This window comes from Pinus tabuliformis, chromosome 9, assembly GCF_031772625.1.
Source record: "Pinus tabuliformis cultivar Carrire ecotype Pingquan chromosome 9, CPIR1, whole genome shotgun sequence".
Taxonomy (NCBI): Eukaryota; Viridiplantae; Streptophyta; class Pinopsida; order Pinales; family Pinaceae; genus Pinus; species Pinus tabuliformis.
In genome coordinates this window covers 1970144093-1970288271 of record NC_142307.1, presented here as the reverse complement: position 1 = coordinate 1970288271, position 144179 = coordinate 1970144093, and the positions used below count along the sequence as shown (strand labels likewise).

At 38.7% G+C, this 144179-nt stretch overlaps 2 protein-coding genes across 4 annotated transcripts; one reads left to right on the top strand and one right to left on the bottom strand.

The window, feature by feature from the left end:
• Window positions 1-11249: 11249 nt before the first annotated feature.
• On the bottom strand, window positions 11250-12578 carry LOC149156892 (F-box/kelch-repeat protein At3g61590-like). The gene has a single exon (XM_089444904.1). It carries the CDS (start codon window positions 12576-12578, stop codon window positions 11250-11252), a length of 1329 nt encoding a protein of 442 aa, XP_089301030.1.
• A 45541-nt stretch (window positions 12579-58119) lies between these two features.
• On the top strand, window positions 58120-132130 carry LOC149156891 (S-adenosyl-L-methionine-dependent methyltransferases superfamily protein). Of its 3 annotated transcripts, none has more exons than XM_089438753.1 (6): window positions 58120-58676; window positions 58800-58962; window positions 101985-102085; window positions 130428-130941; window positions 131089-131336; window positions 131582-132130. In XM_089438753.1, the coding sequence occupies exons 4-6, from the start codon at window positions 130493-130495 to the stop codon at window positions 131860-131862; spliced, it is 978 nt and encodes a 325-aa protein (XP_089294879.1). In that variant the 5' UTR covers window positions 58120-58676; window positions 58800-58962; window positions 101985-102085; window positions 130428-130492; the 3' UTR covers window positions 131863-132130. The 3 variants fall into 3 exon arrangements, with proteins under 3 accessions (XP_089294879.1, XP_089294878.1, XP_089294877.1); XM_089438752.1 differs by having other exon boundaries at window positions 101974-102085; XM_089438751.1 differs by lacking the exon at window positions 101985-102085 and having other exon boundaries at window positions 58121-58676.
• The last annotated feature ends 12049 nt before the right edge of the window (window positions 132131-144179 follow it).

The following is a 144179-nucleotide window of genomic DNA, read 5'->3' as shown; positions in this document are numbered from 1 at the left end:
GTTCCACTAGTGTGTGTAGTGTGTGTAGGAACTATATTATTTAATACATAATCAAGCTCTGCCAATTATATTAATGAGAGAGACCTAGCACTCCTCAATGCTCATTGTGCACCTTAACATGCTTTGGAATAGTACACTAACATTCCTTGGCACCTCACATGTCTTGGAACATCTTTGTACCTGGAATATCTTTATACCTAGAACATCTTTCCATGAGTAGGACGCCCAAGCACATGTTGGCATGTCCTAGCATAGCATAGCACTCCCCTATCATGTGTTGGCATGCCTTGTAATCCCTGGCATGCCTTGGAACACCTTGGCATAATATTGCATTGACAAACATTAGTACTTGGCACAAATTGACACTTGGCATGTATTGGAACATATTATTAGTGTGCCTAGCATGCAACTTCTGAAAAATATAATGTCCCGACTTATTAACCCTCTTATGTGTTCATTTCCTTGCATTTTAGCTTGGTTATTCCCTTTGTTGTCTTGAAACTCCTTGATGCATATTGGCATACTCTGGCACCCTGCATATCCTAGCATGTGTTAGAGCCTGGCATGCCTTGTCACTATTTGGCACATGTTAGCACACCCTGAAACTACCTAGCACACTCTAGCACTTCTTAACATTCCCTGGTATTCCCAAGCATGCCTTACCCGTGCTTAGCATACCTTCTCACTCCCTCCTTGGCATGAGAGCTAGCACTCATTGACACTCCCCGACACACCCTCATATATTCATTCACTTCCATGAATTTTGACCTAGTGCTCCCTTGTATTGTCCTAGTACTCCATAACACTCCTCAGCATGCATTGGCACTCTCTAGCACGCCTTAGCACTCTTCGATATGCTCTGCCACTTCATATCATGCATCACACTCCTTGACGCACATTGGCACTTGGCAAGTCTTAGCATGTTTGGAATGCATTGAGATGATTTGGTATGCTTTGGCATGATTTAATATTAAAGTTATTTGAGATCAATTATTGGAAACTAGATGAGAAGAAACGGAGGAAGATTTGACACTTAGAATGCATTGACACTTGTCACTTGGCACCCAGTGTTGGCGTGCATGGAAAAGGTAAATTGATGACTTATTAACCCTATTATGTTCTCATTTCCTTGTAGTTTAACTTGTTCCCCCCTTTTGTTGCCTTGACAATCTGTGTCATGCATTGTCACACCCTTGTACATCTTGGCATGCCTTAGCACTTGGCACATCTTAGCTTGTTTGACATGTCTTCATACTATCTAGCACATATTAGCATGCCCTAGCATTCCATAACACACCTTGGTAGCCATGACCTCACAACTAGCATTACATTTTTCCATGACTTGGGAACCTTTCATTCACTAGAACACCTTGGCACTCCCTAGTTGGCATGCCCTCTGTTATCCTCCAAAATGTCCCAAGTTGATGAGGAGATCGACAAAGGTAACCACAGACCAAGATTTTAGTTTGGTAGCTAGCCCTACCAAACCAGAGAGGGCTCTCTCTATGAAATCATAGCCAAGAGATGACTGGAATGTAAAGTATTTTAGGCTAGATAGCTAGGCTCAGGTGGGTTTTGGAAAATTTAGGGTTTTCTTGTTGGATAAGGGAAAAAAACCAAGTAGCTAGGTCAAAGGATCAAAGGGTTACAAAAGATATAAAGGAGAAAGGTAGCATTACTTTTGTGATGGATATTAGGGTTTGTCGATGTAGTGTAGTGTTTAGAAGAAGAAAAAGGTCTTAATGAGCATGAAACATGAATTCATTAAGCAAGAAAGAAAGTAAAACATAATGATTTTTCCATCAAAACAAATCTTTATGCAAAGAATTTTGTTTATAAACTGTAAGGAAAACCATTGAAGAATTGATGAATGGAAAGAGAAGATGAATATCTTTCATATAAAGCTATAACAGAGAAAAAATAACATCACAAACTTATTGCACATGAATTCCTAGATAATAGCTACAAACTGTGTCCTTTGATTTCCAGAAAATATCCAAGTACAAGCTACAATAGTTCTCTCCTCTGAAATCCAACCCGTTCTATCACTCAGAAACTGATACATAAAGACAAAAACAAAATATTCCCACTCTCAGGGGTCGAATCCATGACTCTAGGAACTTTTCCATGAGGTGTTCTAACCAAACCTTAATGTCTAGGGAAGTTAAAAGCAACTTCTACAACTAACTTTGACTCCAACCTCTCTCATAATTGAGGTCAAATTTACATCAAAATAGATTAAAAAGGCTAACCACCCATTATTTACATTTAATTTTACCCCTCACATTCATCTACTTCACCCTTTTGACTTTTACCAAAGTCAAACTAGGAATTACAAAAAATTGCACAGTGAACATTTTACAAAAAACTCAAAAATTTCCAGGTGTGTAGCAAGCTATTGGAGTCTATTTTTGAGTGTCTTATGGAAGTCAAAATCCAGATCGGAAGCCTTTTCTAGAAATATGAAAGAGCTTAGATGTCCTCAGAGTATTTGTGCCCTCAAAATGACCCATTTGTGGCTGAGATATGACCATTCTCCCAAGGTGTCACCAAGTACGCAACGAAATGGAAAAAGAGGGGCAAAAAGGTGACTTTGCCTCTGTTTTGCAAATTTCTAAAAAGCTGAGCCCCAAAATAGGAAAGTAGGAAAATGGGTTTTGAGAGGGGGTCATAATCGTTCCGAAAATTTCGAGTTTCCATCATTTTGAGCCCTGAGGAAGAAGTGAAGTGTGATCTCGCTGCACTCCTAGACAGAAAATTGCCAAAAAATGCAAGTGTGTACCAAAACACAATTTTTTCTCCAAATCCTCCCAAAATTTATGCAGAGATGCCTGATGAGGTATGTTATCCAATCATGGAAGCATCAATAAGAAAATCTAACTTACCCTTCTCCTCTTGGTTGATTAGGGTTTCCTTGAGTTTTTCCTTCAACTGCTTGATTTGATCTTGGCAACATGATTCCTTGTGTAATAATGGATGGCCATTTTCTTTTGAAAATTGTTATCCCTGTTGTCCTTTTCAAGGAGCTTCTCAAGGTGGCAATTGAGTTTCTCAAGCCAAAACTCACTGTCCTCCTTTATTTCCATGGCAATCCTCTCTTCAAAGGTCAATTCTTCCATTGGTGGATTTTGTTCTCTTTCCATCAGAAGTGCCTTCCTAAGACCTATTGTCCTTGGTCTCTTCCTTGACACATGTCCTTCATGCTGCTTAGTGTCCTCATGGTCCACCATTGCCTTGCCTTTCATCTCTTGTTTCCTGGTTTTGAATTTCTATTTCTCCATGACTAGTTGTTTTGCCTTATATATAAGTTGATTGTTTTCTTGCTCAAGGAATGAAATGATGAATTTGTCCCTTTCCAAATTGTCTGTGAGCTCCATGATCTGATAATCCTTCTCTTTGATGACTTGTTGCAGGGTTTGATGCTCATCATGTGCCTCTAAGTCAACTAGGTCAAAGTCATGCTCAATGGGCTCCTCATCATGCAAAGAAGCCTCATGATGTGATGGTGATCCATGTTCTGCTGATGTAGTAGGATTGGCCCCTTCCTCAATTTGAGGAGCAAACACAAGGCTTCTACCTCTCTGATATGTCTTGGTCACCTCAGGCCTAGGTGCCTTGGAAACCTCATCATGTTTTCTTGATGACCCCACCTCCATGGGTTGTACTGACATGGTTTGGTGCTAGCTTGGTGAAGTGGTTATATGCATTTTCAAGGCTGCCTCAATGAAGGTGTCCCATGTCATGTTCTTATCTTTCAACTAATGGAGTACTATAACCTTTATCAGGCTATGGTGAAAGAGGTTGGGATAATCCACTTTTCCTTTCAATTGCACCCTTTCAGACATTTTGGTTAGGCTTCTATACAAGTAGCTGGACAAATTTATAGACTTGGTAGCTGTAAAGTGCATGAGTAGTCTTATGTGGTATTGATGTAGCCTATAAAATCTGCCCTCACGTGTGAAGAACTTCATGAAAGCCTTCATCAATGGTGCATATCTCTCCAACAAGTATCTAAATGGGAAAACATGGGAGTAAGCTCCTTTGTATTGTGATTTCAAGTAGGGTTTGTACTCTTCTAGGTCTAGGTTCATGCCTTTGCGCCAATTTTCACCATGGTTTGGTATGCCTGTAGCTTGAGAGATGGCATCCACTGAAAACATGAAATCAGTCCCTGCAATGGTGATCTTGTCTTCCTTCAAGGTGACGTCAAATATACCTGTGAGATGCTCATGGTAACCTACTTCCTGCACTCTTTGAAAAAACCCTAAACAATTGACATCTTCAAAGCATTTCATGACAAATGGGGAGGAGGTGATTTCATTGCAATTAGAGAGCTCAAACCCCAGTATCTTTCCCAAGCATTTTGACCTAGTTCTCCCTTGTGTTCCCCTGACTCTCTCTAACTCTCCTCACCATCCATTGACATTATCTGTCATGTGTTAGCACACCTTTTCATTCCTTGGCATGCCCTGGCATTCGTTAGCTATCATGACCTCACAACTACGCTTTCTTGTTTTTAGACTTGGTCGGAACCCAATCAAGTCCTACCCTGACTACAACAACTTAACCAAGTTATAGATACTACAACTAGACTATGCCTTATTCACCTAAGAACTTCCTATAACACATCTTAGGTTACTCATGTCCAATCTGAACTCATCTGACTTAACAAGTTACCAATTCAAGGTTCACGTCCAACCATGGGCATAAAACAACTAAGAAACATGATTTACATCTTGAAATGCCATAACACATGGCACATCTAACAATCCGTTAGCCCTATGTGACTTGTGTTAGCATCCCCTACATTTCTTGGCATGGTTTGCACACCCTAGCACTATTTGAGATGCCCTAACACTCTAGCATGCCTTGGCACTGCCTAGCATATAACCTTGTCACTCCCTCCTTAAAACACTTGTAACTCATTGAAACTACCTATCACACACTCTTATCTCTTCATTTCCATGCATTTTGAACTAGTTCTCCCTTGTGTTTTTGTGGCACTCCCTAACATTCGCTGGCACACATTGACACACCCTGGCACATGGCACATCTTGGTATGTGGCCTTGGCACTCTAGCATTCCTTAGCACTGCCTAACATATCTTGTCGCTTCCTCCTTCACACACCTATAACTCACTAACACTCCCTGTCACACACTCTTATTCATTCATTTCCATTTATTTGAAACTAGTGATCCCTTTTGTTTCCTTGGCACTCCATAACACTCCCTGGCATGCATTGGTACACCCTAGCACTTGCAACATCTTGGCATGTTTCCCTGGCGTCTAACATGCCTTAACACTTCCTGCCATACCTTGTTACGACCTCAACACACTTGTATCTCACTGACACTTCCTGTCACAAACTCTTATTTGTTCATTTGCATGCACTAATTTGACCTAGTGCTCCCTTGTGTTTCCCTGGCACTCCCTAACACGTCCTAGCGCATGTTGACACAACCTGTCATCTGGAACATCTTGGCTGCATGTCGCCCTAGCAATCTAGCATGACTTAGCACAACCTAGCATACCATGTCACTCTCTCCTTAGAATAATTGGAACTCGCTAACACTCCCTTTCACACACTCTTATTCATTCATTTCCATGCATTTTGACCTAGTGCTCCCTTATGTTTCTCTAGCACTCTCTAACACTCCTTAGTACGCATTGGCACACCTTAGTGCTTGTCACATCTTGGTATGCTTCCCTAGCACTCCATCATGCCTTGGAAATCATGCATAGCATACCTTGTCACTCCCTCCTTAGCACACCTGGAATTCGCTAACTGTAATGTTCCAAACTAGGAAAATTAGTGTTATGCAAAGCGAACAACAAAAATAACACCATAAAATTAAATCAAACCATCATACCACAAAATTATCTGGCATGTGTTAGCATGCCTTTTCATTACTTAGCACGCCCTGGCACTCCTTAGCTGTCATGCCCTCACAACTACCCTTACATTTTTTGCAACATGGGAACCCAAAAAAATCCTACCTCAACTATAACAACAACTTAACTATAACAACATCTAGACCAAGTTACAGTTACTACAACTAAACTATGTCGTGTTTACCTAATAACTTCCTATAACTCATCTTAGGCTACTCATGTATAATTTCAACTTATCCAACTTAACAAGTTACGAAGACAAGGCTCACATCCAACTGTGGTCGTAAAACTAAACAACAAATTTTACATCTTGACATTCCATAACATCTGGCACACCTAATAATCCCTTGGCACTATGTAGCATGTGTTAGCACGCCCTGCATTTCCTGGCATACTTTGGCATTCCCTAGCACTCACTGACACTTATCACACCTCGTACTTGCTAGCTAACACTCTCTGTCACACTCTTATTCATTCATTTCCATGCATTTGAAACTACTCCTCCCTTGTGTTTCCCTGGAACTTGGCCCTAACACTCCCTAGCATGTGTTGGCGCCACACCCTGGCACCTGGAACTTCTTGGCATGCCTTAGCACTTCTTGGAACCCAACCAAGTCATTGAATGGTTTAACATCTTGATGATCCCTGTCCTATTGACCACAACTTTTGTATTCATTATTGCTTTCATCACAACACCTCCAGTAGATATTGATGGTGTTCATGAGCCTATTTCTAGTTGTGATAAGGGGATTAGGAGCTCCCTTATCACAACCCATAACCCCTAGTGTGTTTAATCCCTTAGCCGGGGGGGCCAAGGGTGTAGTTGTAGGGGCATTGGGACCAAATTTGGGGGTTCATAACATTAGGAAAAGTGGAATGGCGTGACCAAAAAGATTGTGGGGAGGTAGGTTATCGTGTATTGAACGGGGCAAGGGGACACAAGGGTAGCATGGATGCTCGAAATTAGAGCTAAAAGCACGGTTTACTAAGATCTATAATCCTAGCATTAGACAATGAGAAGGGGGCTTAGGACTTAATTTCATAGGGTCTAGGGGACCTAGAGGGAAGGTAGCAAGAGAAATTGATAGGGGAACCCCCAATAGTGGTGATAAGGGGATTAGGAGTCCAATTATCACAAACATAAGTCCTTACCCTTTATATATTTGTATTTGATGATGTCCTGCTAGATCCCTTGTCCAGTCAAAGCTCTCCAAGTAGATTTGATCAATAATGACTTACCCAAAATCTTTGAATCCAAGAAACCCCACCCTCCATAGTCCTTTGGAATGGTTAGTGCCTCCCATTTGCATAGCTGGAATTATGAGTCCCCGCCCAATCTAGACAAGAACAAACTTTTTATTATAGCTTTGATCTTAGATTGTATGGTAGAAATAAATATGCCCAGTAAACAGTTATTTGTTGAAGAACAACTTGAATGAGAATGTGTCGACCACCTAATAACAACCACCTATTTTCCATAAATTGAACCTCTTCTTGTATTTATCAATAATCCAATTCCAATCTAATTTCTTATAGTTATTTAACTTTAATCTAAAACCCAAATAAAATAAACCTTCATATAAATAATATAATATAAATTCTAAACATAAACCTTAACAAGTCAAGATATTCATTAATCTCAAATGTTAAACGATTATGTCACCAAATACAAGTCAGGATATGCACTAATCTCAAATGTTAAACGATTATGTCACCAAATACAAGTCACGATATGCACTCATCTCAAATGCTAAACCATTATGTCACCAAATAGTAGATAAGGATGTTAAAAATAGGTAAGTAGACCTTGTAAAATATTCACACAAAAAAGAGTTATATGTCACCAAATAGTAGACAAGGATGTTTATAATACTCACCATTAATAAGGAATACGTGAGTAGACATGGTAAAATATTCATATAAAAACAAGTAATTTTTAATTTTATTTTTAAAGATGTTTGAGCATGTTACACATACCAATACATATAAGACAATGTGTGGGCTCACTTTGCACGTGTTGTATCATTCTCTAATCAATTAATAGTTTATTGATATAAATATTATTATGTAAATATCATCCAAACTATATTACGCCACCATCATTATGTAATCAATTAAAAGTTTATTAATATAAATATTATTATATAAAAACCATTGCTATCTTGTAAGATTTCAGAATTATTTTTGGTGAGACAAAATCTCCTTTTAGCCATCTGCAATATGCTACTTCCTCTTCCTGAACAAATTTACCACTCAACTCTCCATCAACAAATTTATTTTAATCCGCTCTCTAGATGATAGATGACTTTATTTATAGGAAATTTTAAAAATACCATCATATTTTTTCACTCTCGGTATTTAATTCGTTTCGTTCTATGATGGCATGACTTGACTTTATAGGAAAATTTAAAAATAAGTTAGCTATTTAATAACTAAATAACTAACAGGGAGTTGTCTTCATCAGTGTTTTCAATAAAATGGGTGTAGATTATATGGCATTTGCCATGCCATATATAGTGAAATAATTAGATTATTAGCTGTACTTAGTTTCATTGGTTGTTTTAAAAATTATTAAAAAAATCAAATATATAAATATTAATTATAATTTAATTTTAAAATTATAGTTAACTGAAATATTAAAGGGCTACATGAGTTTTGTTATTTTAAATTTTACAATCTAATTTCTTTTTTATTTAAATCTCCTATTTTTAGGAAAAACATAACACATATTAATTAATTATATATATATATATAATTTTAAATAAAATTAATATATAACATATCATTAAAATAATATATATAATATAAATTTAAAATAAATTAAGTTTATACAAAATCCATAACTTTATTAACTAAAAAAATTAATTTAATTTGTTCCATAAATATGTCTTTATTTTTAAAAATAATTACATAAAAATAATATATTATCATTTTACTATTTTATACCTTAATTGAAGAACGTGTTAACACATCCTTTCAATGAGTGCATGGAAGAGCAATGGCTATGATATGGTAGCGCAATGAAGCAAGAATAGGGAGGAGTCGGCTTTAAGTTTTAACAACAAAGTTTAAAAAAAATAATTAGATATGGTAAAGATATAGTTCTACCAAACTTATATATATAATCTTATTTTTCAAAATTAAACATTATAAGTTGTATTGGTTAATGTTAAAGTAATTATGGTCAATCGGAAAACCTATTGGTAGAGTCCTGCCTTCACGGTGAATAATAATGATTTTGTAAACATATTTAAAGCTAATTAATAAACACATAACAACTTAATACTTACAACAAACTTACAACATAACAAGATATTTGACCATAGATATTCATCGCTCTCACTTTGTGATGGATATTATTAACTTGTAAATAGGCTTTGTTACAATACCATGGCTTATCAATACCACATGCCCAAAAACGAAACTCATTTCACAATCAAAATATTTTATAAATATTTTATTTTAATTTTATTTTATAACATTTTTTAATTAATTCTAAAATAAAAAAATGTATACTTTTGAAATATATCTAAACCATGTACCCTCACTACCAATAAAAATATTTTGTGAATATTCAGTAGAGATCAAATCAATTTTTTTAATAAAATGGAGAATGAGAAAAAAATTTATATATAGAGATGTGAAATTTATATAATACTTACAATATAACAAGATACTTAACCATAGATATTCACCCCTACTTTACCATGGATATTATTAGTTTATAAATAGGCTTTCTAAACCCTCTACCTTCACTATTACTAAAAATATTAGTGGATATTCCATAGTGATTTAAATCAACTCCACCCTAGAAGATCAAAAGTATCTCTCTCTTTTAACTAGCTCAAAGAATAAAATTAATATAGCCAAAATTAGAACGAACTTTCATGAGCTCCATAGTGAAAGGAGTCGTTGGGCAGTTCCTAAAACACCATGGATGGAAAGGATTTGCCATCTTTGTGAGAATATGAACATCGATTATGAAAATCACTTTTTCTTAGAGTGCCGGTGTACAACCACATTAGATCTCAGTTTCATAATCTTTGTTGCAATATTTACATTCCTAGCCTCTAGAGGCTTCTCTCCAAGCTTTTTAAGCATAGGAACAAACTCTTAAATCAATTAAATAATTTGTTTCTTTAGGTCCTATACACCAAAGTTTAGATCTCAATTTCATAATCTTTCTTTGTTGCAACACTGACATTCCTAGCCACTTTCATATTTCTTCTTCCTTAATTTTCAAATTGTTATTAGAACCATTGGCTCTGGGTTAACTCCGTTAAGGGAGGGCCCTCATATTTGTGATAGGGATGAAAGAAATATTTGTGTTTAACTCCCTTAAGGGAGACCCTGATATTCGTGATAGTTAGATATCCAGTTAGATATCCGTGATAGTGATGAGAGAATTATTTGTGTTATTTGTCTTCTGATTAAATTAGAGAAGGTGTGTTAAAATAAATTAGCATGTGTAATTTATGGTAGTCATTTGGGATATTTATGATAGTGATGAAAGAATTATTTGTGTTATTTGTTTTGCGATTAAATTAAAATAAATTAGTGTATGTAGTTTATGGTGGTCATTTGCCGTAGAGTGTGGGAAGTAGACTTGTGTGGAGCTACAACAGTCCAACAATTGTGATGATCAACAAAGATGTGAAGTAGACATGAAGATCATATTTATTCTTCCTTAATTTTCAAACTGAAAGGTCTAACATTCTTAAGCAAAATGTTTGATATACTTACAAACCATACTTATTTGTATTAAATCAAATTCAATTTACTTATTAACAATAACCTTAACCTTAATTGATACCCAACACTTAATGCTAACATTTTTTTTAAATTTAAATACCAATGCATATAAGAAGTTAGAAATACGATGCGTCTCCTCACACACTTATTACATTATTTCTTAATGAATTCATAAAAATATTATGATGTAAAAACATAATAACTATATAACTGTATTGGTATTTTGTAAGATTTTAAAACTGTTTTTACAAGGATAAAATCTCCTTTTTCTTATTCTTCATCACTGTAACCTGTGTAATGTCACTAATAAAGGTTAAGACAACATTTCAGTATTCACGAAGTTCAAAATAATAATAAAAAGCTTCAGCGTGTTCACTTCTAACCAAAGAACATAGAAAGAAAAATAAAATACTTTTAATATTAATCCATTGACATTCAGAAATTGGTTTTATACCAGTAGCATTCGTCTTCTCTACCATATTTATTCTATATTCCTATTCTCTTAGCACCCAGGGGATGATCCTCTCTCAACTGAAAGACCAGTATTTAAAACACTGAACAGTATTTATGATAATAAGCACGTCCTTGTGGAACTGTGGAAGACCTAGTGTGGTCCTTGTACTACATTCTCCAGAGACGGCTCAAAAGCACACTCCCTTACGCAACTTGATACCCTGATCAGCGGGCAAATGTTGAGTATGCCGATTTCATGTGGAGGCAGCAGCTTTGTAGACAGCAAATGCCAGGAGCGCGTACGCGTATCAAATGCAATACTCCACGACAACGCATTCTGGGGGCGTATATATAGCAGATGCTTATATCCTACAGCAACAACGTTTGCAGGAAAAAACCCTAGAATGGGAGACGGTGGCGGTCCTAGCATCACAACCACCCTTCCCCCAATTACTTCCTCCCTTTCAACTACTCCCTTGCTACTCAGACTTTTCAAATATATAAATAAAGCATAGGGCATGGTTCCCAACATTATCCACTTCCTTAATTTATTGTCCAACTCCCATATCCTCACTCCTCTAGCTCCGTTTGGATTTCCAGCAGCAGACACAAGCAGAGGGCGAGGGTTTCGCTCACAGCACACCAGCCTTGGATTCAATAAATTACTTGGCACTTTAGCCTCAATCTTCACAAACCCTAAATCCCCTTTCTCGTCATCAAAAAGCAGCGCAAATAGTTGGCGTCTGTTGGGGTTGCGGCCGTGGGTTTGGTACAGCAAAATAAATAAAGACGCACCATTCTCGCTGTTGCAGGGAAGAACGCCCGCTCCCATCATCTCCCGCCAGTTGAAGGGCTGGCAAATTTGCGAGTGCACAGCCCATGTCCACGAACAAGAATCGAATTCTTCAACAACCAGGCGGGTAAAGAGCCCTGATCTATTCGGACAGAGCCCTGAAACCACGAAAACTTTGTAGTGCCCAGTCTTCCTGCAGTAGTACATTCTCACCGTTACATTAGGAGAAGCAGCAGGATCAAAGCTGGATGGAGGTGATGGCAGCCCAGCCAAGCTCTTAGTAAGTGGATTGCACACATACAGAACCACCCTTTCCATGCGCCTCTCGTGCATCACGCAGGCGAGGCAGCCTGCAAAATCGACAACCCTGAATGGTCCGTCACCGGGCAGGAAAGAAAGATCGAAAGAACGCCATTTCTGAGCGTCCACATCGTAAGCTTTGAATTCACGGTTCTTGCTGCTCGAGTCGGAATTACAGACCGCTAATAACTGCAACTTATTAAACCTGAGCTGCCCGTTTTCTCGGAAGGCCCGGGTTGTGATGATTTCATTCCATTCTTTGCAGACCGTTGCGAGCCTGAACATGTCGGGCACAGGTAGAAAGGAAATCACCCGCTCCAACACATCCCGTGGACATTCCATTAATCTCATCACTTTTCCGGGCTTTGCAGGAAGACTTGCAGCCATCTCTGATATGCCACTCTACAATCGCCGAACAATTTTACAACTCTACACTCCCCCAAGAAATTTATTGCGCATGCTCTCCACAATGAAAAGATATTTTAATCCGTTCTAGATGATAAATGACAATGACAGATGGATTTTATTTTATAGTAAAATTTAAGGACAGTTTAACATAAGTTAGTTATTTAATAATTAAATTATAGAAAATTAAAAAAAAAATAGTATAAGATTATTTATTACTTTAGAGTTAGAGAAGACGATAAATTTAGAAAGGATTGTAAATGTAGAAAGCAATCTGCACTTAAACTAGAAAGGATTGTAAATGTAGAAAGCAATCTGCGGTTAAACTAGACGACGTAAATTGTATAGATTATCACGTCTTTGCAATGAGGATATATCTTACTAAAATGGTTATATTATCTAGATGCAAGGCCCTTTAACACTATTAGTATGTTTTTTTAGGAGGATATATCTTACTAAAATGGTTATATTATCTAGATGCAAGGCCCTTTAACACTATTAGTATGTTTTTTTAGATCGGTGAAGGATTTTATTGACTCTAAAAATACGAAAAGGGTATATATTATCTCTTGTTCTTGTGGTACCTCTATATTGGTAAAACTGGTTGATTCATTAATCAAAGGATTAGTGAGCAGGCATTTGAAGGATTGTATTGACTCTAAAAATATGAAAAGGGTATATATTATCTCTTGTTCCTATGGGACCCCTATATTGGTAAAACTGGTTGATCCATTAATCAAAGGATTAGTGAGCACGCAGTTGACATTAAGCATAGGAGAGCAAAGTCTTCCGCTTTACTGAACATGTGGAAAAAACCAATCATTATGTTTGTATTGAGGAGGCTAGTGTTATTGCTAGAGTTTCACAGTTCCATCATCGGAAATTTAGGGAAGCTCTTGAGATTGAAAAGAGGTCGAGCAATCTCAATAGAGAGGATGGCTGGAAAATCAGTTAAGTGTTGGGTCCCAGCACTCTCTTCCTAGTCGCTTTTCTGCCCCCTTCCCCCCTCGCCCTCTCCTCGTTTCTTGGCTCATCTAATTTGTTGAACTGTTAGATTATTATAATATTACTTTAAGTTAGCATATTCAATTAGCTTTTCTCATTAATTAAAATATTTTAATTCTTTCCACCCCTTGGCTTATTTTAATTTTTTATACTATTAGTACCTTTTATAACTAACTACGATCCTAATTAAATTAATTTATCTTATTATATATATATATATATATATATAATTATGAATTTAATTTTTATAAGGTAGTTTAATGCTCTGGATATATTCATATATACAATTAATTTAAATCTGGATAATTTAAATTTATTTATTTATTTATTTATTTTATTTAACAATTAGATATTCCATTTAACTTAATATTATTTTCTCGTTCTAATATTTATATTTTTATGTATTTATTAAATTAATACCTTTTAACTAACTATTACCTTAACGACCTATTAAAAATTAATTTATATATATATTTAAAGGTAAGGTCACTTAATTCCATTTAATTTACTAAATAATTTCTAATATATTTATTAAATAATACGTTTTTAACTAACTATTAACTTAACAACTAATTAAAATTACGTTATATATCTATATCTATATATATATATATATATATATATATATATATATATTTAAAGGCATGGTCACCTAATATAACTAACTTCCATTAAATTAAATAATTTTGTCCTTGGTCCAAAAGTCAAATTTAGTTGTTGGTAAAGTTAGCTATTGGAGGGTCTGCTCAAACTATTCAACATGCAAAGCTGGATCTGTTTCTTCAACTTGTCCTGACAATGAACCACACTGGTTGGTTCGAAGTGGACAAATGATATTTCATGTATTGAACCACACTGGTTGATTCGAAATGGACAAATGATATTTCATGTATTTTATGCAAAAAAAAATCTCTTGTACGCATATTATTATCTTACTATTTTATAATAAAATTTAAAATAACTATAGTTATCACCTCCTTCCAACGAGTGCATGTAAACTCAATGGCTATGGTAATGTTAGCCAAATTTAGAAGTACAAGTCTTAACACGTCCTTCCGAAAAGTGTATGTAAACACAACGGTTATGAAAATATGTTTTGGTTTAAATATTGTTAAATTGAATTACGAAATAAAAGTTTAATGTTTCAGTGAAATAAAAGTTTTTAATTTAAATAAATTTAACAAAGAATATCTAAAAATTATATTTTGGAAAATAAAAATAAAAATTTTGAGAACTATTGAGTTGTGAATATTTTTATTTTTATTTATTTTTTAAATTAGAGAAATCAGTAAAGGGAGGATAGATCGAATCAATGGATTGTCATTATATTTCTCCATCCAATTTTGGAAGAATGCAAAAGGACAGGGCATCCCTTTCTTATTTGGATCTATGTAGATCAAAGTAAACATAAAAAAGAATTCACATTCCCACCCTTTGTTAATTTATTTAGATTTACGTAGGATCAAAATAGGAGGGGGTGAACTGGAAATAAGAGAAAGTTCATGTTCTTATTAAGTAAAAGGTCTACATAAGGTAAGTAGAATTAGCAATATCATGTAAATATGAGATATAAGAAAGAACCCTAAAATGTAAATAAGGTTAGAAAGACAAGCTAATTAGTTTATTAGAAAAAAAGTGACAAAGACATAAAACATCAACTTAAATTTAATACTCTTTAAGAATAAATAATAATAAAATATTTAACCTTACAATCATAAAATGTTTTATTTTTAATAAAATTATATATGTTTGTATTTGTATGGATAACCTAGATGCAAGGCTAGTCTATGTATAATGGAATATTCAATGTGATTCTTTACTCCTCTTAGTTTGAGTGAAAAGAAACTAGCTCCTATTCTTCGTATGACTTATGGAGAAAATAGTTGGTTGTTTCTCTTGATTTCCATCAAAAAAAAATCCCCATATGATAAAAAGTGACGACATTATACTGTAACATCCATGGTTAAAAATACATGTGAAAATCTATAAGACCACGATGATGGGACCAAGATGAATGGTGGGAAAAACATCCTCGTGGGTGTTAATTTAGGTTATTATCACTAAAGAAAAATTGTAAAGGCAACGACAGTCTTTGGAAAGGCAGGAGGCATTTATTGGCATTTTATTTATGAAAATAATGGAAATTAGGAGAAAATAAAGGTGAAAGGTCACAGGTTGGATGTGAGGAGGAAAATGAAGGAAAATAATGGAAAGTGAGGAAAATAGAGGCCTCATTGATAAAAAGGCTTCTGAGGATCAGTGAGTAGGCTTGGTCAGAGAAGCTTGGTCAATTCAGTTTTGGAGCTATCTCTATTTATTATCTTTCTCTCATACTCTTGGACATTTAGAGTTTTCTTGGAGCACTCTTGGAGAGAGTGGCATGCTTGGAGTTTGGGAGCAAGAAGGCAATGGAAGAGAAGGAAAGTGCAAGAGGACATCGGGATCAACAAGTACAACGGTTTTTGCTTCCAGATACCAAGTTGCATGCATGTTTTCCTCACTAGTTTTGGCATGCATGTGGTTTCTTGGTTATGATCTATCATTGGCATGGAGAATTGCCTGGATTGACAGTGGATTTGCCTAGCATTGCCATTTTTTGGATAGCTATGGTGTTTTGGGTTCATTTCTTTGTTTTTCTGGTTGCTTCTCATGTTTCCTTTAGCTTGGGTTGAGTTATTAGTTCCTGGAGCCTTGGTTGAACAAACACTCTAGAAGCCTTGCAATGAATTGGGTTGAGTTACTAGTCTTGGAGCCTTGGTTGGACAAACGCTCTATAAGCTCTATAACAGCTTGGGTTGAGTTATTATACCTGGAGCCTTTATTGGAAAAACGCTTTGGAGCCCTTGGTGGGTTGAGTTACTAGTCCGAGAGCCTTGGTTGGAAAAATGCTCTGAAGCCCGACAACAGTTGTGGGTTGAGTTACTAGTCCTTGAGCCTTGGTTGGACAAACACTCTAGAGCCCAACAGCATCTGTGAGTTGAGTTACTATTCCTGGAAGCCGAGTTAGAGCAAACGCTTTGGAGCCCTGGAAGTCTTGGGTAGAGACCAATCTAATGATGGTTTTGTGATGTCCGACCGTGAGGTGGAATCATTGTTTGAAGGGTTGAGGTGGTTGGCCTATGGAAGCCCTAGAATGTTTTGGATTGATGTGTTCTACGAGATCCCACATTTATGCTTTGAATATGGCACGGGGGTGAATGGATGAAGAGAGATTTGGCTCAACCATTCTACGGTCAGGTGGAACGTGGAAGCCTCATCCTGTTTTCAGATTTTGCATCACCAATATGAGGTTATTTCTCCTTGTATTTCTATGAGTATTATAATGGTTTATATGTGGATCATATGGTTGTGATTTCATTGGTATTTATGTTGCAATTATGTTGGTTATATATATGTTTTATGAGAAAAGCTATGTATGGCTCTCATCATGTTTTTTACTGGTAAATGAATGAACAATGTATCTATGACCTAATGGATGAATGGCAATTGATATGTTGAGGCATTAATGCTTCTTACCGATTCTCAACTAAGTATGAGACCCCTATGCTCATATCTGTTATTTACACCTATAGGGGTCCATTCAAGGTCTTATTCAAGTAATGTAGGGGTCCATTCATGGAATACAGGGGTCCATTCAAGGTCTTATTCAAGTAATTGCACTTGTATTGTCATTTCCTTGTTATTTTACTATTCTGAAGATGTCATTCAATTATGGGCAATGACCTGGGCTTTGGGCTTGAAAAAGTGGCTCAGATCCCGGGGATTTTGGCACAACACTATGCAAAATAGTCCTTGGATATTGGCTTGCAGGCCTGTGAGAGCGTCTAGAGGTCCCTCGACATTAGCATGCCCATAGCATGAGAGCGTCCAGAGGTCAAATGGTCCAAAAGCTCAGTGGGACCGAGGGGCTGGTTGGAAGAAAGGTCAGATTGATTCTTGAGGGTCATAATGTTGATGTTGAATGTTTGTATGGTGTGTTTCTATTGGTTCCACTTCCTTAATATGACTTAGGAGGTCGAATCATATCATAGTGGCCTCTCATCGCATGTCTACCTCGGCTAGCTGGTTGCTTGGGTAGACGTGGGAGGAGGGTGTTACAGACTGGTATCATAGCATGGTTCACCCCTCAAACTGGATGGGTTGTGTGTTGGTCATGCATTCATGTTGATTACATATGTGTTCCTTATGCTTGTAGTCCATGTTCTTGTTGCATTTGCATGGTGTTGATCATGGTTGTAGTGAGGTCGCCATGCAGAAGTTGATGATGATGTTGTTGGGATGTTTTAGTCATGAATGCATGTCAATTGTATATGCATTTGTTACACATGTCAGTGTTTATATCTTGTTATGCATGCATTGTCATGGTGAAGGTTTCTGTGCATGAGGTCATTGTATGCGATTAGGTCATCATGGTATTGTTGGTTGTTATGATATTGATGTGATGGTTGAGATAGAGAAGGCGATGCAGATCATCAAAGTGAAATTGCGGCATTGGACCTCGAGGTAAGAGAAGATCGTCATACAGGTATTGTATGTTTGGCATGCAGGTATGTTAGTTAATGGATTGTTATATGCATTAAGGTTATCTACATTAGGTTTATGTACATGTATATTGATGTTATGATTACATACATGATAGATTCTAGTTGATTAGTATAGTCATATGAACATGTGTTGGATATTCATGAATGATAGTAACATATGGTTGTATGCATTGCTATTTGTGCTTCATGTTAGATAACTTCATGATTATGTTATATGTTGTTGATGAGTATGTTATAGGTTAGCTTGTTGTTGTTATATGATAGTTAACTTGATCATTAGGATGTATGTTTTTGATGAGCATGATGTAACAGCCCTCGTGAAAATTCCATGTAATAAAGACACACATTTGAATGTTTTGGGCATTTAAAGAATTCTTTGTTGGAAGGGGAATTTTGTTTTTACTTAAAAAGTGTAAGATAATATAAGGAGTGGAGAAAAAATAAGAAAAAGGTGAAATTATTTTTTTAATGTTTGTTATTAATATGCATCAAGGAACTTTTGTTTGTGGATTTTTTTTAAATCTTGTTAAATATTGTAAAAAATATATATTAAAAAAAGGTAGAGGATAATTTCAAAAAAATCAACAATATTTTATGGTAATGATAATGCTAGATTGTTTTCAAGGAATTATTTAAGTGTTTTAATAATTATTACAAAAAAGAGTACATTAGAGATAAGAAAAAAGGTAAATTTGTAATTTTATCTTGTCTCCATTATTAATGGAAAGTGATTGAGCTTATCCAAAAGGGTCAAAATACAAAGATGAATATTGGTAAATATCCAGAGATTATTTGAATGACTCGAGGGTTTTATTAAAATATTCACAGAGTCGTAGCATTTTTTTTTTCCATAAATATTTAATGATTCTTATCTATTATCATTGTAGGTTTTAACCTCGTACAGAAATTACCTACATACGAATTCTAAACCACATAAAATAAACAATGCGAGAGCATAACACATAAAACACATATACATAGGGATTTTCCCCTGGATCCCAAAACCGGGACTACCAACTTGATTTTTCATTATTTTCCTTTCAATGTTACAAAACATATTTATATATGCCGAAGCATCCAATACCATGGACCAAAAACCATCGCGTCCAAAACCATGGACCGAAAACCATCACGTCCAAAACCATGTGTGAAAATCATGTACAAAACCATAGGCAGGTCCGCCCAACCTAACATAGGGTCCAAAACCATAGGTAGGTCAAAAAACAAAACCATAGGTAGTTTCGCCCAGACCCCATACAATGGGGTTACATACACCCCTCAAACCCCTTGTGACTCCCCCCTCTACGTAATTGACACAACAAAGGGGGGGATCTGCCCCCCTTCTAACCCCCCGGTTAACTATGTAGGCTAGTCATGGAAAGAATACAACACAACCCAACAATCACCTCTTATTTTCGCTAGTAAAAATTATGAATTTTGGGCTATTAAAAGGATAACCATATTACAAATTGTTGGAGTCTTGATAATACTAAGAGGAGAGGGGGGTGAATCAATATTGTGCACTATCGATCAACTTAAATCATCAATACCTTTTTCTTACACAATGATTGAATCATCAATTGATTAGAACAACACAGTGTATAAGCAGCGAGTAACATAACATAGTCACGACCATGTAAGCAACATATCAACACATATAATATGAGAGAAACAACATATGAAAGAAACCATTAGCACATGAAGACACAAGGTGTAAGGTGGAAAACGTTTCAGGAGAAAAACCACCATCTTCTTTTGCTCTACTTCTTATTATTATTTTCAAAATATTTTTTTACATAATCATTGGCCACCACAAGTGTGCACACTAGAAAAATCTAATCACGCAACAAACACTCACTCCAAGCCATTACTTATTAGAAGCCACCAATTCCTAAACTTTGCAAACCACCATATGCTAGGAAAGAGCACTACTCTTTCCTACCCTTCTTTTTCTCCACTTTTCTCCAACCATTGAAGTTGGGAGTGAAAGATATAATAGCCATTTGATTTTTTGTTACATTTACAAGGATTTCTTTATCAGACCCTGAACTCTCTGATGCATGAATTCTTTTAGTGTCACTTGCCTCTCTTTCAGATGTAGTCTTTTCAATCTGTTGTTGGAGATATGATTCTGATGTTACTTTGGATGATTGATCCATCAAAACTACCTGCTCCACCCTTCTCTTCTCTATGATTTCTTGAGAGTTCTGATCAACAATATTTGTAGCATTCACTGGGTTTTCTTCCTCCTCTACTGTGGAATTATGGGAATCTAAGAATTGTCATCCTTTTGGCTTTTGGTCTTGTCTCTTTTTTCTTTTGGGATCTTTTTTGGCCTGAGGACACAAATTTTGTAAGTGTCTAATTTGAAGGCAAATACGACATCTAAATGTCATATTTTCAAAGTATAGAGACTGGGACCACTACATATTATTATGAATTAAGATAATATGATTTGGTAAACCTTTACTGAGGTCTACTTCTACACATATCTTGGAAAAAGTGAAGATTTCTTTTGTCACTCTATCTAAGTCCACCTTTAAGAACTTCCCCAAAGAATTGTCGATTCCCTCTAACACTTTGTGATGCAAAAAATGCAAAGGGAGATTATGTAATCTAACCCACACCAAAATTTTGGATACCACCATGGAATTAGCGTCAAAATAGGGGAACCATGGGATCATGAATAGGCCCGCACTACCCCAAAACCAAGGTCCCTCATTTAAAACAAAATCTAGATATTTTGTTGTATCAAATTTTACAATAAAATAACCTCTAAAGCATAGATGAATATCGCAGTTTTCAGTCCAAGTGGAGAAAATCCATTGATATAGGTCCTCTGTCTTGGGCTAGAAATCATTAAATTTGCATATGATTTCTCTTGAATCGAATTCATAATAGAGTTCATTGACCTCTAAAAGATCGATTGTAAATGTTGGCACCTTATTCATTTCTTCTACAATAAAGGGCACAGGGACAATGGAAATTCGCACAGGTTTATTATGTGCTTCATCCCTTCCTTTTACAACATCCTTGAAAGAAACTAGACCTTTTGTGTTACTGGAAGGCCCTCCCGCTCCTGAAATTCCACCCGCAATCTCATATTTATAATAATGGTTGAATTATGGGTTATATCATATTCTGGCAAGCAAAATTTGCCTTATAGAATCTTTCCTTCATGGATCAAGCTCTGAAGAGCTGCCAGATAACACAAGTAATTATGAACTTCCTTTTTTAGATCATTTACTATAGTTGCAGCGCAAAATTCAACAAGAAATGATTTTCCATATGGGAACCTTGCAAAAATTTGAAAGGGTGTCGTTAGAGTTTGATCTAGCTCCAGACTTGACCAAAAACTTTGTGGATCTATTTTTCCAATCTGTTGCACATCTCAATCTATAAACACAAATGGTATTGGGAGTCGTGGGGTTGAGATAGGCCATGCTTCCCAAATCCTGAAGATTTGGTGGACACGCAAAGGGCCACGACTCCTGAGGGTATAAATTTTTCAATCCTTCACCTCAAAGCTGACAAAGGATTCATGTAAGTGCCATATAATTGAGGATTTTCCAGGAAATCTCCATGATCTGAAATAATATATAAAAATCTTCTTCGGAATTGGGTAAATAAACTTGTTTGAATCTATGCATGTCTAGATCTAAAAGTGCGATAGAAAAAACTAGATATGGCATGGCCCGAAAGGAGCCCTTCCTCCGATGAAAAATCTTGATAGCAAAGTTACCTTCTAGGCGACAAGATGATGACCCTAACTTATGCCAAGAACATTTAAAAATAGCAGAGACCACCTTGATCACGCAATAGGCGCTTCGATCTCCTGGACATCGAGTCTGAAGATTGACAACGCTGACAAGACTGTACATGGATGGAGAAACCGTAGCAATCTTCACCTCTGAACTCAAATACACAGAGCCTCCATTAAAAAATCTAAAGATATCTCTTTTGATTTGACCTCTAAAATATTTTTTGTCCTTTACTCAACTACAAATATTCATGTATTTCCCCTTAAAGTTTGTGAGATATATCTATTTCATATTATATTTATATATACACCATCCATGTTTTGATTTGTGACATAAATAATAGGAAACATCTCAAAACTAGTTTCCTTTATTAGCTCACTATAGCACCACACATATTTCTCTTTGCAGATAGTTTAATGATGTTTTGATAAATAGTTCATATTGGCACAAAATATTCCATTCTTCCTATCATATTCACTATTCCAACATGTTGTTCAAACACTTCTTCTTTTGCAAATAAAATTCTTGAATTTTCCACAATGATGTTTAAACATTATCAATGTTTTGAATCCAAAAGAGGATCCACCTTAGGGATAATGATTAAAATAAAGGGGAACCATGGAGAATGTATAAATACAAAAAAAAAAACACATGAGCGAGAGAGTTCTCCGTGATTAAATCCTTAAATTTAAAAGAATGAAATCCATAATGCAAAGATCTTAGTATAATATTAATAATACTATAATATTGATAATTAATATATATGGAGGATCCTCTTTTCAATACTAAACTTTGACAATGTTCAAACACCATTGTGGAAAATCTAAGCACTTTATTTGCAAAAACATACCACATGGACCTAAAATTTACCAACACTTCTTCTTGTTACATGCATGGATAGTTCCATGCCCCATCTTATATATTCTTCCTTGTGTGCGTATGCAAAGCACTCTAATGTTTATGTGAGATATGATTTTAAATAGTCCTTTATTTTGTTGATTATATATCCATGCTCATGAAATTAATGGTTGCATGACATATTTTATTAATCTCACTTTACATTATGATTTATTTAACATAGGTTCTCAAAGTTGTCGAAAGTGGCAATCCAAAAGAACAAATGTGTCATGGAGGGAAAACAAAAAAAAAGAATTATATTTTCCATGCACTTTGATGTGGAATATGAGGAGTTAAATCAATTGACTCAGATTAGCCACTTACAACTCAGAGGTCCTTCTCCCCCCCTCCTACTCCACATGATTCACTAAATGCGCCTCTTCCACATCCTAGTATCATAGAAATCCGAGAAACTCATGTATCTCAACAATAACCAGTACCGAATGATGGTTTGGAGACCAACCTTGTCAAGCTTGCATCTAGATTTACATGTTGTCCTACTATTTCTCATCACTCGATTTTCCCTATGAGAATTGGTCCTTAGGTACCTTCTATGTTATCTCATGCAACTTCTTTCTAAGCTCAATAGCCCCATGATTCACTGCTCCTCTTACATTGGGAAAATTTCATATGCAATCCATGTTTGTACATTCTCCCTCTAAGGCCACTTCATCACATACACATACTGACATTACGACAACATAACGAGGGGGAAGGAGAGAAATCCCCTTCCAAGACATGCATATGAAGCTACAAGGAGAAAAAGGAAAGAGGTGAAAAGACCATTCTACATGGTTAGCCCTAGAAAACCTCTCAAGCTAACATGAGTTATTTATTTGACATGATGAGATTTTACTCTGTTTTACTTGGAAATGTTTCGAACTATGATATTATCATGTTTTTGGGGTAACATATTGTTTTTTATTATGATACATATTTTGATGTCATTATTGTTAATGGGACAATGATTATTTCACATAATTGTTTACGTATAATGTGGGATATTGGGATGCTTCATATACATGATTTCTATGGTGATGGTATTCTTGATGATGTCATATTTATATATGTTTTGTTACATGGGAGTTACAAGGTTAATGAAAATATTTCATGGACATGATTAGGGACCCCACCTACTAATATAAATTTAATTAATTGAAAATACCCCTTCTAAATGTGTTCTACCAAATTAAAGAAGAAAAGGAGTTCAACATAATACAAACAATAGTTATAAAACAAATTTTCCCTCCAATTACCCATTGAGAATATAAAACCAAACAGAAAGCACAGTAAGGGGGGTGGAAAATAATAATGATGAGAGGTATGCATAATTTTTAATTTCGTCATTTTTCCTTTGATTAATTTATTCTAAAGTGTGAGAGCTTACATGTTTTGATGACAACAAAAATACTTCAAGGAGTGATAAGAAGAAAGTGGGCTCACCAATTTCTAGTCTTTTAATTAAGGTTTTTGTTTATTTCTTACATTATTTTTTGTTGTTAAAACGTCTAATATTTGTTATATTAGTGCTAACTGATGCACTTTTGCAACAACAAAAAAAAAAAATTTGATCCAATCTTATCGAAATATTCCAAGTTACACAACACTTTGTCTTACTTATTTTTTGGCATTTTGAGTGTCTATGTATGAATCATTTTGAATCCTACACATTTTAGAATTGATTTCTAGGCTAGATTCTAACAAGAATAAACCAAAATAATACGATGTACTCATTTTTATTAATAAAATCAGTAGATGACAATCTATATTTTTCTAAAATATTTCTCCAAAAAAATTCAGACACACATGAATTGGAATGTTTCGTCTAACATCTAGCGGAATAATCTACAAAGACGCAATGATTGGTACAACCATTATAGCACATTCTCAATAAGATAAGCACTAAAATAACTGAAATAGTTCAACTACCTTAGTACTAATGAAAGAAAACATGAATCATAAACATTTACAGAATAGTCTTATAAACATCCATAATCTAAGTATGAAAAGTGTTGGCTATCAGGTTTCAAATATAAAGTAAAATTCCCAAGATGGATGAATACAACGAACATCACTTGCTCCAATAGTGGAGTGTTGGAGCCACTTCTTGCTCCCCAAAGTACTAACTTATCTCTCTTATGCCTTATGGGAGAAGCCAAGGTTAAAATTCCTTTACATGAAAAATGAGAATCTATTTATAACTTGAGGAGTGATTTTTCATATCTTCATGACTTGACTTTCTAACTTCTAGTGACCTTTGGACTTATACAACCTTTGAAGTTCCAAATGACTTTTGGAATTACATATGACTTTGGTATTACATGTCCTTTGGACTTCCATGATTCTTGAGTTCACACATGACTCTTGTACATCTACTTGCTTGTCTTTTACAATGATTACAATATTACATCTTAACTTCCACATCATCATATGATGAAACCAAACACGTTACTATCTTGGACGACTGGGACTCATAGTGGCTGATGACATGGATTTTCTTCAGTGGTGACATAGTTTCCATTATATATGTTATTTGTTCTTCTTCTAATCATAATGCTTCCACCGTCCAAAGGGTCTTCAATATTGGATTTTTTAGGGTGCTTCGATCATCAAGTTTAGGGTGTGTTCTTAGTTCTTTTCATGCTTCCTTTGTTTATCCTCTTTACCCAACCTTCCTCGTGTATGTTTTCCATGAGGTCCCTGGAATACCTATTTCTGCAATCACTCATGATGAGTAGCTATCAGTCTGAAAAATCTCCTACCCTACCATGTTTTATGCATATTTTCATGTTCATGCCTTTTTGGTGTGCTTAAAATGGTCAACAAAGCTGCAAGGCATAAGGGTGCACTCTGAAAGGATGAAGGACTAGGGAGGAGGAACTTTGAGACTTCAGCATGTGCTCATGCACCCAAAGGAAGAAAGCAGTTAAGGCAAGGTGCATGTCGCAAGTTCGAAGGACGAAGGGGAAGGCTTCGGGCTTCCTAAGAGAAATATGAGCTCAAGGGAGAGAGGGAGGGCACAGGGTGCACTCCCGAAGGCTAAAGGTTGAGGCTTCGTGCCTTCAGGGTGCGCTAATGCGCTCAAGAGGCCTCAGGAAGGGAGAAAGGTGCACTCTTGAAGGCTGAAGTTTGGGGCTTCGTGCCTTAGGGGTGTGGTATGCGCTTAGACAGTCCAAGAGGGTGCATGGTTCATAGGGGAAGGTTGAAGGATTGAGCTTCGCGGCTTCAGGGTACGTTAGTGCACTCAAATAGAGCACACTTCTTCGAATTGAAGAAGTGCGCTCTAGGAAGACTTAGTCATTTTTGGAGGGTGCAGTTTGGAACAAGGAAGGGAATTCGTGCTTTTGGAGTGTACCCGGCTCTCAAGGAGGGCACAGGCCACACTTCTGAAGAGCGAAGTGTCTCTCATCAAGGCTTTGGAGTGCGCTCATGCACTGTTGGCCATAATGGGATCATTTTTCAACCGAAATTTATCTAAGTCTAGATTTTGATAAATTCTTTCGAATTAATCACATCATGAGTTTTTGATCGACGTTTCGAACCATCTAATGTGGTTCATCACCAGGACAAAGGTGAAAAAATCAGTCAATCAGAATGTTTAAATAGCAAGGATGCATCTGTTCCAGAGTTAGCAGTTACGAAATAACTGTTATGAATTAGCCGTTAAAATAATATTGAATAAATTTATTATTATTTTATTATGTTTTATTTTAATTTATTAATATTCTAATTAAAATAATATTGAATTCAAAATTAGTTAGATTAATTTGATAATATAATAAGAACTGAATATTTGTAAATATATAATTAAAAATAAGTTTAATATGGTTATTATTAAAAATGAATAATATTCAACAATTATATTTAAATATTATTATATTAAAAGATTGGATAATATTTTAATAGGGAGGTCAAAGAGGATATAAACTGCAATATAACAATAAAAATAATCAATTATTAATAATTATATTTATTAAAAAAAATTATGAAAAGAGGGCGGCGATCCAACTTCTACTTAACGGCTAATTCATAACGGTTATTTCGTAACGGCTAAGTCTCGAACAGATGCATCCTTGCTATTTAAAAATTCAGACTGACTGATTTTTTCACCTTTGTCCTAATGATGAACCACATTAGATGGTTCGAAATGTCGACCAAAAACTCATGATGTAATTAATCCGAAAGAATTTATCAAAATCAGTATGAATCACAAAAGTCTAAAATCGAGCACTAAGTCTGGATTACTGGTCAAGGGGTGAGCAAGATGAGTTTTGGACATAAAACCATGTGCGACACATACAAACTCATGGAGAAAACTTATACATACTTGATCAATAATGAATATACATCAAAAAGCCACTTTATGCACACTACCCAAATACAAACAATGAAGTGGGTGTTGACTATGACTTGAAAGTGTTGTTTCACAACAACAAAGGTGTTATGACCATGAAATTCATATAGAGATGTTCTAATCAATACGACGACACTTGAAAACACTCAAGAATACATAAGACATATGAAACAACACAAAAAGACACTTAACGACCAAGGCGACATGTGATACAACCATGAAGTAGGGTCCAAAATTAGAATGTAGTGAAATTTTGAAAGGTGTTGTAGCAGCGGCAACACCACCATATCCCCCTAAATGAATTTATTGTAAATGTAGCTGATCTATAATTAAAATATATTTTAATCTATTCTACATGAATTTATTTATAGGAAATTTTAAAAATAACATAGTATAATTTGAGTGTAAATACTTAATTTGTTTTATGATTATATAATTTTATTTATAAGAAATTTAAAATATAAGATAATTTAGCTATTTAATAAACAAATTATAGAAAATTCTAAATAAAGTATAAGATGATTTTACTACTTTAAAGATAAATTTAGAAAGTAGTGTAAGTTTAAAGTTGATAACAATTTTAGAAAACTTGGTAGAGTTAAAGTCGACAATAAATTTAGAAAACAGTATAAAGTTAAAATTGTCACCAAATTTAGAAAACAAGGTAGAGTCTACATGATTTTATTTATGGAAAAATTTAAAAATAGCATAATTTAATTGATTATTAATTTATAATTCATTTTCAAAATTTAAAAACCGTGTAAGATAGTTTTGCTATTTATTTAAATCAAAATTTAAAAACCGTGTAAGATAGTTTTGCTATTTAATAACTAAATTATAGAAAATTCTAAAAATAACATAAACTCATATTACCACTTTATAGTTCTACTAGACTAGACAACAAATTTAGAAAGAAAATAAATTCATAAAGCAATGTAGATTTAAAGTTGACAACAAATTTAGAAAGTATGCTCACAACAAATAGAAAGCAGCGTACAATTGAATTTGACAACAAATTTAGAAAGCAGTGTAGAGTCTACATGACTTTATTTATAGAAAATTTTAAAAATAACATAATATAATTTGTAAATATTTAATTTGTTCTATGATCCTATAACTTTATTTATAGGAAATATTAAAAATAGTGTAAGATAATTTATTTATTTAAATGCTAAGTTTAAAAGGTTTATATATTTTATTTCTTTTCAATTTGAATATATATATATATATATATATTAATTTAAAAAATTACTTGTTTCACATAAATATTTTATCATGTCTTTTACCTATTCATTATTAATTGTGAGTATTATCAATATAGTAAAAACGAGCATATATTTTATTTTTTAATTATATGAGAACACATAATCATCGACATGACTTGACATTCTATTTGTATACTACTTGGTGACACAATCATTTTACATTTGAGATTAGGGAATACCTTTGGTTGATATTTTATGTAGTTAAACACTAGGTGACTTTTTATGTTTTATGTTTGGTCTGACCCCTCAATATTATCAACCATGTATGTATTATTTTTTTATACTTCATTCTTTCTATGGTTATCTCTCGACGCTTCTCAAAAACTTTGAGTTAATGTATGTAATGGCGTAAGGTTCTTGAAACAATTGGCTCATCCTTCATCGTTGATCTACCACCATTTGATCCAACAATACAAACTATGGGAGGTCAGTTAGGATAACCAAATGCCTCAACCGTCAGGGTTCATTCGTGTTATGAAACCAGCTCACAAAAAGATAGAAAAGATAGATGAACGCCTTAGAAATAAGCCTCTTCGAGGGGGAAACCTCCTTTACATTACACAAATGAACAATTCTTGGATGATACAAATGACAAGACCTCCTTTCTGTATATAGGAGTCTAAGGGGTCATAATATAATCAGAGTCGGCATAACAATAATAATGTAAGGGCACAATAATAACAATAGTGGGCTTCTATGGGGCACAATAAAAAAAATATTGGGACTACATGGGCACAACAATATAATAAGGGGCTTGTACTAATAATAATAAGGGGTTACACTAGTAGTATAGGGACCTAACAGGCCCCTCTCCTTCAAAAAGTGTTGTCCTCAATGGTTGAGTAGTTCTTGATGCTTCTGTATAAAATTCTCATCCTTCCATGTGGAACCTTCAGCAGGTAAGTTCTTCCACTTCATGAGATACTCTGAAATTGATCGATTTCGTAGCTGTCGACTTATCGATTCTGTGAATGCTTCAGGTTCCAATATGATTTTTCCTTCCTTGTCAAGTTCTAGCAATATTGTTGGAACTGGGATCTTTGACAACTTTTGAATGAGTTCCCACCCTGCTTCACCATTCTTCCATTCATCCCTTGCTTTGTTTATCAAATTTGGTCAAATAATTATACCAACCTCTACCATTTTTGCAACCATATGTTCAATTTCACTCCTTTGGGCATATGGATATCTATAAGGCCTGATGTTTGGAGGAACACTTCTTGGAATCAAATGAATAGCATGATCATGATCACAAATATGTGGGAGACCTTTGGGAGTCTCAAATACCTTGGAATGATTGTCCAAGATTTTTTGGAGATCTGGAGAAATAGATGATTTCGATGTGGGAACCATTAGCAAACATAATTGTGCAATTACGCCTCGTTGTTCTTTCTTTAGAAGCTTTGTCATTTCGTTAGAGCTAATTATCTTTCTTGGTTTCCCTGTGATACCCCTTAATTCAACTTCCTTTCCTTCCGAAGAAAATTTCATGAAAAGTTCTTGAAAATTAAAAGTTATTGTACCCAAGGATTGTAGCCATTGGACTCCTAGTACAACGTCAGTACCACCCATTGGAACGGAAATCATTGCGCTATTCAATACCTATTCTCCCATGGATAGCTTCATATTATGGTACTTTCTAGAGCAATTTATGGTTCCTCCACTTAAAACCATCTCTTGACACTCTAGTGCTGGATATAGGAAGCAATTCAATTCCTTGGCTATCTTACAATGAATAAAATTATGGGTACTAACCGAAACAATCAACACTATTACCTCTTTCTTATTGATATGTCCTTCTATCTTTATAGTTTGAATGGTAATTCCGACCAATGCATTACATGATATGGTCGGATTCATTTCTTCTTTCTTTGGGGTTGGTTCCTGGTGAGTACCCTTTTCTTTTGATGTTTCTTGATACTTTTCTTCCTGATATTTCACTGCTTGAACCTTCTTATTCTTCTTGATATGTCCTTCTATCTTGAGAGTTTGAGGAGTGGTAATTCCTGCCATTGCAATACAAGATATGGTCGGATTCATTTTTTCTTTCTCTAGGGTTGGTTCTCATTGTATATCCTCTTCTTTTGATGTTTCTTGATCCTTTTCATCATTAGGAGGCCTTTCTTGTAGCAGCTTTGTCCCACCTTCCTTCAAACCTTCCATGTCTTTCTTCAAATCTTCCATGCCTTTCTTCCAATATGCTTTCATACCATTGATATTAGCTTCCATGGCAGAGATAAAACTATTTATCTGTTTCTTCTCTAGAGTATTATTTACCCTTATATTCAAATTTTGAAAGTCCTCAATGTGCTCTGTCATTGAACCCTTTTGTTTGAGATTTATCAATGGGCTAAATAAGGTGTTGCTCTTGGTACTTCATAATGTGCTATCATTTCCTCCGTGAAAATTGACCACGTGACAAGTGGTTTAAGAGAACAAAGCCCTTTATACCATAAAAATTGATTCGGTTCTAAATAATTAGATGCAATACATACCTTTTGTAACAATGGTACACCATGTAGATCAAAATATCTCTCCATCTGTAGTATCTAATTTATCGGATCCTTGCCATCAAACTTCCTCCTCTCATTTTTTTCTTGATTTTAGGAGCTCGATATTGAAACAATTTTAACTCTATAATTTTGAATCTTTAAGTTCTGAAATTTCGGCCTGTAATATCCCTCTGAGTCCTCTTTCTAACTCCGCAATTCTGATCGCAATTGGATTCTCGAAGAAAGATTTATTCCCAATCTCCCATGATGACCTAATTATAGACTAGTTCAGTAGAGTGAACTTGTACGACGTTCCACGTGTCACTGTTTTAACCTTAGGTTCTGAAAATTATACCCAAACAAAATACAATCTGTCCTCTTTTTGTAACTTCTTATGAAATTTCAATCTAATGCTCAGAGAGAAAGTTATGATGATTTTCCCAAGGTCACCTATTTAGAATGTAATTTGGGAGTCTGCAAAAACCCTAACTTCCTCAGATCATATATCCAAAAATATAGCGAGCTAAGATCTGAAATTTGGATCAAAGGTTCAGACCAATTTCTTCTCAAATGGGTTTCTTTCTTAGCTTCTGAAACTTTGTAGCGAAAATTCCACGATGACTTGTTTTAGATGAAATTCTGTAGCTTGCAAGAACCCTACATTCCTCATATCATATCTCAGAAAATATAGCGAGACAAGATCTGAAATTCATACCCGAGGTTCAGAATGATCGCTTCTCAAATGGGTTTTTTTAGCTTCTGAAACTTCGCAGCAAAAACGTTATAGTGAAAATGCCACGATGACCTGTTTGGAACAGCGAAACCCTACAATCCAAAGCTCTGATACCAAATGTTATGAAACTAGCTCACAAAAAGATATAAAAGATAGATGAACGCCTTAGAAATAAGCCTCTTCGAGGGGGAAACCTCCTTTACATTGCACAAATGAACAATTCTTGGATGATACAAATGACAAGACCTCCTTTCTATATATAGGAGTCTAAGGGGTCATAATATAATTAGAGCCGACATTACAAAAATAATATAAGGGCACAATAATAACAATAGTGGGCTTCTATGGGGCACAATAATAACAATATGGGGACTACATGGGCACAACAATATAATAAGGGGGTTGAACGATAACAATAAGGGGTTACACTAGTAGTATAGGGACCTAATAGTTCACCAATCTGTCGCCTTATTACTGACTGTCCAGTCTGTATCGCTCCAAGAATTCTAGGGTTTGAAAGTTTCTCTTAGCAACATGTATTCTCCACCTCTGGAACAATCAATGAGCTCTCTTATTTTCCTTGTATTATTTTGTATACTTCTGTGTAGATAGTTTCACATTCCTGTGTGTCTTGTATAGGAAGTGACCAGCATCATGGCTCTCTCTTCACCAATGACTAGTCTCAGCGGCGAACACCTAGGTAATTACTATGATACCTTTACCTCATTCTTCTTTTGGTATAGCTACATACTTATTTTGTGCTAACAGTCAAAGGTTGTCCATTTCAAGTTCAGGAATCAACACCAGAATGTCAATTATTTCATCAGGTATTAGCCCTCACATTTCCTATAAATTCATTACATTTTTCATGGGTTGTTCTTTTAGAATTAGCTAACTTCGTCACTCATTGTCGTATAAGTAGGGTTTCATGGGTTCTTTCTAAAGTTCACAAATATTTTGTGGAGGCTCACACCAAGTTCATAGAATAACTCTTCGTCGTTCTTTTGCTCTCCAAGTTCCAATAATTCTCATACTTGATTCACGCGAGGTATTTCTCCATGTTTCTTTACATTGCTTAAGGGTTTAAGGGTATGTTATGATGAAATACTATAAGGGATTTCCCTCCATCCACGGAGGCCCTAAACAACTATAAATTATTTTAAGATTTAAGATTCATGATATGTAAATTATTTTGTCCTCGAACATGGTACTATTTTCCTTTATGTATTATGTAAATACAACAAGCTTTCGTTCCGCTGGCTTCCAAGGATTTTGCTATGTATTGTATTTAAACTTTTTGGTTAATGGTTGTCTTTACCATGGCCATTAGAGTAATACATATTTGTTTAAAATAGTTGTGCTAAATGTTTTTGTTAGCCATATGTATATATATTTTCCTAGTTCTAAATAGTCATAAAAGATATTGATTGTCTTATGGGTAAATTGTAGGGTTGTTGTTCTATTAATTGGCTTTATAACAACTCTGAAATGTATTATAGTTACTATAATTTTTCTTGCAATATTCTCGTCATATTTCTTGGATTTATTTAAAATTATGTTCACATCATTGAATCGGGTTGAGAATTGACTTGTTCCACAAGAAATGTGCTCTTGTGGTTTACTTATATTATAGTAATTCTTGTTATTTCTTTTTTCTTAATTTTTTAATTTTATTTGTTGTGCCTGGCGGAGAGCAGGACCCTTTCACTCGGGACCTTCTCACTGCCCATGAGGTATCCTAACTAGAGTGTATTATGTCCAACTTTGGACAGTTCCATGCCAAACCCCTAGGTTGTCGAACTGGAACCTAACCAGAGTCGTAACCCTGCACATATTTATTAGTTGTTATTATCATCAATTTAGGTTGGGAACTTATGTTGCGGTTGTGACTATCAGTTTGTGTTAGTGGGATTATCTGCCTATCCAAGGTTATTCCCAGTATCACAATTATCCTCAGTTGTTCATAAATATGAACCCCATTACACTTTTATTGGTCAACACATACACATGATCATTATTGTGTAACCAAGCTCGAACCCTTAAGAGGGAATTCTCCACAGTTGAAGTCAGGGAAAGACCTTTTAATTTTAATTAATAAGAAGGGTACGAACTGTTTGGAAATTTAATAACACAGCATTCCAAAAACATATTATGTTTAACAACAATATTATTATTCAGAACATCTACAATTTGATATTCCTCTAATACATACACAATAATTTTTCTATAACATTTTCAGTAGATTTCCTACAGTAGTTTCAGTAATGCTTTACATTCTTTTCAGATATTCGAACCTGCTTGGAAGAAGATATAAATACTTACTTATGTAGCCTAGACTTGTCCAGCAAATCAACCAGGAAAATATCTCTCCACCCTTCCAACAAGAACAGAAATCACGTCCAATTCTCCCCCCGAGATCTTAACCTTACAAAACATAATCTGATAGGGACCACTTTAGGGTCAATTCATAGGAATCAAGGTCCAAACCAGCCTAGAACTCACAGGCTTCTATCTGTATTAGAGTTTTCACTGGCTCAAGTCCAGCTCAAGAAATATTGGGTCAAAAGCGCTCCTGAAGTTTAGGACCCAAAAAACTGCAAAAAATAGTAAATGCTGCAATAAATGAGGAAACAGATGAAACCGACTGGAGGTCTAGGTGGATAGGTGGGTAGACACAAATATCCACCTAGATCATTCCTCCCTCCTTAGGAAGCAATGTTCCCCATTGCGTGTAGAGCCTCCATGAGGTGAGGAAATTTCTGTTGAACCTGGTCCCTAGTGAACCATTTTCCCTGGTGAAGGAGTTGGCATGCTTTAACAACTTGATATAGTTGGATCCTCTATTGGTGAGTGTTCTTGATTTGCATGTCCATGATCTGATCAGTTGTGGCTTGTTCCATGTATTCTCGGTTTAGCTATGTTGGTGTGAGTTGTTCTGCAATGTCAGATGTGTCCAGCAATAGTGGAAAGTATGGTCAACGACTATCTACATTGAACATTGGGTGCAGACCAAGGAACAATGGAAAGTTGAGATCGAAGGCATTGTCCCCTATAGCCTTGGTGATGGTGTATGGCTCATATCGGAGTGGGTGAAGTGTGCGGTGGGGTCCAGTGAGGCACTCCTTATGCAAATGTAGCCAAATTTTGTCACCCACCTAGAACGTGTGTGGCACCTGATGTTGATCATGGCATTGCTTGTACTTGGCATTGGCTCTATCCAATATATCATGGACCTGATGGTGGATGTGTTGAATGCACTCAATGAAGTTATCAGCCTTGTCAGCTTCAGACTAGACGTGAGTCGAATCTACCTGAGTAGCTGCAAATGGTATGGCCACATCAATGGGACATAATGGCTGAAATCCCAGCCCTACCTGAAATGGGTTGTGACCCATTAAGCTATGGAGAGCGTTATTGTAGTTGTGCTAGACATAGGGGAGGCTTTCATCCCAAGTGCGTGATGCTTCGATTTGTACATGTGCAGAGTGTATGATCATCTTATTGATGACCTCTGTTTGGCCATTAATTTAGGGGTGGAAAGTCATGGAATTAGTAATTTTGGTTTCTAGAATCGACCATAGACTTGACCAAAATGCACTTAGGAATCTGTTATCCTGATATGAGACAATAGAATGTGTGATCCCAAAGTGTATCCACACTCGCTCAAAGAAGAGCTTAGCAGTGGCCTCTATTGTGATACTTTTCTTGCAGACGACCATAATGGTCATCTTAGAGAATCTATTGACGACCACAAAAACGCAGTCGTTTTCGTGCTTAGTAGAAGGAAAGCCCGACATGTAATCCATGGACATGGATTCCCAAGTTTGAATAAGAGTAGGTAGAGGAGTATATAGGCCTTTTTTTCTTGACGTTTGGTTTGGCAATGACACAGGCAATGCAGGATCTAATGTACTTCCCAAAATCCTGACAAAGGTTTGGCCAATAAAAATACATATGCAGTACTACCGTTGTTTTCTCTACTCTGAAATGTCCAGTGACCTGACTGTAGTGTGCCTCCTAAATCATCTTGGCACACTCACTTGAAGGAACACAAATGTGTCCCAGGTGGCATAAAAATGCATCTTGGAGGCGAAAATTTTGAACTTTCTTACCTTCCTAGAGTGTCTGGTATGTGTTGTCAAATTTTGGATCACTCTTGTAAAGATGCGGCCTACCCAAAGTCTCGTGCCCATAGGAGTTGAGCACATTGATCAGCACCATGACTAGTGGTTAGCTGAGGCAATCTGAAACATTATTGTTGTTTCCCTTCTTGTACTTAATGTTCAAATGGAACTGTTGCAATTATGTAAATTCCCTTATGTTTGTATGAACGGCAGGGGTTAGTGGTTTGTGGATGACCGTTTCCTTCCCCAAAATGTAATGCTTCCATTGACGGCAGGTTTGCATAATGGAATACATTTCTTTGTCATAAGTTTTTGACTATGTCTAAAAGTGTCCCATTGTGGCAAGCCACCGGATGCCCCTGCTGAGTAAGAACTGGACCAATGGCATAGTCAAAGGCATCTATCTCAATCTCAAATGGTTGTTATAGGTCCGGTAATGTGAGAATTGGTACGAAGTAGAGGTGATGATTCAACTCAGAAAACGTCTTATGTTGGGTTTCAGACCAAAAGAACTTTGATTTCGCTCTGCCCTTGGTGACCTGACTTAAAGGCCAAGTGATATGAGAGAAATTGGAAAGACCCAAAAATTTGCGAAGCTCTATTAAAGTGGTTGGGGCTAACCAATCCAAAATGACTTGTATCTTGGCTAGGTCCACATGCACACCCTGATCGTCAATGATGTACCCCAGATATTGAACCTGGGTCAAGCCAAAAGTGAATTTCTCTAAATTGGCACACAGCTTGTGTTTTCATTGGGTTTGGAGGACTTGTTGAATATGGTGGAGGTGCTCTTCCCAACTCTGGATGAAGATCAATATGTCATCTAAATACGCCACTATGAATGCATTGGTGAAGGGTCATAAGATATTGTCCATCAATCTCATGAAGGTTACGAGGGCATTCATCAACCTGAAATGCATGACCAACCATTCGAAAAGGCCCTCCTTGGATTTGAAGGCAGTATTCCACACATTAGAGGGTTCGATAGGCACCTGGTGATAACTAGAATTCAAGTCAATCTTACTGAAATATTTGGCTCTCTTGAGCTGGTCCAGAAGGTCATCAATCTGTGGGATTGAGTACCTATTCTGAAAAATGATCTTGTTGAGCACCCGATAGTCAATACAGAGTCTCCAGGTCCCATCCTTCTTCTGTGCCAATACAATCAAGCTCCCATAGGGTGATGAGCTTGGCCTGATGTTCCCTTTTTGTAACAACTCCTGAATCTACCTCTTAATCTCATCATTATCCATAATAGAGCATCGATAGATCAGTCCATTGGGTAGTGGTGCACCCAGGGTCAAATCGATGGAGTGGTTGACCTGACAATGCATAGGTACCCCCGCAGGTGAGGCACAAATGTCCCTGTATTCCTCCATGACCTTGTCCATCTACTGTTGCTATGTGAAGGAGCCCTATCTGGAAGTCATGGCTATAATATTCTTCTTGCCCTGAGGGTGAATCGCAACGATAAAAAATTTCATGGTCTGTGAAATGATCTTACTACATTGTTTTGCAAAGATTAAAGAGGTGGTGGTAGGTGAGGCTACCTCTAATATCCTATACAATGTATTTCCCAAAGTAATAATCATAGAGTGAGTTCTAGACTCATATACAACATGTTGCTTCCACAAGTATGGTTGTCCTAATAATACATCACAAACTTCAAGAGGAGAAACATCACACAGTACCTCATCCGTGAAGGGCTTGATGTTGTAGGGAAGGAGACACTATTGGCTGACGCGGAGATCTCGTCCTTGGTGAAGCCACCCGATGGTGTATGGTTGCGGATGTGTTGTAGTTGGTAGGCCCAGCCAATTCATGACCTCTACTGAAATGAGGTTCTTTTATCTCCCGCTATCAAAAATAAACTACAGCGGAGAACCCTTCACCCACATCTGTGAGTGGAAGAGGCATTCCCCCTCCTCTGGATCTTCAGGCTCATTTTTCTGGATCTTGGTGGTGGCCACATGATCCAGATTTAAACAGGAACGCAACAAATTATAGAGATAATCATAAACACAAATATGCAGCAGAAATAATACTTCATTTCATTAATGTAAAATACAGAAATATGCTTACAAACAGAAATGGAAATAAACCAGCTAGGGCGATGGTAGCTTATCTATGAGAAGAGATGTGGCGGCTACATGCCTCTGAATTGTGTTACAATGAGGCTCGAAGGCCTATTTATTGTTGAGAAACAATGGAAAACCCTAACCATCCAAAAACCTAACCCTAGGAGATGAAACACCAAATTGTGGGCCTCGTTTTGGGTAAGTTGGTACATCAACTTCCCAGGTCATAACTTTGGCACCCGATCTCCTTTTGATGCGTACAATAGCTCGTTAGAAAGATCTATATGAGCACTACAACTTTGGGAAGAGAAACATGGTCCGTGGACCCATGTTCCTCCCAGATTTCCCAAAAAAAACGTCGTTTAGGGCCTCAAAACGACTCCATAAGTTCAAGACCCGAAAATCTGCTAAAAATAGTAAATTGTGCTACAATTACGGAAACTGAAAAACTGAAAGAGATAGTTGTGGGGGTCCAAGTGGGATAGGTGGGTGGCCACCAACATCCACCTGGATCACCATAGTGGAAATGGGCTTTGCGTCAATGATCTACTTCCTTTGTAATCCCCCTTGTTGGTTTCTGACTCAGAGTCAGAACATGCGTCTGATTCAGAAGACTTCAGCTCAGTCACTAGTGATTGTTTGTCTCAACAATCACTTGTGTTATAAGTGGAGCTCTTATGGAACACACACCATTTTCTTGTGTCCTTCTTTGTCTTCGTGGTGTTTTTCTTTGCTTGTTGCTTCGACGGGTTGTCCTGGGTTGCTCCGCCTTGGATTTTTCCTTTGGTATGCGGTTTGGGGGTTCCTTTCCCTTGCCTCATATTCGCATATCCAAAGTATCACTTCTTTTTTTTTTAATTTTTCTCAATCTTGACAGTGTAACGGTACGTCGTGTGATGAGCCTCATCATTGGGTAACTTTATGGACCTTGATACACCTCCAAGCTTATTTAAATCAACTCTTCTCATAATTCCTTACATATTTTGATTATATTTTGCTTAATGAGATGAGTAAAAGTGAGATGTTATGTCTAGTGGACTAATGTGCATTGATTGCAGGTTTTTGAGAGAAAATCATGGCAATTTTGGCTAATTAAGGGCAGAAACTCGAATGAGACAAGGAGGAGAGATTATAGGAGATAGATCCTCCTCATTTAATCCTCACTCATTTGAATATTCCTCCATTACATCACACTAGCTCGGATTTGCAAGAACTGAGTCATGAAGATCAAAAGGCAGCCAAGCCAGTGACAGTTAAAGAGCCAGTTCATCTTGAGTTTGGGATCTGAGCCTCCCTAGATTTAAGGAATTCATTGGAGACTTCAATTATATAAATAAAGAGGCCTAGAGCCTCATTAGGATTCAGATTTTTGATGTAAAAGCACTAGGCATTTTCAAGTTCAATACTTGTGGAAGACATTGTTATGTAATTTTCTGATATGATAATGAGAATGAGCATTTTCTTGATCCAGCACTAAGTTGACTCAAAGGGCTGAAGCTCTTGGGTTAGGGCCCAACCTTAGCAGTAAAGGCTCCTCTCCTTGTATTGATATGCTTAGTTGATTTCATATATTAATGGTTGAATTATCTTTAGCATTATTTCGTTGCAAGTAGTTGTGGATTTGATTAGTTTGCTTCCATTTGTGCATTGCTTTAGCAGTAACTTAGGGAGAGAAAGGAAGATCAAAAATTTGATAGTAGGTAGCTTTGGCCTCAATCCTCCCTTTAGGGACCATGGTTTGAGGAAAGAACTCCTATGTAACCCCAAAAAGATAGAGTTCTGATTTCTCATGGAATTTAGGGTTTTGTGCTACTTAAGCCAACATTTTACCAGTTTTCAAGAAGAGGATTCAATTTTCATTTTTGATCTCTTTAGCCTTATATTAGATCTCATTGTGTTTCACATTATTCTAAAAGTTTTTCCATGCATGAAATAGGCAACTAGATAATGAAAATTTGTTTTCTTAGTTGATTGAGAATCTTTCTTGTTTGACATGATTTATGGATAAATGCCAGTGATTGATGCAATGTAGGTGTTTCAACAGTGCAGGGGGATTTCATGACCAACAACCCATCTTAACCTCATCCATTCACGATTATCACTTTTTCCACTAAGTCCCTCACCAAATTTATCATTCCCTAAGAACATTCCTCCAAGCTTGTTGAGCAAATCCAACCATCTCACAAACTCTATTTTGAGCTCTGAAGGAGTCCTAGCCACTCCCTTGCCTCATTTCTCCCACCATTCACCTTCTGTAAGCCCTACACCACCTTCCAAATCAGTCCTCTTGCTCTTAGCGAGATCATGTAGGAGCATTAGGACATCCTGTAGGAGGCACTAAGACATCTTGTAGGTCGACCTGTAGTGGCATGTTTTGAGGTTGAATTGTGGAAAAAGCACCAAGAAAGATAGGAGAAGACCCCTACTTTCCTTCCAAGCCATCTAACCATTCACCATCATCCCTAATCCACTTGCCACATCACCAAAAGGATTTAGCATTCACATTTTCAAACAAAAAAAGACAAAGAGGAAAAAAGAGTTATTGTGTTCACTTACATGGACATCAGTAGAATGTTTGGTTATTTCATATTGCATGCCTAGGATGGTAAGGTTACACACATGTTAACTGAGCATTCTTTCAAAGCAAAGCCTCTTAGCAGTAGTTAGATGAATGGTGTGTTTAAGCATTTGATCTCAGTTTTTCCTTACTATAGTAGACAAGATTTCAGTTAGTGTAAATTTCCATTTTCCTCATTGTTAATCAAGCTTCTTCTGAATCAATAGAAGGTTGGTTTGAGAAACCATAGTGTTCTATCACTAGCTTAGCAGTGACAAAGAGCGGACCCATCGCATCTACTTGTGTATACAACACTGTCACCTCCAAGTTTGTACAAACCCTGGGTTGATAAACTAAAGTTGGTATCCCCATAAGTTACAATATTCTTGCTGCAATACTGGTGCTCATCACTCTTTGGCACCGTTGTTGGGGATCGAACCTAGGTCACCCCTTTCCTGAAAGATTGACTCATCCAATCTAGCCTACCCCAGAAGAGAATGAACTTCTAGGTGAATTGAAAAATCTGTGTGTCAAAATTCCACTTCTCCAAGCCATCAAGGATGTACCTATTTACAACAAGTTGATTAAAGAGAAGTGTTTCAAACATCCAGGGATGAGAAAAAGAGACACCCCTACCATTAATGTCATTGGACAGTTGTCCGACTTAATGCTGGGATAAGTAATTTGCCCAAAATATTTGGACCCTGAAAGCCCTTTAGTAGATGTGCATATCAATGGCACCATTATCCCACACACTTTGATTGATCTTGGGGTTGTCATTAACGTAATGACTAAGGACACCATGCTCAAGCTCAATCTCTAGGGTTCATTAAGAAAGACCACAACATTCTTTCAACTTGCAGACCGTTCCACAGTAACCCCTGAGGGGATTGTTGAGGATGTGATGGCCTCCATTCACTCTTGGGAGTACCCTGTAGACTTCCTAGTTCCCCATCATAAGGCCCTGCTTAATGGTTATCCTCTCATACTTGGGAAGCCTTGGTTAGCCACTGTCGATGCCTACATCAGCGGTAGGGCTGGAAATATGACTATAAAAATGGGGCATCTGTCTAAGCAGTTAATCTTGTACCCTCCTACTAAGCTTGGAGGTAAGTTATTAGCAAATCATGGCAACTTTGGCTAATTAAGGGCAGAAAATCGAATGAGACAAGGAGGAGAGATTGTAGGAGATAGATCCTCCTCATTTAATCCTCACTCATTCAAATATTCTTCCATCAAATCAGACTAGTTTGGAGTTTCAAGCAGCTGAGTCATGAAGATTAAAAGGCAGCCGAGCCATGTTGAAATGTGGCAACAAGAATATTCCAATTTTAATTTTTCCTTGAATTAAAATTGTGAATCAAAATCGAATTTAGTCTTACCAGCTACTTGGAAATAATTAATTAATTCATTATGGATTAATTAGTTGGAGAAATTCAAGTTAGAAGTCTTTTTGAAGTCATGCAAGAGTTATCCCTTAAATTAAGGAGATAAGATTGAGTTATATTTGAGTTGTAATTAGTTAGCTTAGTTTACTGAGTTAAGTACAGTTAAATTAGTTCCAAAATGTTTGAGGAACTAATAGAGAGTTATCAGTCAGTTGATGCATGCATGCATCCAACTAGTGCTACTCTAGATAACTGAATATTCCCTCATCAGAAACTCATGCATGTTTATTATGAGAAAGGCCCAATTGAGATTAATGTCAAGGACAATGTACTATTAGTTTCTTGTGTTTTCCTATAAAGAAAACTCATGCATGCAGAAGGAATATGATTCCTTGAGGATTGTGCAGTTCTGACAGTGTGTGAGAGCAGTGTTACACTTGGTAACAGGAGATCATCCACAAGGAACAACGCAAGGAAATAGGAGCTTGGAGGGCAGAGAGGAAGGCTGAGGAGAAGCCAAGTTTTCCTATGAGCATCTGTGAGGATTGTACTGAGAGCTGGCTAGTTGTGAGAGCTAAGGCTTTGTATAATTCTGATGTATTTCCACCTTGTATGATAATACAGATAGTGGGGTTTTTAGCTGAGGCTTTCCCCGAAGTATTTTCATGTGTATTGTGTATTGATTCTTCTTCTTCTGGTTATATGTGTTCAGCTCGATCTTTAAGCTTCCACAAACTTTGATAGTAGAAGTAGGTTATAGTATTCTTCTTTGATTTATATTGCATTATCGGGTTAACCTACAATAGATTTTCTACAATGGTCTCAGAGGTAGATCTGTAGAGAAATTTCTACAAGCCAGTGACAATTAAAGAGCCAGTTCATCTTGAGTTTGGGAGCCGAGCCTCCCTAGATTTAAGGAAGTCGTTGGAGACTTCAGTTGTATAAATAAAGAGGCCTAGAGCCTCATTAGGATTCAAATTTTTGATGTAAAAGCACTAGGCATTTTCGAGTTCAAGACTTGTGGAAGACATTGTTATGTAATTTTCTAATATGATAATGAGAATGAGCATTTCCTTGATCCGCACTGAGTTGACTCAGAGGGCTAAAGCTCTTGGGTTAGGGCCCAACCCTAGTAGCAAAGGCTCCTCTCCTTGTATTGATATGCTTAGTTGATTTCATAGATTAATGGTTGAATTGTCTTTAGCATTATTTCATTGCAAGTAGTTGTGGATTTGATTAGTTTGCTTCCATTTGTGCATTGCTTTAGCAGTAGCTTAGGAAGATAAAGGAATATCAAAAAGATGATAGTAGGTAGCTTTGGCCTCACTCCTCCCTTCAGGGACCATGGTTTGAGGAAAGAACTCCTATGCAGCCCCAAAAAGACAGAATTTTGATTTCTCATGGAATTTAGGGTTTTCTGCTACTTAGGCCAACATTTTACTAGTTTTCAAGAATAGGATTCAATTGTCATTTCTGATGTCTTCAGCCTTGTATTAGATCTCATAATGTTTCACATTATTCTGCAATTTTTTCCATGCATGAAATAAGCAACTAGATAATGAAAATTTGTTTTCTTAGTTCATTGAGAATATTTCTTGTTTGGCATGATTTATGGATAAATGCTAGTGATTGATGCAGTGCAGGAGTTTCAGCAGTGCAGGGGGATTTCATGACCAGAAACCCCATCTTAACCTCATCCATCCATGATTATCACTTTTTCCACTAACTCCCTCATCAAATTCATCATTCCTTAAGAACATTCCTCCAAGCTTATTGAGCAAATCCAACCATCTCACAAACTTTGTTTTGAGCTCTGAAGGAATCCTAGCCACTCCCTTGCCTCATTTCTCCCACCATTCACCTACCCTAAGCCCTACACCACTTTCCAAATCACTCCTCTTTCTCTTGGCCAGATCTTGTAGGAATTCATGGGATCCTGTAGGAGCATTAGGACATCTTGTAGGAGGCATTAGGACATCATGTAGGTGTTGGGTGTGGAGCCTGATTATCTTCTTTATTCAGAGGTATCACCACATTGGACCCTAGTTCGTAATGTGGCAGCAACATCGCCCGTAATATTTGCGCTGCAAGAGGGGTCTAGAGGGGGTGACAATGATCTTTAGGAGCCCCCCCCTGGTGGGGGATCAAGGGAAAAGCCCCCAAAGCTAAAAATAGATGTAAAATTGCCTTGTAAAATATTGTAATTTCATATTCAATCTGGGCCGTTCATTAGGAGGAGATATGACGGTAGAAGTTATGTTTAATTTAGGGTTTTTTGCCCTAGAAAACATTCGTTGCTATATATGGGGGAATTGTATTGTGTCTATGTAGACCTATATTCCGAGTGAGAAAGAGAGAGGAGATTGTGTGAGAGCAAAGAGGGAATTACAGCAGATATGTTGTAGGTTGTATCTCTTCAGTTTTCTGGATAATATAAAAGGAAGGACTGGCTATTTCCCGTGGACGTAGCCCAAATTGGGTGAACCACGTATATCTATGTCTCTCTTGTTTTATGTGTTTTCTGTGTTGATATTTCTGCAATGTATTTTATGTGTTCCATTGCTATGTAATATATACTTTTCTAACAACTGGTATCAAAGCCAAAGATCTATTTGGTTGATAAACTTGCAGGAGAGAAGGGTTCCTGGTTTGAGTGGGAGTAATGGCGAAAGATGTTAGGTTTAGGGTCGAAAAATTTAACGGCCAAAACTACCAACTATGGAAGATGCAGATGGAAGATTATTTGTACCAGAAAGATCTATACCAACCATTGAGTGGAAAGACAAAGAAGCCAACGAGTATGACAGACACAGAATGGGATATTCTCGACAGAAAGGCACTTGGAACAATACAGTTGTGCCTAGCGGCGTCAGTAGCCTTTAATATTTCAAAGGAAACGACAACAGAGGGTTTAATGTCGACATTGGAAAAACTATATGAAAAACCCTCGGCCTCAAATAAGGTATTTCTTATGAAGCGTTTATTCAATATGAAGATGTTAGAAGGTGGATCTGTTGCTGATCATTTAAATGAATTTAATACAGTTACTAGTCAGTTAAGTTTTGTAGGGGTAACTTTTGATGATGAAGTTAGGGCTCTTTTATTTCTATGCACATTGCCAAAAAGTTGGATTGGTTTAGTTATGGCCATTAGTAACTCCCTCTCTAGATCTAGTACTTTAAAGTTTGATCATGTTGTCAGTGCAATCCTTAGTGAGGAAATGCGACAAAAAAGCTCCGGTGAGACATCAGGTAATGCTTTGATTGCAGAGACTAGGGGAAGAAAAATGAAAAGAGGAAAGAGCCCGGGATATCACAGTAAGTCAAGGAAAGGCAAATCCAAGTCCATATCAGGTATAGTGTGTTAGAGATGTGGGAAGAAAGGACACCTGGAGAAAGACATCAAGTCTTGGAAGGGAAAAGAAGGAGACGTGCAACAAGAAAACAATCATGAAGTGAATGTGACATGTGATTTTTTACAAGATGCTTTGATTCTTTCATTAGAAAATATTATTGATGCCTGGGTGGTAGATTCAGGGGCCTCATTCCATGCCACACCTGATAGGAAACATTTTCATGATTATGTTCAAGGAGATTTTGGACAGGTTCGATTGGGTGATGATAAACCCTGTAAAATCATTGGAATGGGTACATTTTTCATAAAACAACAGAATGGAAATCAATGGCTATTGAAGGAGGTAAGGCATGTTTCAGATCTGAAGAAAAATCTTATTTCAACAGGGCAGTTGGGAGGTGAAGGTTGTGTAACAACTTTTACAGATAAAACCTGGAAGGACACTAAAGGATCCCTAGTAATAGAAAAAGGAGAAAAGGTTAGTACATTGTATTTATGCAATGGTATCTTAATTCTATTAATGCTTTAACCTGTACAAGAGAAGATACAGCATTGTGGCATCATAGGCTTGGGCACATGAGTGAGAAAGGGATGTAGATTCTTCACTCAAGAAATTTGTTGCCAGGTTTGAAGCATGTTGATTTAAAATTCTGTGAGAATTGTGTTTATGGAAAATAGAAGAGAGTCAGATTTCTCAGAGTTGGGAAATAAAAGAAGAGTGAAAAATTAGAGCTTGTGCATACATATGTATGGGGACCTGCTCAGGTATCATCTCTCGGTGGCTCTCATTATTATGTTATTTTTATTGATGATGCAACCAGAAAGACCTAGATTTATTGTATTCAAAATAAATATGATGTATTTGATACTTTCAAGAAATGGAAAGCTTTGGTTAAAAATGAGACAGGAAAAAGGTTGAAGTGTCTCATATTAGAAAATGGAGGTGAATATTGCAACAAAGAGTTCGATAGGTATTGTTTAGAGAATTGAATTCACAGAGAGAAGACAGTTTCAGGAACACCACAAGAAAATGGTGTATCAGAAAGGATGAACATGACAATCATGGAGCGTGCAAGGTGCATGAGATTGCATTTACAATTTTGGGTAGATGTTGTAGAAATTGTTGTTTATATAATAAACAAAGGGCCTTCAAGTTTCTTGGATGGTGGCATTCCAGAGGAGGCATGGATAGGTAAAAAGGTAAACTACTCATTTTTAAAGACTTTTGGTTGTGAAGCCTTTGTCCACATTAATAAAGAAAATAGAACAAAGCTTGAGGCAAAATCAAAGAAATGTACCTTTATTGGATATGGTGCTAATGATTTTGGTTATCGCTTTTATGATTATGAAAAAACACAAAATCATTAGGAGCAGAGATGTGATATTCAATGAAAAGGTTTTGTATAAAGATCAGCTGCAGGAAAAGAAACAAGAAAAAGAAAACAGAGAATACATAGTGCTTGATCAGATTACAGAAAAAGTGAAGGCGCTTGAAAATCATAATAATCAACAACCAGAACAACAACAAACACAACAGCAAAGCACCTCAAATGCCTGAAAGTGGTGTTAGAAGATCTACCAGGATAAGTAGACCCCCTGAACGATACTCTCCTTCATTATATTATGTATTGTTGACTGATTCTGGTGAACCAGAATGTTATGAAGAAGCAGTGCAGGTAGAAACCAGGAAGAAGTGGGAGCAATCCATGAAAGAAGAGATGGAATCCTTGGCACATAACCAAACTTGGGACTTATTCAGGTTTCCTACAGGTAAAACAACATTGCAGAATAAATGGGTTTACAGGTTGAAGGAAGAAGATGGAGGTAGAAAAAGGTATAAAGCTAGACTTGTGGTGAAGGGGTTTGCATAGAAAAAGGGTATAGACTTTGATGAGATATTTTCTCCTGTTGTTAAAATGACTTCAATCAGAACTATTTTAAGTCTAGTAGCAACTGAAGATTTGCATCTTGAGCAGTTAGATGTAAAGACAACCTTTCTCCATGGGGATTTGGAGGAAGAGATATATATGCAGCAGCCACAAGGATATGAGGTAAAAGGGAAGGAGAAACTAGTGTGCAGGTTGAATAAGAGCTTGTATGGCTTAAAACAGGCTCCAAGGTAGTGGTATCTAAAATTTGATAGGTTTATGTCTGAACAAGGTTATACTAGATGTCACTCTAATCATTGTGTTTATCTCAAAAGGAAAAATGATGGCAACTATATTATATTGTTATTGTATGTAGATGACATGCTTGTTGCAGGTTCTAACATGCAGGAAATAAATGTGCTCAAAAGAAAATTGGCGAACTCATTTGCAATGAAGGATTTGGGTGCTGCAAAACAAATCCTTGGTATGAGAATAACTAGAGACAGGAAGAATCGAAAATTAACATTGTCTCAGAGTGAGTACATAAAAAAGGTGTTGAAAAGATTTAATATGCAAAATGCAAAACCAGTTAGTATACCTTTGTCTAGCCATTTCAAATTAAGTAAGGAGGTGTGTCCCAAGACTTAGGAAGAAATGGCTTATATGTCTAAAGTTCCATATGCATCAATAGTTGGAAGCTTAATGTATGCAATGGTCTGCACAAGGCCTGATATTGCACATGCAGTGGGAGTTGTAAGCAGGTACATGAACAATCTAGGAAAAGAACATTGGATGGCAGTGAAGTGGATTCTCAGGTATTTGAGAGGTACTACAAATCAAGCATTATGCTTTGGTGGTTCAAACATTTCTCTATAGGGGTATGTTGATGCAGATATGGCGGGTGATAGAGATAATAGGAGGAGGACAACAAGGTATGTGTTTACTGTAGGTGGAACAATTGTCAGTTGGGTTTCAAAACTGCAAAGTGTTGTTGCACTCTCAACAATGGAAGCAGAGTATGCTGCTGCTACAAAGGCTAGTAAAAAAATGATTTGGTTACAAAGGTTTATGGATGAAGTGGGCAAGAAGCAGGAGTTGGGTAGGTTGTAAAGTGATAGCCAGAGTGCCATACATCTTGCAAAGAACTCTGCATTTCATTCCAAGACTAAACATATATAGCTCAAGTACCATTTCATATGGTCAGTGTTGGAAGATGGACAGTTGAAGCTGGAAAATATACACACTAGCCATAATCCTACAGATTTGTTAACAAAAGTTGTAACCAGGGAGAAACTAAGATTCTTCTAAGTTTCAATTGGTCTTAAAGTATGATGAAGAAGATGAGAAATAAACAGGCCCAAAGTGGAGTCATTGTCCATCAAATGAAGCAACGGTGGAGTTTCTATAATCAATCTACAAGTGGGAGATTGTTGGGTGTGGAGCTTGATTATCTTCTTTATTTAGAGGTATCACCGCATTAGACCCCAGTTCTTAATGTGGTGGCAATGCTGCCCATAATATTTGCGCTACAAGTGGGGTCCAGGGGGGGGCGACAACGATATTTAGGAGCCCCCCCCCGGGCAGGGGATCAGGGGCAACGCCCCCGAAGCTAAAAATAGATGTAAAATTGCCTTGTAAAATGTTGTAATTTCATAGTCGATTTGGGCTATTCATTAGGCAGAGATTTGACGGTAGAAGTTATGTTTAATTTAGGGTTTTTTTTCCCTAGAAGGCATCCCCTCACTATATATGATGGAATTGTATTACGTCTATGTAGATCTGTATTCTGAGTGAGAAAGAGAGATGAGATTGTGTGAGAGTGAAGATGGAATTACAGTGGATCTGTTGTAGGTTGTATCTCTTCAGTTTGTTGGATAATATAAAAGGAAGGACTGGTTGTTTCCTGTGGACATAACCCAAATTTGGTGAAACACGTATATCTGTGTCTCTCTTGTTTTATGTGTTTATATTTATGCAATATATTTTATGTGTTCCATTGCTCTGTAATATATAATTTTCTAATAGTAGGTCGACCTGTAGTGGCTAGTTTTGAGGCCGAATTGTGGAAAAAGCGTCTAGGAAGATAAGAAAGGACCCCTACTTTCCTCCCAAGCCATCTGACCATTCACCATCATCCCTAATCCACTTGCCACATCACCAAAAGGATTTAACATTCACATTTTCACACACAAAAAAAAACAAAAAGGAAAAAAGAGTTATTGTGTTCACTTACATGCACAACAATAGAATGTTTGGTTATTTCAGATTGCGTGCCTAGGATGGTAGGGTTACACAAATGTTAACTTAGCATTCTTTTAAAGCAAAGCCTCTTAGTAGTAGTTAGATGAATGGTATGTTTAAGCATTTGATCTCAGTTTTTCCTTACTATAGTAGACAAGATTTCAGTTAACGTAAATTTCCATTTTCCTCATTGGTAATCAAGCTTCTTTTGAATCAATAGAAGGTTGGTTTAAGAAACCATAATGGTCTACCGCCAACTTAGCATTGAAAAAGAGTGGACCCATCACATCTACTTGTGTATACAACACTGTCACCTCCAAGTTTGTACAAACCTTGGGTTGATAAAGTAAAGTTGGTAGCCCCAGGAGTTGCAACATTCTTGCTGCAATACAGGTGCTCATCATCGTGCCGAGTGAGGAGATGTCCAGGAACTCCATCTCATCCTATATCTACATGTGTATACAATTGCAATACTTGAGTACCAAATTTTTCTTAGAATCCTTGATACCCAACTTTGTGCGAAGGGTATGAAAAGCATTGGTAAACTCTAGCATGTCTTGGTCCCTTCCTTGCCGCAACATGGTCCACTTTATGTATTTATCCTCATAGCTCCCTAAAGGGTAGTACTGCTCCTTGAAGGCATCCTGGAACGAATTCCAAGTGGGTGTAGACGTAAATAGTGAGGGTGAAATTTCATCATTCTTCTCACAATAGGTTTCCCACCTGTCCTTGATGTGGGGGCCGGCTTTGAGAAGTGCGAAATTAATCTTTTCTTGGCCAAAAAAATCATAAATAGAAAATATCCTTCTAACAGATTTAACAATTTATTTACGGTGTTCGCATCTATCTGACCTTAAAATATGGGGATGTCAAAGTTAAATTGTACCTTAAAGGGTGTGGTGCTTCCTAAGTGGCTGCTGGAAGAAGATGTGTCACCTTTGGGTAGTTGCTAAAGGATCTGGGAAAATTTTTCCATCATTGCGTTCCTCTGTCACTCGAGGGCTTCTTCGAGCAAGATTTTGAAAGGATCTCCTGCCCCCTTGTCTTTCTTCTCTTCCTCCATGAGAGGCCGTCGAGATTTGAGAGGCTGGTATTGCAAAGGTTCGACCAGTTCGAGCCCTAACTCCTTATATCTCGACCTCGTCGGGGACATGAAAAGAAAAACAGAGAAAGAGTAGACTGCTATGATACCATTGATTTGAACTTAAAAATGAATGCCACAAATTACATATATAACCATAAATACAGAGATGCAGCAAAAATAACACTTCAATTCATTAATATCATATACTAAATATGATTACAAACATAATGGAAATAAACTAGCTAGAGCCATGGTAGCTTATCTCTGAGAAGAGATGTGGTGGCAACATGCCTCTAAACTATGTTACAATGAGGCTCAAGGGCCCATTTATTATTGAACAATAATGGAAAATCCTAAACAACCAAAGCCCTAATCCCAAGAGATGGAAAACTAAAAGTTTGTGGGCCCTATTGGTGTTAATTGTGCAACCAACTTCCCAGGGTCATAACTTGGTCATATTATCTCCATTTGGCACATACGATACCTTGTTCGAAATATCTCTCCTAGTGCTACATGATTTGTGACATGCCCATGCCAACAACCATGGGCCTGCTATGAACCTCAAAAAAACATCGTTTAGTGGGTCAAAACTGCTTCGGAAGTTCATGACCTGAAAAATTGCTAAAAATAGTAAATGTTGCAATAAACAAGGGAACAAATGAAATCGACTAGAGGTCTAGGTGGAATAGGCAAGTGGCCACAAATATCCACTTGGATCACTTCGAAACCGTGATTTTTTTTACTATCAATGGAATGATGTAAATTATTGGACCATGATATTGATCATCCCTTTAACTAGTCATGGAAGCCATATTCTTCAGTGGAGTAATAATGTGCCATCATTTGACAGCTAATTTAAACCAATCAATATGTTTTGGTCTAATGTCTATAGGAAACACATACACATTTTTATGTATATGTTAATTTTAATGGGTTTACAACACATATATGTGTAACGATATGATCGTTAGGCTAGGTCTTGGCTTAGGTGTACAAATGAGTCGAAAGGGGAGATATTAATATAGGTTTATCAAAAGGAAATATAGCTATATAGGTTGGTCGAAAGGAAATATAATCATATAGGAAAAGGGTGTATAGGGGATTCAATTAGGATATTTTATGTATGATTAAGGATAGGGAAATATATTTTCTTTTAAACAAAAGGGGTAGTTGGAAATAATTAAATGGTTAATCCTTGAGAATTTCCATAAAAATGTAAGGCTCAAATTTTCAAGTAAGCATTGTAAATCATCCAATATTTTAGGTATACATGTGATATTTACAAAACAAACCTTAGACTTCTTGCTTAAAAATAAAAACCAAGAGATTGAAAAGAAGACACTTGGTGGTTGGCGGAGTTGCAATAAGATTGTAGTTGTGTTGATTCTTATGCTCATACTACTGAAATAAATCCCATAATATGTCCTAAAAAGAAAAAGTATCCTTCATATCATCATGCGTCGTCTTAAAAATAAGTATGCATACTTGTAGAAGATATTTATTTGCATGTCTTTTTTTTTTCTAACTTGGTTTTCTAATGCGATTATGTGTTGGGGGTGCTCAAGACTAAGTTTTCACCGCCAAATATTTTTTATTTTTTACCTTTTTTTTTCTCGAGACATAGGACTAACAACTATGGATTTGTAGACAAGGGTGGTCTATCCATCCTTTCTACAATTTGAAGATCATTTTTTTGCTTCAATTGTTCAATGAATTCCTTCTTAGATTTAGGTTTCTGGTATAGTCTTAGTTGATGTCCATTGGCCATCAACAGAATTCATGCATCATCAATTGTACATAATCTCACTGATCCATTGTCAAATACAATCTCAATCTCATAAGGCCCTAACCACCACGTTTAAAATTTCCCTTTGAAATATTTATTCCTTGAGTCGAATAAAAGGGCCCACTCACCCTCTTTGAATTATTTCTTTTTAATGAACTTGTCATGCCATTTTTCTTGTTGTTGTTGAACAATAGTCATTTGTTGAACAACTTCTTGGCACATCTCATCAAGTTCATTTAACTGGTCCAACTGATGCTTTTTGGCTTTGAGAGGTCCATTCTAGCTTCCAAGGAAATCCTTAATGTTTTTACTTCAAATTCAATAGGAAGGACAACTTTCTTTCCATACACTAACTCATAAGGTGTAAATCTGGTGGCATCTTTACAAGTAACCTTGTAATCCCACAAGGCCTCTAGAAGATTTTCAGCCCAATCTTTATGATGTTGTTGAATTGTCTTGGTTAGGATAGCTTCCAAAACCTTATTCATGACTTCCACCTACCCATTTACTTGAGGATGGTATGGAGTGGACATTTGATGCTTTATCTTGAATTTTTCGGTAATGGATTGTATTAATTTAGAGATGAATTGAGTACCTTGGTTAGTGACAATTTCACGAGGTACCCCAAATCGAACAAAAAATTCTTCATACAAAAATTCAACTACTTCATGTTATGTTTCTTTTGGAAAGGCCTTAGCTTCAACCCACTTTGTTATGTAATCTGTAGATACTAAAATGTATGCCTTCTGTCTTGATGGTGGGTTGATAGGCCCCACAAAGTCAAGAGCCCATTTTCCATAGGGCTCAATCAGGACTTGGGGTTACAATGGCGTCTCATCTATTTGTGTTGGTTTCCCAATCTCTAAACACTTACCACAACTTAAAACCTATTTTTTTCATCCTCGAAGATTGTGGCCCAATAATAACCTTATCGTAAAAAATTATTTGTAGTTCTTTTATCGGTGAAATGACCTCCACAATGTTCATCATGACATGCCTTCAAGATGTCTTAAATTTCATCTTCCTAATGCATCATCGAATCACATGATCTAGTCCAATATTAAATAAGTATCCTCGTATCCAAGAGCACATGGCACTGTTCTTGATGACCTTTTATCATTCTCTAGGTGAAAAAATTTGTGGAAGTTTTCCTGTAGCCAAATAATTAGCAATATTTGCGAACCAAGGTATATTACATAGATGTTCATTTGGAAATTCATCTTCTACAGGAATAGATTAATTAGTACGGTGAATTCTTGACAAGAAATTTTCAATGAAATTCTCCTTTCCAAGTTTATCAACAATGGTAATATCAAATTCCTAGAGAAGGAGAAACCATCTAGTGACTCTGGCATGTGTAACTAGTTTATTCATAAGATAATGAATGGAAGACTGATCAGCATGTACAAAAACGGGGTATCCTGTAATATAATGTCGAAATTTATTTATGAAATGAACCATAGCAAGCAATTCTGTCGAAGTTAAATTTTTTCTGACATAATAAATGGCATAAGGTTTCTCTTCTTCCTTTTGACCTAGTACAACTCCAATGGTTGTGTTTGAGGCATCACTATGTATGTGAAAAGGCAAAGACGAATTAGGGCCTCAGAGAATTGGAGCAAAAGACAGCTTTTTCTTTAAGGTATCAAAGGCTAATTGACATCGATCATCCCATTGGAATTCAATAGTTTTTGTTAAGAAGAAAATAATGGGGAAGCCATCTTTGTGAAGTTGTCTATAAATCTTATGTATTACCCTACATAGCCATAGAAGCTACAAACTCCCTTTTGGTTAGTTGGAGTGGGTATTTTAAGAATTACTTCGATCTTAGCAAGATCTACTCGAATCCCTTTAAATGAAAGGTGGTTCCCAAATACAATTACTTATGTAAAAAAATCTTACACTTTTCATTTTTAAGGGAAAGGTTCTTTTCTTGGAATCATATCATTACTTTCTCAAGATTATTTAAGGCTTCATCAAAGGTTTCCCCATACACCATAAAGTCATCCATATATACTTCAACACAATCATTTGTTAAATCAGAGAAGATTCCAAGAACGACTCATTGAAATGTTGTTGGAGCATTGCATAGACCAAAGGGAACTACTTGGTAAGAAAAAGTCCCCCATGGATATGTAAAGTTTGTTTTCTATTGATATTTAATGGCAACTTGTATTTGGTTATATCCACTAAACCCATCAAGAAAAGAGAAAAAAATTATTTCCTACCAAGGTGTAAAGGACTTGGTCAATAAAGGGAAGAGGAAATTAATCTTTCGAGGTAGCTTTATTTAATTCTTCATAATCAAGACTCTCCATTTACCATTTTCCTTTGGAACAATTACTAAGGGAGAAACCCATTTACTATTAGAAATAGGGTAAATAAAACTTGCACTCAAAAGTTTTTGCAATTCTTCTTTCACTATGTCTTTGATTTTTGGGTTCCTTCTCTGCCCGGGTTGCCTGATAGGTCAGGAATCCTCCTTTATATAAATATGGTGTGTACACAGATTAGGAGAAATCCCCTTCATGTTGGTATAATCCCATGCAAAAGCTTTACTATTCTTTTTAAGCATTTCCATTAATAGCTCTTGCTGAGATGGTTCCAATCCAACATTAATGTTCAAGACCTTTCCAGGGTAAATTTCAATAATTTTAGTTTGATTTTCTAAGGCATTAGGAAAAACTATTGATTTTGTTTGCTGGGTTAGCTCGATGGGTGAACATTTTTCCTCGATTCTCTTTCTTAGAATCATATTAATTGATGGATTGTTGTTGATGTGTGGATGTGTTAAAAAGGTGCAGATTACATCATCCTCATCATGTTCTTTAAAAATTGGGACTTTATTAATGGTTAGAAGAGGTTGAGTAGCCTCTTCATCACTTTTCTTTGAACCATAAAGGACACTTTGTGTCCATAGAAGGTTTTCTTGGAGCATAAAGGGAAAGTCTCTTAATAGAATTTCCATGGGAAATGGTCATGTCCCCAAATCACAACTGATGTAAGCATCTGTGGTGGCCAACCAAGGCCTCCTGAGAATAAATGGATAACCCCCAAGGTTTGCCTTGGGTTGGAGGATCATGAAGTCAACTGGATATTCCCATGAATATATTGAGACCACAATATCTTCCAACACCCCTTCTGGTTTTACCATGGATCTATCAACCATCTAGAGAATAGTTGGGGTGGGTCAAAGGCTAGGTATCCATAATTTATCTAAGGTTTCTTTAGTCATCACATTAATATCCACCCCTAAATATATCAAAGTGTTATATATAGGGATATTTTTTTATATATATAGCAACAATGGGAGTTCCTGGATCACCATATTTTGCTCTGAAGACCTTGCCCAACATTAAGTCAACCAGTTTCCCAACTACTTGCATTATTTTGGGATCTTTTTTCTTTCTTCCTAGTTTTCTCAAACAAAGTTCCCAAACAACGTTTTCATAAATAGGAACATCCTTGATAGCTTAGAACAATGGAATTTTAACACAAACATTCCTTAATTCCCCCAAAAAGTCAAATTCTAGTTGAGTAGGGGGGTTTTCAAGACATAACCTCTCTCGATAAGGAAAGGATTCAGACTCATTTTCAGTAGTTTGTTCATGATCAAAAGAAGGCAATATTAGTTCGGGTAGGTTATCTTCTTCATCTTTCTCTTGGATAATGGGAGAAATTTGATTTGGATAACTTTCCCATATCGTAAGTGAATGTCTTCACAGTCCACAACTAAAAGGGAGTAGTTAGGAAAAGGTGATAGTTCAGTATTATAGGTGGGTTGAATAATATTAACTATTATTTGGATTTGCAATAGGTTGGGCAGGAAACTAAGGTCTTGGTTGAGTTTGAGTGTATTTACTTGAAGGAAATTGAAGTTTTTGTGGATGTGATTTGGGGGCATCACGTTCCCAAAGGATGAAGTTCCTCTCCATCTAGAGTTCCACTCTTTCCCTTGCACCTGAGGGTGCCATTAAGGCCATGGCATAGGAGGATACCATACAAAAAGGAAAGTAAATTGTTGAGAAGGATTAGAAGGCATAAATGTTCAAGGTGGCGAGGGTTTCTGTTGGGTCACAAAACAAATTTGTTCAGTCTCCCCATCTGCCTCTTGAAACTTTTCTTTATGTCCAGGCAAAGAAGGACATTCCTAAGTGGAATGCTTTTGTTCAAAAATTCCACATGCTTCTACATTATTCATAGGAAATTCTATAAGTGTATGCTTTTTCTAACATTTTGAACAAAATATAGCCAAGGCTAGTTTAGCTTCCTCCTTATTCCTTTTGACTTGTAGAGTATCCACTTTTGAACTGAGTGTACTTAAAATTACGGTTTTAAAATTATCTAAAATATTTCCCAGTTCAACTTTAATCATCCATGTTCCACCATATCTACTGATTCGTGATAAAATATCTTGAGTATTCTTCTCGTATTTTTCATTTCCTCTAGAGTATCGTTTACATAATTCATAGATTTCCCCATATGTTAATTGAGAAACATCTCCTGCACCCATCAAATTCAAGGTCTCCAAATAGTCCTCTTGTATCCCTTTAAGAAAGAGGATTCATAAAGTTTTAGGATCTAAGGAGCTTTGCTTAGTCCTTTGTAAAGTATATTGGAATCTTTCCACAGTCTTCTAGACTCTCGTCCTCTGACTGAGACATCTTAAAAATTTCTTCCTTAATGTCCCTAACTTTGCAATAATCTTGGTATTTACTTAAAAATTTCTTTTTCATATCATCCCAAGATCGGATAGTGTTTCCTCCTAGTCCCATAAACCATCGAAGGGATGCATCTTTCAAGGTGGCAGGAAGTTTTTTTTTTAATTTTTGAGCATCTATTGAATAATCATAACTTTGGCTAAGCACATCAAACTCAAATAAAAATGCATCGGGATCCTCTTTAGATAGGCCATGAAAATTTGGAAGAGCAAAGGGAGAAATATTTTTCATTTATACTGCAACATCAGGATCTTGAATGGGAAATTAAAAAGTAATTGGTTTCTATTGTTTAGGTCCATTAACTTCTTCATCTCCCATATTTTATTCTTGTGTATTTTAGGAGTTTAAATTTTATTAGATCCTGAGGAACTCTCGAATTCCTCTTCAAAAGGGGTTTCTTCCCTTTTTGATATTTCTCCTCCTCTTAATGGTTGTCCCACTGGAACAATAAATTTTATTGGAATCCTTTTTGGGCTTGTCAACACTTTATCAGGAGTTGTTCGCGCCATACCACGTGTTGGGGTTTCAGAATTTTTTTATTTTTCCTACCTATGGTGTTTTAAATGCATTTAACATGATATAATACAAAGGAAAATGGTACATAGGTTACTAAAAGGAATAACTCCTTTGGTCACTTCTAGCCTTAATATCCTTTGGATTATTTATGCAAAATGTCTTGACTCCTTAAGTGCTTCCTTGGAAACAATGCCAAAAATGACAAGTGTTTTATATTGATGTTTTAATATTGTAAATCATACAATTTCTTTTAATTGTCAACCAGGTCAGTAAACTTATGAGGGCTCAGTAAACTTATGAGGGCTCGGTGCAATATACACAGAAGACAAAAAATTTCACTTATTAAATGACTTATTCTTTGTGCATGAAAGTTGGTTGTTTCACTCAAAATGGCCTTACTTCTTAACCTTAGACTTAATGGCTCTTCAATTACCCAACAATATCCCAAAAAAATAAGCTTAAAATAATCCCTAAATTACAAAAATAGTATAAAAATGTTTTAGTTACCAATTCCATAACACTTGATATATTATGACTTATTTAAAATGAAACCACCACCCATCCTTTACAAAACCAAGTATTTCAAACTATCAAACATATAAACTAAATCTCACATGACAAAAGGAAATAATCAACACTTGAATTTCATGTAATCATACATAAGGGTTAAAAATAGTTACCTTGATTTTTTTTAAATGTAAAATTATAGGGTTATACCATGTTCTTTCAAGCTCTTGCAAAAAGGTGTGCGTACTCTATTTATGAAAATAAGCACCTAATTGTGGAACCCTGGAAGGCCTAGTTTGGTTGGTTCAGAGACCACATTCTCCAGAGACGCTCGAAAACACACTCCCTTATGCAACTCGATAAAGTGATCACTGGGGAAATCCTGGTTCTAGTGATTTGCGGAGGCAGCGCCAACCACGATTTCGGGAAAATGGCCTAAGGGACATAGTGGCAGCTTTTCCAGCAGCAGAACCGTCATTCCCCCAATTAATCGCTTCCTAACTTGTTCCTTGAGGCTACTCAAATATTTAAAAAAATCATTCGGCATGGCTGCCAGCATTCTCCACTCGCTTAATTTACTGTCCAACTCCCATATCCCCACTCCTCTAGCTCCATAATTTACATCTCCGACAGCAGACACAAGCAGAGGGCGAGAACTTCCTTCACAGCACACCAGCTTTGGATTCAATAAATTACTTGGCAACGCAGCCTCAACCTTCACAAGTCCTAAATCGCCTTTATCTCCATCAAAAAGCAGCCTAAATACTTGGCCTCTGTGGCGGTTGTGGCTGAAGGATTTGTACAGGTGAGACTTCTTTACATGCTCGTATTTTTAAGTAGAAATCAAAACATAACGAGGGTTTTCCATTTACTAGCTCTCCAACTTTAAATCAAGGGTTTTACGTGTACTAACCGATGCACTCTCCAGGCTATAACCTCTTCGACTCCGAATGTCGTAGTTTTTAGTTCAGACACGCGTGTCGGTAATCGTAGGTGAAGCAACAGATTCAAATTCACCAGAACGGGATCAAACTGGTCGTATCCAAGACACGGGTCTTTTACTTGCAAATCAATTCCAAACACGCGCTGAGGTACTTCGTTATTTTAGAATGTAGTTTAATATATTTAGTTTTTTTTTTATTACATATAACAGAGGCGGTGTTTTTTTTTATAATTCTAACCAAGACACAAGAAATTTCATTAATCCTCATCAGTGACAAAGATCCTTGTCTATCCATCCTCCAATTTGAGGCAATGTTGGTGTTTGGCACATAGCTTACCTCCATTATTGGTTAAGTTGAGCTTCCCAACTCGGCATACATCATCTTTGCTTTCCGGTGTGATTTGTCTCTTCCAATGAATGCATGAACCATATTCCTGATATCAATCTAGCTACATCGTGGACAATATTTAACCATAACTTACAATATTGTATTAAGAAAAAACCTACTCCTGAACATGCAACATTACATCGGTGCTACAAAAAGTCCAGATTGCAGGCTATCAAAATGCCTGATTCCGTAACACAGTTTTAACAACAAAATAGCTATACTATAAGTTATAGAAGGATGGATTTAGCAATAAAGTCTCAGTGGCAGACAAAATTGGATTTTTGTGCAGTGCTCTCATGGGACGACTGAGTGGGTGGTATAATGGGATGTTATTCCCTCCACCTGGTTTCAAATCTCTGGGGGACATCTTTGGCCTATTATTATAAGTCTCAAGGAGTAGGCTCCCCCAACTTTGTGGAGTCTCGGTCTTTGCTAAGTCATAAATTCCTGGTATATTTGGTTTACGGGCTGTTGGATATACTCTTGGTGTTATTGTGGCAGCTTCTAGGTTTGAAACTTTGATCTTGGGCTTTGCCCAAATTACTTCAACGAGTTACCAATTCACCATAGTTAAAAAAAGGAAAAAGAAAAAAAGGGATTTTCATTCAGACCTAGAGCTAATTTGGATGATGTTCTTCTTCTTGAAAGTCCTTAGGCTCCATAATTGGAGAAACTACATTCAAATCAAGGATGAGAATTCCAAAAGAACTAACATAATTAACTATAGAAAAGGATTATAGGGTACCATGAGCATTGGCTTGCTGCAATTCCTCAATTTGACTTCTAAGATCGATGATCTTGTCTTTACCCTCTAGATCTCTCTGCTCAACAAGGATATCCATGCTAGAGGTAATGTCAAACACCAAATGATTGTATTTTATATGCAACTGTAACATAGCCTCTTGAAGGTCCTTAATTTCTTGTGTCAAAAGAGAAGAGTTATTTCCAATCACACTAACTATGAAAGATAGCCAGCTTGGAACCCACATAGGAAGATGCCCCAAGAGATCCACCACAAGCTAAATGGCTAGAGCCCACAACCAACACCGAGAGCAGATGAGAACTGCCGAAGTTGTACGAGACCCAAAGCTATGCATGCAGACATTAATGACCCAAACAATACCCACAAACCACACATGTAGAAGAACCTAGCCGTTTTTGTCTTCAAAAGGAGAACATAAGGGATTCCAAGTAATGACCATAGACCAGCATGCCAAAGAACACTAAACCCGCAAACCATTTGCCGCACACAAGGAAAGAGACCAACAATCTATAGCTTCATTGTCAACCCATGGATGTTTTGACGGTTGAAAGATGTTAATTGAAGTTAGAGATGGAAGGGTTCTGCCAAATTTAGAAGTGTGCTAAATTTGGCAGTGGAACCCACAAATGAAGCTAAGGTGCAATTATACTTTCACTTAATTTTGACTTAGGAAAATTCTAATTTTCTTATAGTCAAAAATAGTAAATCGATCTTAGTAGTCTGACTTGAATTAATGACTTGAGTTAATGGGCTAGTTCGACTTGAGTTAATGGGTCAGTTTCACAATTTTATACTCAATTCATTGTCTCCCTAACTGACGAATTAGTCGGAGTTAGGGAGATAGTCTCGGGCAGAAACCTTGTCAGTTTTGCACTAATGGGCTTTCCCAAGTCATGGGAAAACTTCACCGATGTAGTGAGTGGTAGAGAAAAGCTTCCAGATTGGAAGCGGTTATGGAGTGATTGCTTGCAAGAGGAGATCCGAATGTAGTTTTAACCCCGTACAAAAATTACCTGCATACGAATTCTAAAACACAGAAAATAAACAATGCGAGAGCATAACACATAAAACACATATACACAAAGATTTTCCCCTAGATCCCAAAACCGGGACTACTAACTTGATTTTTCATTATGTTCCTTTTAATGTTACAATACATATTTATACATGCCGAAACATCCAATACCTAGACCGAAAACCATCGCGTCCAAAACCATGTGCGAAAATCATGCACAAAACCATAGGTAGGTCCGCCCAACCTAACATAGGGTCCAAAACCAAAATTTTCCGGGGCGGACCCCATAGAGTGGGGTTACTTGCACCCCTCAAACCCCTCGTGACTCCCCCCGCTACGCAATTGACGCAACGAAGGGGGGCTCCGCCCCCCTTCTAACCCCTCGGTTAACTACGTGGGCTAGTTGTGGAAAGAATATAACACAACCCAACATTCTCCCACTTGTTGTTTTCTTTCCACAGGGGGGCACAAGAGAGCTTAGTCATTTATCTAGCCCTGCAACGCCCATTATTTCTCTACACCAAGAGAACTTTTCAGAGTTCACAGATTTTGTCAATGCATCTGCAGTATTATTCAAAGTGTCCACCTTTACCAGCATCATCCTTTTGTCTTCTATCATATCCCTCACAAAGTGATACTGAACATCAATGTGCTTTGTCTTTGAATGATATGCAGGGTTCTTTGCCAAGGAAATTGCACTTTGGCTGTCACAGTCTATCCTTATAGCTCCCTGTACTAACTCCATACTTGAACACAATCTCTGCAACCAAACTGATTCCTTGCTTGCGTGAGTGGCTGCCATGTATTCTGCCTCAGTAGTTGATAGTGCCACTACAAATTGTTTCTTACTCATCCAACTAACTGCACCTCCGAATAGGTTAAACACATACCCACTTGTATATCTTCTCTGATCCAGATCTCCAGCCCAGTCTGCATCAACAAAGCCACGAATATTCAATACTCTGTCCAATCCTAGTCTCCTTGTTAGCACAAATCATAATCACTAGTGTCACGCAAATACCTGAAAACCCGCTTCACTGCTGTCTAGTGCTCCTTCCCTGGTTTTGACATAAACCTGCTCAATACTCCCATTGCATGTGCAATGTCTGGTCTAGTACAGACCATCGCATACATCAGGCTACCGACTGCACTTGCATATGGAACACGAGACATGTCCTCTTCCTCTTCTTGTGTCTTGGGACACTGTTCAGCAGATAACTTTACACTTACAGGAATATGAATCTTCACCGGTTTACTATCCTGCATATTAAACCTTTGCAATATTGTCTCGACATACTTCGTCTAGTTTAACTAGAGCTTCCTCTTTGTCCGATCTCTTTTAATTTCCATGCTCAAAATATAGTTTGTAGTACCAAGATCTTTCATGTCGAATTTGGAGGACAAATGGGTTTTCAAATCCTGGATAATTTCTTTGTCATTTCCAACTAGCAACATATCATCCACATACAAGACCAAATAAATAACACGATCACCAATTAATTTAAAATACACACAGTGATCTGCTTTGCTTCTGGTGAAGTCAAGTCCCCGTATAAATGTATCAAATTTCTGATACCACATCCTTGGTGACTGTTTTAACCCATACAAAGACTTCTTTAACTTGCATACCAGTTCTTTCTTACCCTTCACCGCAAAACCTTCAGGTTGCTACATGTAGATCTCATCTTCCAGATCTCCGTGAAGAAATGTTGTTTTCACGTCCATTTGTTCTACCTAAAAATAAAAAATAGCAGCAACAAATAAAAGTAATTTAATAGAAGTTACCTTGGCAATTGGACAAAAAATATCACCAAAATCAATTGCCAGCACCTGGGAATAACCTTTTGCTACCAACCGAGCTTTGTATTTCTCCACCTTTCCTTCTGCATTTATCTTCTTCTTGAACACCCATTTGCTTCCAATGGGTTTCCTTCCAGCTGGCAACTCTACTAGATCCCAAGCCTCATTTTTGTGCAAAGATGCCATTTCATCAACCATGGCCTCTTTCCACAGTTTTCCATCCTCTGAATCTACTGCTTCCTTCACAGTTTTGAGATCATCATCAGTAATAGATAAAACAAAATTTGAACAGAAAGCAGATGGACTATACCTTTCTAACTGCCTTTTTTCTCGAACTGATCTTCTCACACTCAGAGTTTGTGGCTCTTCATCTTCTGATTCCTTCTCTGCTGTAGAGTCTGATTCTTCCTCCTTTAGCTCAAACTCTATCTTCTCAAGTTCTTTTGGTTGGACTTCATGTTTAATAACATCTTTCACCTCTCTGAACACCACATTTCAGCTGTACGTAACCTTCCTTGTTACTGGGTTCCAAAGCTTATAACTCTTTAAACCATCTTTATACCCAATAAAGATGCACTTTTCAGATTTACTATTCAACTTGGTTCGTTTCTCCTTTGGAACATGTACATATGCATCACATTCAAATACCCTCAGATGTGAAAGAGAGGGTTTCTTACCATTCCATACCTCTTGTGGAGTCTTATCCTCCAATGCTGATGAAGATGATATGTTGACCAGGTAACATGCTGTCTCCACTGCCTCTACCCAAAATTCCTGTCTTAACCCGGCACCACTGAGCATGCTTCTTGTCCTTTCCATCAATGTCTTTTTCATTCTTTTTGCAACTCCATTTTGGTAAGGTGTATATGGAGTAGTCTTCTGTCATGCTATACCACACTTCTTACAGAATTCTTCAAATTCCTTACTGCAAAACTCTCCACTGTTATCTATCCTTAGCACCTTTATCTTCTTCACTGTCTGGTTTTCCACTAGAGCCTTAAATTTTTTAAACCTGTCAAAGACTTCAAATTTCTTTTTAAGGAAATATATCCATGTATTCCTTGAGAAGTCATCTATAAATGATACATAGTACACAGACTTACCCAGTGATGGGAACCTTCACAGGTCCAAACACATCACTGTGCACAAGCTCTAATATTTGTTTCACCCTCTTACCACCAGAGGGGAAACTCACCCGATTCTGCTTCCCATATACACAATTTTCACAGAAATCAAAATCTAGAGAGCTATTACTCGTACCTTCTACCATACCTTTACCATGAAGTATTCGAAGGCCCTTCTCTCCAATATGTCCAAGCCTTTGATGCCACAACATGGTCTTCTCTCCAGAGACCGTTAGATTTTCTGCTCCACTTTCGGGAACCACGAAACTGTTGCACCCATCAACAATAGTGTTACCTTGCAGCTTGTACAGAGTTCCAATTCGAACTCCTCGCATCAATACCAGTGCCCCTTGAACCATCTTGCAGGTATCCTTCTCGAACACTGTTTTTACATCTGCATCATCCAGCTTGCTTACAGAAATCAGATTTCTGGCTAATGCAGGAATATGTAGAACACCCGAAAGTGTTTTAACCCTTCCACCTTGCAACTTCAACTTTACTTTTCCGCGACCAACGATTCTAGCATTCCTGTCATCCCCCAAGAAGACATCACCACTATCATATTTCTCATACTCGTAGAACCACTCTCTATGGGGAGTGAAGTGAAAGGATGCACCTCAGTCAATCAACCATGCCTCATGATCTACATGTGTACTTAAAGAAACCAAGTATACATCCCCACCTTCATCTGAGGTGGTTTTCGCCCCTGCAGAAGGAGCATCATCAGATTCATTTCCTTTATCAGGAGCTTTAGATTTACAGTCCTTTTTGTAGTGCCCTTCCTTTTCGCATTTCTAGCACACCACCTTTATAGGTTTTTCTGGAGATTTAGATCTCCCACTCGATGACTTATTTTTGTTTCTGTTCTGGGACCGTCCTTGTACAGATAAGGCATCACCTTTCTGGCTCTCCATATTTTTCCGTCGCATCTCCTTCATCAGCAAGGATGAGACTATTTCATCAAACTGCAAAGCAGTTGTATGGCTACCTATCGCAATAACCAGACTATCCTACGAATCTGGTAGAGAACACAACAAACTGATGCACTTATCTTCATCTGAAATTTTAATATCAACAGATAATAACTGACTTACCACAGTATTAAATGCGTTCAGATGCTCTGTCACCAAGTCTCCATCTTTCATCCTCAAGCTATACAGCTTTTTTCGCAGGAATAGTTTATTCACCAGAGACTTAGATTGGTACAAAGTCCCTAACTTGTCCCACAAAGCCTTAGCCGTAGCTTCCCCTGATACATTCAGCAATACTGAATCTGAGACACACAATCGTATTGTGCTCTTTGTCTTCCGATCTAACTTCTTCCATTCTTCATTAGACGCTCCCGTTGGTTTAGTACTCGGATCTACCGCGATCCACTGATCTTTATCCACCAACAGATCCTCCATCTTGAGTTTCCACAACTCAAAACTTTGACCATTAAATTTCTTGATCTCTATCTTTCCACTGCTCGCCATCTTCTTTCACCACCAGAATCGATCTCGCAGATCTCCCATTGAACAAGGTCTACCACAGGCCCGAGCGAAATCCCTTAGCAACAAAGGCGTCCCCTTGAAGCCAAAACAACTCTGATACCAAATGTAGGTTTTAACCCCATATAGAAATTACCTGCATACGAATTCTAAAACACAGAAAATAAACAATGCGAGAGCATAACACATAAAACACATATACACAGAGATCTTCCCCTGGATCCCAAAACCGGGACTACCAGCTTGATTTTTCATTATGTTCCTTTCAATGTTACAATACATATTTATACATGCCGAAGCATCCAATACCATGGACCAAAAACAATCGCGTCCAAAACCATGGACTGAAAACCATTGCGTCCAAACCATGTGCGAAAATCATGCACAAAACCATAGGTAGGTTCGCCTAACCTAACATAGGGTCCAAAATCAAAATTTTCCGGGGCGCTGCCCCGGACCCCATAGAGTGGGGTTACTTGCACTCAAACCCCCTGTGACTCCCCCCGCTATGAAATCAACGCAACGAAGGGGGCTAGTTGTGGAAAGAATATAACACAACCCAACACCGGAAGCAAGCTAAATCTGGGTCTCATGTGAAGACTAAAGAAGAGGAAAACTTTGCCCTAGATGGCAAACGGGGTAAGGCCAAGGGCAAGAAAAATGCAGGAGGGGTCGGGTCCAGTTCAGGAGGCAAGAAGAAGAAAGATCTCAACAAAGTGAAGTGCTTCTCTTGTCATCAGTTTGGGCACTATTCCACCAAGTGTCCAAACAGGAAGAAGGGATCCAAGAAGGATCATGTGGCAACATCAATAGAGGTGGAGGAGTTCACTTCTCAGTTTGAGGAGTTTTCTCTCATAACTTGTATGGTAAGCTTTGTGTCCAACAGTGTGTGGTATATTGACAGTGGAGCATCCTGTCATATGATTGGGAATAAGTTATTTTAGGCAGTTGACAAAGAAGGATATGTTGTTTCATATAGAGATGAGAGATGATGGTAGGTACCTAGCATAGGGTGTGGGCACTCTCAAGTTTGAGAGGGAGTCCGAGGATCCCCTCTATCTATGTCCCAGGGTTGAAGAAAAACCTTGTTACAGTCTCAACCTTGAAAAACAAAGGTTATGAGGTTATCTTCATGAGAGGAAAGGCTTTCCTCAAGCCCCTAAATTCTGGATCCATGATGCAGATTGGAGTTAGGGTGAAGAACCTCTACATGTTATAGTTTGAGACAGAGGCAACCTTGGGCAACAAAGAGATTAGTGCGCATAGATGTGGCCTTGGGGAGCTTTGGCACATGCATATGGGGTCACTTACACCATGGAGCACTAAATATTTTGAGGGAGATTGCTACAGGGTTGCCACAATATAGTGTAGATCAAGATGATGCGTGCAAGGGTTGCACACTTGGCAAGTATGCCAAGACATCCTTTTCCAATAGAGACAGTAGGGCCAAGAGCATCTTGGAGCTGGTACATTTGGATGTATGCGGACCATTTTCCTCTCCATCCTTGATGAAATACAAATATTATGTCACCTTTATTGATGACCACATGAAAAAGACATGGATCTTCTTCTTGAAGAAGAAAGATCAAATCTTCTCAAAGTTCGTGGAGTTTAAAGCTTTGGTGGAGAACCATACTGGTAGGAGGCACATCTCCAACACTTTTAGGGACTTGTGTGCCAAGGAGGGCATTGAGAGAGAGCTCACTGCACCTCATAACCCTCAATAGAATGGGGTGGTTGAGCGCAAGAACGAGAGTATTGTTGGAGCGACCAAGGCTATGTTGCATGACTAGGGGCTACCTATGATTCTTTGGGCAGAGTCATGCAACACTGCAGTCTTTTTGCAGAATAGGAGTCCACACAGGGTGTTAGGCAAAGTTACACTAGAGGAGGCTTTCACAGGTAAGAAGCCTGATGTGTCTCACTTCTAGATCTTTGGCAGTCTTGTTTACTGCCATGTGTCTTCAGATACCTGAAAGGAAGAAGCTGGAGCCCACAACAAAGAAGGGCATTTTCGTGGGCTACAACTAGACATCTAAGGTGTACAAGGTGTATATTCCAACACTCAGGAAGATAATGATTAGACGTGATGTGAAGTTCGAGGAATAAAGGGCCCTTAAGAAGTCCTTAGAGTGTGAGCAGTGTGCAGCATAGGAGGAGGAGGAGCAAGCTCCCAAGCAGGAGGCTCAACTAGTTTCTCGGGTTTCATCACAGTGAGTTGTTGGGCAGGCCGACTTGCACGCAATTGAGGAAAAATCACAGGAATAGGAGGAGAGAGTAGAGTTAGAGTTAGAGGGGCCCACTTAGCTAGTGACTCCCAGTGCAGGGAGAGGACGAGCCAAGTGGGCAAATCAGTTGATTAGGGAGGCTCAGGAGAGAGTTGGAGCTCTAGTTTCACATTTAGACAGAGTAAATAGCCACAAAGATATACCGGGTACATGGCACTTATGACTGAGGTGATAGACTTAGAGCCTTCTTGTTATAAGGAGGCAACTTCTCAGCAGGTATGGCGAGATGCCATGGTGGAGGAGTATTCCTCTATCATGCATAATGATGTCTAGGAGATTGTGCCAAGACCAGTTGGCAAGTCAGTGGTTGGTTCACATTGGGTGTACAAGATTAAGCATGCAGTTGATGGGAGTGTGGAGAAGTGTAAGGCTAGATTCGTGGCCAAAGGGTTCTCTCAGGTTGAAGGGATAGACTATGATGAGACATTCACATAGTGGCTTGATATTTGTCCATTAGGACTATTCTGGCAATTGCAATGCAAATGGGGTGGAAGATCCACCAAATGGATGTGAAGATCGCCTTCCTTAACGAAGTTGTTGAGGAAGAGATATATGTTGAGCAACTTGAGGGGTTTGAGACTTTTAGCAAAGACACACATGTGTGCAGGTTGAAGAGAGCTCTTTATGGGCTCAAGCAGGCATTGAGGGCATGGTATGCTCGAATAGATAACTACCTTCTTGGTTTGGGCTTCACCAAGAGTGAAACTGACCCTAACTTGTACTATATTGTGGTTGAGGGCCAACCTCTCATTCTTGTGTTGTATGTTGATGATTTGATATTGATAGGGGACGAGGAGCTCATCTGTGATTGCAAGAGAGATCTTGCAAAAGAGTTTGAGATGAAGGATATAGGGCTTATGCACTATTTTCTTGGATTGGAGGTTTGGCAGGGTGATGGGGAGATATTCTTGGGATAGGGTAGGTATGCGCAGGAGATTCTCAAGAGATAGGGTAGGTATGAGCGAGTGGATTCCACTCTCTATAGGTGACTCATAGGGTCGTTGATGTATCTTGTGAACACACGACCAAACATTTGCTTTACAGTTAACCAATTGAGCCAATCCATGGTTGAGTCGACCAAAGTGCATTCAATCGCTGCTAAGCGCACGTTGAGCTATCTCAGGGGCACAACAGATTATGGGTTGTTGTACAAGCAAGTTGATGGAGTGAGTCTTCAGGGATTCACAGATGTAGATTGGGCAGGGGGTTCAACAGACAGGAAGAGCACTTTAGGTTGTGCTTTCAATGTTGGGTCAACAATTGTTTCCCAGTTCAACAGGAAGCAAAGATCAATGGCACTGAGCTCAAGGCTGAGTACATGGCTTCCAACTTGGTAGCTTGCGAGGCTATTTGGTTGAGGAAGCTACTTGTTGGGTTGTTCAGTTAGAGGTTGGAGCCCACGATCATAAACTGTGATAATCAAAGTTGCATCAAGCTCTCTAAAAATCTAGTGTTTCATGACCACTCCAAGCACATCGAGATCAAGTACCACCATATCAGAGATTATGTTTAGAGGGGTAAAGTTAGACTTTAGTACATACCTACAAAGGAGCAGACAACAAATATCTTGACCAAGGCATTAGCAAGAGGCAGATTCGTCTACTTTAGAGATAAACTCGGTGTAGTACATAACACCTTCCTCTCTAAGAGGGAGTGTTAATTGAAGTTAGAGATGGAAGGGTTTTGCTAAATTTAGAAGTGCGCTAAATTTGGCAGTGGAACCCACAAGTGAAGCTAAGGCACAATTATACTTTCACTTAATTTTGACTTAGGAAAATTCTAATTTTCCTATAGTAAAAAATAGTAAATCGATCTCAGCAGTTCGACTTGAGTTAATGGGCTAGTTCGACTTGAGTTGATAGGCCAGTTCGATTTTATAGAAGGGGAAGGGAACAAACTTGGCTATCATCATTACACACTAGAGATTTGTGTGTTTTAGCTCAGCAAGAAGAGATTCTAGTTCAGCGTATTAGGGCAGAGAGATAGAGGCTGAATAGCCTCAGCGATTTCTTTGGTAACATGCTCACTTTCTAAGGCCGAGTCAACTTGCACAGGAGGGATGAATAGCTTGTACAAGTCCGTACAATTGCGTATGTTGAGGCCAAGTTGGTTAGAAAGATGCAAAACAATGTGTTGGGGGACTACGAATTGAAGGGGAATTTTTCCCTGTATTTGTAATCAATTTTCTGAGATTTTTGCTAAGCAAATTAGTAAAAACCCACAAATTGGTAGGCTAACCCCAGTTGGGGTTTCCTGGGTAAATTCTGGTGTATTATTTATTGTGTGCTTGTGTCTTCATGATTTTATTTTCCACTACTATTATTTGTTAGAGTATTCAACATATTTAGTAAAAGAGTTTGGAGTTCAGTTTTCAGTTTCCTCATCTCAAAAGTTTTATTAAATTAGTAGCTGAAGCTAACAAAACATCTCAATTTAGCCCTTTGTTATTGCTTCCATGAGGGACGAACCCATTACTTGCAACGTATGATTCCTTTTTTGCGTCAAATCTGCCTTAACCTCCTATACATTCCTTCACATAATAGCATGTCAGACCATAGCTTCCATCAATTGCGAAGTGACAAACCTTTTCTGCATGTTTCATTATAGAATTCATATGACCTAGCATGTCAACTGATCGAGGGAGCACATACATAACATCCTCCGTTCCCTGCCAACATGAATGACCACTACCACTTGTCCACATCATGGAATTGATTGATGAGTCTCCTGATCATTAATAGTAAGGGTTTAAATTTCATATGAAGTCCCCCCTTTTCTGATTAGTCTGCTTTTGAGTTGTTATGCTTAAAGACATTCACTGCTTTGATGTCAACTATAGAGCTCATATGAGTTTTGATCCTTTTGAAGATGACATTAAGTTTAAGGTTTTACATAGAAGAGCAAAAGTGAAGAGGATGAATTATGACCATGGAGTCCCCGAATGTGATTAGTTTATAGATATAAAGTGTAATCAATTGGAGAACCCCCTAGGGCATAAGCCTCTGCCTGATTATTGGTAGCCTTTCCCAAACTCCATGAAGATAATAGTTTTAGTTGCCCTCAATGTTATAGGAACCAATGGAACCAGCCAGTCCAACTAGTTTGGGGGTCAAACTGGTCCAGTTTGAGGTCTAGAATCGGAAATGGCTGGTTGTTAATTTTAGGTATGTTCTATGCTTAGAGCAATTTATTTCAATTTTCACAGTTAGCTCCATATTTTTTCCAGATTAGCAATCACATCAGCATTAAAGTAAACTGCAGATAGAACATAAACATAAATCGCAGAAGACAAGCCAAGACAAGAGGACACAAGATGTGGCGCTAGCCAGGGACAAACCCCAATGTGGGGAAACCCTTGATAAATTCTTCTTCTATGTTCTTCAATAGTTCAGCAGAGAGAGAGATAGAGTACAATGATTTTAAGTCAATACTTGACTTGCCAAATAGGAGATCAGACATCAGAGATCTTCACCATGAAGATGACACAATGAGGTTGCAGATCTGATCCCAAGGACTGAAGATATGCAGCAGATGAACAGCTCAGTCAATTACCCAGATTACTGAAGCTTTCCTTCCATAAGACTCTCCTTCCTTTGCTGCTTCACTGATCATGTCAAGGCTGCTAATCTGGTACCTTTCATAAGGACTGGTGCATGGCAGACCTGGTCATTTGTTAGGGCACAAACTCTGAGAACCACAACACCTTAAACATACCCCACAGTTCACCTGATTACTGCGGCTAGCCTTCATACAATCCTCCAATGATACGCTGCCTTATAGGGCTGCTTACCTTCTGAACGCAGCTACTAAAAAGGCCTCCAACTGCTGGCTATGGCCTGCGGCCTAGCCCAGCAGTGGACTGTAGCTTTAGTCCCTTCAAACAGTGATCCAAACAGCCCCTTAAACAACTGTCCCTAGCTCCTCCTTTTTGCGGATTCTTCTGCCCAGCATACCGAGATCAAGAACAGCTTGATCATGCCCAAACAATCCTGAAATAGGCCACGCTGTCACCTACAGCAATGTGGCATTATGTCAGCGGCTTAGGTGACAGCAACTGGGTCTCTTGGAGCTGCGTATAAGGGCTTCCCTTACTGTGGCTAAGGGCACTACTAGACAGCTGCTTAAGACCTCCATTTGCTGTGGCTGGAACCTCCTTCTTTGACTGCGGCTAAGGCAGATTATGACTGTGGATAAGGAGTCTCTTTCTTGCTGCGTATAGGGTCAATAGACAGCGGATTCAGGCCTTCATTTAGGGCCTATATTAGCCCTCCTCTCATCTGTGGATTGAGCCTCTTGAGACAGTGTATAGGGGCTTATTCATGCTGCACATAAGTCTCCTCTTTTCTGTGTATAGATCAGTGTTGATAATATCGGTATCGGGAAAATATCGGCGAGGGTCCAGAAAATATCTTATCGGGAATATCGGCGAAAATATCGGCAAAATATCGGCAAATATCGGCAAATATCGGCAAGCATAAAAATTGCATAATATATTCATTTTTTTCAAAATTTTAAACATATAAAGCAATAACAACATGAAATAAACACATTGGCACATAAATATGAAGAAAACACTGATATATATGATGTCAAATAGAAATGATACATCAAAGGCGATACCAAATCCTGCGGATCCCTGATAATTGTCCATTCAAGGACTCAAATGTGGAGAACCAATACAAAATAACATCACATATATAAAAGTATCTCATCATCATGAGTTATATGTAGCACAACAAATAAAACTAGCAGCTATCTATCTGAAATCACTGCCCTCTCCCCCTTTTACGGGAAAACATGATGGGCTGTTTGCCAGGCGTGCCCCTAGTAGTAGGAGGCCCTAACCCTGCCTCTGCACCTAATGTCAAATAATGAGTGCTAGGTATGGGGCTATGCTCTCCTATATCTGTAGCAGATGGTGTTGATGCTGATGCTCCCACAGTGTCCTCCTCCTCCTCCTCCTCTGAATGCTGCTGCTCCTCTGACTCCGAGTCCTCCTCTTGCTGCCCCCCCTCTAATGGATCATCTGCCACTGGCTCTAACCATGAAGGTGACTCCTCCAAGAGGGGCTCCTCAGACTCCACCCTCCACGGAGACAATACATCAATATTGTCGAAGCTAAGTCACATGACATGAGGACACGAGACACGGAGGACACGTAAATACAAGTATTCAATACGAAACACAACGACCTGGAAACAAGACACGGGGGACACGTTTTATATATATATATATATACCAAAATATAGTTTTATCCATATTAAATTGCAGGTTGTAGCTTATCTAATCAAATTAAAATATAATTACTTCTCAAAGTTCATAGTTCACTTTAAAAAAATAAATAGAATCAAAATTTACTATTTAGAAATTAGAATGTGATATGCTTAGTCTTAATTCTTGAATATTCAATGTTCATTGTTCATGTACAACTTACAAGCACATAAGAAAATAACTAAAGTCTAATCCTATTGATTTCCTCTGCCCCTCTTGCGAGAAAATGCCACAGCTTTCCCTTTCCCTCTAGATGTAGATGCTGGTGCTGGTGGAGTTGGCAGTGGAGTTTGCTATGATCTAGCAGCTGAAGAACTAGAAGTAGGAGCTATAGGAGGTAGACCACGTCCTTTACTGGTGGCAGGGGTAGCCTGGGCAGGTGGTGTCACCTGGAAACATTACAATCTCCCAATCCTGAAATCCTAAAAAACTGATAAGTCTGCTGCATTTTGAATGAAATCTAAAATTCTACTTTCTCCATATGAAATCCAATGAGGCCGGAACCACTCTCAAACATCCTGAGTCATTTCATGGTAATGTTAAAAATTTAAGTAAAAGGATGAAAATGAAGATTAAGGAGAATGTCACTTTTACTTTAAGAATTTAACATTACCATGAATAGCATATCAATACTAGGGCCTAGAACGCTCAAACCCTCCTTGGCAGCAACCACATAGCTCTCCCCTTCCTTTTTCAGCAATCAGAAATGAAAATAATATGAAAAAAAACCAAAATCGGATTTTTTTAGGCCGTGCAAAATTTTTTTACAATCACCGGGCGATATTTTCGATTGTCGCGCGATATTTTCCGAAATATCGGCGATATTTCGGAAATCGCGCGATATTTTCAAAATCCGAAAATATCGCGATATTTTGTCGGCGATATATCGGCTCGCCGAAAATATCGCGATATTTCCGAATATCGCCGATATCTCGGCGATATTATCAACACTGGTATAGATCTCCTCATAAGCCTGCGGCTTACTGCGGCTAGGGCATCATCTGTGGTTATGGACAGACTTCTCTGCGGCTACCTTTGTCTCCTTTTCTTTGCCCCCAAGCACAGTCTCCTTTGCATCAATTGTAGACCGAATGATGAGCCTTCTTCTTGCTGCGTATAGACTTCTCCATGACAGCTTCTAGGGCTTCTTCCATAGCTGCGTTTAGATCTAGGGCATCATTCTTACATAGGCCTGCGTATACTTCTTAGTGTCTCTCCTTCACCAAAAACCCAAAGACGTGGAGAGGAGGAGATCACATGAAGAGTATGTGTGTCAAATGACTTCAAGTCCTCTTCTATTTATACTAAAAACGTAGAGGTTGAATAGACATGACGGTTGGGCTTCTGAGCCTACATAAGTTGCTGGCCGACTTGACAATTTGTCCATTAATCAAAATAAATTCATATCTTCATAAATACTTATCGGAATCGGATGATCTTTAGATCAATCCTACACCTCTCAATGAGAGGGATCCAAGAAAAATATCAGCTGCCATAAATAAGATGACCCACATGGAGTTTGGCCCTAGTTGCCAATTTTAACACTGGTTCAGTACCAAACCGACCTTTTTTCATTGAACTGATCGGTTCGGTACAAAACTGACCAGTTCCATACAATGTTAGCAAGGAAGTTCCAAACACAATTTAAAAAATACAAGAATTTTTAAGTGGAACAGCCTAATAATCAAGCCTATGGCCGTACTATTGCTATGCAATTAATGGTAATGTTAAATTCTTAAAGTAAAAGTGATTACTTAAATTTTTAACCTTACCATTAATTGATTCAGGATGTTTGAGAGTCGTTCTGACTTCATTAGATTTCATACGGAGAAAGTAGAATTCTAGATCTCATTCAAAATCTAGAAGACTTACCAGTTTACAGGATTTTAGGATTGGGGAGATTGCAACGTTTCCATTGGATTCTGTCGTGTACAAGGGTATGGAACTAACATTTAATCAAGAGCACCAAGCCCTCTATTTACCTTGGTGTTAGTGGCATTGACTGTTGAACTATTCTATCAAGACCCTAGTAAAAATATACCCATCACTCAAACAAAATTTTGATCTGACATGTGGAGCTTTTTCTATCTTATATTAATACTTAAAGGGTGATATTGATTGAAGAAGATCCCAATATAGGCAATGGTTTTGATGATATGTAGGTATTTGATGTAGCATGTTTTTTTTGACACTAGAGCCATCTAGAGCATCTTTGTTGATGCATTTGATAATTACTTCCAATGATATATGATTATTATAATAATATGTTTTCATATCCTAGAAAATCATTAAGCAATTACACAAAAACTCAACTGTAATTGCAATGGAAACAATAAAGATCACAGTAGAATAGCCATGCACATTAGACACCAAAATTTTTCCTTGGGAAACCCAAACTCGGGAGAAACCCAGCAATCTTTTCTAGGAGAAATTGTTCAATTTAGCACAAGTACAATCTGAGTTTTATAACTCAACCTTGGAGCTCCTAGGGCTAGACCAGCCTACTGCCTGTGTTCAGCCCTTTATCTGCTCTTGCATCTACTTAAAGGAATGTGATTTAACCTCCTTAAATCAGCCTTCCAAACTCTTCTTCACTGGCTGCTTTGAACAGGCTCAGAACAGACTTCAATAAAATTCAAAGAAGCTCCAAGATCATTCATCATGCCACAGCAGGGGCCAAGGTTCAGTCACAAGAAGAGGCCGAGATGATCCTCAGTACTGGTTCACCGCTATCCTTAGAATTGGTTTCGAATCTTGCTCAGAATAAACTCTTTCTCAGACGGAAATAAGCCTCAGGAGAAGGTTTGAATTAGCTTCAGACTTGCCCTAAAACAGGTCTGAAATTGATCTCAGGGAAGGGCCGAATTAGGCCTCTGGCAGGTCGAATATATCTCAGAGAACAAGCAATCACTGCAGTCCATGAGACCACATTTTGTTGAGGCATTTTGTCAAATACATTGCATGCATCCTCTACGTTCTTACATTTGGAATTCATTATGACATGGACATTCCACAATTGCATCTGATTCAAATCCTTTTTTATGATTTCTCCCTGGACCCATTTGACTTGTTGCATAGCCTTTGGTGTGGGAATTCACCGAGCACATTGGCCAAAGTCAGATGGTTAGCCACCGTCCTGCTGTTATGATGCATTTGGGTAAACATGTTCACTGTTTCTGCACCATGTATTCTACAAGACTCAGATTATGTTATTATCATCTTTTGGTGTTGTCTTAAATGCATCGTAGCATTGTTCCAATCTCCCACATTGGAGTATACATGAGAATTAAAGCTTCATGTCTATAACCTTCCAATTCATACCCAATTTACTTGTCATTACATGGACCTGCTGACCTCTGTGAGGGCTTCTGCCCCAGCATTACATGCCTTAAAAGACAGCCAAATATAACGAAGTTGGGCTTGATTCCTGCCCTGTTAATCTTCTCCAATAGACCAACAGCTTCCCGGACAGCACCACACTATGCATTTCCAGAAATAAGTGAAGCTCAAAGTGGTACATCTTGTTCTGACATTTTGTTAAATACTTCGCATCCAAAATTCATTTTGTCCAATTTAGAACACCTGTTTATAATGTGATACCCCAGATAGCTGTCTTGCTCAATCCCGTTTCTGCTAATATTTTCACAGACCTTCCTGTACCTTATCATTGCTGTCAGCTCAAAGATTAATGTGCAACCATAGTTACTGGGATATACCTGGATTCAGCTTGATTTCATAACACACTATATTTACACAATTCCCCCCTTTAGGTTTCTGCAATGATGGCAGTGTTGCTTCTCCTGATACGAACCAAATAACTGTGATCTCTTAAAGCCCATGATGTCCTTTAGCCCCACTAATTCAATTTGGGTTGCTAAGGAGGAAGTTAAAGGCATTGCAAGTGAGTCACAATTCAGGAATGCAACAGTCATAGCAATAGCAGAGCTGAAATGTTAGTAATTGAATGGTTAAGATGTTTCAAAGTTGGATAAACTCTCGTGGAGTCTATTTTTGAGCCTTATATTTTGATCTTGGAAGTTGAGGGTTCAAATGTAAATCCCAGATCACTCTTCAACTCATATCACTGGTCTCTTAGACGGTGAATTGTAAATACCAGGGGTTCGTCTTCACCCTAAGGGTAAAGCACACTACAGGCGGCAGAAGTTAGTTTCAGAACCCTATTTGCACTTGAATAAGTGCTAAAATTAGTAAGTTATAACTTCTGGAAGCTGTAGCAGCTAGGTCCTGAATCTATTTCAAGCAAATTTACAATAGTTAGAATGCTATTTCAAAGAAGAATAAACATGTACATTCAGTTGATTGAATGCTGTTTTTATTTTATATAAATCTCTGCAGAATAGGGCCTTGGGGCTTGACTTGGACTGGAAATTGTCAACATGGAAGATTTTCAAAATGCCTTCAACTCAGAAGTGAATGTCCATCGGGCTGAAATGAAATGTATCTAATGTTGGCATTGAGACTAATGGATACTTGAACCAAGGAATACCTCAGAATTTAGCTGAAACCATGAGGAACCTAAGGGTCCATGTTCACAATTATAGAGTAGGTAATGAGAGTTTGACAAAATCTCAAGAGAAGCAGGACCAAATCAATACTTAGATGCTTCAAGATCTGATAGAAACTCTATTGCAGGAAAGGCACAGTTCCAATAATGCAGAATAGGTCCTCTGGGCTTGATTTGGACTGAAAATTCAATAAGGGTGATTCTCAAAACGCCTGCAACTTAGATGGGATTGTCCATGTGGATGAAAAGAATGTAGATAATGTTGTATTCGAGACTGTGGAAATGTGAACTTATTGAAATTTCAAAAGTTGCTTGTTAATGTAAATTCCGAAATTCCACCCCAACTTTGGTGTTCCCTAAATCTATTTCTTTTGAACTTCAAGTGTTAGGGTTGAAACGAAAATATAAATTATAGTAGTATATATTTCAATTTTATCTTAGCTTAGTGTGTTAACTTGAGTGATTAATTCTGTGAATTACATGCAGGAGGTTACGGGGTCAAGTCCCCGGGCTCTGTGGATACTATTGGACCTCACTCGATGTCCCTGTTGGGTTAGGCTGTCAAAAACTGCAACTGGCTAGTTTACCCTTGCTACCATCCTTGAAACAAGGGGAACTGCCTGGAGGGTTTCACTGGGATGTGTATTCAATTGAAAACAAAATTTCAGTTTTGTCCAACCAAATACACAAGATAGCCAAAGAAAATAAACACTGTTCATTTGTACTTCAAGGGAACTATGTTTCCAGGCCTTAGGGCACACATCCCAACATATAACAGATGTGAAAATTACCTAATCACAACATATTTATTACAGCCATGAATCTGTCCACTTAGCCTCTCTATGGTGTCAAATCACTCAACAAACTCGACTAGTTGTTCATAATAAATCTTCGTAGCAAACAACCCCAGAAACTACTCATTAACCATAGATTATAAGCTGAAAATTGGATTTGCAAGTACACTAAGTTTGGACAGCAAAGCATACTTCATATATACATAAAAGAGAAGTTACAAGTATGCACCAATAGCTTATTCCAAATCTGGTACAAGATAGTCCTTTTATGCTTTATGCAAGCTAAGACTCTTCACCTAGTTGGGGCATCCATCATCGATAGGAAACCCCTCCAAGCAAAGTGCTTCAAGTTTTATTTCTAGGGTTTCTTTGTTATGAACCCAGGCTTTTTATCACACAAGGACTCAAACACTAGCACTTCTCCCTGGGAATTGCTTCTCACAAACTCTAGTGTTTTTCTCCCTTGCATAAAGACAGGTACAAAGATTTTCAAAAGTTCATATTCAAGGTACAAAAGATCTAATGAACTCTCACATCTGTAAGACGAGATCTATGTGAATATAAGTAATGACGGAAACAAAATACTCTCTCCTCCTTTATATAGAATAGATGAGGGAGGCCAACAATAAGAAAGTGGACTAGGTCCACAATCAACTTAAACAACCTAACTAATCACTAGATAGGTTCACATGTGAAGTGCTCCAACTTTAAGGTGACACATGCCCAGCTGCAAGGTAAGGACATCCATCAAGCAAGGGTCCCATGCTGAGTGCTCTGCAAGACAAGGTCCAATACTCTCCTCCAAAGGTCTCCAGTGTTCCATTGGTACCTCCTAGGCCACAAAATCCTTCAGTTCACCACATCTTTTTGAATGCTCCTCAACCCAATTGTCCTCAAGTCAAGCACAAGTCTCCTTGTAAGCAAAATGATCATATGTTACCTAGGGCTCGAAGCTTCAATTCTTTTCCTTCAAATAACTTTCCCTTCCAAGCAAGTAACTAAGCACTCCAGAGTCCATGTGTGCCTCATGAAGAATGTCACCATGCCACATAGGATTTCAACCTCCTAAGGATGTGCGCCACATAAGTATCAAGTCAAGGTATAGCAATCTATGAGTAAGCATTTCCAATGTCCACTAAGTTATAACCAAGGTCGGCATCATATCATGTATTCAACATTATGTGAAGCACCTTCAAGCTTGGTCTAAACACTTTTGGAGTGTTTAGAAAGCTGTCTTCCGGATCCATCACATAATTGAAATAGCTTTTGGAGTGACTGATCCAAATTGAATCCTCGCCACAAAAAGCTCTCTGTAAACTTCATAATAAACATTTAATTGTTTTTTCCAAAGTTGAGAAAATGTTCAAAATTCCCTTGAAAGTTGAAATGAACCATTGTGATAGTTGGCCTTCCAAGTAGCTGATAAAAAATGAAGGCTATGATGAAGAGAGCATGTAATGGAATAGAGAAGAGGAAATGAAGAAGGGCAATAGTAGAGACGAGAATTCAAGGAAGCAATATGCTTGATGATTAGAGGAGAAGAAGACATTGAGTCTGTCTGATGATGAGTGGAGATTGTTGTCGATCCATGGCCATCTGCAAATTTCCTACTAGAGGTTAACAATGCACTAAATTTGTGTATAGCTCGCCCTTTTGTAGTCAATTTTCTGCTTAATAAAAAATCCCCTAGAACTTGGTCTTCCCATTTGGATTTCCAATGTAAAAATAATTTTTGTTGTCTCATGGTGTTAATGGTTGTGCATAGTTGACGTAGTTCTTACATTCTATGTAAGGCATAGGAACTATAACAGAGCTACATTGTAATCCTAGCTCTATTCACTGGTTTAAATGATTGCTCGATTGTTGGAATCAGTTGACTATATTGTTGGTTTACTATATAACCACATTCTACAGCTAATATTGCAATTAATTCTCATTGGGCGCTTATTATTTTGTGGTGGGTTTGTATTAGTATGCAACATTTCAATTAGTTCCAGCACCATGCACTACAACACTTGTATTTATTCATTATTCACTTATTTGATCATTAGAGTATAGCTACAGTGTTGTCACATATCTTCCATTTGATGTGTGGAGATAACTGGCATCTTGAGAATAGATTTGGAGAGCCTCCATGGAACAAATGTATGTCTAATAAAGTAAGTAGCCGAGTAGCTAACCAAATATGAAATAGAGCCGTTATTTTTTGTCTGTTGGTGATTAGTAATAGAGAGCATTTTTTATATTTTTGTGGAGGTTTGTGTTGACAAAACAGATAAGAGATAGGCCTATTGTTTATAGATCATATTGGTGTTAGAGCAAGTTCGTCAAAGACCTTGAAGCAGTTGTTATGGGAAAAATCTTGAAAATGGAGAAGCTGGAAGAGTTGAGAGACTTTAACAGGCAGATCCAAGAGAAAAGTCAGTATTGGAGGTAGAAAGTGGATGAGATGGAAAAATAACTTGCTAAATGCCATGATTCCTTCACCATCACGAGGGAAAAATTAGACAAGAGTAGATTGCAACTCTTGCAACTGGAGGAGAAATTTACTCAGCTAGATAATTGGCAAGAGGAGTGATTCACCAAATGACTACTTAGCTATACAGGGATTTGACAGTGTAGGAAGAGGCCTTGAGGAAACTACAAGAAACTGTCCAAGAAACCAAGCAAGCTCCTTTTGTTGCAATTGCAGAAGCCAACACCATGATCAAATCAAGCATGGTAAACTCACCTTCCAATACCCTTCTTCAAGAGATCTTCAATGACGTTGAAAAGCACATTAGAGGCATCAGTTCCAAGCTCATGAGGCAAATGGGCTTTGATGGCCAAGGGCTAGGCAAGGAAGGCCAAGGAATTTTGATCCCCATTGTAGCTCAATAAAGGCCTAAGCATGAATGCCTAGGACTGAGTGGATGAGAATCTAGCACAAATTCAACTCAAACCACCTTTATTAAGGCAATAGGAACTAAAGAAGAAGCCATTCCCATGAAGGAAAAGGTAGCTGGTAAAGAAATGTGCAACGAGCCACTCAAATCTACTTGTAGAGGCTTGGAAGAGGGCAACAAAGAGATGATTCTGCCATTCATATCTGCTCCAACTCTTTGAATGTTGAAAATGCAGTAAGAAAATCTCAATTTGACTTTGCCTTGGTCAAACTAGAGAAAATTCGAATTTCTATTTCAGCAGAATACTTGGAGGTAGTTAATTAAGGTGACATGACACTTGTCAGTGAATTCGAGTTGGGGAAGCTTGAGTTCAGTTCAGTATGTTTGATTGCTAATTTGTAGCAATCTATTTCAGTGAATTTGAGTTATTGTCAGTTTAACTAGTTCTAACTGTCAGAAGAACTAGTGGTTGTGGAAGTGGAACTTCAACCACACTCGGTGATCAACTATTTAACTGATCAATCAGCCCAAAATAATTGTTGCATGTAGAGAATTCGAGTTACTCAGTTGAGATGGAGATTCCAAGGCAGTGTATTATTAGTTGTAGCATATTCCAATGTCTACAAGTGGTGCATGTAGTCAGAGGAAGGACCCTAGGGAATTGCGCAATTCAATAGTGGGATATTCCTAAATAATAGGGGCCAATTTCCCAAGGAAACAACACAAGGAAATAGGAGCTTGGAGGGCTTGAAAATTCGCTGTATTGGCCGGAGTCAGTCAGTCAGACAGAGGGATAGACTAAACACTTGTAGGGTATGCTCAGGCTTGAGCAAACATATGTATTTCATATCTATACTTTGATTAATGCAATTTTGAGTAGTTGCTTTCCCCTAGATAAATCTCTGTGCATGTGTGATGTTTCTTTTTGCATGTATATGATTCTTGTTCTAGATGGTGAATTAACATCCGTAGATTAGTAGAGTAGCTTCATGTGTTGTGATTTAGCAAATTTCATGAGAAATATTGAACCTACATATTGATTTCTACATGGTATCAGAGCTGGAATCACTATAGAACAAAGATTTCGAAGTTGTCATTGCAGGAGATTCGAATTTGAAGATCATTATTGCAGGTTTTCTTCAAGACTGAGAAGATGGCTTTCAATGGACTCAGGCTTGGGTATGCCTTGGAAGGCACCTCAAATTTTGTTGCATGGAAGGACCGCATAGAGGCAGTAATCGATGACAATGGGTTGCTAGAATACATCAAGACAAATGTAGCAAAACCCTAAGCATCTGATGCCCAGAATCTTGCTTAGTGGAAGAAAGATGTGGCCAAAGCGAGGAGAATCATATTGGAGGGAGCTCGGGATCATGTTGTCTTGAATGTCCATGGAAAAGAGACTCCATTCGCGATTTGTAAAACAATGACAGAATTGTTCTAGAACAATAGTGACCACAGGAAGCTGGCACTCAAGGACAAGCTTTGAAGTATCAAGATGTAGAAGAATGACATAATTTAGCAGTATTTGAGCAGGTTTACACAGTGCTGTCATGAACTTGGCAAGGTCGGTGTTAATGTCCCTGAAGAAGACTTGGTAGCTCTAGCCCTTTTAAGCCTTCCCAAGGACTGGCATAACTATCAAGGTTCGGTAAATGGTAGGGAAAAACTACCTAGATGGGAGTGCTTATGGTCCAACCTAATGCAGGAAGAAATAAGACGGAATACCAGAGATGGGACTTCATAGAAGGGCGAGAATGAGGAGAATTGTGCCTTGACTGGAAAAGCAGAGAAAGGGAAAGGGAAGAAATCCCAATCGAAAGCAGAATCTAGTCAAGGGGGCAAGAAGAAAGACTTGTCCAGAATCAAGTGCTTTCACTGTCATGAATTCGGGCACTATGCCACAAAGTGTCCACACAAGAAGGCAAGCAAGATTGCAGGAGGAGTAGCGGGTGAAGCTTTGGCTTCACAGTTCGAGCTTGATTTTACTCTCATTGCATGCATGGCCAACACAGTGATGGGAAGTGTGTGGTACCTCAACAGTGGTGCCTCGTTCCATATGACGGGGAATAGAATTTTTTTTAATGATTTGGAGGAGAAGGATCTCTAGATGCACATCGAGATGGGAGATGATGGAAGGTACAACGCGACTGAGATTGGTACAATCACCTTTCATAGGGAGTTGGGCTCCCCTCTCAGGCTCAAGGATGTGATGTTTGTTCTGGGTCTAAAGAAGAATCTTGTCTCCATTGCAGTGTTGGAAGATCGTGGTTATGATGTGATCTTTAGCAAAGGAAAAGCATTCGTGAGACACATTGCCACGGGACAAGTGAAGCAAATCGGGGTTCGTGTGAAGAACCTCTGCAAGCTAGATGTGGAAGATTGTGCTGCATTGAGCAAAAAGGTGGAGAAGGTGCAGAGCCGTGATGTTGGTGAACTTTGGCATAAAAGACTTGGCCATTTGCATCATGGCGCTTTGAAGATCATGCAACAGATTACCACAAGCCTCCTCAAAAGAAGCACTAGAGCAACAAGACACATGCAAAGGTTGTACCTTGGTGAAGTACACAAAAGCCACTTTCCATGATCGAGACAACAAAGCACATGCAGTCCTTGAAAGGATCCACTATGATGTTTTTGAACCTTTCTCAACAGTCTCCACTACCAAGCACAAGTATTTTGTCATCTTTATTGATGACTACTCACAGAAGTGTTGGATCTTCTTCATGCGGAAGAAGGATGAGACTTTCTCCAAGTTCTTAGAGTTCAAGGCACTGGTGGAGAAAGAAATAGGCAAGAAGGTGAAGGCTCTCAAGAGCGATAATGGAGGTGAGTACATGTCGAATGAGTTTAAAAATTTTTGTGCAAAAGAAGGCATTCGACGAGAGTTGACAACACCCCACAACCCACAGTAGAATGGGGTGGCTGAGAGGAAGAACCAAAGCATTGTGGGAGCAACACGGGTGATGTTGCATGACCAAAGCCTACCTCTACACTTGTGGGATGAAGCATGCAACACAACGGTCTATTTGCAGAACAGGAGTCCTCATCGGATTCTTGGCATGATCACACCAGAGGAGGCTTTCTCGGGGAGGAAGTCGGATGTGTCACACTTCAGGATTTTTGGAGCCTCTGTCTATTGCCATGTCTCCAAAGAATCAAGGAAGAAGCTAGAGTCGACAACAGAGTTGGGGGTATTTGTGGGTTACACAGAAACTCCCCACAACTACTTGTGTATTTTTTATCTCTCAGAATTACATTTGTGCGACAAGATGTCAAATTTGATGAAAAGAAAGCCATGCGGTGCTCTCTTTAGAGGGATCTCCTGATCCCACCATAAGAGGAGCTTTTAGCTCCAAAGGAGGAGCCTCAGGATGTTGTGGAGCAACCAGAAGTTGAGGAGCAGAGAGTGGAGACAACCACTTAAGCAGTACCATCTAGAGAAGGAAGGAAGAGAACTAGAGAAGTTGACAGACTTGTGCAGGACGTGAGGGAGAAAGTGGGTGCTCCTTCAAATTAGTGCAGGCAGAGAAGGTAACCAGATTGGTACATTGGCTACATGGCTCTAATGACCAAGCTGGTAGAGACCGAGTCATCCTCTTTCGAGGAAGCAGTAGAGCAACTTGTATGGGTTGATGCAATGGGGGAGGAGTATGAATCCATTGGGAAGAACAATGTTTGGGAAGTGGTCCCAAGACCAGTAGACAAATCAATTGTAGGTTCGAGATGGATCTTCAAGGTGAAGCAGGCAGCAGACGAAAACATAGAAAAGTACAAGTCCAAATTTGTGGCCAAGGGGTTCTCTCAGGTGGAGGGGATTGACTATGAGGAGGCCTTTGCTCTTGTAACAAGGTACTCATCCATCAGATCAATCCTTGCTTTGGCTGCACAAATGGGGTGGAAGATCCACCAGATGGAAGTGAAAACTGCATTCCTCAATGGAGTTATTGAGGAGGAGGTGTATATCAACCAACCAGAAGGCTTCGAGACTTTTGATTGAGAGTCTCATGTGTGTAGACTCAAGCGAGCGTTGTATGGTCTCAAGAAAGCACCCCGTGATTGGTACATTAGGATCGATAGCTATCTCATCGGTTTGGGCTTAACCAAAAGTGAAGCGGTTGCAAACCAATATCATATTCGGTAGAAGGTAAATTGTTGATTATTGTTTTATATGTTGATGACTTGATCTTGACTGGTGATGAGCAACTGATCAGATCTTGCAAGGAGGACCTTGCAAGAGTGTTCGAGATGAAGGACACGGGTTTCATGCGCTACTTCCTTGGATTGGAAGTATGGCAAGGTGATGGGAAACTGCTTGTTTCTTAGGACAAGTATGCCAATGAGATACTTCAGAGGTTCCACATGGACAGGTGCAACTACAAACCCATGGAGACTCCTCTAGCGACCAATTGGAGGAAAGAGAATGCCACTTCAGGTGAGGAAGTGGATGCGACTGTTTACTGACAGTTGGTGGGTTCACTCATGTATCTTGTGAACACACGACAGACATGTGCTTTGCAGTCAACCAATTGAGTTAAGCTATGGTTAGGCCAACCAAATTGTTTTGGAGGGCAGCTAAGCATGTTTTACAGTACCTCTGAGGCACTACCCAATTTGGACTTTGGTACAGACGGACAGACGGAGTGCAGCTCTGTGGCTTTAGAGATGCAGATTGGGCGAGAAGTCCATTAGACTGAAATAGTACATTAGGTGGAATTTTCAGTGTCGGGTCTGCAACGGTTTGTTGGTACCGCAGGAAGCAGAGATCGATGGCACTCAGCTCAGCAGAAGCAAAATGCAGGGCTGCAAGTCAAGCAACATGTGAGGTGATCTGGATGAGAAAGATACTTGTTGGCTTGTTTGGTCAGATGATGGATTCTATTGTGATTTACTGTGATAATTAGAGTTGCATCAAACTCTCTGAGAATCTTGTTTTTCATGATCGATCCAAGCATATTGATATCCAGTATCACCATCTACGGGATTGTGTGTAGAGGCAGATTATGTTGTTGTAGTACATTCCGACAGAGGAACAAGATGCTGATATTTTGACAAAGGCCTTGTCAAGAGGGAAGTTTGAGTTCCATAGGTGTAGGATAGGGGTGGTTGATAATCCCTTTCTTGCTGAGAGGGAGTGTTGAAAATGCAGCAAGAAAATCTCAGTTTGACTTTGCCTTGGTCAAACTAGAGAAAATTCGAATTTCTGTTTCAGTAGAATACTTGGAGGTAGTTAACTAAGGTGACATGGCACTTGTCACTTAGTTAACTCAGTTAATTCGAGTTTGGGAAGCTTGAGTTCATTTCAGTATGTTTGATTGCTAATTTGTAGCAATCTATTTCAGTTAATTTGAGTTATTGTCAATTTAACTAGTTCTAACTGTCAGAAGAACTAATGGAGGTCAAGTTGTGGAAGTGGAATTTCAACCACACTTAGTGATCAACTAGTTAATTGATTAATCAACCCAAAATAATTGTTGCATGCAGAGAATTCGAGTTACCCAGTTGAGATGGAGATTCCAAGGTAGTGTACTATCAGTTGTAGCATATTCCAATGTGTACAGGTGGTGCATGCAGTCAAAGGAAGGACCCTAGGGAATTGTGCAATTCAATAGTGGGAAATTCCTAAATAATAGGGGTCAATTTCCCAAGGAAACAACGCAAGGAAATAGGAGCTTGGAGGGCTTGAAAATTGGCTAAGTGTTGGCCAAAGTCAGTCAGTCAGTCAGGCAGAGGGATAGACTATACACTTGTAGGGTGTGCTCAAGCTTGAGCAAGCATATGTATTTCATCTCTATTCTTTGATTAATGCAATATAGATAGTAAGGGGTTTTGAGTAGTTGCTTTCCCCTAGATAAATCTCTGTGCATGTGTGATGTTTCCTTTTGCATGTCTATGATTCTTGTTCTAGATGGTGAATTAACTTCCGCAGATCAGTAGAGTAGCTTCATGTCTTGTGATTTAGCAAATTTCATGAGTAGTATTGAATCTACACATTAATTTCTACATGGTATCAGAGTTGGAATCACTGTAGAACAAAGATTTCGAAGTTGTCATTGCAGGAGATTCAAATTTGAAGATCAGTGTTGCAGGTTTTCTTCAGGACTGAGAAGATGGCTTTCAATGGACTTAGGCTCGAGTATGCCTTGGAAGGCACCTCAAACTTTGTTGCATGGAAGGACCGCATGGAGGCAGTATTGGATGACAATGGGCTGCTAGAATACATCAAGACAGATGTAGCAAAACCCCAAGCATCTGATGCCCAAAATCTTGCTCAGTGGAAGAAAGATGTGGCCAAAGCGAGGAGAATCATATTGGAGGGAGTTCAGGATCATATTGTCTCAAATCTCCATGGAAAAGAGACTTCGTTCGTGATGTGGAAAACAATGACAGAATTGTTCGAGAACAATAGTGACCACAGGGAGCTAGCACTCAACGACAACCTTTGAAGTATCAAGATGGAAAAGAATGACACAATTCCGCAGTATATGAGCAAGTTTACACGATGTTGTGATGAACTTGGCAAGGTCGGTGTTAATGCCCCTAAAGAAGACATGGTAGCTCTAGCCCTTTTAAGCCTTCCCAAGAGTTGGCATAATTATCAAGGTTCGGTAAATGGTAGGGAGAAACTACCTAGTTGCGAGTGCTTATGGTCCGACTTGGTGTAGGAAGAAATAAGGCGGAATACCAGAGACGAGACTTCATCCAATGGCGAGGATGAGGAGAATTGTGCCTTGGATGGAAATGCAAAGAAAGGGAAAGGGAAGAAATCCCAATCCAAAGCAGAATCTAGTCAAGGGGGCAAGAAGAAAGACTTGTCCAGAATCAAGTGCTTTCATTGTCATGAATTTGGGCACTATGCCGCAAAGTGTCCACACAAGAAGGCAAGCAAGATCGCAAGAGGAGTAGCAGGTGAAGCTTTGGCTTCACAGTTCGAGCTTGATTTTACTCTCATTGCATGCATGGCCAACATAGTGATGGGAAGCGTGTGGTACCTCGACAGCGGTGCCTCGTTCCATATGATGAGGAATAGAGATTTTTTTAGTGATTTGGAGGAGAAGGATCTCCAAATGCACATCGAGATGGGAGATGATGGAAGGTACAACGTGACTGGGATTGGTACAGTCACCTTTTAGAGGGAGGCAGGCTCCCTTCTCAGGCTCAAGGATCTAAAGAAGAATCTTGTCTCCGTTGCAGTTTTGGAAGACTGTGGTTACAGTGTGATCTTTAGGAAAGGAAAGGCATTCATGAGACACATTTCCACGGGACAAGTGAAGCAGATCGGGGTTCATCTGAAGAACCTCTACAAGCTAGATGTGGAGGAATGGGCTACATTGAGCACAAAGGCGAAGAAGGTGCAAAGCCGTGATGTCAGTGAACTTTGGCATAAAAGTATTGGCCTTTTGCATCATGGCGCTTTGAAGATCATGCAACAGATTACAACAGGCCTCCCCAAAGGAGCACTAGAGCAACAAGACACATGCAAAGGGTGTACCTTGGGGAAGTACACAAAAGCCACTTTCCATGATTGGGACAACAAAGCACATGCAGTCCTTGAAAGGATCCACCTTGATGTTTGTGGACCCTTCTCGATAGCCTCAACTACCAGGCACAAGTATTTTGTCATCTTTATTAATGAGTAATCGCGGAAGTGCTGGATCTTTTTCATGCGGAAGAAGGATGAGAGTTTCTCCAAGTTCTTAGAGTTCAAGGCATTGGTGGAGAAAGAAAAGGGCACGAAGGCGAAGGCTCCCAGGAGTGATAATGGAGGTGAGTAAGTGTTGAATGAGTCAAAAAATTTCTGTGCAAAAGAAGGCATTCGACGAGAGTTGACAACACCTCACAACCCACAACAGAATGGGGTGGATGAGAGGAAGAACCGCAACATTGTGGGAGCAGCACGGATGATGTTGCATGACCAAAGCCTACCTCTACACTTGTGGGCTGAAGCATGCAACACAACAGTCTATTTGCAAAACAGGAGTCCTCATCGGATTCTTGGCATGATCACACCAGAGGAGGCTTTCTCGAGGAGGAAGCCAGATGTGTCACACTTCAGGATTTTTGGAGCCTTTGTCTATTGCCATGTCTCCAAAGAATCAAGGAAGAAGCTAGAGCCGACAACAGAGTTGGGGGTATTTGTGGGTTACATAGAAACTCCCCACAACTACCATGTGTATTTTCCATCCCTCAGAATGACAGTTGTGCGACGGGATGTCAAATTTGATGAAGACAAAGCCATGCGGTGCTCTCTTGAGAGGGAGCTTCAGATCCCACTAGAGGAGGAGCTTTTAGCTCCAAAGGAGGAGCCTTAGGATGTTGTGGAGCAACCACAAGTTGAGGAGCAAAGAGTGGAGACAACCACTCAAGCAGAACCATCCAGAGAAGGAAGGAAGAGAACCAAGAAGCTGAGAGACTTGTGTAGGATGTGAGGGAGAATGTGGGTGCTCCTTCAAATCAATGCAGGTAGAGAAGGTCACCAGATCGGTACACTGGCTACATGGCTCTAATGACTGAGATAGTAGAGATTGAGCCATCCTCTTTCGAGGAAGCAATAGAGCAACTTGTATGGGTTGATGCAATGGTGGAGGAGTACGAATCCATTGTGAAGAACAGTGTTTGGGAAGTGGTCCCAAGACTAGCAGACAAATCAATTGTGGGTTCAAGATGGATCTTCAAGGTGAAGCAGGCAACAGACGGAAGCATAGAAAAGTACAAGGCCAAATTTGTGGCCAAGGGGTACTCTCAGGTGGAGGGGATTGACTATGAGGAGACCTTTGCTCCTGTAGCAAGGTACTCATCCATCAGATCAATCCTTGCTTTGGCTGCACAGATGGGGTGGAAGATCCACCAGATGGATGTGAAAATTGCATTCCTCAATGGAGTTATTGAGGAGGAGGTGTATATCAAGCAACCAGAAGGCTTCGAGACTTTTGATTGAGAGTCTCATGTGTGCAGACTCAAGTGAGTGTTGTATGGTCTCAAGCAAGCACCCCGTGCTTGGTACACCAGGATCGATAGCTATCTCACCAGTTTGGGCTTCACCAAAAGTGAAGTGGATGCAAACCTCTATCATATTTTGGTAGAAGGTAAATTGTTGATTATTGTTTTATATGTTGATGACTTTATTGATTGGTGATGTGGTGCCCATATTATGCAATTTTAACCAGTAAAACCTTAACTATGAAATTTTAACCAAATAGTGACTGAAATTTAAAATTTAAATTGCAGAGGAATACCTGGAATCAGTTGAAGGTGTCTTGGACTGTGGTTTTTCCTGTTGCTGCAGTTACCAAACCACCCTTTTTACCTCCCAGCCTATCTAGGTCTACCTGTATGGTCCCCAGATCCAGAAGAGAAATCTTTTGGCCCCGTGCCCAAAACCTCAAGAACAATCAAGCTCAATATCTGTGACTTTGTAAAACTCACCAAAATCCCCTTCTCCAAAGAAAACTTTCTCCCCTTTACCCCAGCGAAATTTATCCTTAAATCTCCGAGGTTCTTGCCGCCCCCTCTACCGTCTTCAATGAGGTTTTTTTTTGTTGTTGTTGGAAATTTGCAGAGGCAATCACCGTCTTTTCTAGACATGATGAGTTCATAGTGTATGGTCACCTTTCCTTTTGACAATGAGACTTCACAAATGTCTTAATGGATTATTTTAATTTGTTTGTATTTTATTACCTTTAATTACTATATTATAATTTCTGTTGAATACCAAATTAATATATTTATTTAATTCCCTTTTATAATACCTATGTTATATTATACATGTCTCTTTAATTATTTTGGTTCCTTCTTGTTGACATAGTTATATTTCCTCAAATTCCTTTATATTATAATTAATGCAAAAATGTATAATTTTATTATTATACTAAATAGTTAACAATAATATGTTATAGTTCTTATTTAGTTAATATAATTCATAATATTATAGTTCCCTTTTATTTGTATAATACTTTGTAACCCATCTTAACATATACATTATATCCTGTTGAGTTTTGGTATTTACTCAGTATCTTAATAATTCATTTGTTATACTTTTCATAATTAGTTAACACGTATACTAGTGCATAACTATCATATGCATACCTCGTATGCATGCTAATATTCACATTTTGTTTGTAATTGTAGGAGGGTCATTACAGGTGATGAGCAACCGATTAGATCTTGCAAGGAGGACCTTGCAAGAGAGTTCGAGATGAAGGACATGGGTCTCATGCACTACTTCCTTGGATTGGAAGTATGGCAAGGTGATGGGGAACTATTTGTCTCTCAGGGCAAGTATGTCAACGAGATACTTCAAAGGTTCCGCATGGACATGTGCAAACCCATGGAGACTCCTCTAGCGACCAACTGGAGGAAAGAGGATGCCACTTCAGGTGAGGAAGTGGATGCGACTATTTATTGACAGTTGGTGGGTTCACTCATGTATCTTGTGAACACACGACCATACATGTGCTTTGTAGTCAACCAACTGAGTCAAGCTATGGTTAGGCCAACCAAATTGTTTTGGAGGGCAGCTAAGCATGTTCTATAGTACCTCAGAGGCACTACCCAGTTTGGAATTTGGTACAAATGGACAAAGGGAGTGAAGCTGTGTGGCTTCAAAGATGCAGATTGGGCGGGAAGTCCATCAGACCGAAAGAGTACATCAGGTGGAATTTTTAGTGTTGGGTCTGCAATGGTTTCTTGGTACAGCAGGAAGCAGAGATCAATGGCACTCAACTCAATAGAAGTAGAATACATGGCTGCAAGTCAAGCAACATGTGAGGCGATTTGGATGAGAAAGATACTTGTTGGCTTGTTTGGTCAGATGATGGATCCTACTGTGATAATTAGAGTTGCATCAAACTCTCTGAGAATCATGTTTTTCACGATCGATCCAAGCATATTGATATCCGGTATCACCATCTATAGGATTGTGTGCAGAGGTGGATTATGTTGTTGCAGTACATTTCGATAGAGGAACAAGATGTTGATATTTTGACAAAGGCCTTGTCAAGAGGGAAGTTCGAGTTCCACAGGTGCAAGATAGGGGTGGTTGATAATCCCTTTCTTGCTGAGAGGGAGTGTTGAAAATGCAGCAAGAAAATCTTAGTTTGACTTTGCCTTGGTCAAACTAGAGAAAATTCGAATTTCTATTTCAGCAGAATAATTGGAGGTAGTTAACTGAGGTGACATGGCACTTGTCACTTAGTTAACTCAGTTAATTTGAGTTGGGGAAGCTTGAGTTCATTTCAATATGTTTGATTGCTAATTTGTAGCAATCTATTTCAGTTAATTTGAGTTATTGTCTATGAAACCGGATTCGTCCAAAACCCTGGTCGAATCCCGAATCGGTCGAATCGGACGCGATTCTGTCCGGATTCGTGTCAGGATTGCAGGACTCGTCGTGTCCTCTTGTGGCACGTCGTGTCCAGTAGCGTGCCCAAATTTCGACATCGTGTCTCGATTTTTCTGCCGAGTCCTGGTTTGCGGATTCGTTTTCGGAACTGCTGCTAGGGCATCAAGTTAGCACGTTTTGTCATGCTTCAGCTATTAAAAGCCCATTTGCTTTGATTCTTGACATAGTCACAATTTTCGTGATACACTGATATCAATCTCAGATTCTCAGGCTTCAGCATTGTCTGTATATAGAGCCTCTGTTGACATTACTAACTTCCTTCTTGCCTAAAATCTCTATGGTTTTGAGGACGCAGACGTTATATCGCATTCAATCAGCAAGGTTTCCTACAGGATATCGAAACTGATTATCATTAACTTACTTTGTTTTACGTTCAGCTGTTATCAAAGAGTTATTATTTATTAATAATATGTTGCTAACTTCTAAATTGTTTATTAAGTTTATAACAAGATATTTTAGACATTGCATGGTCGTTACCTTCATTAAGAGGGATATTCCTCAATGTTCATAACATGTCAGGACTCAGGATCTGGCTCAGGGATTCACAAAACACGTGTAAATTGGAATATAGATTAGATTGGAATTCCTCATATTAACGTTAGCACTCACAGTATATCGATCAGTGATCTGAGGAACTGTTCTGAACTGATGGAAGAGGAGGTTCAGAAGACTAAAGCCTGCCTGTAACAGATTTTGATTTGATGACTTAACGAGAAAACTACAGTTGTCAGTGTGACGTGTTTATCATTTATGTTTATGTGACTAGTACCACTGACATTTATTTGAATTTTGTATGTACTATGCATGCTAAATTGCTAATAGCCCAATAGCTATAGATGAAGAATCAAGATCTATGTTTGAATTTTGAAATCAATAAATTTGTATCATTAATTAAAATTTGTGTAAGAAATATGCTAATATCTAATTTTTAATATATATATATATATATATTTTTTTTTTCCGGGGAAAAAAGCAGTATTTTATTATAATAATAAAAGTTTTGATCCAGTAGTTCTTAAGCCGCGCAGGGCTTAATGAAGCAGTCACAGCTCGACCCGCGGGGAGCTTTTTTACTGTATGAAAACTGAGAGAGTCTTCCTCCCAAGAGGAGGATGTGATACCATTTGTAACAATAGTTCAAAAATATCTGGAGTCTCCATATTGGAAAACAACTCCATTACAGTCAGAAAAAAAAGTGTCCATCAGCACTGTGTAAGAACAAAAATTTACAAAAATTGGTATACTGAAAGCCGAGAATTAAACATCCGAAAAAAAAACGAGATCTGCTATGGAGAAATATATACAGAAAGTACAAACAGAAAAAATATGAAAACTGATAATGAGCCTACAAAAAAGGGGCGGATCAAAAACTGAGTATATGCTACTGATCATAAGGAGGCAAGTCTGATCTGACTGATTGCCCCTGGAAAATTTCTTCTATCGCCCAGCTGTCCGGATCCTGTAGTATACCTGCCTTAGATAACTGATCGGCTTCTTCGTTCCTTTCCCTGTAGATATGACATAATTAAAACCTGTTAAAGAGAGTCTTTAGGTATAAAATCTCTTCAACAATTGTCATTAGAAGTTGATTTTGACAAGCAGCTGATCCATTGACCCAATTTATAACGTTTAGAGAGTCCCCAAATAACTGAATTGAGTTGATGTGTTTGTGTTGAAGCCAGCAAAGAAGAAGGCGCAAAGAGGAGAGTTCTGCAAAATTGTTTGTTCCTGGGCCCAGCCCAACTGAGGCTTTTAGAATGTGTTCTGAATTGATGTGCAAACTCATGCCTGCGCCAGCCCGATTATTTTGAGAGGCTCCGTCAAAGAAGCCACAAGGGATGTCCTCCTGAAATATGAGATTGTTTTGATTTGTTCTGGGTTTCTTTGCTTCAGGGGGAGGCAGAGTATGATAGATGGCTGCTATATTAGAGGCTATAGCGGAGGGCGGTGTAATTTGGTCATGGAACAGGCTCTTATTTCTCACGAGCCACACACCCCAACAGAAGATAATCGGCAGGTTCCGCATATTCCCCTCTGAGTATGTATACCACCACTTCCTCCAGGATTCGACTAGCGACTCATTTCCCCAATGTGCAATGACCTTGAGAAGCCCAGTGACCTCCTCCCAAATCTTCCGTGAGAAGGGACAGGAGATGAAAAGATGATTTAAAGTTTCCTCATTATCCTTACACAGGGGGCAACGCCCTGGGCCAACTAGAAACCTGGATTGAAGGATTTCCCATGTTGGAGCCTTCTTTTTTAGAATACACCATAGGAAGAGCTTTGATTTTGCTGGGCTTTTGAGTTTCCATAATGCTTTGGACCACCATTCCGGGGCACCCCATCCTTTCTTTCCCAAAAGATAAGAGTAGCCCTCCTTTGGTGAATATCCCCCCGATTTGCTGTGAGCCCACATTAACCTATCAGGTTCCTCCTTTATTCTAACGTTGGATCGTTTTAATTCTTTTATAAAACCTGTCCATTCATTCTTCCATCTGATATTTAGCCCTAATTCTTCATCATCCTTCCAGACCTGGCCCCAAATGGAGAACTGCCCAACTCTTGCCACCTGATTTAATGAGGTGATATCTTTGGACTCAAGATGTAGAAGGAGCCCAGGCGATAAGGCGAATGCTTCATTGCACCCGATCCAAGGGTCTCTACCGATCCTGATATGTCTACCATCTCCCACTTTCCAAGCTAAACCTTGCTCAATCACTGAGAAAGCATCCACTGTGGCCTTCCAAATTATAGAAGAGTTTTTTGCCTTCTTGTTTTGACTCCAGATCCAATCTTCCAAGGGCGTTGGATCGATATACTTCCTTTTGATCACCCTTGTCCATAGATTTTCTGTGGTTATAAGCCTCCAGCCAGACTTTGCTGCTAAAGAAGTGCTGAACTCAGGAAGTCTTTTGATCCCCCAACCTCCCCATTCTTTTGATCTGGCCACTTTGTCCCATGCCACCCACGGTAAACCAGAGAATTCCTTAGAACCAGCCCAAAGAAATCTGCAACAAATTCTTCTGATTTTCTCCATTACTCCTTTAGGAATCCAAGTTAGAGCGGCCCAGTAAACCAGAATGGCTAGCAAGACCGACTTGATGAGAGTTAGCCTACCAGCTCTGGAAAGCCATCTAAAGCTCCAGTGTGATATTCTAGCTTCAATTTTTGCTATAATCCAGTTCCAATCTGCTTTTCTGTAAGCGACAGGTTTTAGCCAAAACCCCAAATATTTGAAAGGAACATCCAAGGATTGGCTAGGAAACGGAAAAAGATCAGCTATAAGACTCCTTTCCCTTCTGTCCACATCTGCTAAACAAACTTGTGATTTCATAGAATTTATCTGCATTCCAGTAGCTTTAAGAAAAAGATCAAAGATACATTTTATCTCCTTTAATTCGCTGGAATTTCCATTTGTAAAGATCAATATGTCATCGACGAAAAGAAGATGGGTGATGAAGAGATTTATGGCTACCTCTATACCTTTTACCTTGTCCGCACTTCTGGCTTTATGGATCAGCCTGCTAAGACCTTCGGCCACAAGGAGAAACAGAAGTGGTGATAATGGACACCCTTGTCTGAGGCCCCTCTGGCTAGAGAAGAATGATGAAGCAGCTCCATTGACCAGAACTGCAAAGCTGACATTAGTTATGCATCCCATGATCCAACTAACAAATTGGTAGTTGAATCCCACATGAGTAAGAAGCATTCGAAGGTAGAGCCAGTTAATCCTATCAAATGCTTTGGAAAGGTCTATTTTTAGAACAGCTCCTTTCTTTTTCTTTAATTTGATACTATGGATTGTCTCCTGAGCAACCCCGATAGCTTCATGAATTTGTCTGCCATCTAGGAACCCAAATTGTTCCATAGATATGTTCCTTGACAGAATTGGAGCTAATCTGAGGGCAATAACCTTTGAAATAATCTTATAAATACAATTGCACAAAGAAATTGGTCTAAAATCTTCAAAGCTTTCTGGCTCGTTCTTCTTAGGAATGAGAGCAATAAATGTTGAATTAAATGGTCTATAAATATCTCCTTTCAATCTGGACTCCTCTACAACTTCGGTTATCTCGTCTCCAATTAGGTCAAAGAAATGAAGAAACAATTCAATAGTCCAGCCATCAGGACCTGGACTTTTGTCTTTGCCTAAAAGCTTCATGGCTGCTTCAGTCTCCGCCTTAGTGACCGAAATTGAAAGATCTTCAGATTCTTCTTCCTCAATGAATCTGGGGAAACATTGCACCGTTTTGAGGACTTCTGCTATAGTAGCTTCTCTCTGATCAGAATATAAATTATGAAAATGTCGTTTCCCTAGTCCAGAGAGATCAGAAAAGGACTTGACATCTCTTCCTTCTTCATTTTTAAGGCTCCAAATTGTATTTATTGATTTTCTTCCTTTTGCAAAATTATGAAAGAATTTGGTGTTTTCATCCCCAGACTTAAGCCAGATTGCCCTACTCTTTATTCTCCATTCTTCTTCCCTTTCCAGGAGAATTCTGGTTTGCTGCTTCTCCAAAAGAAGAATTCTTTCCTTGGATTCTTGAGTTGAGTATCCATCAGAATCCAAACTCTCCAGTTTCTTCAGATCTTCCTTAATACTGTTTAGCTCCTCATTTTGTTTCAATTTCCTATCCCTTGCCCAAGAGATTGTTGCAGATTTCATTCTTTTTAAATTTTCCATGAACAAATAGCTTTTCTCCTCTCCTGCATTGAGATCTGGGTGGATCCAAGTTTTTTTAAACAAATCACTGAAAGATGGATCTTGTAGCCAGGCAGGATTAAATTTGTAAGGGGCGGGGGGCTTGTGAGGAGGAGAAGAAAGATCTAGAAAGATTGGGAAGTGGTCTGAATTCCCAATTTCATCAACCCACTGTCTGATTAGGGGAACTTTAGCAGAAAGTGGATCTGAAAGCAGGAAGCGATCAAGCCTCTTAGCAATCCTGTCGGCACCAACTCTTCGATTCCGCCAAGTTGGCTTTAGCTTAATCGGGAGAGGATCAACAAAGTTATTCGCTGAGATGAGATTATGGAAAAATTCTGTTAGAGGATCTTCTCTCGCCATGGGTCCCCAGGCTTCCGCACGACCAAGAGAGAAATTTAGGTCACCACCCAGAATCATCACTGGAGCTTTCATAACAGATGTTGTCATCAAGGTATCCCAAAAAAATTCCCTGCCTTGACAAGGCCCATAGATATTTATTATGGAGATTGGGAACTGGAAGTCAGGGGATACTATCTCCATTCCCATAACGTTCTTCATCCCCCAATTATTGAGAACTTTAACTCTCCCATCTTTGTACCCAATTGCTAATCCCCCCGAATGACCAAAGGCATCCATAGCACTGAAGGACCACCCTGGAAGAAGAGCCATAAGCATAGGTTCGATCTCAGTGGCCTTCCCAAGGGTTTCTTGCAGAAGGATAACATCTGCTTTAGAGTTGAGAATCCATTCTTTCAGGGCCAGTTTTTTGGGTTTGCTGGCCAAACCTCTGCAATTCCAGGATGTTAAAATCATTTGATAACTCCCTCAGGGGGATGGGCTGCTCTAAGAACCCCCTGGATGGAGAATTGTTTGCCATCTGCAACATCCATCTTTGCTTTGAGTTTTGCCTTGAAAAGATCAGATTTCCGACCTCGTTTGTTTTTGGATTTTGTCTGAGAAGGAATCAAGCCCAGCCCACCTAAAGACTCCTGAATCACTTGGTTCCCACCCTGGGATCTCAGATTGTAAGGACAAGGGGTCCGAGTCACAGGAAGAGGGAGAGGGGGCCAATTTTCTTCACAGTTTATATCCAGGAGGGGCAATGTTTCAGTTAAGGTTTCCACATTCGGCTCAGATAAGTGGTTGCCCAAATTTTCAACTATTTTTATTTTTTTTTCATGATAAGACAAAGAGGCAATATTACTATTTACATTTGAAGGCTCAGGAGAAATAAAAGAGGAGGGAGTCCCCGAGCACTTACCCTTCTCAGGATCGTCGGATTGAATTAGAAGTGTTCCTTCGACCGAGCCTTTCTCTGCTTCCGGGACTTTGGCTGTTACCTCGTCGGCCCCTTCCACAACGGCCTGGTCTGTGCCATTTTCTGCTTCCAAATTTGTAGGCTTTGCGCTTGCATTCGATGGTTCTTTTTCGATCTCCTCTGCCTCCATATTCATTTGTTCATGTGGCTCCGGCATGTCCTGCTCCATCCTTGTCTGAGCATCGGATTGTGCATTTGCTCTGTGAGCAGGAGTCCTACGAAAATGTCGCCTTCTTCTCTTATGGGGGCAATCTTTTGCTAAATGGCCGTGCTCATGGCACCAATGGCATCTAAAAGGTAGGTATTCATAGTCTAAAAGCTGCTCATGGACATATTCGTCAAATTGAAGGTTTACCTTTTGTGCCAAACCCCCACTTGGTTTGAGCATTACAAGAAAACGCGCGGTTGCCAAATTGTTTGTTGTTAAGAAGGACATGTCCGCAGTCATGTATTCCCCCAGCCGGTTGCCGATTGTTCTGAAAACTTCCTCAGTCCATAGAAGGGAGGGTAGACCCGGAGCGCGCACCCAGACAGGAAAAGAATCAGTGCGTTCCTTGATAGCATCAAACAATGGAGACCATTTTTTGAATAGAACGGGGATGTTATCAATATGCCATAAACGCTGCAGAACCCAATCCGCCGTTTCTCTGTCTTCAAATTTGAACTTAAACCATCCTTTTGCTAGTACTTGTGCTTCGAAATTTACGGGTCTTTCTGGAGTGAAGCTTTTTTCCCCCCATTCTTGAAGAAAAGCAGAAGAATATGGCTTGCCTCTAACTCTTCCTACCAAAGTGCAGTCAGCCACCGCAATAGCTTCTCTCATCGATACCTCCATCCCTAGAACCAGATTCTCCGCTATTACCTGAGAACCAATGGGTCTTTTCTGCTTCCTTGTCGCGCCTCTTGGCCTTGAGCATTCCCCCCCCGGCCTTCTTCCTTCACAATCCTCGGTATTATCAGATGTTATTTGAGCTGAACCCAAGAGGGTATCTGGTTCCCACAGGGGCGGGATCTGTCCTGAAAGAACCAAGTTGACATTCCCGGCGGACAAAGTATCTGCCCCTTGACCTTCATTTTCTGCCGGCCCGTCAGCTAAGGAGGTGCCTTGGTCGCTTGGCTGAACCTCGGGTAGGCCTTGTGAATCTCGGGAGAGGGAAACCCTCGTGAGCGAACCTGGAGCGCCTGGAAATCTAGAATGTTCGACGTCCGCAGGAAACCCTAGCTGGGAGATTTCTTCGAGCCCCTTAGGGTTTGGAAACCGTGGTTTCAGAGGAAGACCCTTTGGCTCCGAGGGCTTTGATGCCGCAAACGCCCCTCTCAGATCTGTCTCTTTCGCTTGATGAGAAGGGCCGGTCGCAAAACCTTCTAGCTGGAGCTCTCTGTCCGGCACCTGGTCTTGGGAAAAAACCTGAAGGATCTCCGGCTGTGAAGCAGACGCCAGGCTGGGGGTATCTACAGATCCAAAATAATAGTCCACATTCTGTGAGTTGATTTCTTTGCCCCACATGGAAAGTATGTCCTCGACGTCTGGGTCCAGTGCTAGAAACTCGGAGGGCTTAACCATGGTTGTTGTTTACGAAGGAGAGAGACCACCGACAGACCGAAAGAAACGGAGACTGTTAACAGCTGACAGTTGACAGTAATAAAAAATTATCTTTACCGACCCTAGGAAAGACCAAAACGCGATTTAACCTCCATCTGCCAGTTGCAAGGAGCTGAAGGGAAAGCTTTCGTGATGGCAGCTGTGCGTAGATCTGGCCTCGACTGCCTACCCGAACCCTGTTCGAGGTTCAAGGTTTTGACCAGGGATCGAGTTCCTTCCCCGCTGCATCCTTACTTCTCTTCACCTACGACACTTATTAAAGAGGAGTTACATAGTCTTGTTTCTACATTATGTATATATATATATATATATATATATATATATATATATATATTTAAATATATATTAATAATTATATATATATATATATTTTTAATAAAATAATATATAACGTGTCCTAACGTGTCTTGTTCCGGGGGTCAGCGTGTCCCGAATCCGACACCACGAATCCCGAATCCTACGTGTCCCGAATCCCCGTGTCAGGTGACTTAGGTTATTGTCAATTTAACTAGTTCTAACTGTCAGAAGAACTAGTGGAGGTCAAGTTGTGGAAATGGAACTTCAACCACACTCAGTGATCAACCAGTTAACTGATCAATCAATGATTCAACCCAAAATAATTGTTGCATGCAAAGAATTCGAGTTACCCAGTTGAGATAGAGATTCCAAGGAAGTGTACTATCAATTGTAGCATATTCCATTGTGTACATCAAATCCACTACACATGCTCCAATGTGGACATCAAATCTCATAAATTAACGTTAAGACAATCTACTACACATGCTGCACATTATACATAAAGGTGATAACATTCTATGTATAGTGGATAAACCAACTCATTACGGGAGAAGACTCCACTTTAACAAGATTTCTTTATTACATCATTGAATTTTCTTTGTTGTCATACATGTAGATACAAGGGATCCTTACTTATAGGAATTGTTCCTTAACAAAGTCTCATCAACCTCAATTAATGAGGTGTAACAATTAGGACAACTTTTGACTACAAGAGAGAAAATCTCTCAACTAGATCCACTAAATTAGGATTAGACTAACAATATGAGTTATTTTTATCCCACATATTTCCATGCAATTTCTTCATTAAGTGAAGATTGGAGAATGGGCATCTATTACTAACATCCTCCCTTTATGGTTGACTTAGGGAATACAATATAAATGAGAAAAGGTGTAATAATTAGGACAACTTCCTATCTAGATGAGAGACAATCGCTCAACCACATCCACTAACTTAGGATTAGATTGACATTATGGTTTATTTCTTTCCCACTTATCTTGATGTTGTTTCCTAATTCATCAATGAGTCAATTCTGGATAATGAACATTTATTGTTGAAATCACCCCTTTAAGTTGATTTACGAAATACAATATATTTGAATTTGGACGAGTAAATATGCTCCAAACCAATGTTATCAAAATTGAACTGGTTAAATGCTTTGATTGTTTCTAAGGATGTACTGATCCGATTGAATGCTCTGAACTGGTAAAGGCTTTTTCATACTGATTCAACCAATTTCATATGGAATTGTACATTCAACGATGGGGACTATTTTTTTTTTAAATTCCTATAAAGTGAAAAATAAAAAAAGTAAAACACCAAACCAATTAGAGCCTCTTTGTTGATCTATTTTCCTATAATGATTTTGTCGGCCTTCTCACTTCTAGATTTTTCCCTTTTATTATTTTATTGATAAAGTACTTTTGCCCCCTTTTTATTATGTAATGTTCCTTTTTGTGGATTCCCTTATTGTGGTCATGATGGACTTTCAAGGTTGGTGGCAGCTAGGTCACAGGAGCAGGTTTACTCCATCAATGGACCCAAAGGCTTCTAGAGGGGCTTTATGGGGTTTAGTAGAGATTGCTTGCCTTATTCCATCATCGAGGTCAGTGCCGCATAACTTACTTTTGATTCCGTTGCATTCCAATAATTCCCGTAAAATGAGGTTATTATTGAACCTAAATTAATTACGCTTAAGGTGGCATTCGAAGATGAATAGTTTATAGAACACATTAGTGTAATAGCTCATTGGAACCAGAATGAGAAGATCTACAGGATGGGATCGTGAGAAGCGACTTACAATGCACTGAAGAGGGATGGTGGCCAATTTACCATTTGTCTAGATTAAAAAGGTGGGTTAATTAAATAAAAGGAGGGGAAAGTGTTAAATGGAGAAAAAAGTCAAGTGACAAAATAATAATAAAGTTAAGGCTTCTAGAGGGGTCCATTAGATCTATAAAGAGAGGAAGAGATCATTTGGAAACATCTTGGAGTAGAGTATTTTCCTTCTGGAGAGGTTCGAGAATTCCCAGCTTTAGCTGTAGCCCCAAGACAGAAACCCTCGGGTGATTTAGTGGGAGTGGGCAAGAACCCATCTCTTCCTTGGGTGAATTCATCCAGAATTCACAGGTGCACTCAAGAGTTCAGTTCAGTTTAGTTTGGAGGGCCGGTGTAGCATTGGAGCAAATTGTTTGGAGGCCAATCTTTTTGTCTTAGCTATATTGGTATATCTCCATGTAAACCCTATTCAGTTAATAAAATAAAGCTGAGTGTATTTCTATTCATTGTGTTATTGAATTGTCGTGTTTTGTGTGGCATTTTACTGACAATTTGTTGTTAAATGAATGAAATGTTTATATGAAGAATTTGGTTGAATTAAGTCATGGAAATTAACCAAATATTCCATTTCAGAGTATTACAGTGCTATCAGAGCTGGTTTTCCTGCCAGCCTGAGGGTTTGCTTGTCAAAATTGTCGGACCAAATTTATTGCAGATTTGATTATTTGGGAAAACTGATTTTCTGTAGGTGATTAAACAATATTCTCTGTTCATTTTGTTGAGTTGGTATTCATTCTTAGAGGGATCGAGAAAATATTGCTAAAAGTGATAACTTGCCAAAGGGGCTGAATTCCTTCTATTTGTGGGTTGAGGATATTCATTCCTTGGACACCAAAATTCCATCATTTCCTTAATTATTCATGATATATCATTTTGCACATAGAATTGGGAACTATTTTTGAAGGGGCCAAGTTTGTTTATTTACGAGGCTGAATTATTTTTGTTGGAGGTCAAACTGGTCTATTGCACTGTTGGAGCTGAGTACCCAGGGGACCCAAAGCGGATCAACATGAAATCCAACACGTCATTGGAGCACAGAACCAAGTCATGGCAATCAAAATGGATTTATTGTGAAGGCTGCTCAATCCATTACATGTTGGGGAATCATCTCATCATAAGCAACCGACTGTCACAAACAAATCTCAGACCAAGTTACAACTAGCTACAGGCTTGGAGATCAGATTTGATATATAGAAATATGCCGTTGTGTCTAATTGAGGGCTGATATTGCATAATACGTAGAACGATCTGCTGATGCGTGGGCGTTGGCTGTGAAATTGCAGAAGTCTGAAGTGCCAATTTGTGGAGCACACAGGGTCGAAATACCAATTCGAGTTTCAATACGCAAGGAGAATCGACCGGCTGTAACCAGAACTGGGTCACATTCCAAAATTACATTGAAGACGTAGGGGCTGAATTCTCATTTGGTGGAGTCAAATTGATCCAAGTCTCATATATTGAAGCGGAGTATGCGGCGCCCAGGTCTCATTCTTTGATTGACAGAGGGCTGAGAAAAGCAATTTGTGAAGCCCCGTTGAGCCAGGGTTTGAGCGCATAACCTGTCGGAGGATCGATTTGAACGTGAACACCTGCGCATTGTGTAATTGCTAAGACCAAAGACAACATGTTGTCTTGGGGGCAGATCGAGCCTCGATAGGTTGTGTGGGCCCTGGGGACCATGCTGGCTGCGTCAGCCAAAGGAATGATCAACACCATTTTAGTCAGCTAGGGATGTTGGGGGGGTGGAGATAGCAGCTGTGACAGTGGCCTGGTAGCTGGTAATATGTAAAAGTCAAACAAGGCCATATTACCATTGGCAGAAATCCAGAACCAAGCTCAAGAAATTGAATGAGTTGGGTTGCCCTTTCCCACACAAAGTGAATACAATATAGGCTGCCTGTTGTGCGAATGCCAAAGTGCTGGCGCGACCACAACTTAGATTGGGTTCAATCGGTGCACATTTGGAGAATGATACATCCCTGTAGAGATATCCTGAACACTTACCAGACCAGAGATTGTTGTGCTGTGCGATTTGGATGAGATCGATCCAGGTGTGGCTCCTATACAGTCTGGTGCTGGTGCTTCATGGCAACTTCAATGTATAATATCTATACTCCTGTGCAGCATCTTTCAAGCTACGAGAGTGTGGCTGTCTGCAGAGATCATGCTCATGAGTCAAAGTGTGTTATGGTGAACAGAGTGTGCTGAGCAAGGGCAATCCTGGCAGAGTTCTTGAGCTGATTACATGATTATTGCAAAGGTCTTGAGGGGAATACCTAATCTACTATTACCACGGCCCTTGTATTGTCATGTTTATAGATGCGTGGCTGTCTTTAGAAGTCAGAGTATGATGTGTTGGGCATAATTGTCTTGTGTCGGGATTGATATGTATGCTGCTATGTGTTGAGTCGAGAAGGTATGGATGCTAATTGAGTTGACACTGAGTTGCATTTGTGTTACTAGTGCTAGTTGGCTGTCCTGGAGTTGATGTATGGCTGTATGAGGCACAATGTGTATGCTGGGGGTTTGATGAGCAGAGAGGTTGCTGTTAATGATATGTGCCTCATGGTAGGGACTAATATTTCCCTCAGCGATATCACTGTTGCAGAAAGGTGTGCTATCTTTACAACACAGGCTTATCCTCTCTTCTCAGCGTGCCAAGCACTTCCTCTTATTTCTGAGACGAGATTTCTTATATTTAGATTGCAATGTATGGTATCTGTCTTCATTTCTGGGCAGCGTATCTCTGAGCTTGTGCTGATAGGCATCCTACACTAGGTTCATCTTAACTTTGGACATTGAACCCTTGTCCAAATAATCTTGTAATATATATTATCTGCTGCTACAAAATTTTGGGTTGTTCGAAAGGGAGAAATAGTGATTTAAAGGTTGTCCCTTCAATTTTTCAGTAGTAATCATTATGGTGGGTTCATATTCTCACTTTATATATATATATTAGTGAGGAATACTATTTCCATGTTCAGCATGTTATTTTGACTGCTAGTATAGTATATTTGAGCCTTTGTTTTCATATATCCAAAGAATAAATACAAAATACACCTACAACAACATATTTACAATATGTTAGACGAAATTCCACACTAAAGGAACACATTTAACTTAGAGAATACAGTGGCAAGTTTGGGACATCTCTTGGTGGGAATTTTACGGTGGTGCTTGTCATCATTGGGAAAAACTATGGACACAATACAAAAGTTAGTTCCTTGAACCACCATGCATCATTAGACCAAAAACCCAAGCAGAACAACAAACCTTTGTCAAGAGGGGTCCATGCCATTTTTCAACAAGAGCAGCCAAGGGATTTGCAAAAGGTGCCAAAAATCAGACAAAATATTTTTGCGCTTGGGACAGATCTGAAATACATGAGGGCTACAGTGAAATCCCTTCTCAAACTGGAAGAACTAGACTCACTCCTTTCCAAGGTGAACCAGTCAGAGGGGAAGAAGCTAAGTTGGGCTCTAAAATTGGCCATGCTTGTCCTAATACAATACAAGTTCTTGGAGTACCCTTGTGAAAGGGTCAAACTTCCAGTTCATCCTATCTCAGTATCATCATGAGGCTGATGACACCTATACCCCCTATAACGATGATATTATGAGTGGAGTTTTCGGACTTGTAATAGAGGCCTTTCGGGACTTGGATAACACCATGGGTCCTACCTTTAGGAAAAAGCTCTAGCTTTTAGAAATCATGGCCATGATCAGATCATATAACATCATGTTTGATCTAGAGTGTAATGACTTGATTCTTCAAATGTTCCAATGCTTCTTCAACATTAAGGAACATCATCCTGACACAGTCAAAACAAACATGCAATCCATTTTGTCTTCAATTATGTGTGGTTGGGATGCCATTTGCAAGAAGTTGAAGTTTAAGTTGTTGGCCATTTGGAGGAAGGAATAGTTGGTACCACCTATTGCTTATGAACTAGCCAAAAAGTTGGTTGAGCAGAACATAAACCTGTTCATAAGACAGTTGACGAAGGAGGAGCTGTTGAGGATTTGTGGACCTTGTAGCTAGAATGAGTTAAGGAGACAGGGCTTTGCTTCATCTGCAGGGAACATTGGGGGCCTAACCACTCATGCTTGAGTGACATAGAGAAGATGATGGAGGTAGAGTAGGAGGAGATTCCTTACCATTCTGATGAGGATTTCACTTTTGTAGTCGAATCCATTGACCTCTACGACGATACCTTTGAGGAGCATGAGCAGTCATGTGGAGTTGTTGACAGCAACCCAGATATGCATCCATGTTTTATGGGTAAGTATGATGAGTCACTAGTAATGCTTCAACATGAGTAGCATATAGTGGAGCATGAATCAAATGAGGGGATTGATATGCCTAGTATGCATGACGAGCCATCTTTGGAGAGCCAGTTGGAGGCTCAAGTTAGAGACATAGTGGAGATGGATTTAATGATTGCTAAGGAGCAAACAGATGCACACGCAGTGAACAGAGCTGCCACACTTTCTGAGAACAACCCTCTCCAGGCGTATGTAGATAGGGCTTGCATCACATTTTGCTCATTTTTGTCCATTAGTGAGAGAGGGGTAGGGTGTTGAAGTTTCTAAGTTTGCTTAGTTAGAAACCCTCCATGCACTTTATCTGATTTATTCCTACCTACTTGTTATTTTTCCTTAATAAGTTATTTACAATGTAAATACTGAAAATAAACACTAGTGCATGCTCAACATATTATAGATCAACAACTAAAAGAAACAAGAACAAACACACCATATGACACCATTATTTTTGGACTAATGTCCCTGAAAAAACCCAATGTGGGAAAACCGGTGCAGCTATCTGAGGGTTTTCTTATTAAGCAATATCAGAGTACAATCTGGGTGCTGAAACTGGCCTACCCAACAAAGAATTTCCTTGACAGTAATACCTCTCAGTTTCTGACAAATCTACTGGCTGAAACCCTGGATAATCCTTCCGGCAGCTACTCAGCGCCAATCTGCCCCAGAAACCCCAGCGTATGCCCAATTTGGACTGCGTCAGCCACTCTTAGCCTAGCGCTGGCCCTGCGTCAACCTCTCTTGGCCTGCGTCAGCCTGAGAAGGTCTTGCGTCAGCTCTCTGAGCCTCTGCGTCAGCTACGTTGGCCCCTCTGGTGCTTTGCGCAACACTTAGCTGCCTCTGCGTGAGCACTGGCTGCTTCTCCATTTCTCTCTCTGGCTGCTCTGCTGCTACCCCGACACTATCTCTGCCTCTTTGTCTCTCTGTACTCAATGCTCCTCAGCTGCTCTCCGATCACTGATTCTGTCTCTCTTAGCAAATCCCGCTCTAGAGAATAAAATCACTGATCACTCTAGTGTATTCTCCAAGTGACCCTCAAGCCTCCTCTTATACTTTTCCTGTTGACATCTCAATGGCCGAGATTAAGTCCCTAATCAACGGCTAAGATTAGGTCTAACACAGATTCATATTAATACACATTAATATTTTATTTTCCCTAAGTTTAGACTTAGGGACTCCATTAAAAATATTAATTATTTTAATATCTCTTGATCTGTTTAGAATTTGCCCAAACCCTTTCTGGGTATTGGAGATCTCATGTGCCCCAACCTCTCCACCAAATTTCGTGGCTAGAGCACATCTGATGCTACCCCAAATCAACATACGGTTTCCTAGATGGATCTTGTTGATTGACTAGGCTGAGCTGCATGAGTTGGGCACAATGCAACATAGTGGGCTTGTTCCATATATAGGAGCCCATGCATCTGATCCTTCCCATAGGATGGATTGGTGAGAAATCATGAGTTGGTATCTTAGTCAGGGGCATAATACAATAGGGGCCTTTAGACATGAGGGATGATACAGGCACCATTTGGCAGTGGGAAGTAGGCCAATGGCTCATCAACATTCCAGTTGCACTAGCCCTGCATCAATGTAGTGGGATTGATCTTGGAGGGTGCTAGGGGTTGGATTGGAGAGAAGTAATGAGTTGGTATTCGATTAATGGAGCCACATCTATGGCTAGAGACAAAGCACAACTAGAGCCATGGGGTATGGATGTTGATGATTGGCCATGGTGGCATTGGGATCCAGGAGGATCTATTGATGGAAGGACGAGTCAGAGATTGGTTTGGGATCTGGGCATTAAGGGATCCATTCACGGTTGGGTAGCACAGAGGCATGGTACTTTACAATGGTTTGTATGGGATCCGGGTATTGATCCTCAGTTGCACTGGATTGTCAGAATGGTAGGCAGATGTAGATTGCTTGAGGTCAAGAAATCTTGGGGTGGGAGGATTTGTAATGTTCCTTTCCTTGGATTCCCTTATTGTGTGGTCATGATGGACTTCCAGGTTTGGTGGCAGCTATGTCATAGGAGCACGTTTACTCCATCAACGGACCCAAAGGCTTTTGGAGGGTCTTTATGGGGTTTAACGGAGTTTGCTTGCCATATTACATCATTGGGGTCAGTGCCACATAGTTTGCTTTTGGTTCTATTGCATTCTGATAATTCCCGTAAAACGGGGTTATTATTGAGCCTGACTTAATTAATTACATTTAAGGTGGCATTCCAGGAGGAATAGTTGATAACATTCAAATGAGAATGAGAAAATCTACAAGATGGGATGGTGAGAAGCGAATTACGATGGCCTGAGGAGGGATGGTGGCCGATTTACCATTTTTCCAAATTAAAAAAGTTGTTTAATTAAATAAAAGGAGGGAAAAGTGCTAAATGGAGAAAAATGTCAATTGACTAAAATAATAATAAAATAAAGGCTTCTAGAGGGGTCCATCAGATCTATAAAAAGAGGAGGAGGAGATCATTTGGAAACATCTTGGAGTTGAGTATTTTCTTTATGGAGAGGTTCGGGAGTTCCCAACTTCAACTGTAGCTCCAGGACGGAAACCCTCAGGTGATTTAGTGAGAGTGGGTGATGACCCATCTCTTCCCTAGGTGAATTCATCCAGAATTTATAGGTTCACTCCTCAGTTCAGTTCAATTTAGTTTGGAGGGCCAGTGCAAGTTTGGAGCAGATTGTTTGGAGGCCAGTCTTTCTGTCTCAGCTATATCAATATATCTGCATGTAAACCCTATTTAGTTAATAAAATAAGCTTAGCGTATTTCTATTCATCGTGTTATTGAATTGTCGTGTTCTGTGTTGCATTTTACTGACAATTTGTTGTTAAATGAATGAAGTTTTATATGAAGAATTTGGTTGAATTAAGTCCCAAAAATTAGCCAATTATTCCATTCAAAGTATTACATATTAATAATAATAATTTGTCCCTTTGCCGAATCACGAGGCTTTCTACTACCCTTTGGTGCATGGAATCTAGAAGAGAAAATAATATTAAATTATATTATTAAATTTTGCTCTAAATTAAATTTTTTTAATTGATGACAAATTTTTTTGGCCCTGTGGTTGAGTTTCTTAGCCATGCATAGGCCTTGTGCACCTGAGAAAATCAGCCATAGGGCCTGCCGGCTGGGCTTATCACCCACAAGGCTTAAAATTTTTCGAAATTGAAACAAAAAAATTGGAAGTGAAACAAAAAAAAATTGAAACAGATAATGAAACTGCATGAAGCCTTCTTGGTCGTGATGAAGCTCTGTCTGATGAAGCCTCTTTAGCCTCCTTCAACCTCCTTCAGCCTCCTTCAACCTCCTTCAGCCTCCTTCAAGAGTTCCTTCACTGTGCAATGGAGTCACACAACTCCTTCAGTCTCCTGCAAAAGCTCCTTCATTGTGCAATGGAGTTACTCAACTCCTTCATGTTGATTTTTATAGTCTTCTTAACCGATAATTGTTTTTTATGATTATGATCTATTTGCATTCCCATTCATTAATTACATCATTCAATAATTACATAGAAGACATCAACCATATAGCAAGTAGAATCATAAAGAGACAACCACACAAAGAACACAAAGATTTACCCTGGGAAAACCCACCATGGGGAAAAACCCAGCCAACCTTTTCCTTAGAGAATCAATGCAACAAGAAATACATCAAAATCAACCCACCAACCACCAAAGACCAAGTCAAGCCCTCCGCAACTTTGTTTAAAAAAGCTTTGCAACAGGATCAAGAAAAATGTCTTCCAAGATTGTCTCAAAACTTGCACTAGACCACAGATATAGGGTCTCCAAGGGAGCAACAATGTCCCGCAGTTTGGCCTCAAAGTGTCCACTCGACCACATAAATATGTCATAGAATATAAGGTCACAAGGCGACTGAAGTTCAACCTCTGTTTCAGCTTCAGAGTTTTGATTGTTCCAAACAATTTGATGCCTCAGACCTTCGCACTTTTCCTCAGGAATCTGTCACTTGGTCGCAGAGAGATATGCCTCAAATTGCACACTAAGTTACAAAACCCTTGCCTCAGTGTCTCGGCCCCTTTTCCATATAACCATGCCTCAGGGATGCAAGTTGTCTTGCCTTAGATTAGAACTGAATTGTGTGTTTTGGAGAGCAAATAGGCTCTGTTTATAGTTGTTCATCCATGCGAAAAGTAACTTTTGGGCAGGCCAACTTGATCCTTGGAGAGCCGACTTGGTCTTTGTGGAGGGAAAATTTAAATTAAAAAATTTAATTTTCCCACTCTTAATGAGCATACAAATAAATAATTACTTTTTCTTGCAAGCATGAAGAACATGCTTCATATAAATTTTTCGTTTGCAAACATAATTCATATTTCACTATTACAAGTACAAAGGAATATTATGAAGACTGACCATAGCCACAAAGATTCAAGACTTTACTCAACACTCAGTGAATGAGAAATAAGTCAAATGATAAGTGAATTAGAAATGAGAAGTAGGGAGGTGCTTATAATGCATTTCCTTTCCCTCCATCGGATCTAAAAAAAACGAAGAAAAATTTATCAAAATCAAATGTTGCTCTGCAATGGTCCTCCAAGAGTCCAATAAGGGTCTTATTAGGCTCTTATAAGGGTCCACGGGTCTTGAAGAGTTTGGATGAGTCTTGGAGGGTCTTGGCCTCTAGACTCGTTTTGGCATTCCACTCGTGAAGACTTGCGGCTCTTGAAGAGTCTTATAAGGGTCTTGCTTCATTAATTCTAAGAGGCTTATCAAATTTTGTAAAAGACAAGTTGGGACAATGCTCCTCAACTAAAGATCTTTGGGAAAGACTAAAAGAGCTTTATGCAAGATAAGTTGAAAAAGATGTTGCTCGCTTAAAGACCGAGGTTCAAGAGGCGAAATTTTGACAAATCATCAAAAATAAAAATCTGAAAACTTGATAAGCCTACAAATTGAATTTGATCAACTAGAGAGAAGGCTTAAAGAAGAAATTATCTCCCTGAAGACCCAACTTGAAGAAGCAAGAAAAATTGAAGAAGTGACCAAATGCAAACTAAATAAAGAAAAATATTGGGAGAAGCGTGAAGAAATCGTATAATTAAGAGTTGAAGTCAACAAGCTCAATAAAAAGTTGAAAAGCTTGCATGCGCTAGATAACATTGTCAGCTGCAACAAATCAAGTCCAAGTGAACCTTCATGCAAAGGAGATGCAAGCACCAAATCGCCAAAGGAAAAATTTGAAGAAAAACTTGAAAGTGAAATCTTTGTTTCTCAAAAGGACACCTTACCAAGAAGAGTGGCAGAAGATCATCATGCCAATCCATCTCACCAAGGTACCAAACTATATTTCTTGGTTGTTGTTATTCATGTACATATTTTCGACATAAGGCTATGGATTGCAAATCTTATAACAGGGTTAACTACAAAGGATATCAACAAAATTACGGAAGCATGTTAACAAGTAGACAAGTCAGAAACCTTAATGGATTCTCCAGCAAAAGTTACACAACATTTTCTATGTCATTTAGGTATAACACAAAATGCTTTAAATTCCATAACTTTGGACATATTGCATAGGACTGCAAATGTGACATGAAGTGGACTCCTAAGCATATTAGGCAAGAAAGCAAACCCACTAGGGTTTGGAGAGAAAACATGTTAAGAAAGAAGAAGAAATATTGTCAAGGGGAGTATCCCAACAAATGCAAGACACCCTTTGCCATTGATGTCAAAGGGGTTGAGAAAAGGAAGTGCAAGATGAAGACAAAGGAAGTGAAGCATGGAGATAGGGGGAGCATGAGTGTTGACATCAATGACAAAGGGGGAGATTGTTGGAAGAATTGTCATTGATGTCAAAGGGTGAATGGGGCCAGCATTTGTTTGATGATATGAATACAAGAGACAATGAATTTGGACGTGAGACCACTCCAGATTGATTTCCCTCGTCATGCCATTTCCTTTGATAGGTGGCACGCCTCGTGGGTCCTCTTGGTTGAAGAGATATTTAAATTTGAAGTTCGATGCCCCAAAATAGATGGGCATAGCACTAGATTTTGCCCCACAAAGTTATGGCCTCAATACTTCATTGTTGCCCCTAAAAGGATGTCAAAATCATAATTTAAACTAGCCTAAATTCATGTGTCCTAATCAACATTGAAAGGAGATTCTATGAAAACAAAAATTGATTTTTTAAAGTGTTCTAAGGCTCTCTTAATAGGTCAATTTGATGGCAAACATTTTGTTGCTCAGGGTGGCTCCATGATTAAAGGACAAGTTAGACTCCATCTACCCCCACTCGCTCATGTATATATAGGGCAATTGGTTCACTTCAAAAGGCATCATCGATTTGGTCATCTTTCTATGAAATCCACTCCAATACCTTACGAGGCTAGGGCAAGAACGCAGCTTTGTAGAAGCCAAAATTTTCAAGGTTTTGTTGACAGTGCTGGACCCGCCAACATTCAGGGGATCTCCTCGGTATGAAGTCCCAACTAGATCTCACACCGTTTGGTGTAGGAGTCCCGTCCGCTAAGATGGCCAAGTTGCCATTATCTTAGAGATTTGCCTTATCTCTTGTTGTTCAGCACATGAGAGTGTTATGCTTGTAACTTCAAGAAAGCGAGGTGAGTATGCTTGGTGAGTGCGTAATGTAACTTTGTGTCTAGTTCTCTTACTGTAAGGGAGAGGGTAAAAGTGAGCCTCTAGATGAGAGGTAATAGTACCACCCAGGGAGAGACACGCGAAAACAACAAGGGTCTGTCCAGCCTCTAGCGGAATAGTCCCATTAGGAGATTTTTGAGGTCTAAAATGGGCCTCCTAAGAAAAATGTACAACCAAAATAAACTTTATAAGAACCGATAGGATTCAAGATGATGATGTCAACCATGGGGATGATTCACCATTTTTGGAGTAAAAAGGTACAAAGATTAAAAAATAATAAAATAATAAACTACTTTTTCAACTTGTATTTTCAACTTATCTCCCTAATTTTTTGTTCAAATTTCGAGCGGGAGTACTCGTTGGATGCAAAATTTAATTCCTCATCCAAGGAGTACCTATGTTGCATACTTTTGATGGACCCTACTACACGAAAAATGAGAAATACATGAAAAAACGTGATTGCAATCATGTTTTTCATGTATTTCTCATTTTTCGTGTAGCAGGGTCCATCGAAAGTATGCAACATGGGTATTCCTTGGATGAGGAATCAAATTCTGCATCCAACGAGTGTTTCCGCTCGAAATTTGAGTAAACCCATATAGAGATAAGTTGAAAATACGAGTTGAAAAAATAGTTGTGTCCTTTTTCCCTCCAAAATTTGATGATGTAATCTAATATTATTTTATTATTTCCACGATTATTTTATAATTTCTGTAGGAGGCCCATTTGAGACCTCAAAAATCCCCTAATGATAGTGGATGCGGCAGTCACTAAAACCAAAGTGCAGGGGAAAACACGTACACCGTCCAGCGGAGTAGTCCACACGGGGTGACGGTCGCTATAACCAAGAAAACAAGAATGGTCTATCTAATGTCTTGCGGAGTAGTCCACATGGACGAGACAACAATGATAAACAATACAACACATATTCAACAATGTAAGTACTAAAATAACAGAAGTAGTTCAACTATCTTAGTATAGGTTAAGCAAACATGCATTACAAACGTTTAAAGAATAGTCTTACAAATAGATACAAAACATGTGTAAAAATGTGCTGGCCTAAGACAGGCTTTTGAATTAAGCAAAAGTTCTAAGACACATCTGTACACCATACATCACTAGTCCCAGTAGTGGGACGTTGGAGCCACTCCTCACTCGTCAAAGAACAGACTACAGACTCTCAAGGCTATGTGGGAGGAGCCAAGGTGAAAAGTCTTTTGCTCATACAATGAGGGGTTATATATAGCCAAGGGTGATGCTTGACCCTTATGACTCTTGGACTTCCCTCATGACTGTTCAACTTCCTATGACTTTTCAACTGACAGGACTCTTCAACTTCATTTTGTGTGCTCGTTGGACTTTCACTTTACATTACGTTGATTACAACAAGTATGGCCCATAGTAGTGATGTGGCCAAGACAATTCATGACACAATTCGACATGACGCTGCTGACATGTACTGGCTGACTGTGGTGTCCATGTCAAGCTGTTGTGCTGCTGAGTGATGGATGTGCTCTCGGTGTGTTGTGTCTTCATGTCTGCATGGCAAAGTGTTGCAGGGTCTTCAATGGTCTTGGCCTTTGCTTGATGGTTCAGTGCATGTATCCCTTTCGCTTGTTGCTTGATGTGCTTTGTACGTTCATTCAATTGTGAGCAAGTCTTCTAGCATGCGCTCCTTCATCCTGTTCGTCGTCGCGCCATGTTCCATCAATGTACCTGTTCTTGCAATTCACTCATGACGGGATGACATCAAATCCAAAAATCTCCTAGTCTAGCATGATGCATTGTTTTTGTTTTCGAGTCCAGGTGATCGGGAGGGAGGACAAGACACTGAAACTACATAGAGCACAACTCAGGCTGGGATAAGGGGCTCCAGAGTACTGTCAGGAAAAATTGCGCAGAGGTCATTGGGAGGCAAAATTGCGCAATCAGGGACAACAGTGACAATTGCAAGGTGGAACCCAGTTGGTCAGAATTGTGCAATTCCTGGGAGGAAGACAAGGCAGGGTGTCGGGGGGAATTGTTAGACATTTTTGCGCAATTTTCAGGATGAGGACTGAGCGGGCCACTCGGGGTCCAGTTGGGAATCTGCGCAATTTCTCGGAGGGAGACAGAGCAGGGTAGCAAGGGACACTGGCAAGAAATTTTGCGTATTTTTCTAGAGCAGGGCATGATTGGGCTACAGGGAGCTACTGGTCACAACTGCACATTTCTGAGAGAGTGCGGGACAAGCAACACTGCGTAGTTTTCGGAAACAGTGCAGAGCGGGGTAACAGAAGGTGTACCAGTCAGAATTGCGCAATTTTTAGGAACAGTGCAGAGCAAGGTAACAGAGCCCTGACTCAACATGACTGCCCACTTTCTGCAGGCAATGCAGGCAGCTGGGCAGAAGGTGTCCCGTATTTTTCTAGAGCAGGGCATGATTGGGCTACAGGGAGCTACTGGTCACAACTACACATTTCTGAGAGAGTGCGGGACAAGCAGCACTGCGTAGTTTTCGGAAACAGTGCAGAGCGGGGTAACAAAAGGTGTACGAGTTAGAATTGCGCAATTTTTAGGAACAGTGCAGAGCAAGGTAGCAGAACCTTGACTCAACATGACTGCCCAGTTTCTGCAGGCAGTGTAGGCAGCTGGGCATGTTTGCACAATTTTGGAGAGCAGTGCAGCCCTGGGTCACAGTGCAGTGCAAATTTTCGGTAGACCAGAGGGAGGCTTGATAACTGATCTTGCGGGAAGCACAGATTGGATCGGGCTTGGAGACAACTTTTGCGCAATTCTGGGAGACATACAACCTGCTCACTTCTAGGATTGTGCAGTGCAGCTGCCTTAGAGGACAACCTCAAGCATTGCGCAACTCTGGGTAGCAGAGCAGGGCCACTGAGAGTTGAGACTGCGCAGTGCAGCTTAGTCAGGGTTTGGTTGAAGGGGTTTGTCCGATCGATAGATTTTCAGGAAAAATGGCTAAGTGCGAGAGCATGTGAACTTGTATAGACATGACATTCTGATCAAACACTTAGCATGATTCGACTATAAGACACCACAAACCAATAAGACAAACATGTGCTTAGTGAGACTGCCTTAAGGTTAAGAGCGACAAGTGCGACACTTTGAGATAGACCTTCGAACGACCTGACGACACTTGTGCGACAATGCTTACAACTTTGTGTGTGAGTATGACCGATGCTCACAGAGCAAAGACAACTCATGCACACAAAGACCAACTTTCAAAATTGCCAGAACAAGATCGCAAGCATGAAAAAGCAATAAACATGCCAAAAGATGACCGTTGGTCGGGCAAGCAAAAGGGTGTAAAGATTCTACAAGAGCTCATGGAATGAGCTCGAGTGTTTGCAACCATTAGTGGACAAACCAAGGAAGGCTCTAAAATTTGGATGCAGGCCAAAATTTTGGAGGGTGTTACAGCTGCTACAACAGGTTCATTTGGACTATATTGTTTAATCTTTTGGATGGTTTTTTTGTTGGGGCAGAGCAGTGGTTTTGAAGCTTGTTTGAGGTTTACTAATAGCAAATACAAGTACTTTGAGGCTCCTTTTGAGGACTATTTTGAAACCCTAATTTAGCCCTGTAATAGACCTTACAAGACAACTCAACTCGGCCCTTGTTTGAGGATGGAGTTCGACCTTTGTCTAAGGCATCTCTATGGCACAAATTCTGCCTCTTGTTTGAGGCATTTTGGAGGAAAGAACATAGTCATCTTGAGCCTGATACAAGTTTGTTTCTAAGGTCATCTTCTGTGTTGTTCAAGCTTACCTGAAGCAGATTGCAAGCTGTCTTCTAGGAATTTTTTTTGTGGCTAATCAAATGTTTGTTTTAAGACAAATTCGAGGCAAAAATTGATAGAGGACTGAAGTATCAAGTATCCTTTGAAGCAGACCCAAACCAGACGCTGTCCGAACCCGAGGCTATCCTGAGATAGATTCGAAGTCTTTTTGAGGCATCCAAATTTGAGGCTTCTGAGGCATTTGAACCTGAAGCTTCTGAGGCAAACTCGAACGTGATGCTCTTGAGGTTGATCCAAACTTGTGATTGATCCAAATTTCCGAGGAAGTGATCCGAATTTTGAGGTAGAAGTTTGATTTCCCATTTGAGACATAAATCTGAACTTTTGAAGTAGAATTTGAGGCTCTCCTAAAGCAAACCAAGACTTGTCCTATGGTTAATCCTAAACATTTTGTTCATAGGTAACATTAAACCAAGTTAGGTTTGTTCTCATTATCTATTGAGGGATGTGTTAAAGATAGTTTAAGCAACTATTAAGCAAGAATCAGATTCCTTCTTTTGGATTGTATACTCCTGAACATCTTTACAGTTTGTGTATTAAAAGTCAGAGATATAGCAACTTGCATATTGGACATGTCAAAGGGGCAAACCTGAAGTTTTTGATAGCAACTGTTTGTTAGAACAATCATGATTACATATGACAGGGCCTTGGATCGATAAGAGGTTGAATTTGAGGCAGTTAGAAGATGGTCATAAGGCAGAGAAAAGGCATATTAAGTTGTGTTTGAGAAAGTAGCTCGAGGATGTGAATTTGCATGGGTATAATTTCATTGATAATGATACAGTAAGACAACACTTGATGATCCGAAGTAGTTGAGTAAGAGGACAGTTACTAGATTGTTTGATTAATGAAATTATTGAGTATTGTTGTAATTGGGTCATTATCCTTGATACGAGAGCCCAAAAGTATTGTTCTATTTTTATTGTTAAGGGTGGTAGGGTGGTGCTAGGCAAGGAAGTTGTAGCTTTCTTTAGGAGGTTATTACCTCCTGCGAGTGGATGATATTAAACTAGGGGTTGTAGCTCCTGGTAGTGGTTGGTAAGTATCTTGGGGTTGTGGCCCTTCTAGTTATAGCTAGTAAACTGGTAGTTGTAGCTTCAATTGTAATATAAATAAACTGTCTATATAATTCTTGTGTACTTCTTGATGTGATGTTATTGGTTAATGCTTTTGATACTAAATTATAAAGAAAACTGAAATACTGATTCACCCCCTCCCCTAAGTATTTCCAACACTTACAAGAGAGAATGCATGAATTAATCCTTTATTGCTCCAAAATGACATCTCCAATACCAAAGAATAGATTCATAAGCAAAAATCCACAAGAGATCACATCTCCACAAGATACAAGGCAAATTTCAGTTAGGGCAAAATATCTAAGACGACCAAATTGATCATAAGTTATGATGAAAATGAAATGTGAGTAACCTCTATTTATAGAGGTTCATCTCACCTATTTTAACCTAATGAAACCCCTAAAAACAAGTTTGATCTTAATGAACTTGGATTACAAGCCTACCCATTAGTTAATGATAAAATGAAACACATTAGCCCACATGCGTGAGTCGTAGCCTCTCTAAATGCTTACATGATGCCTAATTAAGGCTCCAAATGCCATGTCAAGGTGTGCTAAGGTGTCAAAATGCCTGTAGATGCCTAGATGATCCAAAATTTTGAGGGATAGCCCTCCAATCCACCTCAATATCTCTGTGGGGTCCAAAGATCCAACTGGGGTGCCATAAAGTGGTCTCCATGGGTCTCTAACTTCCAAACACGACCTCCTTCTCTCCAACATTGGGGTTTTCTTTGGTTCAACAAGCCCCCCCGAGTCTCTTAATGGGAGACCATCCTCATTTGGGCTTTGAATTAGCCCCTGACCATCAGGTTATGTCAAGGCCAGCCTGGGGGCATACTGGGTCCAATGGTGTCATCTTGAAAAATCCTCAAAACTAGGTCAAAGTTTACCAATGTTCTGGGTCTTGGAGGTCAATATACTTCTCTGGAAGGCCTATGGAGTGGGTGCCCAAAGCCTAGGCTGTTGAGCCACCTGACAAGAACAACATGGATTCTAGTGAATGCAACCATTCATTAGGGATTGGGATCAATAATGCATCTAAGTGAACCAATCTTGAATGCTAAGGGAATATTAATACTTCAAACAAAGATCCCTTTCCAAAATCAAGACCAAGATCTCGCAAAGTGTTTTCTCCCTTAGTAGGGGTGGCTAATGGTCAACTCTATTAGGTGTTTCCACCCCTAAGGGGAAGTGACATTTCTGTGATCCACCCTTCAATTGATGTGTTAGTCTATAATAATGTGGTAATGGAGGGGAGAAGACTTCGTGGCACTAGTTGATGGGTGTGTCCATAGCCTGAGTGTGTAGATGTGAGGAGGACGCATTCGTGGATGCATGAGTTACTAACTCGACTTGATTTTTCTAGCCCTCTTGTGCACCTTTTTGATTATTCCTTGTATTAATGCTTATAACTCAAGGGTTAGAGCTCTCTTTATGATATAGGAATTTTGTTACCCCTAAAGATGAGTTAGTTCGTCGCTCATCGGTGTTGGGACATGCAAGGGTTCCCAAGGATTCCTTCTTTTGATGTAATGGAGCGTGATGTACTCAGGAATTGAGTGATGGCCATATGAGGGAGGTAGAGCTCATGCTAGGCTTTTGTCAATGTGCTAATCATTTTGTCTCAACCATCTTTTGCATTTTGACCTTTGTTTTGTTCCATTGTGGCCATGATATGCTTTTTCCTTTTCTTTTAACCGCATCAATCTGCTAGGGCAAAGTTTCTAGGCCCTACTCAAGGTATGTAAACATATGAGTACCAAATCCCCAAAAACCAATGACAAGTGGAACTCGAAGAATAGAGGTGAGAAATGGGGCTTGCAATGTGGCATGGAAAGTGTTAAGTATGATATAGGGGAGAATAGAACACACTATCTGAATCATGGTTTTCCAAGTAGTGCCCCTCTAATAACCTAAGGCCTTAAGGGAGGTCCCACTGGACTAGGGCTAAAGATTAAACCCCCTTGGTAAGGTAAGAAAGCAAAATTGTGGTCAAGATATGCCAATCTTCTAGATCATCTTATTATCCATATTAAATGCCCGAAACAAATAAGTATAAACACCTGATTGCAAAATGATCAAAGTAACTTTTGAATAACAATGTACCTTCATCCAAGTGTAAATGTCAGATGGTGAGAGGCACATGACTAATGCAAATGGCAGAGGAACATGGAATATCATCATCTAATTGTGGTTGGCAAGGGATGTTTGGCTAATCGTCTGACTGTCAAATGTAGGAGATAAAATCCCTCCTATGGGTTACCCATTTTGGTGGGTAACAATCCCAAGCATCATTTTGAGTTTTCCAGACTTTTCTCTTCCAAGTGCTTTGGTGAAGATGTCTGCAATTTGCTTATTTGTGGAGCAGTGTCTTAGATGAATAGTCTTCGCCTCTACTCGATATCAAATCAAATGACTTTGTGTCAATGTGTTTGGTTTGATCATGGAATCCGGGATTCTTGGCCAACTTGAGTGCGGAAATATTTTCAATCAAAAGAGTAGTAGAATTCATTTGTTTCTCCTGCAAGCCTTCAAGAATTTTCCCGAGCCACACAATCTCTTTTGTTGCTTCTACAATTGCCACATATTCTACTTTTAGAACTAACTGTTTGTGTGACCTCCAGGAGACAACTCTTGGTCCAAGACTCGTAAGATATCCTGAAGTAGATACTTCATTTTATTTGTTTCCATCAAGGTCTAAATCAGGATTTCCAATCATCGTGAAGTCATCCACCTATGAAAAATTGAGTCCAAAGTCTTGAGCTCCTTTCAAGTATTTTAGAACTCTTTTGGCAGCAGACTAATGTACTTCTCACAAGCTCTCTATACTTGCTTGCATCTTCAAATTCATTCCCTTCTTTTGATGTGAGCTTCAAATTCTATTCCATCTTAGTAGATAAAGGATTGCATTCAACCATGCCAAACATGTTTAGCGATTTTCTTATGTACTTCTTTTGAGAAAGGAATATATACTTTGAAGTTTGGATGCTGGGTCACTTTAATGCCCAAGTAGTAGTGAAGGTGTCCCAAATTTGTCATCTCAAAGCCCTTCTTCAGTTATTTCTTTATGGATGCACTATAATTTCCCTTGTTCCCTGTTACTAATAAATCATCTACATAAACCACATGATATACAACAGTTTTTCCAATTTTCTTGACAAACAGAGTTGCATCATCAAGATTGAAGTGTTTGAAATCCAATTTTAGAAGATGCTCAGTTAGCTTTTCATACGAAGCTCATAATGCTTGCTGGAGGCCATATAAGAATTTGATAAGTTACATATTTTCTATTCTTTTCCTTTTACAATGAAACCTTCTGGTTGAGCCATGAAAACATTTTCTTTCAAGTCTCCATTCAAGAAAGCAATCTTCACACCCATTTGATGAATTATCCATGCATTCTAAACCACCAAGGAAAAAAGTGTCCGGATGGTGGCCCATTTTACTGTGGGGGAAAAAGTCTCTTCATAATCAACACCTTTCTATGCAAATTCTTTTGCCACAAGCCTTGCTTTGTTCTTGTCAAGTGAGCCCTCTGATTTGTACTTGTTCTTGTAGACCCACTTGCAACCAATTGGTTTGGTTCGGAATGGAGTGTCCATCAACTTTCATGTTCCATTCTTTATGAGAGCATCATACTCCCTTCGCATTGTTTCTTTCCATTCATGATGAGAAGCAACTTCTTTAAAGGAACTTTGTTCAAAGTTAGTAGATAAATTTAGTTCACAATCATATGGAACATCCATATCATCTACATCAATTGAATTAGAATTATCTACATCACCTCCATTTTTTTCTAGTGGAACCTCTAGTTCATGTCTTTTCGACCTCAGTGGGATGAACACTTTCAAGTGTTTTGGTGAGCCATTTTGGGGGACCTTTCTGAGATGGTTTAGGTTGCTCCACTGATTGAGATGGAGCAAGCCACTGCACTTCCAATCCCAATTTTCTTTATCACATCACTCAAAGTGTCTGTGATCCGAAGAAGTGGTTGAAACTTCATGAAGGGGAGATAATGCTTCAAAAGGAGATTCCATTGATTGATTCAAGATAGGGATCCCTCCTTCAAGATGTGGAAAATCATTATCAAATTCATGATAAATTTTTGCATCACTGAATCTATCCAAATGATCAAGTTTCCACTCAACAGTCTTGTTAGTCTTGGAAGATTCAAGAAAAATTACATCTCTATACGAAACAAACTTCTTATACACATCATAAAAATGATATGCCTGCGTGGTATCTGAATACCCAAAGAAGACGCATTTTCGACTCCTTGCATCAAGCTTGCTTCTTTGCCCCTTAGTAATCAAGGCATAGTAGGTGGAACCAAAGACCTTGAGATGCCTTACCGAAGGAATGTGGCCATACCACATTTTATAAGGGGTGTTATTTTTGAGAGCATGACATGAACATCTATTTTCCACATATACTGCTCATGGAATTGCACTAGCCCAAAACATCAACTTTACATCTTTGAAAAACATCATTGAGCTAACCATATTCAAGATAGTCCTGTTCATTCTTTCAACTACCCCATTTTGTTGAGGATTGTATGGAACATTAAATTGATGTTGAGTCCAATGCTAGCGAAAATAGTTTTCAAGTTAATTAGAAGTATATTATTTTCCATTATCAGTATGAAGGGAACCAATATGTGATTGTGCATCATTTTCAAGCCACACATGAAAATTTGTGAAAGTTTCAAAAGCTTGTAATTTACTTTTCAACAAATATGCCCAACACATCTTGGTGTAATCATCAATAAAAGTGATCATATATTTATTTCCTTTTGTAGAAAGAATAGGCAAGGGGTCACACAAATCAAAATGAATCCGTGCAAGTTTTTCGCATGCTCTAGAAGTAGAATCATGAAATGGTTGTTTGCTATGTTTTCCTTGGATACAAGCATCACATTGTTTACGTATCCTAGGAATAGTTGGAAAACCAATAACACCATTCTTTTTCAGTAAACAAAGACATCATAATTAAGATATTGATATCTTACATTCCATAGAAGACCAGATGATAATATACCTTCATTGTACTGAGAAAGGTATGTAGAGTTTTGTGCACGAGCAAATGTTCCTTGCAACTTCAGTTGTCTTTTCTCCTCTACTCTTGTCATGACAACTATGTTGTCAGATGCTTTCCTTATCTCTACTTTGCCATCAAACATATGAATAGAGTGGCCTTGCTGGCAAATGTGAACAAGGGACAACAAATTTCTCCATAGCTCTGGAAGGTAAGAGTACATCATGCAAAATAAAATCAAGGAGTCCAAGAATTTTTAGCCTGATGGTGCCAAGTCTAGAGGAATTGAGACTTGATTTATATGCAAAATACACTGTTGCATCTACATTGTCATTGAAGTCTTCAAAGAAGTCATTCTAGAAGGTCATATGGTAGGTTTCACTTGTATCAAGCAACTATGCATCTCTCCAAGAAGCAATTGAAGTGTGAAACAAATCTTCAGTTACTCCAACATTGCAATGGGAAACACTATAAGGAGTAGATTCAAGTGCTCTAACTTTAGGTGGATCTAATGTTTTACCTGTGTCTTCTTTTTGGTTCTATCTTTGATTCTCTCCTAGGGGATTTTTCATGTTGTTAGATCATGTCCATCTTTATTGCATCGAATGTAGTGAAGATCATATCTTTCTCCTTGATGATGGTTTACCCCCTGCATCTGGTATTCTTTTTTCCTTGTCATCTTTTGCTGCCTCTTCTTTTAGGAGAATCATGCTATCGATTCTTCCCTCTTTGAACAATGCACATTAGTTCTTCAGGGGACTGAGTCGCTGTCTTCCTCTTCTCAAAATATTTCTCATTTTGTAAACTTTTCCACCAGGGTGTCAAAAGTAATGGATTTGAGTTGCTCACTAGATTGCAAAGATTTAAGATAATTAGAGTATGTAGAATAGAGGGCCTCGATAAAGGCCCCGAGAGGAATGTCTATCTTAACTCTAGTGGCATCTACATCATACATGATGGTTCTAATTTCAGAAGCTAGGGTCATGGCATCATTTTTTTTAATTCAAGGTTGAAGAGTTTGACCATCAACTGAACAACCTCCAATTCTAAGTGCAAGTCATATAAATCTTTCGACTTCTTCAGTGCACCATAGGGGCTTGTAATTGAAACTATATGATGACTCACCTCTTCACTTACAAAAGCAACAATTATGGCATATAATTTGATGCCTTTGTTCTCCCAAATGGCTAGCCTTTTATCCGATGTGGGCTTAGTGAGTGCATTGTCATCCTCTCCTCCAAGATTTCTTTCCATAAGTCATTAAAAATGAGGGTATGCTTAATCTTTCTTGATCGTTATTTGTAGTTCTCTTTGCTAGTCAACACTACACCAACAATAGAGATGAGAAAATGCATTTTCCAACAGAGCTTTGAGCTATTAGGATGAAGAATGGATAAGCCAAAAATTTTCCTTTAAACAATTTACAATAAAATCTCTCCTTTACTTATATTGTTTCTTATCGTTGCTTGTCTCTATTCCTATCTTTGACAGAATGCTTTCAAAATCTTCACTTAAATACATAATGCTAAGCAATTGATGTTTCTTAATCCAAATATATGATGGGACACTCTTCTTTGCCAAACTTTCACTCCTCAAAGTGTTGACATTTTGTCCATGAAGAAGGCAAAGCAAAACATAAGTGAAAGCCTACTCAAGTAGAAAAACTCTCAGCTTTTAATGCCGTGGCAAAATAAAACTTCACCAGAAGTCTTAGATGACGAGGATGACAATGTCATGATAGTTACCTATGTCGGATCGTTGATTATTTTAGTCAAATAACCTTCAGAAATCAATTCCAAGCCTTATTTGTATAAATAATCCTATGTTAAAATCCCTCAACTAGGCGATCAAAGGGCTGTCTTTTAGAGGACCAAAACTAATACTCGACTAACAACTTCTTTCAGAATTGGAAATGCCACATCCAAGCTGTAAACAAACAAAAGGTCCTCCTTGCATTTACTCGTCCATGGTCGAGGCATAGCCGGTGGGTATGGACACCATATGGATGTAGCTCAAACCATGTTGCAACTCTTCAACTCAACTTTGGCCTTGGGTTTTAGCTCCTTCGCCCTGTTGTCTGTTGTTTCCTCTATTGGATAGGTTTCAAAGATCTACAACTTCGAGAAAACACAAGATTTTGTCCCTCGTCTAGACCTATATATAGTGTAGACGTTTATGAGTGTTTCCCTCCCCCATCCTATGTGGGAACAATATTCTCATTGTCACTTGAGGAGAAATCCACCAACAATTCTCTCTTAGAAACAAACGATAGACCCTTGGATAAACAAAGAATTACATGGAAAGGAACACAACTATGTAGGAGTTTTGAAAATTGAAACCATTTACATTTCTGAAATGTATTTTGGTAGAGGGACAAGGCAGTAGAACTTCAACAGGAGCGTTATGCAGTAATGGTAAACTTGAGAGATGGAAGGACTGAATGTATGATAGTGATGGCAGAGGAGTCATCGAGCGAGGCAAAAGTGGCTAAATTTGGCTCTGATACCATGTTAGGCTAGGTGAGGTAACTCCCAACTCTTAAATGCATTTTCATTAACCAAGTAGTCACATATATACAATGATGTCATGACCTTTGGTTTCAACTTCCAAGGTCTGATCCTTCCTATTCCAACCTTTCATTTTTACATATTTATAAAATATCTACAATTTCACCCAATCCCTAAGGACAAGGTGTCTAACAACTAGGACATAGCTATCTTTTGACATTGATTGTATGATTTGGGTTATGCTTACCTTTTTATAAGATTCATCTCCTACAAGTGCCTCTTGAGAATTTTGCATTACCATATTAACATGAGCTTTTATTCAAAATTTGGCTCCATGACCCAAGGTGGGAATTAGTCATCTAGATCCCTCCATTGGATTGTAAATATGATGTTGTAAACTTCACCTACTTGTTGACCTAGGTCCTATTGTGTTTATCAATCTATAGTTCATAGGAAACATTAGGAACATCCGAACATAACTCTAGTTTTGACAAGAACCAACCCAAAATGAGAGGAGCTCGAGAGGTGACAAATTCTTTGACCCTAAACTTGCATCCATGACACTTTCTATGTGTAAGCTCCCCAACTCAACAATTTCCCCTTATGATTGGAGAAACACCGACTAGAATGGAGCATGGCCTTCTTGAGTGTTGACAACTTGATTTATCATCTTCTTGCAACAAATTATACCTCTAAATAGTTGAAACATTGAGTTTGAATGGTTGCATGTCAATTTTGAAGCTTCCCCACTCATTGACGGTCCCATGAAGCCATCAAAACTCCAATTCCATCATGCGCTCACACATCAATCTTAGGGTTGAACTTAGTTGTTGAAGTCTTACATTTATTAGAATGTCTCCCATGTGAGGTGGGGATCAAAATCCAATTCAAAGCAAGCTCGACAAGTAAGCAAAAATGAATATAAATGGCATTGGTGGAATCCCTTGACCTTTTGGCTTAATTAAAACCATAGTTTTCTTGTCTGACCTCGAATTGTTGAACCATTCATTGCAAAGCATAGAGAACATGTAGAGATTTCCAAAGAGTGGTTGAACACAACATTCTCTTTAGCTTTCATAAATTGTGAAGTCCAAATAACCTAGTTGATGGGAAATTTTTGAGTCCACATTTGCATACCTACAGGCCTTGGAATTGAAGTTTGTTAGTTGCATTGAGTTCATAAGCCCCCAAAACATCTAGCTAACCTCTTATGGAGTTCAAAACTCATTTTTTCCAAACACCTAAACTATGCAGGAAAGGCCCTTGAAGGCGCCTAGCCTTCATTTGGAATGGCACTTTGTTGATTGAAAACTTCCTATGTGATATTTATCCTTGCTATATGGTCCTAGATCCAAGTTGTTGATGTCACTAAGATCATCATTCACGAGATAAAAGTTTATGGGCAGACGTGGTCTTTGAGTGCCAAATATGCTTATAAGGAAAGCATAGTTAAAATCACTGCTTCACCCTAAAAGTCCATTTTGGAAGCCTTTCAATGAGGAGAAATGAGTCTAATAAACATAGACAAGGGAATAAACCAAAAGAAACCATGCATAAGCACTTCAACCGTTACTTGCCCTTCTATATTAACATATTGCCAAACTTGTCATTTAGCTTCTGGCACCAAATCACACAACCGTTTGATGCAATCATGCCTGCTTTCTTAATGTGATGTTATGTTGTTAGATGTAGCAAAATGTGACTAACGTATATTTTGAAAGTCACTTGCAGGTCCTTTTGAATGTCAAGCACCACCTAGTGTCACATGCGCACATAACCTCTCATGTGTCCCACTTGAAACCTGGAAGTCATCAACCTGGGCACACAAACTTTTGGGTCATTGAAATATCATATTATGTTTTCAAAGCAACTTGATGTTATTATAATCCATCTGCATCATCTTGCTAATGTCTTCTTTGCAAAATACTTCATCCTAAGATCCTCACACACCCGTATCAATGATCATGCACAAATGTACTTATCTCACATTTGTCATTCACTGGAGGTTTGTGTTCTCATTTGATTTGCTATAACAAGGCTATTTCTCATCAACAACCTCATGACGAGGTTGCATAAGTATCTTTGCACTATAGGAATCGGGGAAGTTAGAACCACATCCATCAAATCAAATCAATAAGATGTAATAACAAGGACATGATGCATATGAGGTGGGGCATATGAAATGCGAAGACCTGAAAGGAAAACTGAGTTCACAATGCAACTTGATGCAAAACCAACAAGATTGTATTCATATCCATGAGGGTCAACCATATCATCGTTCAAAAAATTCATCCATCAATTCATATTTATCTCTCAACCATAAAAGAACAAGATCAATGAAGGGAAGAGTCTGTTGACAAGGCTTGTACAAAAGATTTAGGGGGGTCATCAACCCTAAAACATAGGGCTGGCTGAGGCCTCAACTTCTTCCAGATATTTTATATGATGAATCGCTCCCAAGGATTCTCTCCAAAAGCTGCCTGAATCATTGGTTTAGTTGGAAATACATTTCCATGAAGATCAACATCCTAGTTGGAAATACATTTCCATGAAGATCAACATCCTCCAATCTTTGCTGTCCATTCTATGTGTGATACAAACTCTTTTTCAATTGTCTAGACGGATCTTTCTGTGCTCTTTCCCTTATGACCAGACTGTGTCTCTAATCATTCTCTCAAATTGTGCCATTTGATTCTTAGTCGTCCAACAATGCTTATTCCTAAGAGTCTAGTAGAAACTTCAGAGTTCTGGCTCACGACCAATAAAGAGTCATCCGTTGGGCATTTTTTGTAGTTTACTTTGATTTTTAGTTATGTTTCCTTCCACGACAGTTTCCCTGCCAAAGAAAATTCCCAACAGCATAGTTGTACATTTCCACGTGCTATTTCCTAATTGGTATAAATTGGCCTCTATGGCATTTAACCTTCAGTACTTGTAAGTGATATTCATCTTATCATCCATAAAAGGTATCCTCAATGGCTACTCTATTATCTCCAAATGGCTGAGAAGGATGTGATGGTTTAACAGAGTTTAGATCAGAACCCAAGTTGCCCGGTTATGGATATGACAATCGAATATGGGGATCATGATGGTTCAACAAAGTTGGAAAAGTTACCACGTCAAAGATACAACAATTGGATGTGGTTAAATGTCTGATATGGATGCTGCAATTTTAAAAAAATTCATGAATAGCATACCCAGGGATACAACACAAAAACATATAACTATGCAAGAAAAAATCCTAACACCATAAAGGATTGAATATAGTATTCATTATTTGATATAGACTCAATAGCCTAGATTTCGTTGACATTAGAATGTCATACTTACAAAATGATTGGTTGTCACTGTCAAGAATCTACTGGTGGTCAGAAGAACCAAAGATTTTCATAATTCCCAATGGTTGAAGGTCCAGCTTCACATTATATACTCCTGCACCCTTGTTTGAATCTTTACAGTTAGCTGTTTTTTTGTTCTGAGTTTATGCTTATTTGAGACGGCCTTTTCCTTATTGTAAAGCCATATCCTTCTAGCTTTCCTTCTCAGAGGATCTATGATGGATGTTGGCTAGCTTCAGCCTCTGTCTAAGATACTTGGACACATAGCTACATGGGTCCCGCATGTCCAACAAGTTTTGGATACACCTTCTGTACCCAAATATATATGACACATGTTGGACCCAGATGTCTGACACTGGGGCACTGGAAACAATGCCTGAAGTGCATTTCTAGGGCTAAAGAACCACATAGTGATCCAGTCTAATTTGCCCAGAATTCGGCAGGGATTTATTGGAGTCACAAGTTTGAATTCAGCCCCCCTCTCAGTATTTCCAACAGTTAGTTTTAAAGCCAGTACCTTACTCATAAGCCTAACACCTTGAAGGTTGATGCTTAGAACACAAATGGAAAAGCCAAGGAAGAAAGCCTCCAATCGTTCTAAAGATGTCTCTTCCTTAACCATGAAAACTAAAGATAATCAAATTGGTAAAGTTCCATCGTTCATTGGAAACTTTGATATATGGAAGATGAGAACGAGGAATTTCTTAATGGCTCAAGGTGTTGAAGTCTGGGAATCAGTGCTGTCCCAGGAGTTTTTCAGGGTGCTGAATCCATATGTGCAGTGAACTGTGAAAAACTAATGTTAAACGACAAATATTAAGATTTGACAAAAAAAATTTCACCCAAAAACACCAAGACACATAATGATTAGACAATGCCTTAAAGAACTGCTACAAAGATGCAGTTAGGTGCAAAAATGATTCACCATTTGATAAAGGAGGTTAGCAGCTGCTATTGCGGCTGGTAGTTAATATCTTCCTCCATTCAGAAAACCATGGAAGATGGATGAAATATGTGGGGCGCTCGCACGGCACCAGCTTGAGAGTCTGAACACCATGTGGTTGGATGAGGGGAATTTATTTCTCCAGAAAATAATATATTACTTACTTATCCTGTTTTGACTTGTATCCAACCTGGTCCTAGATTGGATCTGGTTTGGACAATCTCTTGGAAGAGTGGTGGCGGTGGTGGCAGTGAATCCTTTAGGAACAAACATGTAACATATGCTTTAAATATTCGAGATGATCTTTGCTTGAAAAATAAGAGTGGTGTTTTGATCTTCAGCATTGAGCATCTAAATTACTTCATCGCCACATGTTTTCTTGATGTTTATATGATATTGATTTACATTTTAATGTATATTGTACAAACTCAAACTTGCATGTCCAGGATTGAATTGGACCTGATCTGAAGAACAGCAGAAAATTTGAAGTGACAGCTTTCTAGTAGCAGAAATGCTGCCTCTACAACCAGAAAATAAGACCACTTTTGGGCGTCGCATAAAAGAAGGTGATTTAGTCATTTTATATGAGAGACATGACCGTATGAAAGCCGTCAGAGTACAGAGTGGAGCAGAGACTGGGAATAAATTTGGTGTTTTTGCCCACTCCGATTGGATTGGGAAGCCTTTTGGAACCAAGGTCTTTAGTAAAAAGGGTGGCTTCGTCTATCTGTTGGCCCCAACTCCCGAACTATGGACACTAGTTCTGAGCCACAGGACTCAGATCCTGTACATAGCAGATATCAGCTTTGTTGTGTCATTCTTAGAGATATGTCCTGGGTGTTTGGTGTTGGAATCTGGTACTGGAAGTGGCTCACTCACCACTGCACTTGCACGCGCTGTTGCACCTACAGGGCATGTTTATACATTTGATTTCCATGAACTTCGAGCAGATTCTGCAAGGTAACAGTGAATATAATATATTGTCTATGTTGCTTCCTTTCTTTTAAACTGTTCTTTTTTGTTGGAAAGCAAGCCGATTTTTTTGCTATAAGAGAATCCATGTGTGTTTGCAATTTGCTTATTGCCTCCATTTCCTCTTATTCACAGGGAGGACTTTGAAAAGAATGGCCTTAGCAGTCTCATAACGGTTGAAGTTCGAGACATTCAAGGCAAAGGATTTCCAGAAAAGTTTTGTGGGGACGTGGATGCTGTGTTCCTAGATCTTCCTCAGCCATGGTTAGCTCTTCCATCGGCAGCAGAAGCACTAAAACCTGATGGTATTTTGTGTTCATTTTCTCCTTGTATTGAACAGGTGCAACATGTGTGTGAAATTCTGAACACTATTGATTTTACAGGTCAGTCTTTTCTGGCAAGTCAGTCTTAATAAGCTATTTTTTATACAAGGATCTCAATTCTATGTTTCAGTTCAATTCTGATCAATGTTATTGTTTAAATTTCTTCTTTTGGCTTCTTGACAACCCTAGGATTAGTTGGAGAGTCTAATGAATTATAGCCTTACTCCAAGGTATCCATTCTCATGTACCTAATTAACTGTTTCTTTACTAGTGACCTTCACTCACGATTACAGTTTTGAGTGCAGATGTTCGGACATTTGAGGTCCTCCTCCGTACATATGAGGTTCGTGAGAAGTCATTTACAAAGAAGGTGGAGGAGAAATCATTTGACGAAATCAGTACATCCAATTCTTTCCCATGCAAAAGGCTGTGTTCTGAAGTGGAAGGCGATGACACTTTGTCCAAGCCTACTAGTGTACAAGGGAAAGAGGCTATGACTGAAAAAGTGCAAACCGTGATGGCTAGGCCATATCCTGAGACAAAAGGTCATACCGGCTATTTGACATTTGCTAGACGATGTGTTTAGATCTCACTGTCGATGTGGTATTTGGCTTCTTGTTGCCATTCCACCGGGTTGAGGTTTCCTAGATCAAGTGATATTTTAAGCATTATTATCCTAAAATTTTGATGCCAGAGCCTTAGTTTTAGGTGGTAAAGTTATATGTCTTTTGGAATCAGTGCTTATTTTTAAGTTCATAGGTTCCTATGAAATGCATTAGCATTAATTTGTCCTCGCTTTTTTGGTGGTAGTTTATTTAATCTATTTAATTTAATCTGTATTTTAAAATTTTTTATATTAGTTTTCCTTGGCAAATTCCTTACTTCCTCTTCGCCAAGTATTCAATTTGGGATTATTCAGTATGTCATTCATCCAATATGACAAGAATGCTCTCATTTAGATGGTGTAATCTTCCATGAAATTCATCAATCAATCATCTAGTGCTGTTTAAAACTTGAAACATTTATTAACATAATGTAAATTGTAGTTAATATTTTATGTATTAGGAATGTTATGATAGTAGTCAATGGACATTAAATGTTGGATGACCTTAATCTAAACTCATTCAATGCAACTTATCAATCAACATGAACCTTTCTGAATTCAAGAATGCCCATCAATCATCTAGTACTGTTAAAACATTTATTAGCATAATGTAAATCGAGGTTAATGTTTTATGTATTAGCATCTTATGATAGTAATAAACACATTAAATTTTGAATGACGTAACTGTAAATCATTCAATGCAAATCATCAGTTAACATAAAAGTTTTTGAATTTAAAGACATTGCCAATAGCCTGATTTAGCATTAAGAAAGGCACGAGCCGATAAATTCAACCCCACGTCTTCAAACATTAAGTGACTTGAATGAAAGTCCTTCCTGACTCTCCTCCCTTTTCCTCAAGGAACATACTTTAGGGTCTACATACTTAAAAGGAACATACTTTAGGGTCTACATATTTAAAGAAGTCAAAACTAGATTGCTTACCTGGTCACCATTTTCTTGGCATTAAAATATGATAATTTTACAGTGATGTGTGGTGAGACCGCTGGGTTCATTGGGTGAAACCCACGAGGTTAGGGTTCAAATCACATTGAGTATATTGTCCTCCTATGGTGCGCGACTCAAGGAGTAGACTCCCCCCTAGCGTGAGTTTTGTCTCTTGCCAAATCATAAGAAATTAGTATATCTGGCTTGCAGGTTGTTGGATTACTCTTGGCGTTATAATGACAGCTACGAGAATTGATCTTGGGTCTTCCTTAGATTAGGTCTGGCGGTTACTGATTCACCACGTTGTTAAAAAAAGGAAAAAAAAATATGATAACTTTTCTCATAAGGATTTCACCTGTGCATTGAGTAGACCCACCTTTAAACCTTTTTCATAAGGATTTCACCTGTGCATTGAGTAGACCCACCTTTACACCATTTTGTTAAATCAATTTTCTTTGTTTAATTTCAATTCTGATTTTTCACTGGCCCCACTCCTTATTTGAACATTACCTATTGATGGGTAAAAAATTGATTATAGGCAGAAAAGATGAAGTCAGTTTTTAAGCAAAAATATTAAAACATAAAAGTTATCTGAACACAATTAATTTATAAAAAAAAACCAAAAACAGTGAAGTTGGTTCGAAAACATAAAAGTTGTCACTGTTACAATGAAATTGACTTGGAAAAAAACATTAAATTGGTGTTGAACAAAATTGATATGCACACAAAATACAAATGCATATAGATAAGAAGATGAAAATATATGATAGCAAAAGTATACATGGATGTTCAAGCCTTTGATGTGGTGCCAAGCGTATGTTAAAGAGTTGGAGTTAACAATGAACCCCTATTTGGCAATGCTTTTGTCCTCCTAGGCATAAGAGGTAACTCATAAGTAATGGTTACGTGTTTGTAAAAAATTGGGTGAATCTATTTGATTGTACATTGAATTGATCGATATTGGTTGATGGTACTCATTGCTTAAGTCACTAGTTGTTTAAATTGCCCAAGTTGACTTGATCTCTTTGTCAATAACTGATACCGAAGTATAGTAAGGGAAGTTTGGTTGGTGTAAGATGACACACATACAAGAGGACCCTCTGCATTTTATAAACGGGGGAGTTAGTTCCTCCAACTATTAAACCAAAGCTGGATAGAGGGTAGGACATCTAAAAGGAAATACATGTAGAGGAAAGAGGTTCAAGATTGAAGCAACTCATTGTTGATGGGGTGATTAGAGCATTGAAAGCCCCTACAAAGGGAAAATAATAAAAGGTGTTTGACCTCCTAGAATTGATAGAGCATTCAAATCCCCTACAAAGGGGGAATAATAAAAGGTGTTTGACCTCCTAGAGTTGATTTCATTTTGTCATCAAAGGAACTTAACACATCTCTACAAGCCAAATTAATTTAAGTAGACATTAAAAGGAGCTTGTATCATTTTATCTTACAACATAAGATGGTTGGGAGGTTCCTCTAAAAAATGCATTTTCAAAACGTTGATCACAAAATTTTGCTCATATTTTTATGATTCTAGAAATTATGATAGTGACAATCATCCAAAAAGTAAAACTTTCCTTCCAAGTTTTGAGGGTCATTTTGAGGGGCTTATGCATGGGTCAGAACTTTAAATGTTTTGTTGTAAAAAAGAGATCACTCCAAATTCTCCCATCTATATTATTCAATCAATTTTTTCTTATCAATTAAGCATTTAAGTAATTTTTTTTTGAAAGAACCCCATGCATTGGTGAAGTTAGAGACAGTTTCCATAGAGTTATTATAATACAACTACTTCTAAAGTGTTACGCAAAAATTGTTAGAAAATCAGAAAGATTTTCTTATATAGATAATTACTTGTGATTTTTTTATCTTTATGCTCTTCTTTTATCTTTTTGTTCGTCAAACAATTATCAAAACAATAACACAAGGACAATAGATGTAGGCAGACATCCAAAGCAAAACCCCTATTTAGAGTGTTAGAGTCAGTGTTTGCATACTGCCATCGGTGATAAAAACTCCTCTTTTATATCATATTAGTGTCCCATGTTGAAATTTTTATCATTCCACCTAGGTCCTCATGCAAAAATTTTCTCACTGATGGTAGCCCAAGTCAAAATCCTACTCCCTCAAAAAATCAATATTTGCTGGCCCACCTTCTTGTGTCTTACTGAGCATACATTCATTATTAAAGCTCATTTCATCATGTTGTGTGTCAGTGAAGTCTACATGGAGTCTAGTTATTCGAGGTCCCATTAGGCCACTAGGTTTTATTCTTCAAGGTCCAATAAAACACCATTAACTGCATAAGGCTAGCAAAAGCATGGGAGTGAAAGAAATAATATCATTTTTTTCATTTAAAGAGGATTTGCAAACATGTAACTATGCTTGCTCGAGCTCTAATTTTCATTCCAAAGTATGAGTTTTATTTCAGATTGTAATTTTATTTCAAAAGAGAGATGTAATATTTTTTCCAAATTTATGTAATTTTATGTTCCTTATATGTAATAAGTTACTATTTCTACGCTGTTCACTCAACTCTATGTGCCAATTTCATCCAAGCAAAATTCAAGAGTAAAGTTTGCCAAAACTCCAACATCAACCACCTGCAAAGGAAAAAGTCAGAAAGGAAATTAGCAAAGAAGTCAAAAAGGTGAAATGAAACATTAGAAAGTGAGTTTTAAAGTTAAAAGATCAAATTCACTTAGCTATAAAGGACTTCTTGGCTTCAAACTCAGCTTCATTTGCCTCCTACCACTGATTGAGCAAACCTCAAGAGACCCTTTTCATAGTTTAGGGCAAAAATCAGCTTAAGAGAGCCGGCGCTGCGTGTTTCCTTCTGGCGTTGCATGTTTCCTTAAGGCGCTATGCGTTTGCCTAAGGCGCTGCCCACTCTGCATTGGCGCTGCGCGTTTGTCTAACAACGCTCCAGTCACCTCTTCAGCTCCTCCAAAGCACTTTCAACCTCAAAACAAGTAAGTAGCAGCTAAGGGATGTGCTTTTCCTCCTCCTCAAGTCAATTCCTAAGTTTTTGAAAGGTTTTATTCAAGATATGGTTTAATTGTTATATCTAAACCCTAGATCTCCCCCAACAACTACCTTCCACTCTCATTCCCTTTTATACAATTCCCTCCACCCTCCTTCCCTTTCCCTAAACCTTTTATATCCCTTACTCCCTAAACCTTTATCTCCAAAATCCTAAGTCCTAGTGCCACAATAATCTAGGCTCCCAAACCCCCTACACTCCAAATATTCCCCCCCATCCCCAAACTATCATACTATTACCCTATATCCCTCTCCATTCCATATATTCTTTCATTCATCTCCCTCACATTACCCTTCCCCATTCCCTACTCATAAAAGCCACATTCCCACTACCTTATACCTCCTAGGGTTTGATACTAAACATCATGGCTGAGGAGGAACACAAACCACATAGTGAGGAAGAGGAAAACAGATAGAGAAGAAGACATGGAATAGAGGAGCCCACACAAAGGAGGCCAGATACATATGTTTGAGCCAACAGATCTCAGGGAACTCTTAACATCCCCTATGACTGTGACATCCTTCAAATGGCTAGGCTATTATGATTTCTGTGAGCAGGTTCAGGCAGTCCAACACCATCCTGAGTTGACTAGGCTCTTCATATCAAAACTCCAAGACAACCAGGTCACTCTAGCAGGTGTCACATTCACCCTATCTACTGCCATTATATCAGCTGCGACCAGGATCCTAGATGTTGGGGAAAAATGGTTTAAACAAGGTGATTTGGAGAGGCATTATTACGAGCCTTACATGAAACCAAGGTACCAGAATGAAAGGAGGGGCTATTTTCCTTTTTCACGCCTCTTGGACGGATATGCCCCAATGATGAAGATTATCATGAAATATTTTTCATGTGAAGGTAGGTTTTTTAGGCTTTATTCCTATCACATCCGACTTTTAATGCATTTCACTAGGGTAAAACTACTCAATATACCCTACTATCTTTTCCGGAGTGTTGAGAAGATGGCCTACATTGTCCAGAAGAGGGAATATAAAGATCAAATGAGGAGTCTCTTTTGTCATTCCCTCATTAAAATCATAGTCCTTTATCATCTCAAGGAACTCAACATTGCATGGAGTACCTTCATAGCCAATCCCATATTCACTCCTTCATCTACTCAGAATGTTCAAAGTATCCCTTCAACATCTAATCCTTCCACCTCCATTCCTCTATCTCAGCCCACAGATCATTCATCCTCATCTGATCAGTCAGCCTCACCATCACCTCCATCATCACCATTTCATGAGCTGCATATTCATTCAACCAACATAGATGAAATCAGAGAGCAAGAGCAGATTCAACATGTTGAGGTCATCAAGCCTAAAGGGGGTGAGTTTGGCACTTTGGCACACATTTATCAGAGAGGCCATAGGCATGTGTTTGCCCCACAGATTGTGGGAGGGGCCTTGCCTTCTTCATTGGCAAAACAATTACAAAAGGGTAAGGAAAAGATGACAGAGACAAAGATCCAGCAGCAAGAGGAGGACCTCCATGAGACAAAGCAGGATTTTGACTTAGTTGACGTAAATGAGCACGATGACAGTGAAAACACAGCCATTGTCATCAAAGAGAAGGAAGCACACATCAATGAGCTCCAGGTCAATTTGCAGAGGGCAAAATATATCATCACGTACTATGAGCAAGAAAACAAGCAGTTTGAAACCAAACATGAGCTCATGGAGATTCAACTCATAAAAGCAAAGAATGAGGCTAAAAAGGCCAAGATTTTACTTGATGAAGCATATGGAGAATAGGAAGACAAGCTGGAGGAACAGGTGCCAAGAACAAGGCCAAGGAGTAGAGGGCTAAAGAGAGCATTGGAGCTATAAAAACAGAGAGGCTGAACTAGCTAATGAGCTTACCCTAAATGAACAATTTGCCAAAATGGTCAATGAGAACCATGGGTATTGGCTTGAGAGGGTGAACACTCATCTTGAAAACCTCTTAGACAAGGCCAAAAGAGGCACTGCCATTCAAAGAAAGATGACAAAGTATTATTGCTGAAGAAACCAAACAGCAAGGGCAAATCTCAAAACTACTAGGGCAAGAATTGAAGCCCTAACTCACCATGAGGAGAAAAAGAAGCTTACATACTTGCAGAGGCTTAACGCCATGTCTAGCCACCTCAAAAATCAGCGTCTTGAACAATTTTGAAGACCCTTGGCTCAATTTTTGTCATCTTGCCTTTCCTGTCTTTTTAAGGCAATTTTTATATCAACAGTTTGGTCAAATGCGCAGCGCCTTAGGCGCTGCACACTTTTTGGAGGAATGGACACCACCATTGGATTCAGAAGGACCAAGACATCTAGGAAAACCATGTTTCCATATCTGGAAAGCAAAACTGGTGGGTGGAAAAGGCAAAAAACCACCTAAAAATCATGTTTCTGCCTCTTTTCTGGACCAGGCGCTGCGCGTTTGAGTAGTCTTGGGAGAATGGAATTTTGGAGGGGAAAATCAAGCCCATTTTGAAAACCAAGTGTAGTTTTGGAAACTAGATAGGATAATATTTCCAATGAGCTATCCTGGGCTAGATTTGGACATCAGGAAGGTAGGTAAAAGTCAATTTGAAGATGGTGCTGCGTGTTTAACACTGGCGCTGCGCGTTTGACAGTCAGCCTAGATTTTCACTATTTCTCTCCAAATTGATTTTTACCTATGGGAAATTAATGTTTTACTGAGGTAATTGCTAAGGATGATGTAATTATTATGTTTTTACTATTACCTAGGGTAAGTACATTAGGTAAATAGCCTCCATGACTTGTAATGAATCAGTTTGTTTGAGTTAGGGATGAGTCACTTTGACCACCCTACACTCTAGCTATCAGTTCATTTTTTGTTGCAACTACTCCTCCTCTCATGGATTAGACCCTTGAGGCTAGGATGAGTTGGTTTGAGGCCTATATTATGTAATTTCTCAGTCATTCTACAGGTTGGACTCTATTGGATGTTGTACTAGTGTTTCAAACTTTGGCATGAAATATGTTGGATGAGTTGCAGCTATTTTGGTGGGATTCCTGTGGCATGGTATTTTGATATTGTTTCTTCTTCAGTTACATGTGTGTGAATGTTTTGTACCTTTCATGATCCATTTCACTTCTAAATATGTTTGATTTTCAAGGTGTGATAAGCAGAATACATGTTCTATGCTCTGTTTTGGGAGAATCATCATAATTTGTTTATTTCTTCAGTTTAAAAAGTATTCATGATTTACATTCTCTTTTTAGCACCTCACTATCTAAACCATGTCATCACTATACTACAAAGTGTTAAAGTAACTTACCTACCTTGCCCCATCAGATGTCTGCAATTCTGATTCTCTTTTGCCTTGACCTAGTTCTCTCTGATCTAATTCACTCATCCAGTGACTACTCCAATCAAATCAAATCAAACAAACCCTGAGCTACCATATCTAGCCTAAAACCCTAATCCATCCAACCCTCTTGGCTGTGATCCTTTGGAGAGAGCTCTCTCCGGCTTGGTAGGGATAGCTACCAAGTCAAAAGATTGGTCTGTGGTTACCTCAACTAGACTTTTCCTCAACCTTGGAGATGTGGAGGAGTGATAACATATTGGTGTCGTTGCTGGGGAATGAAACCTCTATCTTCCCCGGGAAAGAACGACATTGATTTAGACCTAATTGTTGATGGTGGACAATAGTCAGACACAAGAAGGTTGAATCATCCACCTGACGACTCCATTGTTCAAGATCCCGAGCTTCAAAGTTCAGATGGACTTTAGTGCCAAAGAATCCAGTTTACAGAGCATTGATGGTAATCACCGATGACAGGGTATGTGGCAAATCATTTATCTGGTGAAATATTACTAACTTTAAGGAATGAGTTAGCAAAATTTCAAATTGATCAGAATTTCTCAACATCAGTATTTCGTTGTTTGAAATCCAGCCGACTCACACCTGAAAGTAAAAATTGTTTTCTTGGTTTAGTTGCTGAAAGATTAGAAAATGAAATTGAACTATTGGATGTTCAAATTGAATCATATGATTTCCAAGATCCTAAACAGTTCTTGGAAACTCTCCCTCCTCCCAAAGAAGAAAGGGTAAGGGTGCCCTTGGATGGTTGGATTGACGGATGTTTTGATTTACAGCAGGGATGTGGCAATCTCCAGCCGAGAGCATACGTTAATGAGTTGGGGCAGCAGATAGAATCTGATTTTTATGATCCTATAGCACCATATATGGAATATTTTCTTAGTTTGAATGACAAACCATATTACCTTTTACAGAGCTAGAGGTATTATGTGTATATATTGCTGGTATAATTTCCAATTATGTTATGATTCAAGCACCGTCAAACAACCTCATCATTACAACAACTGCTTGATTGGTTGATTTGGCACTTTAATATCACTTGATTCAGTGACTTTGTAGTAGATTAGTGTAGGATAAGTGTGCAATAAGCTTGCTGGACAAGCATCCTTCAACATCTAGTTTACAGTTTGCAGTGTGCGTGTTTCAATGTTCAGTTTGGTTGTAAGTTTTTGACCGTATTGGCCCACATTGTTAGACACTTTGTCTACGGTGTTCTTGACACCTCCAAGGAGCTACCATCCCCAATAAGGTCGATGTTAGAGTCAGTATTTGCATACTCCATCAATGATCAAAACTCCTCTTTTATATCATATTAGTGTCCCATGTTGAAATTTTTATCATTCCACCTAGGTCCTCATGCAAAAATTTACTCACCGATGGTAGCCCAAGTCAAAATCCCACTCTCCCTCAAAAAATCAATATTTGCTGGCCCACCTTCTTGTGTCTTACTGAGCATACATTCATTATTAAATCTCATTTCATCATGTCGTGTGTCTGTCACCGTTCACTGCATAAGGCCAACAAGAGCATGGGAGTGAAAGAAATAATATCATTTTTTTCATTTAAAGAGGATTTGCAAACATGTAACTATGCTTGCCCGAGCTCTAATTTTCATTCCAAAGTATGAGTTTTATATCATATTGTAATTTTATTTCAAAAGAGAGATGTAATATTTTTTACAAATTTATGTAATTTTATGTTCTTTATATGTATAAGTTACTATTTCTAAGCTGTTCACTCAACTCTATGTACCAAATTCATCCAAGCAAAATTCAAGAGTAAAGATTGCCAAAACACCAGCATCATCCACCTGCAAAGGAAAAATTCAAAAAGGAAATTAGCAAAGAAGTCAAAAATGTGAAACGAAACATTAGAAAGTGGGTTTTAAAGTTAAAAGATCAAATTCACTCAGCTATAAAGGACTTCTTGGCTTCAAACTCAGCTTCATTTGCCTCCTACCACTGATTGAGCAAACGTCAAGAGACCCTTTTCACAGTTTAGGGCAAAAATAAGCTTAATAGAGTCGGCACTGCGCGTTTCCTTCTGGCGCTGCATGTTTACCTAGCGCTGAGCGTTTCCTTAAGGCACTGCGCATTTGTCCAACGATACTCCAGTCACCTCCTCAGCTCCTCCAAAGCGATTTCAACCTCAAAACAAGTAAGTAGCATCTAAGGGATGTGCTTTTCCTCCTCAAGTCAATTCCTAAGTGTTTGAAAGGTTTTATTCAAGATTTGGTTTAATTGTTATATCTAAACCCTAGATCTTGCCCAACAACTACCTTCCACTCTCATTCCCTTTTATACACTTCCCTCCACCCTCCTTCCCTTTCCCTAAAACTTTTATATCCCTTACTCCCTAAACCTTTATCCCCAAAACCCTAAGTCCTAGTGCCACAAAAACCTAGGCTCCCAAACCCCCTACATTCCAAATAGTTTCCCCCCATCCCCAAACTAGCATACTATTACCCTATATCCCTCTCCATTCCATATATCCTTTCACTCATCTCCCTCACATTACCCTTCCCCATTCCCTACTCCTAAAAGCCACATTCCCACTACCTTATACCTCCTAGGGTTTGATACTAAACACCATGGTTGAGGAGGAATAAAAGCCACATAATGAGGAAGAGGAAACATATAGAGAAGAAGATAGGGAACAGAGGAGGCCTGATACATAGGTTTGAGCCCACAGATCTCAGGGAACTCTTAGCATCCCCTATGACTGTGACATCCTTTAAATGGCTAGGCTGTTATGATTTCTGTAAGCAGGTTCAGATAGTACAACACCATCCTGAGTTGACTAGGCTCTTCATATCAAAACTCCAAGACAACCAGGGCACTCTAGCAGGTGTCACATTTACCCTATTTACTGCCATTATATTAGCTGCCACTGGGATCCCAAATGTTGGGGAAAAATGGTTTAAACAAGGTGATTTGGAGAGGCATTATTATGAGCCTTACATGAAACCAAGGTACCAGAATGAAAGAAGGGGTTATTTTCCTTTTTCACGCCTCCTGGACAGATATGCCCCAATGATGAAGATTATCATGAAATATTTTTCATGTGAAGGTAGATTTGCTAGGCTTTATTCCTATCACATCAGGGTTTTAATGCATTTCACTAGGGTAAAACTGGTCAATATACCCTACTATCTTTTCCGAAGTGTTGAGAAGATGGCCTACATTGCCCAGAAAAGGGAATATAAAGATCAAATGAAGAGTCTCTTTCATCATTCCCTCATTAAAATCATAGTCCTTTATCATCTCAAGGAACTCAACATTGCATGGAGTACCTTCATAGCCAATCCCATATTCACTCCTTCATCTACTCAGAATGTTCAAAGTATCCCTTCATAATCTCATCCTTCCACCTCCATTCCTCCATCTCAGCTCACAGATCATTCATCCTCATCTGATCAGTCAGCCTCACCATCACCTCCATCATCACCATTTCATGAGCATATTCATTAACTCAACAGAGATGAAATCAGAGAGCAAGAGTAGATTGAACAGGTTGATGTCATCAAGCCTAAAGGGGGCGAGTTGGGCACTTTGGCACACATTTAACAGAGAGGCCATAGGTAGGTGTTTTCCCCACAGATTGTGGGAGGGGCCTTGCCTTCTTCATTGGAAAAACAGGTACAGAAGGGTAAGGAAAAGATGACAGAGGCAAAGATCCAACAATAAGAGGAGGACCTCCATGAGACAGAGTACGATTTTGGCTTAGTTGACCTAAATGAGCACGATGATAGTGAAAAGACAACCATTGTCATCAAAGATAAGGAAGCACTCATCAATGAGCCCCAAGTCAATTTGCAGAGGGAAAAATATATCATCACATACTATGGTTACCTCAGCTGGACTCTTCCTCAGCCTTGGAGATCTGGAGGAGTGATAACATAGGGGAAAACCCAGTCAACAATTCTTCCTTCAATAGTTTCTCGAGATAATCCAAGACTCTAGACCCAGACAAAGACTTCCTCCACACCAATTCAACCCTCAATCATTCTTGAAAATGATAGTCCTTCCAAAGCAACTTCAACCTAGCAGTGTCAACAACAGCTTCAACCTAGTAGCAACTTCGACCTAGGAGCAGTAGCAGTAGCAGCTTTGACCAAACTAGAAAAAATTAGATCTCCCTTGATATACCTCATAACTGAGTGAGAGTTGTCAATCTTGAGGTCTTCTATGTCCTTCTTGAAACTCACACTTGTTTCCAGCTCCTTTTCTAGCCATTTGCCAACTTCACACTTTTCCAACTTCCAACTTTAGAAATCGAATTATGTGTGAGAGAGTGAGATGCTTCAAATGAATTCACACTGCCTTGTATTTATAGCCTTCCAGGGAGGTCGAATTACTTGTCTTGAGGCTGACTTGGTGTGGAGAAGACTAAATTCATTTTTGACTAAAAATAATTCTTTTTACATGATTCGAAAGCCCAAGAAGGGTCTCTTTTAATGTACAATGACTCTAATGACTCAAAATAAATCCTAGAAGTCCTCAATGGGTACTTTGACCTAAAATATGATGGCCCAAGCATGAAACCCATGCTTTAATAAGTCATAATAATAATAATAAAAATATTTTCTTCATTCTTTTGATAAGTACATCTCAAATACACTTACGAAGATCGAACCTAGTTACATATTTCATCAGTCCCTCTTAACTAGGGAGGCATTCATCAATACAAGTACAAGGAAGATCTTAAAACACATGAACCATGAAGAATTTTAGTCACTGCAATGCCATGAACTATTCCTGATGACTGCAATCTATCCAAGTGGGACTAAGATGGACTAAAGCTTTCAGACTTTCTAGGTACCATCAGGCTTACTTGTTAACCATCAACCTAGGGATTTAGGTGTGTATCCGAGGTTAGAGCTCCATGACCCACACCACCCTCCCTACTTTGAGAACTAGACATCAACACAAAGTGCCACCCAAATGTCCTCCCAAGCAATGTCTCACACACAAAGACTCAA

Bases quoted from the DNA above. Each gene is read 5' to 3' on its own strand.
- LOC149156892 (XM_089444904.1), bottom strand. From the start codon at position 12,578: ATGGCTGCAAGTCTTCCTGCAAAGCCCGGAAAAGTGATGAGATTAATG.
- LOC149156891 (XM_089438753.1), top strand. From the start codon at position 130,493: ATGCTGCCTCTACAACCAGAAAATAAGACCACTTTTGGGCGTCGCATA. The intron at 130,942-131,088 runs GTAACAGTGAAT...TCTTATTCACAG, and splicing joins CTTCGAGCAGATTCTGCAAG to GGAGGACTTTGAAAAGAATG. The intron at 131,337-131,581 runs GTCAGTCTTTTC...TTTTGAGTGCAG, and splicing joins GAACACTATTGATTTTACAG to ATGTTCGGACATTTGAGGTC.